Genomic DNA, 144,179 nt, shown 5'->3' with positions numbered 1-144,179 from the left:
GCGACGCCCTTGCCACTCTAACATCGGCACCGAAGGAGAGGCGCTCCACGCTGCAAACGGCGATGCAGCTGCTGGCTGCGGTCTACGGTCCGCCGTCGGACTGTCGGCAACTCTTTTACGATCGCCAGCGGGGGGCAAATGAGTCGCCCCTGGCGTACCGCACAAGCCTCCTGGCACTGGCGAAGGCGGCCTTTCCACGGATGGACATCGAAGGTGTCGACACCATGGTCACGGAAAAGATACTCCTGCTGGCGGACGACTTGGATATCGTCATCGTCGCACAAGACGACGCGGAGATGTGCTCCCTCCAAGCGGCACGACTCCTCCACGCAAACCTGCTCGCGCAACGACGGAAGGCCAACAAGGCGGCGAGCGGGCGTGCAGTGGCTGCAGCCACCCTCCCGGTGGAAGAGATTTGCGCCATCGACCATCAACGGCAGCAGGGAGCGGGAGTACGGGCGGACCGGGGCGGTTCGAGCCATCTCGACCATCCATCGTCTTCGCCAGCGCTCCCGCGCTGTTACAACTACGGCATCCGGGGCCATGTTGCCTCGGGGTGCCGCTCTCCTCGGCAGCGGGGGACGACACCTCGATGGGACGCCGGCCCTCTTCCCAAGCTCCGTTATCATAACCCGGCAAGTCGCGGCACCCCTCATGTTTGGCCCACGCACACGCCCGTCACACACTCAAACACCGCAGCGAATGGGGGGTCGATATCGCGCACCATCGCACCAACACGCACCACTCTGGGTACTCATATCGAACCCAGCCAGTGGTCCGTGTTGGCCCATCGTGTTGTAGCCGCATCGTCGGGGTCGTCTGCCGTTGTGGGGCACATCGACGGGGTTGAGGTGCGCATCCTGGTCGATACGGGAGCATCGGCGACCATTATTTCGGAATTGATTTACAATATTCTCCCTGTCCAGAGCCGTCCTTTGATGCCCGTTAACGTGCCATTCTATGCTGCTAATGGGGGCTCACTTGGCATCATTGGACAAATTCGAGCCAAAATTTGTATCGGGGATATTAAATTGTCTGGGCCGATTTTTGTTTCCTCCTCGCTGGCAGTTCCGTGCCTGCTGGGGACAGACTTCCTGACCAAAATGCCGATTAGGATATTAATCGACCAGGGATGCATTGAACTCCCGTCGGGCCGACGCATGGCGTTTCTACCATCCCCCGTTACGAGTCGGACGGCGTTCGCGATGGTGCCGGCGTTCGTAGATAGAACGGTGCGCGTTCCTCCGGGGGCACAAATGTTGATTCCTTTGAAACTTCGGCGGCCCTTCGCTAAGGGCATTGGGGCCCAGGGGGTTCTGCTGGGGCCGTCTAGGGCCGGGGTTAGTGGACCTCATTTACTTCCGGCCCAGACCATAGTGAGAGGGGACGGAGACCCCTTCATCGCGGTCCTAAATGTGGGCTCGCAGACGGTGGTGGTCCCACAGGGGACCGTGCTTGCTCACGCAACGCCAGTGCCCTGTGAGGAACCCGTCGCGAATCACGTGAGCGCTGTCCCTGCGCCGCGACCACATTCGGACAGCGATGAAGGGTGGCTCAAGGCGCTTTGTGCGGGATCGACGGACCTGTCAAATTCAGAGCGTCAACAGCTTAAAACACTACTGTGGGAATTTTCCGACGTTTTCAGTCGGGACAAATACGATTTGGGCTGCACTCATCTGCTGCCTCACCATATTGATACGGGTGACAGCGCGCCAATACGCCAGAATCCTTTTCGGTTAAGTCCCGCCGAAAAGGACCATGTCAAATCGGCTGTTGATGACATGTTAGCCGCCGACATCATTTCTCCTTCCACCAGCCCTTGGGGAGCGCCGATCGTCCTAGTTAAGAAACAGGACGGCTCGTTGCGGTTTTGCGTTGATTTTCGGCGCCTTAACAAAATTTCGGTGGCCGACGCATACCCGCTCCCACGGATGGACGAATCGCTTGACGCCTTGGCGGGAGCGCGATTCTTCTCCACATTGTATTTACTTTCGGGATTCTGGCAGCTTCCTCTGGACGATGATTCAAAGCCTAAAACTGCTTTCCGCACACCGCACGGCCTGTTCCAATTCAACCGGTTGCCGATGGGACTCCACTCAGCGCCGGCAACTTTCCAGCGTTTGATGGAATTAGTTTTGGCTGGATTGCAATGGGACTCGTGCTTGATTTATTTGGATAACGTTATCGTCTTTAGTAAAACATTTGACGAACATCTCCAGAGGTTGCGGGCGGTTTTCCAAAAGATGCGGGCTGCTAATTTGAAATTCAAACCCCAAAAATGTCATCTATTACGCGAATCGGTGCGTTATTTGGGACACATCATGGGACGCTCAGGTATTGCTACCGATCCCGCCAAAACGCAGTGCGTCAGCTCCTGGCCGACTCCCACCTCGGTGGGGGAGGTCAGGAGTTTCATTGGCTTCGCGTCCTATTACCGACGATTTGTCGCGGATTTTGCGACGATTGCGAAACCCCTACACGCTTTAACGTCAAAAGGAGTTCGGTTCCACTGGGGACAGGAGGAGGAGGCTGCTTTCCGCTCCCTTCGGGACGCTCTGGTGAAAGCTCCTCCCTTGGTTTACCCCGATTTTTCTAAGCTTTTTTGCTCGACACCGATGCGAGCAACACGGGTATTGGGGGCGTGCTTTCCCAGGTGGTTGACGGCGTGGAACGGGTGGTCGCGTACGGTAGTCGGGTGTTGTCTCCTGCGGAGCAGAGATATTGTGTCACCCGTCGGGAACTGTTGGCAATTGTCTATTTCATCCAACAGTATCGCCCATATCTGTACGGTCAGCATTTCACCGTCCGCACAGATCATGCGGCACTACAGTACGCCCTGCGAGTTCAACAACCATCGGGACAATTGTCTCGATGGTTGGAGATTCTCCAGGACTTTGATTTTGAAACCACCTACCGTAAGGGCGTTCGCCACACCAATGTGGACGCTCTGTCGCGCATGCCAACCACCTCCGAATGTGCATGCCTCCTGGGGTCTGGACGTTGCAGGCCTCCGGGGGACATATCGGTTCCGGTCTTGGCGGCCGCCGACGACGACGAAACATTGATTACTAATTCGATCGCACAACAGGGAAAAGATTCCCTGTTGGGGTTGCCCGTCACTGAATGGGGGCGCCTCCAGATGGAGGATACCTCCCTCCTCGGGTGGCGTCGTCGCGTCGGCGGTGCTGGGCGGGGGAGGGGTGATGCCGACGCATGGGAAATGGTGCAAGGTCTGCTGATGCATTGGGACGGGAAATCCCGTCGACACCGGCTGGTGGTCCCTTCTGGGTTGCGGGGCAAGGTGGTGTGGGCCGATCACGAGCGCCTCCTACACCTGGGGACCCAAAAGACCCTCGCTTTGCTCCAACTTGATTTTTTTTTGGCCAGGCATGACGAGGGATGTCGGGGATTTATTGGGGTCATGCCCTCGGTGCGCGCAACGAAAATCGCCAGCACGGGCGTCAAACCCACCTTTGCAATCAATCAAAGTGTCCAGAATAAACGAGCTTGTCGCGCTGGATATTTTGGGCCCATTCCCCGCCACCCCCAGGGGCAATAGATATTTGTTGACTGGTGTGGAGTATTTTACGCGCTGGCCTATGGCCTGGCCCCTTGCCAACCAGTCGGCAGCAGCCATCGTGGAGGCCTTTGTTCAGGGATACGTCCTGGACAAAGGTGCTCCGGAGCGGCTGCTGACCGACCAGGGCAAAAATTTTTCTGGCAAACTACTCCAACAAGTCTGTGAGCTCCTGGGCACGAAGAAAATTCGTACCTCCCCGTATCACCCGCAAACTGACGGGATGGTCGAGCGTCTGCATCGCACCATCACGTCAATGTTGTCACAGCAGGTTTCGGACTCACAGACCGATTGGGACCTGCAAATTCAAGGGGTTTTGGCGGCATACCGAATGGCCCCCCATGCAGCTACGGGATTTTCCCCCTTCTACCTCATGTACGGCCGCGAACCTGACCCGCCTGTTCGTGCCCAGCTGCAGATCCCCGCGCCGCAGGGAAAAACTAAATTGGCTGACCATGTAAAATTTAATCTGGCCAAATTAACAGAGGCACGGGATGCTGCCATGCAAAACTCTGACCTCCGTCAGAAAGCGAATGAGCGGCTCAGACTGGGTCGGGCGCACATGCTGCAGTGGAAGCCGGGGGACAAGGCATGGCTGCACTGTCCCCAGGTACCACTTGCAACCTCCTCTAAGCTGGTGCGGCCGTGGCGGGGCCCTGTGGAGGTGGTCGAGGTTTTGCGCCCGCAGTGCGTGCGCATCAAATGGGGGAAGCGGCGGTGGTCGTGCACCCCTCTAGATTAAAACCCTTCATTGCAGTACACATCCCCACTTCACACACGCGTGGCCAAACATGTGGGGGGTCGACCGACTCACTGGGTCCGTCTCCGTCGCTCTCATCTAATGCCTTGCCGGCTGTGCCACCTCCAGGTGCATCAGGAGTGACGGGCTCACGCCCGATCACCCCTCCTGGGGATGCCAAGGGTCAAGCGGCGTCGGATGAGGACTCACTCCAAGACGGACAGTTGCCACCTGACGGTCCGCCACCCGGGGTTACCCCGTGTGAGGGGCCCGCTGCAAGGACGCGCGCTAAAATGCGCAAACTGTTGTGAGGCCGGAACATGTGTACATAGGTTGTGTTCATTGTGTGTTGTGTGAGTGGTGTGTTCCCTGCTCATGGGATGTACATATGTTGGGTTCGCCATGTGTTGTGTGTGTGGTGGATTCCCTGCAAATTGTATAAAGGCTGTTTTTACGGAATTCGTATTTATTCGGGGGGGGGTGCGTCGGGTTGTTTTCTCTTCTCGCTGTTGCGTTCTTGTTGTGTTCTTGTTGTTGTTCTTGTTATTGTTGAAAAATAGTGAGGCACACGCGCGGTCAGGGGGTAAATGCGCTTTTATTGTCATTTTTTTTGTATGTTGGCAGCCGGGACGGCTGCAAGCTATGCGGGGGGGGGGGGGGGGGGGGGTGATGTAGGGGTGTTAGAGAGAGAGCCCGTTATGCATGGCAGCTTATGGCAAACAAACACAGTGGCGGGGCTACGTGAGTGCACGGGGAGGTGCTCTCTACGACGTCCGCGCCAGGTACCCCGGGGGGGCTGATTCAGAGTTATGATCCCCCGGGACCCCACCCCTCAGCGGGGGGTTGGGTATAAAAGGGGATGTAGCGGAGGGCTCGGGGTTCTTGTTAAGCTAACCAGTGAAGACTGAAGACGTCTTAGCTAGAGCCCTGGATTCCCCTGGTTCGCCGTCCTTATCAGGGCCGAACAGGACCGAGCCAGCGGCGTGGTCCCGAGGTCCAGAGCCGGTGCTCTTCTCAGCGGAGGTCTGGGACTCAGGGTACCGGGCCCGACTTACCAGTGTCGGGCCAGATAGCCTCCCCTAGCCCGTTAGAGGAGGACTAGGAGGCAGGTTAGGAAGTAGCTAGCGCGTGTATCCCCAGCTAGCCGGGTGAGGGGGCCGACACCACCTCTAGTGTTGTATGCCACAACCGTGCTGTGTGAATAAACCCGTGTGCCTCCAACTCCGGCGTCCAAGAGTCGTGAACTCTATTACACAAGTAAATTATTGAGTCATTTTAACAAAATTTAATTACTGCACCTAATTATGCTGCATCAGGTTACATCGTATTAACAATAAGTTATTTTTAAAAATACGCACCGTCTGCTTAAGTGTATGTACATCTTCTTGGTTCTTTCGGTAAAGTCACGTAGAAGGGAAAATAATAAAAAATAAAACATAATAAAATCATTCTCACAAAGTTTCGGCTACAACGCAAGCAGCCGTCCTCAGGTGAAGAATGAAACACCACCAAGCTTGGAGCGAATATTTAAGCTGGGTTGGCGGGGGAAGAAGAGCGCCTTGACAAAATAATTTGCATATCAAGAGGAATTTAGCATATTTATGGGAAATGCGTAGGAGGTGGGCGGGGGGTTTCAAAGTCATATTATGCCCGTGCATTATGCAGGATTAGCAGCATCAAAGGGAGGGGACAGGGGGTAGAATTAACAAAGGGAAGGAATGTTAAATTCCTCTTGATATGCAAATTAATTTGTCAAGGCGCTCTTCTTCCCCCTCCAACCCAGCTTAAATATACGCTCCAAGCTTGGTGGTGTTTCATTCTTCACCTGAGGACGGCTGCTTGCGTTGTAGCCGAAACGTCGTGAGAATTATTTTATTATGCTGTATTTTTATTATTTTATTATTTCCCTTCTACGTGACTTTACCGAAAGAACCAAGAAGATGAATCCCTGCAGTCACGAAAGTTTTAAATCGAAGTGAATGTACAACATAATAGTGTAATTCAAAACGAGTAGGCCATTGCATTCTGACGTCTGGGTCAAAATTGATCAAATTCTAAAACATTACCGACAAACTCCACAACTAAGATGCCACATCAACCACCGCCCCCTACTGACAGGCTCTTGTCCACATGCAGGCCGGTGCAGGGCCACCTCCTTGTGCCACACAGGGGCAGCTGCTACTTGGGGATGCTCTTCGAGTGTTTGAGACAAAATACGATACAAAACTCCAAGTTGCTGAGGCAATTAAGCAAGCACCATGTAAATGCAATTATTATTACATATCGAATGCTTGGGAGCTTATTGGCTCTCACTCCTGGTTAGAGATCTACGCAACCCACAGGTCCACAAAGACTGGCCGCTCTTGCCCTGCAGGTTGAACCTAGGAATTGAGCGTTCAACTTCACATTCTTGTCATAAAAAGGCCTGTGACAAAGGTGCGTCTATTGGAGCGACATCATCTCAAGCTACACATCTACCGGGTCTCCATTTGACTTTGTATTGTTTCAGAGGAAGTCCACCCACACCTCAACTTCCACAAACTGCTGGGAGTTTCCTTGCTCTGCCTCACAGTCAGAATTCTCCTCCTGCTTCACGTTGCCTCTATCGATGTGAAGGTCTGATTTTAGAGTTGAATCTTCATCTTCACATTTTACCTTCACATCTTCGCTCTTGACCATCACTTCTTCACATTTCACCTTCACCTCTTCATATTTCACCTTGATACCTTTAAAAGTGTCTAAGCTGGGATTTTCTTCCGGTTCTTGTTTAATGAGGGATGGGCTCATTGCGGCACTTTGACTTTCACAAGTCGATTTCAGACTCCACTCCTTCTGGATCTTCTGATGCTTGTGTGTTCTCTGGTGTGCATGAAGATTTGATGAAAGTGCAAATGTCTTCCCGCAAGGAGTGCACCTGAAGGGGTTCTCTCCCGTGTGTGTTCTCTGGTGTGCTACAAGAGGAGATGAACGTGCAAACGCCTTCCCACACACACTGCACTTGAAGGGTTTCTCTCCCGTGTGTGTTCTCTGGTGTATTCCAAGAGTAGATGACTGTGCAAACGCCTTCCCACAAACACTGCATTTGAAGGGTTTCTCTCCCGTGTGTGTTCTTTGGTGTGCTACAAGAGGAGATGAAAGTGCAAACGCCCTCCCACAAACACTGCACTTGAAGGGTTTCTCTCCTGTGTGTGTTCTCTGGTGGTCTACAAGAGTAGATGAGCGTGCAAACCCCTTCCCACACACACTGCACTTGAAGGGTTTCTTTGCCGTGTGTATTATCTGGTGTTTTGCAAGAGTAGATGACTGTGCAAACGCCTTCCCACACACACTGCATTTGAAGGGTTTCTCTCCTGTGTGCGTTCTCTGGTGTGCTACAAGAGAAAATGAATGTGCAAATGCCTTCCCACACACACTGCACTTGAAGGGTTTCTCTCCCGTGTGTGTTCTCTGGTGCATTGCAAGAGTAGATGACTGTGCAAACGCCTTCCCACACACACTGCACTTGAAGGGTTTCTCTCTCGTGTGTGTTCTCTGGTGTATTACAAGACAAGATGAACGTGCAAATGCCTTCCCACACACACTGCATTTGAAGGGTTTCTCTCCCGTGTGTGTTCTCTGGTGTGCTACAAGATGAGATGAAAGTGCAAACGCCTTCTCACACACACTGCACTTGAAGGGTTTCTCTCCTGTGCGAGTTCTCTGGTGCCGTGTCAAATTTCCAGTACGATCCATGCTGTATGCACCGAGCCGCGCAGAGTGCCTTTGCACCATTAGACTAATTCTGCAGAGGAAGTGACAGCTGCAGACAGAAAAAAAATATCAACACCATCTACACGTCAATATCGATACACAGAGGAATGCATATTTACACAGACAAACGTCTATACCTATTCATATATTCATGATATAGTGAAAAAGTGTCCCAAATTCATCACACGGGCTGTTATGGCACACAATGAGAAGGCAAATGGTCACACACATGCCTAGAAGCCCTCGTATCTTCAAAATGAATGTTAACCCAATACTCCGAGCACACAAAACGGCTGTCTGGCTACAAAAGTAATATTTATGAAAGCTAAATTCAGCTGACAAAGCGAAGGCTGTTGAAAATAATACTATTTGTTTTGATTTAAAGCTTTCGTGACTGCAGGGATTCATATTATTGGTTCTTTCGGTAAAGTCACGTAGAAGGGAAACAATAAAATAATAAAAAAACAATAAAATTCTCACGATGTTTCAACTGCAACACAAGCAATCTTTATCAGGTGTGGAAAAAACACACACCTGATGATGATTGCTTGTTTTGAAGTCGAAACGTCGTGATAATTTAATTGTTTTATATTTTTTATTACTTTATTGTTTCCCTTCTACGTGACTTTACCGAAAGAACCAAGAATATGAATACTATTTGTGTTACGCAGAAATCAATAAATTAATGTTGAATTGCAACTTAGAGGTGTGAAGCCAGGCACAGATGTCCTTGAATGCTGGGATGAACAGTTCTGACTTCAGCTGCACATGTGCTGTGATATCATCCTGACTCCATTCTTACAAATGTTTCCAGAGGAAAACAAAAATAAACTACCGTTTTCATATAACCTCCATGCTCAATAGCGTTAATAGACTTTACTGCAAATACAAACTTCACACTGTCACACACTCAGAGGCGGAGCCAGGATTTTCAGGTGGGGGGGGGGGCAACCCCTTCAGCAATGAAAAATAATAGGAGTTGTTAGTAAGTAAGGAGTTGTTATTAAGTAAGGACTTGTCCCTTGCTTTGTATTCGACGCGTGTGATCGGCATTGCGCTCGCTGAAGGTGTTTGCCTTCAGGGAAGTCGTGTACTGTATAAGCAACTGCGCACAATTCTGTGAGTCGCTTGTAACTGCTTTGCCGTTACTTATTGCCAGTTATGGACTCGGACTGTTGTCCTCTCAACAGAGTCTCTGGCACGTAATAATATGCCACACGGTGGCAGTGGGGGTCGCAAAATGTCGATTTATCTATATAAAAGGGAAATGTGTGGATACGTGTGTCTGTCTAGTCACTAAAACTTCAAATCTAGATATAAAATAGACTTTTGTATTTTGGCGGGGGGGGGGGGGGATGACCATGAAGTGTGTGGCGTCAACCCGCAACACACCTGATTTAAGCGCTCTGCAATACGTAGAGCTGTTAACAGCGTGCCGGGAGATTTTAGGTGGCGCTTCGCTCCTGGCCAATGAAGCCATTGGCTTCTCGGAGTTTCAATACATACCTGTGCGAAGAACGGGTACAACAGCTCAGACCACAATTTTCGGAAACCTTTTGACATCAACTATTTACCCCACACTTTCTACAACTTTTTGGACTTGTGAAAGCCTCTCATATATTTGTTGGTGGAGAAATGTACAAACAGCCCACCGGGCTTTGACAATACCTTAGTATCTGTGTATATATATGTAAGGTTTTTAAGAAATATATTTTTCACCCGGGCAAAGCCGGGTACTTCCGCTAGTCTTAAATATAAAGCAGTAAATACATCTGTTTGTTTGTGTGAAGCAGCAAAAACTCTACAATGCTGAGCTCTGGCGTCACAACTTATGCTGTCTGGAATTTCTAAGTGAATGCGACTATTTTAGGCTCGCCACGTCATTCCCTTCCTGAGTGGCCAAAATCGACCTTACGTAGAAGTGGATTTAGGTTGAATTTCCTGGAGTGAAAACATCCGATTTAGGTAAATTGATTTGTTTCGACTTTTTTATTTCTTGCAAGCATAATTTTTCGTCAGGGTTTTTCAGTGAAATAAGGGAATATGAAATTAATCCAAGACAAGAATCCAAGTCCCGGGCGAAGCTGGGTAGTGAAGCTAGTCTTATATATAAAAAGTCTCCGCGCGCTCGCGCTTGCGGGGGATTTGGCTCTCGGACGGTGGCCTTTACGTAGAAAAAAATTTGACGAGCGACACGCCCTAAGTCCCGCGGTGGGAATAGGCTATTCCGTTTTCCCATCCGTAAACGTTAAAGTAGTTTAATTAACACATTTGTGCCGTTTCTATTATTCATTATTTACTTATTGCACGACATCGACCGTACCAACTGACGCCAATTGCGTGGGGGGGCGGACCCTACCAAGTGCTGCGCGTTCGCTCCAGCTCACGGGGGACATTTCCTTTTACGCGTTTTACAGGCAATACATACACACATAACGCTGCGGATATTTATTCACAGTGTCATGTCCTCTTGCCCCCCCCCAACACGATGCGTTCAGTTTATACTGCAGACTCCGTAGATCATATTTCAGTGCTTGCATACCATTATTCTTGCACGCCCGGGGGATGCTGGGGGGAGGGGTAGTGGCCCAGCCCCTAGCCTGGCAATGTGCCAACTCTGCTGCCTCGCCAATGTAGGCCAGGACGGGGGCTACGCATGGCACAAGGCCTCAACATGGCTATGGTAAGTACAAAGTCCATTGCTTCTTACGCTAACAACTCAAGTCCATTGTTTACTATTGTTAAACACATTAGTTGACAAACATTACTATAATAATGTTTGTGTGCAGATAAGAACTCACGTTGATTGCTTATTATTATTTAAACAATACGTTGCCAGATATTGTGTGCAGATAACAACTCAGGTTCATTGTTTACCATTATGAAACAAGTTGACATGTTACAATAATTATGTTTGTGTACACAAAACTCATTTTGGATTTTTAGGTTGCTCATTTTTCCATTTTTTGCTGTCTTTTATGACGCTGCCACGGTCTACTGCCAGTCTGTGATTTGATTATTTCTTCAATAAATTTATATTGTTTCCATCGCTCACGTCACGCTATTTCCTCATACGTAGTACTGCCATACTGATAGCTGTGCCATCATCGGGGATTGCTGTGCCCGTCGATGTGTAATGCGGGCGTAAGCGACCTTCCGGATGTAACGTCACGGGGAGGTGGAGTCATGTGACGTGGGAGGAAGGTTCGGGTCCTTAAGTGGTAAAACCGGAAGCAGTCGGGAGTTGGTGGGAGACTGGAGAAGAGTGAGGCCACGCTGGGCAAACCGGGGAGGAGCGGCACCGTCGGCCAGCGGTGGCCAGCCTGGGGACAGTAGTGGGCTACTGGAGGGAGTGAAGCTGCAGCGAGTACAGCCAAGTAGGCTGTGTAAGGGAGGCAGCGGTGAGACTGCCAGGAGCTACGGGAGCGACAGAGGGAGACAGCAGCGAAGCTGCCAAGGAGCTACGGGAGCGACGGAGACCAACAGCGGGGCTGTTGGCGGTGACGGGAGCGACAGCGAGTCGGCACCGTGTGGAAGAGAGCAAATAAAGGACAGCCGTGTGGGGAACAGAAACCGAACCAAATAAAGGACACTCAGCCAGAGATCGTGGTCGAGTCTTTTATTACACTGGTGTCAGAAGTGCAACGGCATGTCGAAGCAAGTAAGGAAGAAAATTATTCCGGCGCCAGCATCGGCTTCTTCGTCCGACGACGACGACCTCCCTCCAACCATGGATTCTGCTGAGGTGGTGGAGGAGAGCCCTGCTGAGGCGAGCACGGGGACTGGAGTTGAAGATGTCGCCGCGGGAGCGGGCCCGTCAACATCATCGGACGCTGATCCACGATGGCAGCAGATGGGGGTGCAACTGGAGGCACTCAAGGTCGTCCTGGCGCAGCTGTGTCATCTCGTCACGCCAAGGACGGCGACGGAGGAAGCAGAAGGTGGTCCACGGGCCGCCACGTTGTCTGCCCTGCCGCCGCCATTAGCCACGCGGCACGATGCCGCCATCTTGCGCGCTCCGCGGCGCCCAACCGCCATCTTGGCCATGCGGCGGGCCGACGCCATTTTGAATTTACCACCAGAGGAACCAGTGTTGGAGGACGGCATGAAGAGGAGTCGGAGTCGCCATCTTACCACAGTTAAAGAATTCTCCATCGGGGGCGATTGGAGCGCTTTCGCCTGCAGATTCTTGGCGGCGGTACGTTCTGCAAGATGGACCGATGCTGAGGCCTTAGAAGTGTTGCCGACTCTACTGGATGACGAATCAGTTCGATTTTTCCGTTCCATAACGGCCGAAAAGAAGAAGACTTTACGTGGAGTTTTTGGAGAAATGGCCGACGCTTACGAGCCACCTGACGATGCACATCGGCGATTTGCTCAACGACAACGAGCACCCGAGGAATCGCCTGTGGCATTCAGGGGTGCGGTGCTGGAGCTAGCCATGGCAGCATATCCAGAGACGCCACAGGACCTGCTGGAGCCTCTCATCTTAGGAAAAATGCTTGAGCTGTCTCGGGATCTGGGGATCCCCATGCCTGTGTGTGGGCATGAGAAGCTCACTTCCCGGGCGGCAGCTAAATGTCTGGATGCGCAGTTTAACCTCCGTCGGTGGAAGCAAGTTGCGGCGTGGACGGTGGGGCCCGTCGCAGAGGGTGGCGCTCTGGGTTGGGACCCTACGAAGGCGGTCTACGTGCCGGATGAGAGGGGCCCTCGGGAGCTGACGGCCGCCTCTGCTCCATTGTCGGGACACGGTGGGCCGGGCCCGCGCGCTACACTACTGGCACGGGGCCGTCGGGATGCAGGGCCTGCGCTTCGGCGCAACAATGTCGACTGTTTCCGCTGCGGGCGTAGGGGCCACTACGCCAAGGACTGCTGGGCCCGCATCCCGGGTCCGCCGCAGCAGGAGGCCTCTTCAACAGACAAGCCGACTAAAGAACCTCCGAAACAGGCAAGTCGGCACGCACCAGACGCCCGGCAAGGCTTTGCACCTCACCCATCACCTTCGTTGTGCGATCCTAATGTTGTTAAAGAAAGGCCATCGACGGGACCTTGTCGCTCGGTGACGCAGTGGCGCAAATTGGCACGGAGAGTCGTCGCGGCCGCTACGGGCTCGTCCACTGTACCGGGGTCTATACAAGGGGTGGATGTGCGCATTTTGGTCGACTCCGGAGCGTCCGCGACTATTATATCGGATGTCATTTTCCATCTGTTGGGTATCCCACCGGGGGCCGTGCGTCCGGTTTACGGCTCGTGCGTTGCTGCGAACGGGGGTAGCATGGGTATCGTGGGCCAGTTGGACGCTAAAATTTCTATCGGGGATGTGTCAGTCTCGGGCATGGTGTTAATCTCAAGATCTTTGGCGGTTCCTTGTTTATTAGGCACCGATTTTTTGGCTAGGATGCCCATTTTGATCAAAATTAATGAGAATTGTATTGAATTGCCGGGTGGCCGTCAAATCTCGTTTCTGCCGTCGCCCTGGGGGCGACCTGCTTCGGCCGTACAAGTGCAGGCGCTGTCTGTTGCATCTGTGGACATCCCACCTGGCTCACAGATGCTTATTCCCTTGCGGTATCGGAAGCCCCTGCCTGATCGGCTAGGAGCAGTTGGGGTCTTGTTGTCACCGTCCGCCACGATAACAACTGGGTTGGCGTTAGTTGGGGCACAGACCATCGTCCGGCCGGATCAATTACCGTTTTTACAGGTGCTTAATGCGGGTGTGGAATGCGTCCGTGTTCCGGCTGGTACGGTTGTGGCACATGCCACTACGGCATTTGCGACTCAGGGTTGTCTGCATAGCCAGGGAGTGGTTGGTGGTGTTTCCGAGCCAAGGTGTTCGGATAATCGATGGATTGCTGACTTATGTGAAGAAAATTCTTCCCTGTCCATGGATCAACGTGGTGCGGTTCGTAAATTGTTATTGACGTATTCGGATGTGTTCAGCTCCGATGATTTGGATTTGGGGCGCACCTCGTTGCTTTATCATCATATTGATGGCGACGCTGCCCCTATTCGATTGAATTCGCATCGGATGAGTCCTGCTGAGCGAGAACACGTTCGGGGGGCTGTGCAAGACATGTTGGCTGCAGACATTATATCGCCATCTAACAGCCCATGGGGCGCTCCTGTAGTTTTGGTTAAGAAAAAGGATGGCAAATTGCGATTTTGTGTTGATTTCCGGAAATTGAATAAGATATCGGTGGCAGATGCGTACCCCCTGCCGCGTATGGACGACTCCCTTGATGCATTGTCGGGGGCTAAGTTCTTTTCTACACTGGACCTCTCTTCGGGATTTTGGCAGCTTCCCCTGGACGAGTCCTCACGGGAGAAAACCGCATTCCGTACGCCGCAAGGGTTATTTCAATTTAACTGCCTTCCGATGGGATTGAATGCGGCCCCTGCTACATTTCAAAGGTTGATGGAGCTCGTTTTGACGGGGTTGCAGTGGGAGACATGTCTCACATATTTGGACGATATTATTGTCTTCAGCCGCACATTTGATGAACATTTAAAGCGGCTGGAGACAGTGTTCACGAGGATGCGCTCTGCGAATTTGAAATTCAAACCAAAGAAATGCCACCTACTGCAACGGTCCGTCCGTTATTTGGGGCACATTGTGAGTGCTGAGGGGGTGTCCACGGATCCGGAAAAGACGGCGTGCGTCCGGGATTGGCCAACTCCGGCCACCGTGGGGGATGTTCACCGGTTTTTGGGATTTGCCTCGTATTATCGAAGATTTGTGCCAAATTTTGCGACAATCGCGAGGCCCTTGCATCTCCTTACGGGTAAAGGACGAAAGTTTGCTTGGGGACAGCCGGAAGAGGCGGCCTTTCGGAGTCTGCGCGATCTATTGGCTACGGCCCCAACATTGGATTATCCCGATTTCGATCACCCATTCATTCTTGATACGGACGCGAGTGACACAGGTATTGGTGCGGTATTATCTCAGTCTAAAGGGGGTGTAGAGCGCGTCGTGGCATATGGTAGCCGGGTCTTGTCTCCCGCGGAAACCCGCTACTGTGTCACTCGCAGAGAACTTCTGGCTGTTGTTTTTTTCCTACGCCAATTTCGACCGTACCTTTACGGTCGTTCCTTTATTGTGCGTACGGATCATGCGGCCTTGCAATATGCACTTAAAATGGACCAGCCATCCGGCCAGTTGGCGCGTTGGTTGGACACGCTGCAGGAACTTTCCTTCCAAATTCACCATCGGAAGGGGGTGCGCCATGCGAACACAGACGCACTTTCCAGATTGCCGCGGCGCGCCCCTTGCAAATGTGCGTCGGGGACGCATAGGTGTTCGCCGATTCTACCCCCCCCTCAGCCGGTTGCGTTGGCCGTCGAGAAGTCGGATGCTCCGATGGAACCGGGACCGACTGACGGGGTTTTGAATCTGCCGCGGTCTGTGTGGATTCGGGAACAGATGATGGATGAGTCGTTGTTGTCCATGCGGAAGCGGTCTGCGGGGGAAAATGGGAGTTCGAGTACGGCTGTGGGGCCGGAAACCGCTCTCCGAGATGGATTGCTTATGTGGAGGGAAGGGTTCCAGGAATGCTGGCGTCTGGTGGTACCAACGTCCCTGCGATACGAGTTGATTAGAACTCTCCATTGTGACACGCTCTTACATCTAGGTGTGCAGAAGACCTTGTTGACGTTGCAACGTCATTATTTTTGGCACGGCATGGCGACAGATGTCGTAGGGCACGTGTGCGCGTGCCCTGATTGCGCCCGACGTAAGCCGCCTAAACATCCTTACGTGCCGCCTATCCAGTCAATTCAGGTGTCTCGGGTTAATGAATTGGTGGCACTGGACATATTGGGACCTTTTCCACCATCGGCGAGGGGTAATAAATATTTGCTGGTTGGGGTTGAGTACCTCTCCCGTTGGCCGATGGCCTGGCCGTTGCCCGACCAGTCGGCCGCGACCATTACCGACGCCTTTTTGTTTGGGTACATTATGGACAAGGGGGCGCCTGAGAGACTCCTCATGGACCAGGGCCGAAATTTCTCTTCTAATTTATTGGCGGAAGTGTGCGCGGGCCTTGGAACTAAGAAAGTACGGACATCCCCATACCATCCGCAGACGGATGGTATGGTTGAGCGGCTAAACAGGACATTGTCTGCCATGCTTTGCCATACCGTGAGTGAACAACAATCAGATTGGGATCTGCACATCCCTGGGGTGCTTTCGGCGTACCGGATGACGCCTCATGCGGCTACAGGTTATTCGCCGTTTTACCTTATGTATGGTCGGGAAAACGTGCCGCCGGTGGATGTGCAATTGGGAACCGGGGTGAGAGGACCTCGTAAACCACTCCCTGAGTACATTCATGACACGGTTCGCCGGGTCACGGAGGCGCGGGAGAAGGCCCGCGTGGCTACGGCCAAAGCCCAGGCCAGGAACGAGCGGTATGCTCGACGTTCCAAGGGGGAGTGCCCCTGGAAGGTTGGGGACCTGGCCTGGCTCCATTGTCCGCAGGTACGGCCGGGAACCTCTCCTAAATTGCACAAACCTTGGCAAGGGCCCGTCCGCCTCATCGAGGTTCCCAACCCACAGTCAGCGCGCGTTCAGATTGGATCTCGCCGCTGGTTTGTTCATACGTCGCGCTTGAAACCATATGTTGCTCCCCTACATGATGCGTCATCTCCCAATGTTGCCTTGCCGGGGTCTGTTGCTGCCGACTCTCCCCCGCCTGCGTCCATTGATCTTGCTAGAGCGCCTGTCGTACCTGTTCCAGGCAGACCGGCCGTGACACCGCGGGTGACGAGGGGCCCTGCTCGGAGGGCGCCTGCCAAGTCTGCGGGAACTTCGAGCCCTGCAGTCCTTCCGACCCCGCTGCGAGCACATTCGCGGGACACGCCCGAGACTAATCCTTCAGGGACACGGGACGTTGGTGGACTTCCAACAGCGACAGGAGGATTACGCCCTGTCACTCCTCAAACTCCATCACGTTCCCGTTCTGCGGGTGGGCCGCCGACCGTCCGGGACGGGCCGGCGACCCGCACACGTTCTAAATCTCTTACGTTTCGTTGACTGTTGTGTTGTGTTGTGTTGTTGTTCTTGTTCTTACTGTCGTATTTATTGCATGCTTCTCGTACGTTCGTTGATGTTACTTTGTGTTGTTGTTCTTACTGTTATATTGCATGCTTTGTGTCCCTTGGTGTGGAAGGTCGGTTCGCCGCATTACGGTTTGGTATTGTTCAGCCGAGGTCGGCTGGGTTTTTCTCTACGGGGGGAGGGTGGTGTAATGCGGGCGTAAGCGACCTTCCGGATGTGACGTCACGGGGAGGTGGAGTCATGTGACGTGGGAGGAAGGTTCGGGTCCTTAAGCGGTAAAACCGGAAGCAGTCGGGAGTTGGTGGGAGACTGGAGAAGAGTGAGGCCACGCTGGGCAAACCGGGGAGGAGCGGCACCGTCGGCCAGCGGTGGCCAGCCTGGGGACAGTAGTGGGCTACTGGAGGGAGTGAAGCTGCAGCGAGTACAGCCAAGGAGGCTGTGTAAGGGAGGCAGCGGTGAGACTGCCAGGAGCTACGGGAGCGACAGAGGGAGACAGCAGCGAAGCTGCCAAGGAGCTACGGGAGCGACGGAGACCAACAGCGGGGCTGTTGGCGGTGACGGGAGCGACAGCGAGTCGGCACCGTGTGGAAGAGAGCAAATAAAGGACAGCCGTGTGGGGAACAGAAACCGAACCAAATAAAGGACACTCAGCCAGAGATCGTGGTCGAGTCTTTTATTACACTGGTGTCAGAAGTGCAACGGCATGTCGAAGCAAGTAAGGAAGAAAATTATTCCGGCGCCAGCCTCGGCTTCTTCGTCCGACGACGACGACCTCCCTCCAACCATGGATTCTGCTGAGGTGGTGGAGGAGAGCCCTGCTGAGGCGAGCACGGGGACTGGAGTTGAAGATGTCGCCGCGGGAGCGGGCCCGTCAACATCATCGGACGCTGATCCACGATGGCAGCAGATGGGGGTGCAACTGGAGGCACTCAAGGTCGTCCTGGCGCAGCTGTGTCATCTCGTCACGCCAAGGACGGCGACGGAGGAAGCAGAAGGTGGTCCACGGGCCGCCACGTTGTCTGCCCTGCCGCCGCCATTAGCCACGCGGCACGATGCCGCCATCTTGCGCGCTCCGCGGCGCCCAACCGCCATCTTGGCCACGCGGCGGGCCGACGCCATTTTGAATTTACCACCAGAGGAACCAGTGTTGGAGGACGGCGTGAAGAGGAGTCGGAGTCGCCATCTTACCACAGTTAAAGAATTCTCCATCGGGGGCGATTGGAGCGCTTTCGCCTGCAGATTCTTGGCGGCGGTACGTTCTGCAAGATGGACCGATGCTGAGGCCTTAGAAGTGTTGCCGACTCTACTGGATGACGAATCAGTTCGATTTTTCCGTTCCATAACGGCCGAAAAGAAGAAGACTTTACGTGGAGTTTTTGGAGAAATGGCCGACGCTTACGAGCCACCTGACGATGCGCATCGGCGATTTGCTCAACGACAACGAGCACCCGAGGAATCGCCCGTGGCATTCAGGGGTGCGGTGCTGGAGCTAGCCATGGCAGCATATCCAGAGACGCCACAGGACCTGCTGGAGCCTCTCATCTTAGGAAAAATGCTTGAGCTGTCTCGGGATCTGGGGATCCCCATGCCTGTGTGTGGGCATGAGAAGCTCACTTCCCGGGCGGCAGCTAAATGTCTGGATGCGCAGTTTAACCTCCGTCGGTGGAAGCAAGTTGCGGCGTGGACGGTGGGGCCCGTCGCAGAGGGTGGCGCTCTGGGTTGGGACCCTACGAAGGCGGTCTATGTGCCGGATGAGAGGGGCCCTCGGGAGCTGACGGCCGCCTCTGCTCCATTGTCGGGACGCGGTGGGCCGGGCCCGCGCGCTACACTACCGGCACGGGGCCGTCGGGATGCAGGGCCTGCGCTTCGGCGCAACAATGTCGACTGTTTCCGCTGCGGGCGTAGGGGCCACTACGCCAAGGACTGCTGGGCCCGCATCCCGGGTCCGCCGCAGCAGGAGGCCTCTTCAACAGACAAGCCGACTAAAGAACCTCCGAAACAGGCAAGTCGGCACGCACCAGACGCCCGGCAAGGCTTTGCACCTCACCCATCACCTTCGTTGTGCGATCCTAATGTTGTTAAAGAAAGGCCATCGACGGGACCTTGTCGCTCGGTGATGCAGTGGCGCAAATTGGCACGGAGAGTCGTCGCGGCCGCTACGGGCTCGTCCACTGTACCGGGGTCTATACAAGGGGTGGACGTGCGCATTTTGGTCGACTCCGGAGCGTCCGCGACTATTATATCGGATGTCATTTTCCATCTGTTGGGTATCCCACCGGGGGCCGTGCGTCCGGTTTACGGCTCGTGCGTTGCTGCGAACGGGGGTAGCATGGGTATCGTGGGCCAGTTGGACGCTAAAATTTCTATCGGGGATGTGTCAGTCTCGGGCATGGTGTTAATCTCAATATCTTTGGCGGTTCCTTGTTTATTAGGCACCGATTTTTTGGCTAGGATGCCCATTTTGATCAAAATTAATGAGAATTGTATTGAATTGCCGGGTGGCCGTCAAATCTCGTTTCTGCCGTCGCCCTGGGGGCGACCTGCTTCGGCCGTACAAGTGCAGGCGCTGTCTGTTGCATCTGTGGACATCCCACCTGGCTCACAGATGCTTATTCCCTTGCGGTATCGGAAGCCCCTGCCTGATCGGCTAGGAGCAGTTGGGGTCTTGTTGTCACCGTCCGCCACGATAACAACTGGGTTGGCATTAGTTGGGGCACAGACCATCGTCCGGCCGGATCAATTACCGTTTTTACAGGTGCTTAATGCGGGTGTGGAATGCGTCCGTGTTCCGGCTGGTACGGTTGTGGCACATGCCACTACGGCATTTGCGACTCAGGGTTGTCTGCATAGCCAGGGAGTGGTTGCTGGTGTTTCCGAGCCAAGGTGTTCGGATAATCGATGGATTGCTGACTTATGTGAAGAAAATTCTTCCCTGTCCATGGATCAACGTGGTGCGGTTCGTAAATTGTTATTGACGTATTCGGATGTGTTCAGCTCCGATGATTTGGATTTGGGGCGCACCTCGTTGCTTTATCATCATATTGATGGCGACGCTGCCCCTATTCGATTGAATTCGCATCGGATGAGTCCTGCTGAGCGAGAACACGTTCGGGGGGCTGTGCAAGACATGTTGGCTGCAGACATTATATCGCCATCTAACAGCCCATGGGGCGCTCCTGTAGTTTTGGTTAAGAAAAAGGATGGCAAATTGCGATTTTGTGTTGATTTCCGGAAATTGAATAAGATATCGGTGGCAGATGCGTACCCCCTGCCGCGTATGGACGACTCCCCTGATGCATTGTCGGGGGCTAAGTTCTTTTCTACACTGGACCTCTCTTCGGGATTTTGGCAGCTTCCCCTGGACGAGTCCTCACGGGAGAAAACCGCATTCCGTACGCCGCAAGGGTTATTTCAATTTAACTGCCTTCCGATGGGATTGAATGCGGCCCCTGCTACATTTCAAAGGTTGATGGAGCTCGTTTTGACGGGGTTGCAGTGGGAGACATGTCTCATATATTTGGACGATATTATTGTCTTCAGCCGCACATTTGATGAACATTTAAAGCGGCTGGAGACAGTGTTCACGAGGATGCGCTCTGCGAATTTGAAATTCAAACCAAAGAAATGCCACCTACTGCAACGGTCCGTCCGTTATTTGGGGCACATTGTGAGTGCTGAGGGGGTGTTCACGGATCCAGAAAAGACGGCGTGCGTCCGGGATTGGCCAACTCCGGCCACCGTGGGGGATGTTCACCGGTTTTTGGGATTTGCGTCGTATTATCGAAGATTTGTGCCGAATTTTGCGACAATCGCGAGGCCCTTGCATCTCCTTACGGGTAAAGGACGAAAGTTTGCTTGGGGACAGCCGGAAGAGGCGGCCTTTCGGAGTCTGCGCGATCTATTGGCTACGGCCCCCACATTGGATTATCCCGATTTCGATCACCCATTCATTCTTGATACGGACGCGAGTGACACAGGTATTGGTGCGGTATTATCTCAGTCTAAAGGGGGTGTAGAGCGCGTCGTGGCGTATGGTAGCCGGGTCTTGTCTCCCGCGGAAACCCGCTACTGTGTCACTCGCAGAGAACTTCTGGCTGTTGTTTTTTTCCTACGCCAATTTCGACCGTACCTTTACGGTCGTTCCTTTATTGTGCGTACGGATCATGCGGCCTTGCAATATGCACTTAAAATGGACCAGCCATCCGGCCAGTTGGCGCGTTGGTTGGACACGCTGCAGGAATTTTCCTTCCAAATTCACCATCGGAAGGGGGTGCGCCATGCGAACGCAGACGCACTTTCCAGATTGCCGCGGCGCGCCCCTTGCAAATGTGCGTCGGGGACGCATAGGTGTTCGCCGATTCTACCCCCCCCTCAGCCGGTTGCGTTGGCCGTCGAGAAGTCGGATGCTTCGATGGAACCGGGACCGACTGACGGGGTTTTGAATCTGCCGTGGTCTGTGTGGATTCGGGAACAGATGATGGATGAGTCGTTGTTGTCCATGCGGAAGCGGTCTGCGGGGGAAAATGGGAGTTCGAGTACGGCTGTGGGGCCGGAAACCGCTCTCCGAGATGGATTGCTTATGTGGAGGGAAGGGTTCCAGGAATGCTGGCGTCTGGTGGTACCAACGTCCCTGCGATACGAGTTGATTAGAACTCTCCATTGTGACACGCTCTTACATCTAGGTGTGCAGAAGACCTTGTTGACGTTGCAACGTCATTATTTTTGGCACGGCATGGCGACAGATGTCGTAGGGCACGTGCGCGCGTGCCCTGATTGCGCCCGACGTAAGACGCCTAAACATCCTTACGTGCCGCCTATCCAGTCAATTCAGGTGTCTCGGGTTAATGAATTGGTGGCACTGGACATATTGGGACCTTTTCCACCATCGGCGAGGGGTAATAAATATTTGCTGGTTGGGGTTGAGTACCTCTCCCGTTGGCCGATGGCCTGGCCGTTGCCCGACCAGTCGGCCGCGACCATTACCGACGCCTTTTTGTTTGGGTACATTATGGACAAGGGGGCGCCTGAGAGACTCCTCATGGACCAGGGCCGAAATTTCTCTTCTAATTTATTGGCGGAAGTGTGCGCGGGCCTTGGAACTAAGAAAGTACGGACATCCCCATACCATCCGCAGACGGATGGTATGGTTGAGCGGCTAAACAGGACATTGTCTGCCATGCTTTGCCATACCGTGAGTGAACAACAATCAGATTGGGATCTGCACATCCCTGGGGTGCTTTCGGCGTACCGGATGACGCCTCATGCGGCTACAGGTTATTCGCCGTTTTACCTTATGTATGGTCGGGAAAACGTGCCGCCGGTGGATGTGCAATTGGGAACCGGGGTGAGAGGACCTCGTAAACCACTCCCTGAGTACATTCATGACACGGTTCGCCGGGTCACGGAGGCGCGGGAGAAGGCCCGCGTGGCTACGGCCAAAGCCCAGGCCAGGAACGAGCGGTATGCTCGACGTTCCAAGGGGGAGTGCCCCTGGAAGGTTGTGGACCTGGCCTGGCCCCATTGTCCGCAGGTACGGCCGGGAACCTCTCCTAAATTGCACAAACCTTGGCAAGGGCCCGTCCGCCTCATCGAGGTTCCCAACCCACAGTCAGCGCGCGTTCAGATTGGATCTCGCCGCTGGTTTGTTCATACGTCGCGCTTGAAACCATATGTTGCTCCCCTACATGATGCGTCATCTCCCAATGTTGCCTTGCCGGGGTCTGTTGCTGCCGACTCTCCCCCGCCTGCGTCCATTGATCTTGCTAGAGCGCCTGTCGTACCTGTTCCAGGCAGACCAGCCGTGACACCGCGGGTGACGAGGGGCCCTGCTCGGAGGGCGCCTGCCAAGTCTGCGGGAACTTCGAGCCCTGCAGCCCTTCCGACCCCGCTGCGAGCACATTCGCGGGACACGCCCGAGACTAATCCTTCAGGGACACGGGACGTTGGTGGACTTCCAACAGCGACAGGAGGATTACGCCCTGTCACTCCTCAAACTCCATCACGTTCCCGTTCTGCGGGTGGGCCGCCGACCGTCCGGGACGGGCCGGCGACCCGCACACGTTCTAAATCTCTTACGTTTCGTTGACTGTTGTGTTGTGTTGTTGTTCTTGTTCTTACTGTCGTATTTATTGCATGCTTCTCGTACGTTCGTTGATGTTACTTTGTGTTGTTGTTCTTACTGTTATATTGCATGCTTTGTGTCCCTTGGTGTGGAAGGTCGGTTCGCCGCATTACGGTTTGGTATTGTTCAGCCGAGGTCGGCTGGGTTTTTCTCTACGGGGGAGGGTGGTGTAATGCGGGCGTAAGCGACCTTCCGGATGTGACGTCACGGGGAGGTGGAGTCATGTGACGTGGGAGGAAGGTTCGGGTCCTTAAGCGGTAAAACCGGAAGCAGTCGGGAGTTGGTGGGAGACTGGAGAAGAGTGAGGCCACGCTGGGCAAACCGGGGAGGAGCGGCACCGTCGGCCAGCGGTGGCCAGCCTGGGGACAGTAGTGGGCTACTGGAGGGAGTGAAGCTGCAGCGAGTACAGCCAAGGAGGCTGTGTAAGGGAGGCAGCGGTGAGACTGCCAGGAGCTATGGGAGCGACAGAGGGAGACAGCAGCGAAGCTGCCAAGGAGCTACGGGAGCGACGGAGACCAACAGCGGGGCTGTTGGCGGTGACGGGAGCGACAGCGAGTCGGCACCGTGTGGAAGAGAGCAAATAAAGGACAGCCGTGTGGGGAACAGAAACCGAACCAAATAAAGGACACTCAGCCAGAGATCGTGGTCGAGTCTTTTATTACAGATGTGTGTGTCTTTGAGTCCATATGTGTGTGCGTGTAGAGCCATGCGTGTCTTTAACTCCATGTGTGTGTCTGTCTTTTCTAACGGACAACGCCCCATGTGTGTGTGTATGTCAAAGTGGTTATGTGTGTGTGTCAGTCCAAGTGTGCGTGTCAGTCCATTTGTGTGCGTATCAGTCGCTGTGTGTGTGTGTAAGTCCATGTGTGTGCGTCTTAGTCCATATGTGTGTGTGTAAGTACCTCCTCGTGGTGCCGGACGGGCAACACTGTCGTGGGCAGTGCTGTGGGGGGAGGGCCATTGGCCTCTCCCCTCATGGCGTCTGTGACCACCACAGTAGCTAAACGGGGGCTCTGGACGGGTGCGAGGGGCTGGTAACCCCTCCACCTTCAACTAACCACCACTAAACTACGAATTAAACATAAACCTGAAACTAATAAGCTTGTGCCGGAGACCCCGGGGAGTCAGGCTTTTATGACGTCTCCTGGCCAAATCCCATTTGGCGGAGCCAGGAGATTGAATTTTCACCCTCTTGGCTCCTCCAGAAACAACGAAAAACCATTGCGGATGGCAACGTGGAATGTTCGAACGCTCACTGCGGAGGAGAGGCTGCCACTCCTCTGTCGGGAGCTGGACCGGTACCGCCTGGATCTCTGTGGCATTCAGGAGGTCCGGTGGACCGGTTCTGGCTCCTGCCACCATGAGGGGTGGACAGCCCTCTACTCGGGGCAGGAGACTGCCAAACAACAGGGTGTGGCTCTTCTTCTGAACAAAAGAATGAAGGGGGCGTGGGAGCGTGGCGGTGAGGTGTGGGAAGCTGTAAGCCCCAGGATACTTTGGGCTCGCCTTCCCATCAACCAGAGGCGAGGAGTGGTGGTCGTGGTTACTTATGCCCCCACCGAAGACGAACATCCGTGGAGGGATGCAGGCAAAGCCGATGAGTCAGACGCTTTCTATGACCTCCTGTCACAGGTGCTGGCTAAAATGGCCACTCGGGACAGAGTCATCTTGTTGGGTGACTTCAATGCCCGAGTTGGTCATGATGCTGGCACCTGGTCTGGAGTGATTGGAAGGCATGGGCCAGATCAGCTCAATAATAACGGTAGGAGGCTGCTAGATTTTTGTGCAGCCCATGGGCTTGTAATTACCAACACGCTCTTCCGGCATCGGCGCATCCACACAACATCATGGATACATGCCGGGTCCAAGCAAGAACATCTGCTGGACTACATAGTGACGGACCAGCGGATGCGAGCCCATGTCCTTGACACCAGGACCTACCGTGGAGCTGATCTGCCCTCTGACCATCGACTAGTCATCTGTAAGATGCGCCTGCCATTCTTCCACTCCGGTGGTGGGTGTACACCCAGGATCCCATTCCAACCAAAAGTGGCCTGGTCTCAGTTAGCTGATGAAAGTTGCAAGCGAGAATTTCATCATTGCTTGCAGCTGGGGTTGGCATCGTCCCCCACTCCACCTGATGTCGAGGGTAAATGGGCGAGGTTTAAGACTGTGACTCATGCAGCTGCAATGGCTGCTTTGGGTACGCGGTCCAGACCTCCCCAGAAACCCTGGCTGACGGAGGAGGTGTTCAGGTTAATTGAGAAAAAGCGACAGGCCCACTCTCATCGCCTACAGCATCCCACGTCAGAGAATGAGGAGGTTTACCGCAGCCTTCGCTCGGAGGTTCGGAGAGCCGTAAGGCGCTGTAAGGATGGGTGGTGGTCGCGGGTTGCTGAGGAGATGGAGTCTGCCTCAGTGGCCCGCGATCACAAATCACTATTTAACTCCATCAAAAAAGTAACCTGCAGCGCCACACCTATTACCATCATTAGAGGAAAAAACGGTGATCCAATCTCCGACCCCCAGGAACAGGTTTGCAGATTTGCTGAGCATTTCTGTGAGGTCCTGGGGGAGGGAAAATCTCTCAGCCAAGAAAACATCATGGCACAAAGTGGGGATAACCCTGCTGAGGCTGCGGTGCCTCAAATATTGGAAGAGGTCACCCCCTGTGAGTGGCTGGCTGAGGTGCCAGCTGTTGAGGAAGTACTGAGGGCGATCCGGAGTCTGAGACCAGGGAAGGCACCGGGCAGAGATGATCTCCCAAGCCAAATGCTGAGGGAGGGTGGCGTTTGTGCACAGACTGCCCTACATGACATCATAACAACAGTCTGGACCACTGGACGGGTTCCGCAGGACTGGAAGGATGCCCTGGTGGTCCCCCTCTTTAAGAAGGGGGACCGTACCGACTGTAACAACTACAGGGGCATCTCACTCCTCAGTGTGCCGGGTAAGGTCCTGGCAAGGATTATTCAACATCGCCTTGCTAGGCACGCTGAGGAGAGGCTTGCGGAGCCCCAATGCAGTTTCAGGAAAGGGCGGTCCTGCACAGATGCCATATTTTCTGTCCGTCTGCTACAGCAGAGGTGTAGGGAATTCCAAAAAGACCTACATCTCTGCTTTATTGACCTGGTCAAGGCCTATGATACCATCAGTAGGACTGGGCTCTGGGTGGTTCTTCGTGCTTTCGGAGTCCCTGACCCTCTGCTCACGATCATTAAGGACCTTCATGATGGTGAGCGGGCCCGGGTAAAACTACGTGGCCGGGAGTCGGAGCCTTTCCCTGTACACCTTGGGGTGCGACATGGATGTCCTCTGGCTCCCACATTATTTAACATCTATTTCGACTGCGTAGTTCGTGAAGCCTTCAATAGCTGTACCGGGGGAATTTCCATTTGGTACAGATATAATGGGAGGCTGATCGACGCCCGGGTGCGATCAAGGGATGGCTCCCTATTGGTCAACCACGTTATGTATGCCGATGATTTGGTAATAGCTGCTCATTCAGAAGAGGAGTTGGAGACGCTGCTGCTGAGACTGGAGCGTGCCACTAAGAGGTGGGGCCTTACCATCAGCCCCACCAAAACTAAGCACCTGCCTGGGTATTTTGTACCATCGGACACTCCACCCCCACAACTCCCAATTGGTGATGGGGCAGTTGTGGAGAGAGTGGAGAGTTTCCCATACCTGGGCAGTGTGCTTATGATCGGCTCCAGTTTATCAGCAGAGGTCTCACTCCGAATCAGTCGAGCGGCAATATCTTTTCATCGGTTGCGTAACGCTGTGTGGAAGCTACCTGGTCTGTCGCTCCGCACGAAGCTTCAGGTCTTTTCGGCCACGGTCATTCCCTCCCTTCTCTATGCTTGCGAAACGTGGACCCCCCTAGTCAGAGGCGTAGCTAGGATATTTTGCGCCCGGGGACGAATTATAAAATTGGCGCCCCCCCCCGTTTAATCACATTTTCCTATTACATCGAATAAGGAATAACAATTTCAATTGTAATGAAATATTGTATTTAAAGAAGCAAATTTATAGAAATTATATTATATGGCTCACTCAGTCACTGTCGTAGACTGGTTGACAGTCTACAAAAGATACATTTTTCTTGATTTCACTGTCGCAAACTGGTCAATCACGTAATAAAAATCAGTTTTTTCCAATGTTTCTCTTTCAACGCTAAGAAGAGCAAGATCACTGAGACGATCTTGTCCCATTGAAGCACGCACATACGACAAAATAAGTTTCAATTTGCTGAACGACCGCTCACAGCTTGCAATTGAAACTGCTATTGTTAATAAAATTTGCAGTGAAATTCGCAAATTCGGAAATATGTCGTCTCCATAAAACACAATAAAACCAAGAAGATCCAAAGGAGTTTCTGGTAGAACTTCATTCTGGTTACTGAGCAGCATTTTGCAATCTCCAATTTCTGTGAAAAGTTCGTGGCCATTGATGTCGGTGTCATAGAAATTTCCAAAATCTTTGCAATTTCGACGAATTGCATCGACATCTGTGTCGGATAGAAGAGTTTTGACGTCCAGCAGAAATCCAAATTTTGTGTTCAGGTCTTTTAGTCGTAAAAACCGTGTTGACATATCCTGTTGAAGTCGATAAAATACACTTCATAACGCGCACAATTTCTTCTTCTGCTGAAAGTCCTGCATCTCTTGCCAGTTCTCCTGGCATCTTCCGACGTCGCCTAATTCTTCTGTCCACATCGATCCCCCAGGCTGTGCATCTTGTTTTGGCGTTTTCTACAGCAACTTGGCTCAAATCATCACGAAGCTTGACAAATTCATGCTCCAAAGATTTAAGATCAGTTGCTGCTTCCTTGAAATTCATAGTAGGATCCTGTAAGCGCTTCTGAACACGATCAATTTTTCCAAGAATGACATTCCAGAAATGTAATAAAACTATGAAGTTAAAATTTAATACGCATGCTTGTGTAGTGAGTTACACCTGTAACTGTTCTGCATCACTTCTGGTTTCAGGCGTCATAGTTACGTCCTCCGATAATTTGTCTAGCAGCTCTACTAGTTCTTCCAGTCCTTCATAGATAGCTTTACCAGCTTCTGATCGTGCACTCCAGCGTGTTTCAAATTCCCGCTTTACTGTGATGGGCACAGCTTTTTTTAACTCTTCCCAACGAATTGTTGAACGAGAGAAAAACAAATATATACTTTCAACTGTTCCAAAAAATGTGACAAGTGGATCCTGTTTAGCTGAGTGTACTCCTGCTAAGTTTAAGCTGTGGTTGTCACAGTTGACAAACAATGCTCTGTGATTTTTGTCACATATTCGTTGTTGAAGGCCGGATATATTCCCAGTCATCACAGCAGCATTGTCATAACATTGTGCCCGACAGTCGGCTAGAGGTATGTTGTCAGATTTCAGTCTCTCGACGATGACTCTTTCTAGGCTACTTTTTTAGTTTGAAAATCCACATCCACAAATCTTACGACCTGAGAAAGCTGTTCCCGATGTCCTAGATCAGGAGTTGAGTCAAGTAAGATACCGTAGTACTTGTTTTTCCTGATATCACTCAACAATTGGTTCTTTACAGTCGACGCAAGTATGTGGATACATTCATTCTGGATTTCCGGTGACAAATAAGAAACTGATCCCGGATTTTCTCCTGCGTGCTATACGTGTTTTGCTAACAATGGGTCACACTGAGCAACGAGTTTGATCAGCGCGAGAAAGTTTCCAACATTTTTATCCTCATCCGTATTCAAATTTTCCGCGTACCAAAATGTAATTACATGACATGTAGGCTGTGTGTGGCGGGATATATAAACTTTTAGCTTGAGGTGTAGATTTGTGCAGTAGTTTCAGGCTGCCGCGCCCGCCGCAATAAGTTATAATGTAAAGTTGTAAGCCTCATTTTGGCGCCCCTTTACCTTGGCGCCCGGGGACATATGTACCCCCCTGCCCCCCCCCCCCTAGCTACGCCTCTGCCCCTAGTGGAGCATCTTCGCCGGTTGGAAACATTTAGGCTGGCCTGCCTACGATCCATCCTGGATTTAGCTAGGCTGCATTGTGTGAGGAGCTCACAAGTCCTTGAAAGATGTGGACAAAGTCCCATCAGTGAGCTCCTCCGGCAGGCAAGGCTGCGTTGGCTGGGTCATGTAGCCCGCATGCCCAGCCACCGCATGCCTAAACAGCTTTTGTTCGGCCGGATCAAGGGGGCTAAACGGGCGCGGCACGGGCTAGAGAAGAGATGGAGTGATGTGGTACAGGAGGACGTGGAGCTGAGTGGACTTGCCGATGACTGGTACCAGCGGTGTCAAGATCGGCCTCAGTGGAGGAGGCTCGTGAAGGACGCTACTGGGCAGTTGGAGGCAGTCGCCCTCCAACAACAACGGAGGGCGGAGGAGCGACGCTCACAACAACGAGAGGAGCGCCGGGTGGCTAAAGCACAGCAAGTTGGTACAGTAGGGGGCACAGGTGGTGCATCAGCCAGTCATCTCGGTCATCTCGGTCAGTCGACCCGTGGCACCTGGGTCTGCCCCGTGACCTCCTGCCAGCGGGCGTTCGACACTTCACGTGGCCTCAAGGTGCACATGGCCTGGCACAAGCGTCGTGGTGACGTCACCGCCACTTAGTGGCGAATGGCGGTTGTTGTTGTTTACGTCAATGTGTGTGTGAGTCCACGTATTGCTGTGTGAGTCGGTGTGTGTGTGAGTCGCTGTATGTGTGTACATCCATATATGTGTGTGTGAGTCCATATGTGTGTGTGTCTGTAAGTCGATGTCTTTGTGTGAGTCGATATGTGTGTGTCTCAGTCCATGTGCGTGTTAGTCAGTGTAACTCAATTTCTTTGCATGTCTGTAGGTCCATGTGTGCATCTTAGTCCATGCGTGTGCTTTATTGACCTGCTCAAGGCCTATGATACCATCAGTAGGCCTGGCCTCTGGGTTGCTCTTTGTGCTTTCCGAGTCCCTGACCCACTAATCACCATCCTTAAGGACCTTCATGATGGCGAGCCGCCCCGCGTCTAAATACGTGGCCGTGAGTCAGAGCCATTCCCTTTCCACCTTGGGGTGCAACAGGGATGTCCTCTGGCTCCCACATTATTTTACATATATTTGGACCACGTAGTTCGTCAAGCCTTCAATGCCTGTACCGGAAGAATTCCCATCTGCTACAGAAACAATGGGAGGCTGATCGATGCCCGGGTGCGGTCAAGGGATGGCACTCTATTGTTCAACCACGTTATGTATGCCGATGATCTGCTAATTGCAACTCACTCGGAGGAGGAGTTCGAGGTGCTGCTGCTGAACCTGGAGCTTGCCACCAAGAGGTGGGGGCCTTACCATCAGCCCCACCAAAACTAAGCACCTGCCTGGCTATTTTGTACCATTGGACACTCCACCCCCACAACTCCCAATTGGTGATGGGGCAGTTGTGGAGACAGTGGAGAATTTCCCATACCTTGCCAGTGTGCTAATGACCGGCTCCGGTTTAACAGCAAAGGTCTCACTCCGAATCAGTCGAGCTGCATTATCTTTTCATTGGCTGCGTAACACTGTGTGGAAGCTACCTGGTCTATCACTCCATACGAAGCTTCAGGTCTTCTCGGCCACGGTCATTCCTTCCCTTCTCGATGCTTGCAAAACTTGGACCCCCTAATGGAACATCTTCGCCGGTTACAAACATTTAGGATGGCCTGCCTACGATCCATCCTGGATTTAGCTAGGCTGCATTGTGTGAGGAGCTCACAAATCCTTGAAAGATGTGGACAAAGTCCCATCAGTGAGCTCCTCCGCCAGGTAAGGCTGCATTCCCTGAGTCATGTAGCCCGCATGGCCAGACACCACATGCCTAAACATCTTTTTTTCGGCCGGATCGAGGGGGCTAAACGGCCCGGCACGGGCTAGAGAAGACATGGAGTGATGTGGTACAGGAGGACGTGGAGCTGAGTCGACTTGCCGATGACTGGTACCAGCCGTGTCAAGATCGGCCTCTGTGGAGGAGCCTCCTGAAGGACGCTACTGGGCAGTTGGAGGCAGTCGCTCTCCAACAACAACGGAGGGCAGAGGAGCGACGCTCACAACGAGCGGAGCGCCGGGTGGCTAAAGCACAGCAAGTTGCCACAGTAGGGGGCACAGGTGATGCATCAGCCAGTCGTCTCAGTCGACCTGTGCCATCTGGGTCTGCCCCGTGACCTCCTGCCAGCTGGCGTTCGACACTTTACGTGGCCTCAAGGTGCACATAGCCTGGCACAAGCGTTGCAAGCGTTGTGGTGATGTCACCGCCACTTACTGGCGAATGGCGGTTGTTGTTGTTCAGTCTATGTATGTATGTGTGAGTCGATATGTGCGTGTAACTCTATGTGTATGTGTCAGTCGATTTGTGTGTGTAACTACATGTGTGTGTGTCTGCCTTTTTGGCCCGGGCAACGCTGGGTACTCACCGCTCGTGTCAATATAAATGTACGTGTCTGTATTCATTACAATACAAATGAATGTTTATTTATTCTAATTGTAAGGTTTATTAACTACGTTAATTTAGTGTTAATGAGTTTGAATGTGATTTAGAGCCTAGTCCGTTAGTGCTTTGACTAAAGCACTCAGCTTTTGTATTGTCTTTTTGTTCATTTGTGTACATTTGTGTAATTTGTGTACTGCAATCTCTCATTTACTTGATACAGCTGTCGTGGCTGTGACGGTACCACCTGAAGACGGAAGCTTCTGTTGCCTCCGAAACGTCGTGATTTTTATTTTTATTTTATTTTACTTTTTAATGTTTTTACCTACGTGACTTTACCGAAAAAACCTAAGAATAATACATTTATGCACTTTAAAATATAAATGTACGTGTCTATATTTATTGTAATACAAATACAAGGATATTTATTCAAATGTTGGGTTTATTTTATTTGTTTATTGAGTTAAAAATGACACCGGTCACACTTTTTCTGGCATAAGGTATTCGAACGGTTTTAAGGTTATTTTGGGGTGCGGATTCCAAATCTGGCATCAGTTTTCAGGTTTTTGATATATCAAATATTGCATTTTCAATAAAAACAGCAAATGTATGCTCACATACGAATAGCTAAACAGACATCCATACAAGAATAAGATAAGATACAATAATAATGAAACAAACATTTAATGAGCCGTAGCACAAAGTTGTGAGAGTGACTGTGTGATGCCGCCGCCACTAAGCCGTTCAACAGGCGCCCTAGCTACGACCTCGCCACCACCAAGCGACGGAGCCAACCCCGCGTCCCCCTCACCTCACCTCACATGAACTCACCCGCACGCATTTAACTCCCCCATAGAGCTCCGAGGGGAAGTCACCTGGCCGACCGGTTTTAATCCGAGAAACCCTTATCGGGATAACTTTTCACGGTTTCCGGTGACCAGGGAATTGAACGACCTCCCCCGATGCTACTTCGCGGCGCTGCGACCGGCATTAAGATTGCAAGGTCGCAGCGAGGGGCCATTCGGCCACCGTGGGTGAAACGCACCACACACACCCCACACACGCAAGTATCGACGGGGCAAGAAGAGGGGCATAAGCATTGTGATAGAGGAGCATAGTTGGAGTGAGCGCCGTGCATAAGCATTGTGATGGAGGAGCATCATTAGAAAACACGCAGCGCATCTGAGTTGCATAACCAAGGCACCCTGCACGGGCAGGGGAGGGACGGCGTGATTAGCATGACCGCAGGGGCTCTTGCGCGTAGTCGCTGATGATTGGGATACTTATGCTTGAGCGCGCAGGCACCATTGTTAGGGAAGTTAAAGGATGGAGCTGAAAGTATGAATAATCGGGAGAGCGGAGGCACGCGCGGAGTCCGTACACAAGTTCCCACGGCGAGCCTTTGTGATGGACGCCGCCGCATAATGTGCATAACTAAGGCACCCTGCATAAGAAAGCGATTGAACGGCACATGCCCCACAAATGGCAGGAGGGGGAGCGAAGAGTACGTGGGAAGGGGGGGGGGGTGCCTGAGTCCGAGAATTAAGATAAAAGGGAGCGTAGTGAGGTAGAGCATTCTGACTTCACTTCAAGAGGCCTGCGTTCAAGACGGCTCCCAGCTCTGCCCTCCGGACGTCCGCGAGACGTGTCCAGACGAGCATAGAGGAAAAGCCACAGGACGCCGAATACGATGAACCGTGAGTAGCAAGGTGAAAGGGTATCGTAAGCCGATAAATAGGTAATAGGTCAAGGGGTAGTAGGATAGGCCAGCCTCGTCGATACGTACTGATTTAACAACAAGTCCCAGGTAGCAGACAATGAATCATTAATAGCTGATCGTGGCCTCGTGTGATCTCGTTGAGAAGTGTGTCGCGTGTGGAGCTGTGTGTGGGTGTGGAGAGGGTGTCGCGTGTGGAGCCGTGTGTGGGTTACAGGTGCGCGATTAGGAAAGGGAGGTATCGTGGTAGCGTGAAGGGGGGCATAATACTACTCGGTAACTAACCATGCCTACTACGCGGACCCGCGGTGGAGGGGAATCCTCGAGCGACGGCTCCCACCCCATGGGTGAGGAACCCAGCAGCGGTTCGCCTAGCAGCGGGGGGGGCGAGTAATGATGTTAGCCTGGCCGTTAGCATTATCGAGGGAGGGATCTCGGGGGCCAGCGACCCCGACAAAGTGGTGTCAGAAACGGGACGATCCCCCGCACCCCCAAGGGAAAGAGGCCCCCCAACCCAGATTAAAATCAAATGCACATTTACGGGCAAAGGAATTCCATCAGGGAAATCGTTTGCCCGCAGCATCAGGGGGGCTAAAAAGGTTAATGGGTGGTCAGATGAGGAGGCGTTGCAGCAGTTAGAGCTACATTTAGATGGGCGGGCAGCTGACTTTGTGGAAGCTTTGCCCGCAAGCGCACAAACTCAGTGGAAAGAATGAATGTGCCAACTCGAACGGCGCTTCGGCACCTATGACGAAGAGGAGGCGCAGGCGGCCTTAGAGGCACGCCGCCGCCAACCCGGCGAGGATCTGCAAGATTACGCTGAGGACGTACGCACGCTGACCCAGCTCGCGTACCCGGAGTACGAGGCAAAAATAATTGAGGGCCTCGCCGCCGGTAAAATCCAGCGATATTTGGCACGCACCCCGTGGTGGCAGCCAAATGTAGACGGTGCACGCCTCTCCTTAAACACCCTCGTCGAGCGCGCGCGCAAATGCGAGAAACTCTCGGGTGAGCGCGCGCAGCCTCGAGGGAGGGGACGAGAGTGCGCCGTAGCGAGCCTACTCTCCGACGAGGAGGAAGAGCTCTCCATCGCAGTAAAGGGACGGGCAAGGGAGCCCCAGAGACCCAGCGAGACAACCCCGGGGTGGGTAGCCGGGTTACAGACCGGCATTGGAGATATTGCTGGCCGGGTAGACCAAATGGACGGTAAGCTAACCCAAGTACGCGAGGAAACGAGTAAAAATATGACCAAACTGCAATCCTCCGTTGAGACCATCCGATCCGAAATGGGGGAGCTGCGCGCCACGGTAGGAGGGTTATCTGGAAGGGTAGCCCGACTAGAGGCGGAGGGTGGACAGCGGCGTAATGGGGGGGGAGTGGGCAGGGGGCCCACTACGGAGCCGCCCCCCCTCCCCGGACATGTTATATGTGCGATCGCCGAGGGCATCTAATGAGAGACTGTCCTGAACTCACCCGGGCTAGGTAGACGCGGGGGTTAAACTCCAACGCCCCCTCGAGCGTGGACCAACTAGGGGTGCAATCGACGCGGTCCCGATACAAATAGACGATAATGAGAATAATGGCGAGCGAGTGATCTCCACACAGGTCCCAGCAACAACGTCCACGGAAACGGTGACTCCTGGCGACTGGCTACGGGAGCTGGTGGCGGGGATCACGGGAGCCACGTCGCTGGTGGAAGGGGAGGTAAATGGAATGCGTACCCGAATCCTGCTGGACACGGGGGCGGTGGCCTCGCTCGTGAGCGCAGCGCACTGCAGCGCGATCGGGGTCGACGTGCGTCACCTACAGGCCCCGGACCGCGCGCTGCGCAAGGCGAGCGGAGCCGGAATGGGGTTGCTGGGGAGAGCCACCCTAGAGGTCCGCATAGGCAGCCAGGTGTGCACCTAGGAGTTCTACGTGTCGAGTGCGTTGTGTCACGAGTGTATCGCAGGTACCGACCTCCTAGAACAGCTGGGACTCAACGTGCAACCCCGCCAGCGATGCACCACCATGGAGAGCAACGGCAAGCGGATACTGTTCCTGGGACGAGAACCGACGCGCCCCCGCTTCACACCTGTGGCCGCTATCCTGGCGACGGCAGTCACCATCGGGCCGCTCACCGAGATGCTGGTGCCGGTAGCAACATCCCCCACCGACCCCGCGCTCCGACCATCAGGGGAGGTAATGCTAACTCCTCACCCGGAGTTAGCAAAACGGTATGGGGTCGTGGGATCCGCCACGTTGGTAAACGCAGATGGGGACCGATTGTTTATGCGGATGTTTAACCCTCACAATACCCCAGTGATGCTGCGACGGCGCACCCCGATCGCCACCGTACACCCCCTGCACGCACGCCACTCTGACGAATCGGTGTTCGCACTCTGGGCTGAGGACCCCGGTCGTCCTGAGGAGGACCAGGACCTGGCCTGGCGAGTTGGCCCGACTCCCCGAGCCGAGGTTTACATGCACCATGGGCGGATTTACCTAAGGGAGAGGCCGATCGGCTGCGCGAGTTACTGCAGGAGTATGCCAACGTGTTCAGTGAACACGACTCGGACGTGGGTCGGACCAACCTTGTTAAGCACCAAATTGACTCCGGTGCAGCCCGACCCATCAAACTCCCTGCGTACCGAGTGGGCGCACCCAAACGCACCCAGATCAAAGAGGCGGTTGGGGACATGCTTCGCGATAACATAATTCAGCCCTCGGCGAGCCCCTGGTCAGCCCCGGTGGTACTAGTAACGAAAAAGGATGGGTCAACCCGGTTCTGCGTCGATTACCGTAAACTGAACGCAATCACGCTCGGCGACGCCTTCCCCATACCCCGCATCGACGACACTTTTGACAGCCTCGCCGGAGCGCGATATTTTTCCACCCTCGATCTCGCGTCCGGGTACTGGCAGGTGGAGATGGCGGAGGAGGATCGGCCAAAAACCGCATTCACCACCCCGATGGGACTATTCGAGTTTCGAGTACTCCCGTTTGGACTCACCAATGCGCCCGCGACGTTCCAGCGGCTGATGGAGTTGGTGATGCGGGGCTTGCAATGGGAACAGTGCCTGATTTACTTGGATGACGTGATCGTGTTCAGTAGATCTTTGTCTGAGCACTGGTCCAGGTTACGAGAGGTGTTTCAGCGACTGCGAGCGGCTCATCTCAAGCTCAAGACACGTAAGTGTTACATCACACAACGCGAGGTGGGATACCTCGGGCATCGCGTCAGCGAGGCAGGCGTGCGCACCGATCCGGAGAAGGTACGCGCCGTAGTGGAGTGGCCACGGCCAAGGAATCTGACGGAGATCAGATCATTTTTGGGGCTCGCCACCTATTATCGTCGATTTGTAAAGGGATTCAGCGAGATTGCACGCCCCCTCACCCAACTCACCTCCCCTAAGCACCCCAATCAGTGGACGGGGGCCTGCCAGACGGCCTTCACCACTCTCAAAGACCACCTCACCCACGCCCCCACCCTCGCTTTCCCCGATTTTACCACCGATTTTATTTTGGACACTGACGCATGCAGCAGCGGGCTGGGCGCGGTGTTGTCACAGGTACAGGATGGGACGGAACGAGTCATCGCGTACGCCAGCCGGACCTTGAGTGAGGCCGAGCTGAACTATTGCGTGACCCGCCAAGAGTTATACGCCGTGATTTTCGCATGTAAGCAGTTCCGGCCGTATTTGTACGGCAGGAAATGTCGCGTACGCACTGGCCATTATGCTCTGCAGTTTCTTCTTACATTCAAGGAGCCGCGGGGGCAGATGGCCCGGTGGCTGGCGCAGTTGCAGGAGTACAACCTGCAAATCGAGTATCGGGCTGGCCGGACGCATGCAAACGCGGACGCCTTGTCGAGGCGGCCCACGGTGTACGCCGAGACAAGGGCGGAGGAGGCCTGCCCGTGTTTCACGGGGGGACGCTGCCGGCAGGCAACGGACCCCGAGAGGCCGCGGCCACTGACCCCCCCCCCCCCCTCAGCGAGAGAGAGTGCAGTGTGCGCCACAGAGACCCTCACAGGTGGCACCGAGGATCCCGTCGACGGCCCGGCAAGCGCGGGACCCACGGCTCGGGACCCGGCGGATCACCCCGCCCCGATCGGACTGATCCAGGAGGACGTCGGCTGCGCCTTCCCGGGCCTGAACGAAGAGCAGCTGAGACAGACCCAGCAGCGGGATCCGGATCTGGCGGCGGTGGAGGCGGCACTACGGGAGAAAAAGAGCGCCCTACCAGGACCCTGGAGCGGTTTGTATGGCCGGTTGTGTGTGCAGAACGGGGTGGTACGGGAGTTAACCGAGGCCGGCCAGCCGGGGTGCATCTGTGTCCCTGCCCAGGTGCGACCCCAGCTGCTACGGCTGGTGCATGACCACCCACTCGGGGGCCACGATGGGGAACGACGCACTCGAGAGACCCTGCGTCGCCAGTATCTCTGGCCCAAATTGGCACAAGACGTGGCCGCCTGGGTACAGGGCTGCCGCGCCTGTCAGCAGTGCGGGCCGCAGCCGGCACGATATCAGGTACCCCTAAGGCCATTCTGCGTCAGCCGCACGAACCAGCTGGTCGGGATCGACCTACAGGGGCCATTCCCGCGGTCCCATCGAGGCAACCGGTATATCCTAGTCGCAGTAGAGTATTTCACCCGCTACCCCGTGGCAGTGGCCATCCCTGATAAAATGGCCCTGGTGGTGGCCCGGGCAATCGTGGAGCATTACGTACTTAAGCACGGGATCCCAGAACGAGTCCTCAGCTTACCCTACATTGCTGGGGTCACAAAAAAGATCTCCAAAATCCTGATTAAACACAAGATTCAGGTCCGATTCAACACAGTACATAAAATCAGTGATCTGGTCCCGTCTGTAAAAGACGTGGTTCCAGACATACAGTACCCTGGCGTCTACAAACAAAGTTGCCTCTGTGGTAGCAGTTACATTGGAGAAACCAAATGACATGTCTCGGACCGCATCCGTGAACATAAAGCAGACCTGAAACACGGTAGGACAAACACCTCAGCCGTGGCAGATCACTGTTACAATTCAGTGGGCTCACATGACATTGACTTCTCCAAGACAGAGGTTCTCTGCAAGCCATCTGGCTACCATGAGAGATTCGTTCATGAGGCGATCCACATATACAACCACAGAGACAATTTCAACCGAGAAGATGGATTCTGGCTCAGCAATCATTGGAAGGACATAATAAACCATTTCGGATCTTAACTGATTGTTGTTCACGTTTACGGTGACTTTCAGACCGCAGTCCACTCACTGGCATTAACTGTGCATCTTGTGTTCTCCACAGGGAATGCATTATTTGCTCCGCTGCGGGTCTCCTGCCACCGTTCTCCCATTCACATGTTTCATTGCTTCTACATACTATTAACATTCCCTCCCTTTGTTAATGCTACCCCCTGCCCCCTCCCTTTGGTGCTGCTGATCCTGCATAATTCATGGGCATAATATGACTTTGAAACCCCCCCACCCACCTCCTACGCATTTCCCATGAATATGCTAAATTCCTCTTGATATGCACATTCTTTTGTTAAGGCTCTCTTCTTCTTCCACCTCCAACTTAGCTTATATATAAGCTCCTAGCTTGGCAGTGTCTCATTCTTCACCTGAAGACAGCTGCTTGCGTTGTAGCCGAAACGTCGTGAGAACGTATGGCGGCCGCAAATCAACGGGATTGGGACGAACACCTCCCCTACGCCTTTTCGCCTACGCCACCACGTCGACGGGACAAACCCAGTTTTTAATGATGTTCGGCCATGAGTCTCGTTTACCCGCAGATCTGCTATTCGGCGTTGCTTCCCCCCAGCCGGAGGAGGGAAGCCGCCCCGTGGAACACCTGATGGAGACCCTGCGAGAAGCCCGAGGTCGAGCATACCCGCAAGGGGAAGCCGCGCATCGGCGGCAGGAACAGGGCGCCTGACCCCGCATGGAACTCCCCTTATTCCTGACAGGCGCTAAGGTATGGCTACACACCCCTCGTGTCGGGGCCGGGCAGGTGGGGAAACTGACGACCTACTGGCGAGGACCCTGGACTGTGGTGCGGCAGATCTCCCCCTGGACGGTACTAATCTATGGCGGGGAGAGGGGTCGGGAGACGGTGGTCAACGTCCGCCGCTTAAAACCATGGAAAGCGGCCCCAGCGAAACCCCGGGGTACCCGCACCCCCCGTGGTTGGGGGCCTCGCACCATACATGGGCCCCGCCGGGGCCCCAACCCCGAAACGCCCCGATCCAGTCAGGAGACGGCGCGGACGACGGCCCCTAAACCCTTCTGCTTCTGAGTTTGTACCCCAGCCCGCAGGTACCGAGGGACAGGGAGAGCCGCTGGAGTGGAGGAGGAGGCCGCCGCAGGAGCTACCGAGGACGGAGCCACCCGCCCCGAGACCAGCCACGAGGTCCGGACGGATCCCCCGGACCCCGCAGCGTTTCCTCGTGGGCGCGGCCCAAGCAAGGTGCTCCAGTCAACCCGAGACGGGGACCAGCACCTCGGGGGGCTATGTGATGCCGCCGCCACGAAGCCGTTCAACAGGCGCCCTAGCTACGACCTCGCCACCACCAAGTGACGGAGCCAACCCCGCGTCCCCCTCACCTCACCTCACATGAACACACCCGCACGCATTTCCCCCCCCCCCCCCCCCATAGAGCTCCGAGGGGAAGTCACCTGGCCTTCTTCTTCTTCTTCTTCCTAGCGTTGTTCCCGCTGTAGCGCAGGGTCCGCTTTTCGGCATTGTCTTCTCCATTTGGCTCGGTCCAGGGCATCTTCAGGGGATGCGTTGACCGTCTTCATGTCTTCCTTTATTCAATCCATCCATCACTTCTTCGGACGTCCGCGTGGACGGCGGCCCTCTGGCTCAACACGCACGGCAGTCTTGGCCACTGATGACTCCTCACTTCGCATCAGATGGCCGTACCACCGAAGCCTTGCCTCAAGCATCTTGTCCGCAATGGGGGCCACACCAAGTCGCTTCCGAACGTCTTCGTTCCTGACACGATCCCATCGAGTGAGCCCGAGGCTCCATCTGAGCATCCTCATCTCCATGGTGTGGAGAGCTTGTTCGTGTACAGTTGTGGCTGGCCAGCACTCGGATCCATAGAGTGCCACCGGTCGGACGATGGTCTTGTATATTTTTCCCTTCAGCCTATCCGGCATTTTCCGATCACAGAGGACTCCGGTGACTTGCCTCCATTTCATCCACGCCGCATTGACTCGTGACCTCACATCAGTCGTGATGCTACCATCTGAGCTGATGGTGGAGCCCAGGTACTTAAAGTCCGTCACTTTCTTCAGATCTTCTCCGTCAATGCTGATGGTGCCGTCGGTTTGGGGGCCACACTCCATATACTCCGTCTTTTTGATGTTGAACCTCATCCTGTTTTCGTCCAAACGTTCCTTTCACCTGGCCGACCAGTTTTAATCCGGAAAACCCTTATCGGGAAAACTTTTCACGGTTTCCGGTGACCAGGGAATTGGACGACCTCCCCCGATGCTACTTCGCGGCGCTGCGACCGGCATTAAGATTGCAAGGTCGCAGCGAGGGGCCATTCGGCCACCGCGGGTGAAACGCACCACACACACCCCACACACGCAAGTATCGACGGGGCAAGAAGAGGGGCATAAGCATTGTGATGGAGGAGCATAGTTGGAGTGAGCGCCGCGCATAAGCATTGTGATGGAGGAGCATCATTAGAAAACACGCAGCGCATCTGAGTTGCATAACCAAGGCACCCCGCACAGGCAGGGGAGGGACGGCGTGATTAGCATGACCGCAGGGGCTCTTGCGCATAGTCGCTGATGATTGGGATAATTATGCTTGAGCGCGCAGGCACCATTGTTAGGGAAGTTAAAGGATGGAGCTGAAAGTATGAATAATCGGGATAGCGGAGGCACGCGGGGAGTCCGTACACAAGTTCCCACGGTGAGCCTTTGTGATGGACGCCGCCGCATAATGTGCATAACTAAGGCACCCTGCATAAGAAAGCGATTGAACGGCGCATGCCCCACACATGGCAGGAGGGGGAGCGAAGAGTACGTGGGAAGGAGGGGGGGGGGGCCTGAGTCCGGGAATTAAAATAAAAGGGAGCGTAGCGAGGTAGAGCGTTCTGACTTCACTTCAAGAGGCCCGCGTTCAAGACGGCTCCCAGCTCTGCCCTCCGGACGTCCGCGAGACGTGTCCAGACGAGCATAGAGGAAAAGCCACAGGACGCCGAATACGATGAACCGTGAGTAGCAAGGTGAAAGGGTATCGTAAGCCGATAAATAGGTAATAGGTCAAGGGGTAGTAGGGTAGGCCAGCCTTGCCGATACGTACTGATTTATCAACAAGTCCCAGGTAGCAGACAATAAATCATTAATAGCTGATCGTGGCCTCGTGTGATCTCGTTGAGAGGTGTGTCGCGTGTGGAGCTGTGTGTGGGTGTGGAGAGGGTGTCGCGTGTGGAGCCGTGTGTGGGTTACAGGTGCGCGATTAGGAAAGGGAGGTATCGTGGTAGCGTGAAGGGGGGCATAATACTACTCGGTAACTAACCATGCCTACTACGCGGACCCGCGGTGGAGGGGAATCCTCGAGCGACGGCTCCCACCCCATGGGTGAGGAACCCAGCAGCGGTTCGCCTAGCAGCGGGGGGGCGAGTAATGATGTTAGCATTATCGAGGGAGGGATCTCGGGGGCCAGCGACCCCGACAACTGCATATCAATGTGAGTGAATGCATATTACCATGTAAGAATTGAATTGTGAAGATAATAAAAATATGTACAAAAAGGTCATTCACAATAGTGATGTTACATCTGCATAAACGACCTCTTCTTTGATGATCTCCGATGTACAGCTTGTGGAATGTCTCTCATCAAGGACCAGCAGTAATCTGCCATCATGTTCGAGTCCCATCGGCATTGGTAACGTTCTTCCATAACTTTAATGTCCTGATGAAAGCGTTCACCTTGCTCTTCGCTCACGTGACACATTTTCTCTGGAAACTGGGCCAAGTGACTATGTAAGTAGTGAACCTTGATGCTCATTCTGCATCCAAGTGCTTGGAAACTCAAGAGCAGCTCCTCCACAATCTCCCGATAGTTGTCCGCTTTCCTGTTCTCAAGGAAATTCCGCACCACATCAGATAATGCATTCCAAACTCTAGCCTCTGCCGCAGTCATTGTTATAACAAAGTGTGGATCCCTGATGAGTGTTCTTATTTGAGGGCCATCAAATATTCCTGCCTTTTCTTCTCGGAACTAAGACTTGAAAAGGTTGAACATATATAGCTGAAGCAGTCTGCAGTGTGATCAAGAGCTTTGACGAATTGCTTCATTAACCCAAGTTGTATGTGCAGTGGGGGAAATACATTTTTTTTCCTATCAACCAGAGGCTCATTCTTGATGTTCTTGTCACCAGGCGTCAAACTCATTCTTTGTGGCCAGTTCTTTTTAACCCAGTGTTCTAATGTAGCCCTACTGTCTCAGTAGCACAGGAAACAAGGGTATTTGGTGTGACCTCCTTGCTGACCCAGCAGAAAATTAACCATTTTCAAATCAACACAAATTAGCCATCCATGAACATGGTATTCCAATCTATCCAGAACAATCTTGATGTTGGCATACTCTTCATTCATTTTTACAGTGTCCTATTGGGATTGAACCATATATATTTCTGTTGTGAAGTAACACACATTTCAAACTCCTTTTACTACTGTAGTGACAGAGAAAGGTCACTACTGTGTCGGCCCGTACGAAGGCTGGGGGCCCCAAGGGGGTGCCTGGGGGGTCACGTGGTGGAGGGATCCGGACCCTCCCAGAGGTGGGGGAAGTGAGGCGTGTCCTGGGAAGGGAGGCGTGGCCTGAAGAGAGCCAGCCACGCCGGGGCGGAGCCAGCCACGCCAAACCAGATATAAGCGTGGTATGAATGCTGAGCGAGGCGGTTGGTACTGTACTCCGAAGTGAAGACATCATGGGTCGTCGTCCTGGGCCAGGCAGGCTGTTGCCTGCCTGGTCCAGTCTGTGTCGCGTTCCAGAGTGTTAGTGAGTTGAGGAAGGTGGTCACCACCTCATGTACAGCGTTATGTTACTTACCGTTTAATACATAGTGTTGCCTCCAAGCTGCGTGTGTGTGCACCTAATTTGAACCTACTACATTTGGCGTCAGAAGTTGGAAAAATAAATATTGCTAGGTGTTATCCTAGGGAAGTAAAATGGGCACACGAAAAACAAATATACAACTCACCTGGACGCCTTCGTACAACGGGGACGGTGTGACGACCATCCTTCGGACAGCCCCGGGGATGGCAGCCCCGGTGACAGAGAGAGAGAGAGATGGCGCTGCACGCGGAGCGGCGGGACTGGCACCACACTGCTGCTTCGCCGCCATCGGGAATGGAGCGACGGAGCCGCGGGGAGAGGACACCATCGTCGCTGCGGGGGCTGGCAGGGGAGGCCCGGCCATGCGGGCCACGCGGTTCCCGCCATTTCGGCGGCTGGTCGGGGCGCGGTTCCCGCCAAAGCGCCGCTCCCACCATTTCGGCGGCGGAAACGCCGCTCCTGCTGCTGAAATGCCGCTCCCGCCAACATCAACGCCTGCGAAGGGGGAGTTCCACACGTTCGGGTGGCGCCCCCGTCTTCTGCTCGAGCACGAGAGGGTGGATGGGTTCGCAAGAGCAGGCCGTATTCATCATGCAAGATTCTTTGGGGCGTCCCCGTGCTCCACCTTGCCGCGCTCCGCTATTTAAAGGTTGCCAGGCGAGTCGTCACATGACAAGCACCCGTCCCCAAGAAAAATAATAACTTCACCCATCTTGCGTGCGCCGGGTTGCGATCGCGGGTGTTTTTTTTTTACTCGCTGGGTTGCGGAGCGTGTTCGTCCGGTTGTGTGCGTGATAAATTGACGCAGCGACCATGGGGGGTTTCTGCTTGTAACAAGTGTTGTTGTTAAATACGGCGTCGAGATCGGTATCTTCTGGGTGTAGTTAATGATTAATTCGTGTTGGTGTCCCGAGCTCCGTTGATATCCTGTATGTTGCCGTGTTAATGACTCGTGTTGTTACATCGTTTTGTTGCGAAATCGCCGTTGTTATTGTGTATACTGTATGGAGTTTCGCTCGTGATTGTCACGTGTAACTGTAAGAAACTTTGATCGTCATTTTTGCCAAGGTACAGACCGTATGGAGCTTTGCTTGGAATTGTTAACAGTGTATGCACTGTTGGGTACTTGCTTGTGATTATTTACTATGTACGGATTGTCTGGAGTATTGATTGTGTGTGTTGCCATGTGGGGACTGGATGGAGCATTGCGCCAAACGATTTACTGTACGAACTTCGTATACTGCATATACTGTATTAATCAATTCGGCGATTCTTGGGGTTTGTGTATAGTTTTTTGCTCTCAAAATTCGAATGCCCTGAGTCCCATGGTTAATGTTGAAGGGGATTTAGAAATGACAGGTTCGGTTTGTTTCAAACTCGCTGGTTGGTTCCTGTCCGTTGTTGCACAGATGATGTCTTTTGTGCGGGAATGCTCCTTGTGTTCTATATGGATCGGGGGTGCGTTTCCGTTAATTGCCGTCAAATTGCGTTGCTCTCTCCACTCGGTTGGTACAGCTGCATGCTGCAATGCGAGTCTCGGAGATGTGTACGGATACGGGACGTGAGGTGTATTGTTGTGACCATTGAATATTCGGGATCGTCACAAATTGTGCGTACCTGTTTGGCATTGGATCAGTTCTGTGGGGGATCACAATTCAAATTGTATGTGTTGTGATGGTGTTAAATTGCGATGGTGACATGCTGCCAGGGATTTGGAATTGTGCTGCTGGCTGTCACCTATCTTGGGGCGCAGGTCCTGACCAGGATGGCCCAGTGAGTGTTGCGTGTCTAACATGAACGTTGTGGTCCCGTCATGCAATGGCTGACGGCTTGACCTGACAGCCCGGAGATTGAAACACTCCGTGGCATGTCTAGCCTAGTGGGATGTGCGCTCACATGGCTCGGAGAGTGTGGTCCCGTCATGCAATGGCTGACGGCTTGACCTGACAGCCCGGAGATTGAAACACTCCGTGGTATGTCTAGCCTAGTGGGCTGTGCGCTCACAGGGCTCGGAGAGTGTGGTCCCGTCATGCAATGGCTGACGGCTTGACCTGACAGCCCGGAGATTGAAACACTCCGTGGTATGTCTAGCCTAGTGGGCTGTGCGCTCACAGGGCTCAGAGTGTGGTCCCGTCATGCAATGGCTGATGGCTTGCCCTGACAGCCCGGAGATTGAAACACTCCGTGGTATGTCTAGCCTAGTGGGCTGTGCGCTCACATGGCTCGGAGAGTGTGGTCCCGTCATGCAATGGCTGACGGCTTGACCTGACAGCCCGGAGATCGAGACACTCCGTGGCTTGTCTAGCCTAGTGGGCTGTGCGCTCACATGGCTCGGGGAGTGTGGTCCCATCATGCTGTGTCTGATGGCTTGACCTGACGGCCCGGAGAGTGAGACACTCGGAGGTGCGTTGAAACAGTGGGCTGGAGATTCGTAAGGTTCAGGTGGAGTTGTCCTGTTACGTTGGGACTGTATCCCTCAGTTGTTAGGGTGCATGTTGTGCAATGAGTGAACGATGGGTCGTCTCAGCTCGGTCGGTACAGCTATATGCTGCGATGCGAGTCTTGGAGAGAGACTGGGTCGTCTCAGCTCGGTCGGTACAGCTATATGCTGCGATGCGAGTCTTGGAGAGAGACTGGGTCGTCTCAGCTCGGTCGGTACAGCTATATGCTGCGATGCGAGTCTTGGAGAGAGACTGGGTCTCAGCTCGGTCGGTACAGCTATATGCTGCGATGCGAGTCTTGGAGAGAGACTGGGTTAAAATCCCACCGATATGGCCGACGTGTGCTACTGGTTGTGACGCCGCGTCGGAAAGGCGGTGGGGTGGTAACATGGAAATTCCCCCCCCCCGATATGGCCGACGCGTGCTACTAGTTGTGACGCCACGTCGGAAAGGCGGGGGGGTGCTAACGGGTGACTGTCATTGCATGCGTGATTCTAACGGGGGGGGGGGGGGGGGGCTGTGCTGGAGCGTAAGTGGGTTAGCCAGTTTTCATGTATATTTGTTGTTAATTCCCCGTTTTCTATGCGGTTCCCTTTTACCCTCGTCGATTCTGTATATATTACGTGATTGTATTTCTTATCGGTCGCCGGTCATTTATTGATGTTGTTGGTTCGGAGGCACACCTTTTCGATGTTTCACAGTTGTGTTACAGCCGGGAACGGCTGTGTGTTTATACAGGGGGGGGTGATGTAGTGACAGAGAAAGGTCACTACTGTGTCGGCCCGTACGAAGGCTGGGGGCCCCAAGGGGGTGCCTGGGGGGTCACGTGGTGGAGGGATCCGGACCCTCCCAGAGGTGGGGGAAGTGAGGCGTGTCCTGGGAAGGGAGGCGTGGCCTGAAGAGAGCCAGACACGCCGGGGCGGAGCCAGCCACGCCAAACCAGATATAAGCGTGGTGTGAACGCTGAGCGAGGCGGTTGGTACTGTACTCCGAAGTGAAGACATCATGGGTCGTCGTCCTGGGCCAGGCAGGCTGTTGCCTGCCTGGTCCAGTCTGTGTCGCGTTCCAGAGTGTTAGTGAGTTGAGGAAGGTGGTCACCACCTCATGTACAGCGTTATGTTACTTACCGTTTAATAAATAGTGTTGCTTCCAAGCTGCGTGTGTGTGCACCTAATTTGAACCTACTACACTACTGTCAATAAAAAGTCTCCATTCACTTGAATCATATGCGGGCAGTCCCATATTGAGAAGAAGCCGTTCTATATCATTACAATAAACAAGTTGACCATCTGAATGGAAGTACTGCTTCTCTGTTACGATTAAAGGGGACAGTAGTGCCAGGTCTGAGTAGTCCTTTCTCTTGTAGCCTGGAAGCCAACAATTCAGCAGACAAATACAAATATCTTACAAGATCATTCAATTCAGGCTGACTAAACAGATACATTTTATCACAATCTGCATCAGATGGCGTATATTCGATCTGAGCATCATCATCATCATCTGTAGAAGCAGGTAAACTGAGGGATTCAACATCAATCTCTGGTAGCTCAGTAAATACAGGCACAGGTATTTCCTCAGTGCTCAACTGGTCGTCTGGCAGATGGGATATCTGGGTATTGTAAGTGTTGTTTGTTTTTCTTATTGAAACATTTTACATTCACAAGGCAGAAGTAGCAGTTATCCAAATGGTTTGTAGGTTCTCTCCAAACCATTGGCACACCAAACTTCAGCTTAGCATTCTTTCCTTTAGACCATGATCGCAAAGTTTCAACACAGGTTTTACACACTTTGTGAGGAGCCCAATTTTTGTCTTGGTCTCCAAGTCGTACTTTAAAGTAGGCAAGATAAACCTTCTTGACAAAGGTATTGATGTTGCGCCTTTGATCCTGAAAAGTGAAGCTGCCACAGATGTAGCAGAAGATATCTGGGCCATTACTGCATTTCCTTCTTTCGGATATTGTAGCCATTGTTAGATCACGCCCTGCAGAAGAAAAATATTAAATAAATGTGGATATCTACATAAAATGATATTATAAACACACTATCCTAAAAATACAGCACCATATTTTTACACTAAAGCAGTCACTAACTCGCAACAACTTGAAATCATAAGTGACAGAGCTAATTTCGGGTAAAATCAATGAAAATGGGGTATGCCGATAGCATAATATAACCCGTAAAAACAAAGTTTTTCACTATAAAACCTTTATATGCGTGGCGGCTAGCGTCCTCTCGTCCTCTGGCTTGAGATGGCTGCCACCTATGGGTCAGATGATTGCATTGCACCATTAAGCAATTGGTGATTACATATATTTTTGTCCTAAAGAGTGTAAAATTTTGGGAAAATTTTTTTCACGAACATTAATTGACACACACAACGAGTCTGTGTGGAAAATGTCAGCTCGATTGGATCACGGGAAGTGGGTTAAAAAACGACCGAAAAATTTGCACGGTCCTAAGCAAGCAAGTGAACTTAATATAAAGGATTTCAAAATGAAATGTGATAGAGCAAATCTAAGATCAGATTTGGAATCAGCACCCTGAAATTAGTCTAAAACAGCTAGTTCGCCAGCGCATTGTCTAAAGCCCTAGGCTACAAGCTTTTCGTATTGTGTATTTATTATCCTTTACGGTTTATGAATGAACATGAGGAAGCCACTGGGTAGATTGAAAACTATTTTCTCTCGAACAGTTTGTTTGCGTGCTTAGTTTGTTGTCCTTCCCCCGCACCTCCGATTATCGCGGTCAGCTGTGTACGGTGCAAAAGAAGTTCAACGTAGGTTTGTGAGCTGCTCACACGAGGCGGCCTGGTGACACCCAGGACGGGTCGTAGGCAGGACTCCCAGGACGTAACAAAAAGCGCAGATATTCAACTCAACACTCACAAACACCCACACACAAATGGTGACAACCGCAATTTGCCGCTAAGTGGCGGTGACGTCACCACGACGCTTGTGCCAGGCTATGTGCACGACCCAGGTGCCACGGGTTGACTTGCACACAACCACACTCAGACGAAGACCCACATTTAGCCTTAACGTGCTGTTCCCGAGCAGTATAAATGGGGGCCGGCATGGCACAGGAGGAGGTGTGGGTAGAACCAGGCCCGGCCGCCTTTGTCACCCGAAGTCACAGGGAGCAGCACCCAGGGCCATGCGGACCGCCGTGGCCGTGGTGGTGAGGAGTGACGCGTCGCTCATGCTCGTGTGAAGTGCACGGAGAGTCTGTGGCGGAGTGCTTGAGCAGACCGAGAGAGCCAAGGCAGGACTACGACGCCATGGCAGAGGTGGAGGGCTGGCTCTACAAGCGTGCTGCAAGCGTATGACTCGGGCGATGAAAAATCAGGCACACAGGCCGGCAGAGGGAACTGCAGACCACGCTCCGCTCGCTGTCCTCCAAGCTCGAGAATATGAGCACATGCAACGACCTGATCGGCAAGCACGGAGCCGCCCTCCAGCGCTCGCTCAACGACCTGGAAAACCTTCAGCTGCCGCCCGAGTGCAGCGAGAAGCTCAAGGCCATAAATGAGCGCGCCAACCTCTTCTGCGTCACCTCCAATGCTGTGACCAATAGTGCACACGGGTGAGAAGCCGTGCATGTGTGGCGAGTGTGGCAAGACGTTTCTCGCGCTCGGCCTACAAGTATATATATTTTTCGCTCATGTGTTAAACTGTGTGTACCCCTGATATTTTAAAGATGGCAATTCTCCTGCTGTATATTCTACTGCTGTCCCTCCCGGCTATATCTAGTGGCACACTCAACTCTACAAACGGCTACCCTCGTTACTTCGCATCCATACTTGTTGCTCAATTTGCCACTACACCTGCTAATTAAACAGCTTATAGACAATTCTACACTCCATCATTGAATCCTTTTCAACCCTATCTTTGTCCCATTACTTCACCAGCACTCCTTCCAAACTTCATTCTGCTCTTAAGAATATCACCACCTGCGAGCTGCTGATATTCATCCAAGGTTCGCCGCTCTTCATCCTTTCACAGAAAATACCTGTGCAAACTATTAATTCTACTTTTCTTATTTCTGGGTGGTATTGCGCTTCATCCTGGCCCAAATGTAAAGAAATGTAAAGAAATCGTATAATTCTATAGATTTTTCTGGCAGAAAAGGTGTTGGTGTTCTACACGTCAACATCAGAGGGCTTGTGATTAAATTAAGTTAACTAAAATTAGAAGTGGCAAGCCTGGACCCGGACATTTTTTGCCTAACAGAAACATTTCTCACTCCTGCTGTAAATGACTTGCAGATTACGATTGACAACTACAACCTTTTTGAGCTTGACCGAGGATCTAAAGGAGGTGGAATTGCCATCTATGTTTATAATACTATTGCATGTTCACCAGCTCACTCCTTGTTTAAAAAAATTGTATTGAAGGTCTTGTTCTCAAAATAACTCTCCCAAATAATCAACAGATATTGGTAGTGTGCTGCTATAGACCGCCTAGTGGGAAGGATGTTGAAGCTGCGTCTGCACTGAGAGAGCTTCTTGGGGGCCTCCCTAAAGGTGAAATCGTTTTAGTAGGTGATCTAAATTGGAATTGGCTAAAATTGCCGGCCGTGGCCACAAATTTTGCAGATAGATTTAACCTGTTTCAATGAATAAATGTCCCCACAAGACCCAACCTAAAAAATCAGGGACAGTCATGTCTGCTTGACGTCCTATTGACAAATGCCCCTCACAATTTCGCACTGACTTGTGTTCTGGATAATAACCTTAGTGATCACTCCTTCATATTTGGGGTGAGATCATCAGCCAGACCCAAAGCCCCCCCCTAAATTGGTTGAGAAGCACTCCATGAGATACTTGAGCATTCAGGCATTTACTAATGATGTGCTTCACTTGGATATTGACAAGGTCTCTGAAATCCCTAACCTGACTACGGCTTGGGAGACCTTCAGGTACACGTTTCTCCAAATTCTTGACAAACATGCTCCGTTGGTTAGATTTAAAACTAAAGGCAACCGCCCACCATGGTTTGATCCTTTGATTACTAAGCTCATGAAAACTAGGGACAAGGCTTGGGCACTTGCCCCAACATTCTGTCCAGGCTATACGGGGGATCTTTGTCTTTGTGTGTTCGGTGCGTGCCGCTACAGTCATTGACTATGGTTGGACAGACGCCGATAGACAAGACACACACAGACAGACAAGACAGGCGGACAGACACAGACAAGAGGAACACAGAGACAGAGAAAGATAGAGACGACAGAGACAGAGAGAGACACACAGAGGCGGACAGAGATGTTGAATCGAACACACTTAACTCGCTCCATGGAAAGAGTTTCCTCGATCTTTGCCCATCCCCGGAAGTCGTTCTAGTTTATATTTATTTCAATGTGGCGTGTACATGTAAGCAATGTGGGATATCGATGTACACAGATATGAACAAGATCAGCAGACGAGACGTCTTTCATACTCATTGGTTCTTTCGGTAAAGTCACGTAGGTAGAAAAAATAAAATAAATCGCGACGTTTCGATCACAACAAGCGGTCGTCCTCAGGCGAAAACATCTAGACATTTTCGCGGCAGAAGTCACGTGAGCTACGGCACGTGACATATATAAGGTGCCCCCCCCCCCACTGTGACTTGCCCCGCTCAGCTGAGCATTGTTTTAATGCGGTGGGCTCACGCGAAATTGATTTCTGTAAGACAAAGGTACTTTGAAACCCACTGGCTATACTCTTATATAAGCACACAACTTCATCTACCTATGACGAAAGCTGCACTTTGCGTCGTTTTCATGCAGGGGGCACTGCAAACATACGCACCCCCTGTATGAACGACGGAGGCGCAGGGACAGACGTTCGATCATGTTGGAATCGATCTACGGACGGCGGTCTTCTCGCACAGCCAGCTCTATGCCGCTTTATTTCGATCCCGCAATCCCGAAAAGGTGAAACTCCGCATGGAACCAAATCCCCGGCAAGGCCATCTACTTAACGACGAAAGGAAATTTACACGAAATGTCGTTTTCAATTAAGTCTACCAGATGTAAAATGATATAAGCTTTTAATGAAGAAATACAATTATCTAATTCAAAACATAATACAATTCAACATTGTTTCATTTTCAAACTTTAAAATGGGACCATCAGGAGCTTGCGTGGATGCGTCGTTCGTGCGCAGCTTTTTTTCATGACTTTCCTGGCCCAAGGCCGTAAATGGTTCTGAGGGGCTTGCTTCAACCCATGGTTGTGAACATTCAGACGCTAATCAGCAAGGATAATTTCTAGTCCTAGTTCGACAAAATCTACGTCAACACGTAATACAAAATTATAATTCGTGTTGTAGAGAATGTACCTCCTATCCGTGTAACTTTTGAGTGGTCTGCCTTGTAACTGATGAATGATCCGAATGCGCTCCCTATTTCAAAGACAATGAGTTGCTCCAAAGAGAGATGCTTCCTGAAAACACAGAAGTACCCTTTGACCTGTATCACAAAAACAACGGGTCTCACCAGAGTGATCTGTCCAGGTTACTTCCAAAACACACACTTTGTCCTAACATCACTTAATCAATGTTTAACCCTTATAGACAAAATGTTACATGTACACACACAATCATACAAGTATTAATTCTAAATTATTGAGTCATTTTAACAAAATTTAATTACTGCACCTAATTATGCTGCATCAGGTTACATCGTATTAACAATAAGTTATTTTAAAAAATACGCATCGTCTGCTTAAGTGTATGTACATCTTCTTGGTTCTTTCGGTAAAGTCACGTAGAAGGGAAAATAATAAAAATAAAACATAATAAAATAATTCTCACAAAGTTTTGGCTACAACGCAAGCAGCCGTCCTCAGGTGAAGAATGAAACACCAATAAGCTTGGAGCGAATATTTAAGCTGGGTTGGCGGGGGAAGAAGAGCGCCTTGACAAAATAATTTGCATATCAAGAGGAATTTAGCATATGTATGGGAAATGTGTAGGAGGTGGGCGGGGGGTTTCAAAGTCATATTATGCCCGTGCATTATGCAGGATTAGCAGCATCAAAGGGAGGGGACAGGGGGTAGAATTAACAAAGGGAAGGAATGTTAAATTCCTCTTGATATGCAAATTAATTTGTCAAGGCGCTCTTCTTCCCCCTCCAACCCAGCTTAAATATACGCTCCAAGCTTGGTGGTGTTTCATTCTTCACCTGAGGACGGCTGCTTGCGTTGTAGCCGAAACGTCGTGAGAATTATCTTATTATGTTGTATCTTTATTATTTTATTATTTCCCTTCTACGTGACTTTACCGAAAGAACCAAGAAGATGAATCCCTGCAGTCACGAAAGCTTTAAATCGAAGTGAATGTACAACATAATAGTGTAATTCAAAACGAGTAGGCCATTGCATTCTGACGTCTGGGTCAAAATTGATCAAATTCTAAAACATTACCGACAAACTCCACAACTAAGATGCCACATCAACCACCGCCCCCTACTGACAGGCTCTTGTCCACATGCAGGCCGGTGCAGGGCCACCTCCTTGTGCCACACAGGGGCAGCTGCTACTTGGGGATGCTCTTCGAGTGTTTGAGACAAGATACGATACAAAACTCCAAGTTGCTGAGGCAATTAAGCAAGCACCATGTAAATGCAAATATGATTACATATCGAATGCTTGGGAACTTATTGGCTCTCACTCCTGGTTAGAGATCTACGCAACCCACAGGTCCACAAAGACTGGCCGCTCTTGCCCTGCAGGTTGAACCTAGGAATTGAGCGTTCAACTTCACATTCTTGTCATTAAAGGCCTGTGACAAAGGTGCGTCTATTGGAGCGACATAATCTCAAGCTACACATCTACCGGGTCTCCATTTGACTTTGTATTGTTTCAGAGGAAGTCCACCCACACCTCAACTTCCACAAACTGCTGGGAGTTGCCTCGCTCTGCCTCACAGTCAGAATTCTCCTCCTGCTTCACGTTGCCTCTATCAATGTGAAGGTCTGATTTTGGAGTTGAATCTTCATATTCACATTTTACCTTCACTTCTTCGCTCTTGACCATCACTTCTTCACATTTCACCTTCACCTCTTCATATTTCACCTTGATACCTTTAAAAGTGTCTAAGCTGGGATTTTCTTCCGGTTCTTGTTTAATGAGGGATGGGCTCATTACGGCACTTTGACTTTCACAAGCCGATTTCAGACTCCACTCCTTCTGGATCTTCTGATGCTTGTGTGTTCTCTGGTGTGCATGAAGATTTGATGAAAGTGCAAATGTCTTCCCGCAAGGAGTGCACCTGAAGGGTTTCTCTCCCGTGTGTGTTCTTTGGTGTGCTACAAGAGGAGATGAAAGTGCAAACGCCCTCCCACAAACACTGCACTTGAAGGGTTTCTCTCCTGTGTGTGTTCTCTGGTGGTCTACAAGAGTAGATGAGCGTGCAAACCCCTTCCCACACACACTGCACTTGAAGGGTTTCTTTGCTGTGTGTATTATCTGGTGTTTTGCAAGAGTAGATGACTGTGCAAACGCCTTCCCACACACACTGCACTTGAGAGGTTTCTCTCCTGTGTGTGTTCTCTGGTGTTCTACAAGAGTAGTTGACTGTGCAAACGCCTTCCCACACACACTGCATTTGAAGGGTTTCTCTCCTGTGTGCGTTCTCTGGTGTGCTACAAGAGCAAATGAATGTGCAAATGCCTTCCCACACACACTGCACTTGAAGGGTTTCTCTCCCGTGTGTGTTCTCTGGTGTATTGCAAGAGTAGATGACTGTGCAAACGCCTTCCCACACACACTGCACTTGAAGGGTTTCTCTCCCGTGTGTGTTCTCTGGTGTATTACAAGACGAGATGAACGTGCAAATGCCTTCCCACACACACTGCATTTGAAGGGTTTCTCTCCCGTGTGTGTTCTCTGGTGTGCTACAAGATGAGATGAAAGTGCAAACGCCTTCTCACACACACTGCACTTGAAGGGTTTCTCTCCTGTGCGAGTTCTCTGGTGCCGTGTCAAATTTCCAGTACGATCCATGCTGTATGCACCGAGCCGCGCAGAGTGCCTTTGCTCCATTAGACTAATTCTGCAGAGGAAGTGACAGCTGCAGACAGAAAAAAAATATCAACACCATCTACACGTCAGTATCGATACACAGAGGAATGCATATTTACACAGACAAACGTCTATACCTATTCATATATTCATGATATAGTGAAAAAGTGTCCCAAATTCATCACACGGGCTGTTATGGCACACAATGAGAAGGCAAATGGTCACAAACATGCCTAGAAGCCCTCGTATCTTCAAAATGAATGTTAACCCAATACTCCGTGCACACAAAACGGCTGTCTGGCTACAAAAGTAATATTTATGAAAGCTAAATTCAGCTGACAAAGCAAAGGCTGTTGAAAATAATACTATTTGTTTTGATTTAAAGCTTTCGTGACTGCAGGGATTCATATTATTGGTTCTTTCGGTAAAGTCACGTAGAAGGGAAACAATAAAATAATAAACAAAAATAAAACAATAAAATTCTCACGATGTTTCAACTGCAACACAAGCAATCTTTATCAGGTGTGGAAAAAAACACACCTGATGATGATTGCTTGTTTTGAAGTCGAAACGTCGTGATAATGTAATTGTTTTATATTTTTTATTACTTTATTGTTTCCCTTCTACGTGACTTTACCGAAAGAACCAAGAATATGAATACTATTTGTGTTATGCAGAAATCAATAAATTAATGTTGAATTGCAACTTAGAGGTGTGAAGCCAGGCACAGATGTCCTTGAATGCTGGGATGAACAGTTCTGACTTCAGCTGCACATGTGCTGTGATATCATCCTGACTCCATTCTTACAAATGTTTCCAGAGGAAAACAAAAATAAACTACCGTTTTGATATAACCTCCATGCTCAATAGCGTTAATAGACTTTACTGCAAATACAAACTTCACACTGTCACACACTCAGAGGCGGAGCCAGGATTTTCAGGTGGGGGGGGCGGGGGCAACCCCTTCAGCAATGAAAAATAATAGGAGTTGTTAGTAAGTAAGGAGTTGTTATTAAGTAAGGACTTGTCCCTTGCTTTTTATTCGACGCGTGTGATCGGCATTGCGCTCGCTGAAGGTGTTTGCCTTCAGGGAAGTCGTGTACTGTATAAGCAACTGCGCACAATTCTGTGAGTCGCTTGTAACTGCTTTGCCGTTACTTATTGCCAGTTATGGACTCGGACTGTTGTCCTCTCAACAGAGTCTCTGGCACGTAATAATATGCCACACGGTGGCAGTGGGGGTCGCAAAATGTCGATTTATCTATATAAAAGGGAAATGTGTGGATACGTGTGTCTGTCTAGTCACTAAAACTTCAAATCTAGATATAAAATAGACTTTTGTATTTTGGCGGGGGGGGGGGGGGGATGACCATGAAGTGTGTGGCGTCAACCCGCAACACACCTGATTTAAGCGCTCTGCAATACGTAGAGCTGTTAACAGCGTGCCGGGAGATTTTAGGTGGCGCTTCGCTCCTGGCCAATGAAGCCATTGGCTTCTCGGAGTTTCAATACATACCTGTGCGAAGAACGGGTACAACAGCTTAGACCACAATTTTCGGAAACCTTTTGACATCAACTATTTACCCCACACTTTCTACAACTTTTTGGACTTGTGAAAGCCTCTTATATATTTGTTGGTGGAGAAATGTACAAACAGCCCACCGGGCTTTGACAATACCTTAGTATCTGTGTATATATATGTAAGGTTTTTAAGAAATATATTTTTCACCCGGGCAAAGCCGGGTACTTCCGCTAGTCTTAAATATAAAGCAGTAAATACATCTGTTTGTTTGTGTGAAGCAGCAAAAACTCTACAATGCTGAGCTCTGGCGTCACAACTTATGCTGTCTGGAATTTCTAAGTGAATGCGACTATTTTAGGCTCGCCACGTCATTCCCTTCCTGAGTGGCCAAAATCGACCTTACGTAGAAGTGGGTTGAGGTTGAATTTCCTGGAGTGAAAACATCCGATTTAGGTAAATTGATTTGTTTCGACTTTTTTATTTCTTGCAAGCATAATTTTTCGTCAGGGTTTTTCAGTGAAATAAGGGAATATGAAATTAATCCAAGACAAGAATCCAAGTCCCGGGCGAAGCTGGGTAGTGAAGCTAGTCTTATATATAAAAAGTCTCCGCGCGCTCGCGCTTGCGGGGGATTTGGCTCTCGGACGGTGGCCTTTACGTAGAAAAAAATTTGACGAGCGACACGCCCTAAGTCCCGCGGTGGGAATAGGCTATTCCGTTTTCCCATCCGTAAACGTTAAAGTAGTTTAATTAACACATTTGTGCCGTTTCTATTATTCATTATTTACTTATTGCACGACATCGACCGTACCAACTGACGCCAATTGCGTGGGGGGGCGGACCCTACCAAGTGCTGCGCGTTCGCTCCAGCTCACGGGGGACATTTCCTTTTACGCGTTTTACAGGCAATACATACACACATAACGCTGCGGATATTTATTCACAGTGTCATGTCCTCTTGCCCCCCCCAACACGATGCGTCCAGTTTATACTGCAGACTCCGTAGATCATATTTCAGTGCTTGCATACCATTATTCTTGCACGCCCGGGGGATGCTGGGGGGAGGGGTAGTGGCCCAGCCCCTAGCCTGGCAATGTGCCAACTCTGCTGCCTCGCCAATGTAGGCCAGGACGGGGGCTACGCATGGCACAAGGCCTCAACATGGCTATGGTAAGTACAAAGTCCATTGCTTCTTACGCTAACAACTCAAGTCCATTGTTTACTATTGTTAAACACATTAGTTGACAAACATTACTATAATAATGTTTGTGTGCAGATAAGAACTCACGTTGATTGCTTATTATTATTTAAACAATACGTTGCCAGATATTGTGTGCAGATAACAACTCAGGTTCATTGTTTACCATCATGAAACAAGTTGACATGTTACAATAATTATGTTTGTGTACACAAAACTCATTTTGGATTTTTAGGTTGCTCATTTTTCCATTTTTTGCTGTCTTTTATGACGCTGCCACGGTCTACTGCTAGTCTGTGATTTGATTATTTCTTCAATAAATTTATATTGTTTCCATCGCTCACGTCACGCTATTTCCTCATACGTAGTACTGCCATACTGATAGCTGTGCCATCATCGGGGATTGCTGTGCCCGTCGATGTGTGTGTCTTTGAGTCCATATGTGTGTGCGTGTAGAGCCATGCGTGTCTTTAACTCCATGTGTGTGTCTGTCTTTTTCTAACGGACAACGCCCCATGTGTGTGTGTATGTCAAAGTGGTTATGTGTGTGTGTCAGTCCAAGTGTGCGTGTCAGTCCATTTGTGTGCGTATCAGTCGCTGTGTGTGTGTGTGTAAGTCCATGTGTGTGCGTCTTAGTCCATATGTGTGTAAGTACATGTGTGTTTACGTCAATGTGCGTGTGAGTCCACGTATTGCTGTGTGAGTCGGTGTGTGTGTGAGTCACTGTATGTGTGTACATCCATATATGTGTGTGTGTATCTTAAGTGCATGTCTATGTGTGTGTGAGTCCATATGTGTGTGTCTGTAAGTCGATGTGTTTGTGTGAGTCGATATGTGTGTGTCTCAGTCCATGTGCATGTTAGTCGGTGTAACTCCATTTCTTTGCATGTCTGTAGGTCCATGTGTGCATCTTAGTCCATGCGTGTGCTTTATTGACCTGCTCAAGGCCTATGATACCATCAGTAGGCCTGGCCTCTGGGTTGCTCTTTGTGCTTTCCGAGTCCCTGACCCACTAATCACCATCCTTAAGGACCTTCATGATGGCGAGCCGCCCCACGTCTAAATACGTGGTCGTGAGTCAGAGCCATTCCCTTTCCACCTTGGGGTGCAACAGGGATGTCCTCTGGCTCCCACATTATTTTACATATATTTGGACCACGTAGTTCGTCAAGCCTTCAATGCCTGTACCGGAAGAATTCCCATCTGCTACAGAAACAATGGGAGGCTGATCGATGCCCGGGTGCGGTCAAGGGATGGCACTCTATTGTTCAACCACGTTATGTATGCCGATGATCTGCTAATTGCAACTCACTCGGAGGAGGAGTTCGAGGTGCTGCTGCTGAACCTGGAGCTTGCCACCAAGAGGTGGGGGCCTTACCATCAGCCCCACCAAAACTAAGCACCTGCCTGGCTATTTTGTACCATTGGACACTCCACCCCCACAACTCCCAATTGGTGATGGGGCAGTTGTGGAGACAGTGGAGAATTTCCCATATCTTGCCAGTGTGCTAATGACCGGATCCGGTTTAACAGCAAAGGTCTCACTCTGAATCAGTCGAGCTGCATTATCTTTTCATTGGCTGCGTAACACTGTGTGGAAGCTACCTGGTCTATCCCTCCGTACGAAGCTTCAGGTCTTCTCGGCCACGGTCATTCCTTCCCTTCTCGATGCTTGCGAAACTTGGACCCCCTAATGGAACATCTTCGCCGATTATACACATTTAGGATGGCCTGCCTACGATCCATCCTGGGTTTAACCAGGCTGCATTGTGTGAGGAGCTCACAAATCCTTGAAAGATGTGGACAAAGTCCCATCGGTGACCTCCAGCAGGCAAGGCTGCGTTGCCCGAGTCATGTAGCCCGTATGGCCAGCCACCGCATGCCTAAACAGCTTTTGTTCGACCGGATCGAGGGGGCTAAACGGGCGCGGCACGGGCTGGAGAAGACATGGAGTGATCTGGTACAGGATGACTTGGAGCTGAGTCCACTTGCGGATGACTGGTACCAACGGTGTCAAGATCGGCCTCTGGAGCAGGCTCCTGAAGGACGCTACTGGGCAGTTGGAATCAGTCACCCTCCAACAACAACGGAGGGCGGAGGAGTGACGCTCACAACAACGAGCGGAGCGCCGGGTGGCCAAAGCACAGAAAGTTGCCACAGTAGGGGCCACAGGTGGTGCATCAGCCAGTCGTCTCAGTCAGTCGATCTGTGCCATCTGGGTTTGCCCCCTGACCTCCTGCCAGCGGGCGTTCGACACTTTATGCACATAGCCTGGCACAAGCATTGTCGTGACGTCACCGCCACTTAGTGGTGAATGGCGGTTTTTGTTCAGTCTATGTATGTATGTGTGAGTCGATTTGTGCGTGTAACTCTGTGTGTGAGTCGATTTGCGTGTGTAACTACATGTGTCTGCCTTTTTCGCCCGGGCAACGCCGGGTACTAACCGCGAGTACAATGATAATACTATGTAACACAATTTTTGTTCCTGCGTACAAAGTGTTATTTTTTTTATTGCTTATGCCTAAAAAGTATAGAAAATCGCTATTATTCCCCACAAACTTTGCTTTTGTGACCAGGACTTTATGTGAACGAAAAGACACAAATTTATCATTGAAAATAGGTAAATTTCAAAATATCACTGTCCTCGTCACAAAAGCAAAGTTTGTGGAGAATAATAGCATTTCCTGTACTTTTGAGGTATATGCAATTTGGAAATAACACTACCCAGGAACAAAAATGTTTTTTTGTTACACAGTGTAATAACTACGCCACCGCTCCCCACATAAATAAACTCTTACAGATGTAGTGACATTGCGGGATGTCACTGTGTAGTGCCGGCTCTAGAGAGGCACGGCGTGCGGTGTAACGACATCGCGGATACCATTATGGTGAGTGTAGTACTGGCCCTAGAGAGGCTTGGTGAGCGCTGATTGATATCGCCGGATGGCACCACGCTTGGCGTGTAGTGCCGGCCCTACAGGATAGGGTGTGGGAGTGCCAGCCGTAGGAATGAGGTTACTAAAGGCCATGGCACTCTTGTTGACCTAGAGGACACGTGACCAGTTAAGTCTACAAAGGGGCCCAAAGTGGGGGCTAGGGGTGGTCACGTGGTCGGGGTCCAGATCCTGCTCGAGGATTCTGAAAGGTGGTCGTGGCCAAGGGCGGAGCCAGCCACACCACAAAAAATATAAGCCGGGTCCCCCAGAGGAACCGGCGTTGTTGTTCAACCTGAAGAAACGTTCGTCTATGTTCCACCAAGTCTACAACATGTGGAACTGGACCCGAGCTGTGGTCCCGGTCCGTAGTAGCTCGTTACGTTGTAATTAGTGCAGTTAGTCTGGTGGTCACCACCACAGGTTGTTATTCTGTTAAGGGGCAGTTACCCCGTGTGTTGGTGTTAAATAAATGTGTTGCCTCCAAGTGTACGTCTGCGACTCAGTTGAACTCACTACACATACATTTCACATGAATGCCATGTAAGTGTGGATCACTTGTCAGCAGGTCATTGGAATGATCCAGGTGTCAAGGGATGAATGACTGAGATGTTTGACAGATGCACCAGCAGTGCTTCACACTGTCTTGCTGCATTTTAGGCACCCGGCGTTCCACCCATTCATGTGAGCGTTGCTCCTCCGATCTCACTGTTGTTGCAGAGCAAATATCTCCAACTGCCACGCAGCATATATCACGGGCCTCCTCCACAGAGGCTGATCATGACACTCCTGGTACCAGTCATCAGCGGGTGTGACCAACTTCACATCCTCCAATCTCTTCTCAAGCCAATGCCATGCCTGTTCAGCTCGTAACACCTGGACTAACAGAAGATGCTTGAGCATGCTGTCTGTTTATGCGGGATTCATGACCCAACCAATGCAGCTTGGCCTCCCAAAGAAACTCGCTGATTATGTTCTGTACTGATATTTTAGGGATCTGTAAGGTTCTAATACAATCTTGTTTGGTTCAATAGAGGGGATCATAGGCTGGCCAGTCTTAATTATAAGCCAGAACAGACGGTCCTTTAAGTAAGTTAATATTTTGCATCCACAGAGAAAGGAGTAATATCTGTGGCCAAGAAGACTCACAGCTTTGTTCGTTCGTTTATTTCTAAATCCTCTTGTCTTGGTGAGGGTTGTAGCGGCAGCACATTTAGTAGGGCAGTCCAGACTTCCCTTTCCCTGGCGACAGACTCTGGATCTTCCTGGGGAATTCCCAGGCATTCACAAATCAGCCAAGAGACATATTCCCACCAGCGTGTACTTGCCTGGGCCCCGGGGACTTCCCTCAGTGGGACGTGCCCGATAGAGTTCCAGGGGCAGTCTATTGGGGGGCCTCGTTACAGATATTGTATATTGATATCACTCGTGGAATGAGGCCTGGTGGCTCGGTGACCCACGTAACCCATTTGGACCCAGCCTGGAATGGCTACGTGGCACCGTCCTGTGCGCCCACCATCCACAGTACGAAGAGTGAGAGGCGGGTGCGTTGCCAGTATGGCAGGGAGAGGGATGGTCTCAGACAGACTAGACCTTGGTGATGGACACTCACAGCTTTGTATGGCGCAAAAGTCCAGGCAGCTTCCACACAGTGTTACACAGTCTAATGAAAGAATGCTGCTAGACAAATTTAAAGTGAGACTTTGGCTGCCAAACCAGAGCTGGTCGTGAACACATTAACCAGGCATGGGAGATCCTCCACCACATGTAGAACTGCCGGATTACTCTTTGGTTCTTTCGGTTAAGTCACGTCTAAAGATAAAATAATAAATTAAATAATAGCATATTACGACGTTTCGATTGCAACACAAGCAATCATCATCAGGCATAAAAGAAATAGCAACAAAAATCTAACTAGAAAACTATAGACAGACATACATGCAGACAGACATCACAAGGACACACAGAGAGAGAACACATATCGGCACAAAGAGAGAGGTCGTTTCTGTGACAGGGCCTTAAATATAGAGAGGGGGGCGGGGGCGGAGAGAGGGAGGGGGCAGAGAAAAAATTAGCATGTCAATGAGTGGACGACAACGTGATGCTGCAAGTAAGATGACGACGCGGCACGACACGCAAGCTTGAAAATCAGGAGAAAGACACACTAAAATTAAATAACCTAGTAAAATATCGAAATGTAATGTAATGCAACACAGAGAGTCGGTCAACACACAATTAACGCATAGCCCGGTTGATTACGTATTTCAAAGATTGCTAAGTTAGAATTTAAGTGTGAAAATTCCAAAGAGAGGACCCAGGCAGAGAGAACAGACAGCGGTAAGCAAGATGACGACGTGGTACGGTACGCAAGCTTGAAAATTAGGAGAAAGGCACACTAAAATTAAATAACCTAGTAAAATATCGAAATGTAATGTAATGCAACACAGAGAGTCGGTCAACACACAATTAACGCATAGCCCGGTTGATTACATATTTCAAAGATTGCTAAGTTAGAATTTAAGTGTGAAAATTCCAAAGAGAGGACCCAGGCAGAGAGAACAGACAGCGGTAAGCAAGATGACGACGTGGTACGGTACGCAAGCTTGAAAATTAGGAGAACGGCACACTAAAATTAAATAACCTAGTAAAATATCGAAATGTAATGTAATGCAACACAGAGTCGGTCAACACACAATTAACGCATAGCCCGGTTGATTACGTATTTCAAAGATTGCTAAGTTCGAATTTAAGTATGAAAATTCCAAAGAGAGGACACAGGCAGAGAGAACAAATAGCCAGAGAGAGAAAAAAGATAAGCTTAAAACTTCCCCGTAGAACAGACAGCGGTAAGCAAGATGACGACGTGGTACGGTACGCAAGCTCCAAATATAAGATTAAACCACTTCTACGGGGAAGTTTAAAGCTTATCTTTTTTCTCTCTCTCTGGCTATTTGTTCTCTCTGCCTGTGTCCTCTCTTTGGAATTTTCACACTTAAATTCGAACTTAGCAATCTTTGAAATACGTAATCAACCGGGCTATGCGTTAATTGTGTGTTGACCGACTCTGTGTTGCATTACATTACATTTCGATATTTTACTAGGTTATTTAATTTTAGTGTGTCTTTCTCCTGATTTTCAAGCTTGCGTGCCGTGCCGCGTCGTCATCTTACTTGCAGCATCACGTTGTCGTCCACTCATTGATATGCTAATTTTTCTCTGCCCCCTCCCTCTCTCCGCCCCCGCCCCCCTCTCTATATTTAAGGCCCCGTCACAGAAACGACCTCTCTCTTTGTGCCGATATGTGTTCTCTCTCTGTGTGTCCTTGTGATGTCTGTCTGCTTGTATGTCTGTCTATAGTTTTCTAGTTAGATTTTTGTTGCTCTTTCTTTTATGCCTGATGATGATTGCTTGTGTTGCAATCGAAACGTCGTAATATGCTATTATTTAATTTATTATTTTATCTTTAGACGTGACTTAACCGAAAGAACCAAAGAATAATTCCTGCAGTCACGAAAGCTCCAAAATTAAGATTGCCTGATTACTCATGGAGAGTTGAGCAGGTACAGTGTTGTATGACATGAAATTCCCATGCAGGTGATTTATTTTGGTGGAACATACGCAAGGCCACCTTTCATGATGGAATTATCCAGGCACAAAACAAGATTATCTAACCCCATCTCATTAAGTAGCCATTTCCAGATGATCAGCAGATATAACATGGTTGACCAAGGAACGATCCCTTAACTATAACCAGGCATCGATGCGCATATCATTTTAACCGTAACCAATGCTATTTATTTCTATGGCCATTGAGAGCTTCTCAAACAACATAATTATTTAAGATGCTCTGTAATGTAATGCATGGGGCCAGAGTGAATTTTTGTCACAAGCCAAGTTGAACAGGAAATGATTCCGACTCCTGGTCACGCAGCTTTAGACGGGCTTTCCCAAAATCATAAAAATCATCAAAGAATGTGAGTAGAGGCAGAGATGTAAAAAACAAAGAACCCAAAGCCCCAAGCCTATATATGGTACTATATGCCTTAATTACATCAATAAAGCAGAGATATAGTTTCTGCTGAAAATCGGCACTCCTCAGCCCCTTGAATATAGAGGTTACGATCTGGGAAAGTGCCTCACAAAGCCAAAAGTGCGATATTCAATACTTAAGCCTTACCTAAATAATGGCATGAGGTAAAAGGAAAATAAAAAAACTAAACAATTAAAATGAACATTGAGAAACCATACACAAGACAAAATATGGGAAAAATCTATATAAATAAAGCAAACTTTGTGCATATGAACGTTTTTTTGGGAACCAAATTGTGCCAACACCACCAGATGGCAAAAATCCAACATTGTCCATCCTGAAGCTCTCCAAGGGAAACGTATTTAAAAGCTGTCCTCATGAAACAAACAAGCCCCGCTATTGTATAACACAACCACAAAACCGTGACAATATACACATTTACAGCTTTCTTTGGCAGAATTAAATTATTCTAATAAAGCCAGCATGGCAAGACATTACTTTTAATGTTTGATTACCGAGACCTGAGCTAAGCCGGGAAACGTAGTTATTACTGGATACTATACTTCCGATAAAGTTTGTGCCTGAGTGGGGAGCGGTAGTGCAACGGTTAGCGTGCTGCGCTATTAACCCAACGAGCCGATTTCTATTCCCACAGAGCCAAGCCACAACATGTGGCTGTCGTCTGATGAAGCTGGTTGGAAATAGTTTCAAAACGTTGTACTCAAGATTGTAAATGTTGTGGCTTGGCTCTTCAACACACCGATGTGCTGTACTAGTACACTACACTATACACTACTATACACTACACACTACTATACACTACACTATACACTACAGTATTATACACTACACATTAGTGCTGTACTAGTGACGCACTGGCCACGTTCTGTTTACGTGACAAACCCCTTACTAATTGGCTGTGTCGGGTGGTGGCGGGGTGCACGACGCATTAATTTATTTACGCGATCTAACACAAACAAACCTGTATTATGGCTGTATATTTGGAGTTTGCGTGTCCCTCTCTCTCCGTGGTCGCGTGGATTACCCTCTGGATCCTGCGGTTTTCCCTGCACATTTAGAGTCAACATCACCACGCGTTTAGAGTATTTGACCGATAAACATTTCCACACGTTAAATTTCGATTTAAAGCTTTCGTGACTGCAGGGATTCATCTTCTTGGTTCTTTCGGTAAAGTCACGTAGAAGGGAAGTAATAAAATAATCAAAATAAAACATAATAATTATAATAATTCTCACGACGTTTCGACCACAACGCAAGCACCCGTCCCTCAGGTGAAAACCAGGTCTGTCGACACCTGGTTTTCACCTGAGGACGGCTGCTTGCGTTGTGGCCGAAACGTCGTGAGAATTATTTTCTTAAGTTTTATTTTTATTATTGTATTACTTCCCTTATACGTGACTTTACCGAAAGAACCAAGACGATTTCCACACGTTGATAAGCCCACAGTGTTGTGGGCAGTTCGCTTCTGAAAACGAGCGGTGTAGCTCAAGTGGCCTATGCCTGGTAAAATAAAAAAAAAACGTAGAAATTTTGAAAGTAAAAACAAAGTTTCAAAGTAGTGAGCCAGGTGAAGACAAATTCAACTTAAGCAGAGAATTAAAGCAAATGCAATCAGGCGAGGGCAGGAGGCAAGGCCCCGCATGGCTAGGCCCCGCTTTGTAATGTTCCAACCTGGACATCGATTCCATACTCGCTGCTACTCAATTGATATCCCTACGAGGGAGAAGGAGCGAGGCTCTACCTGGGTTCACAACAACAACCACCACCACCACAACAACCACCACGATGTAAACTTCTCACCTCGGATCTCAGTGAGCGGGCGTGCGCGAAGCAGAAGCGACCTGGTAACTCGTGACGTCATGCGGCAGCAGGTGACATGACGTCACTTGCGGGGTTCACACAATCTCCTCCCCCAACGAGCAGCAGGGCAACTGAATACAGTATATTATAGTAATAGGTTTTTACCCTTTTAAACTGGTACAAAACTGACACCTTTATACAAGGCATCATGTTTGCAATAACCACAACACAAGTAGTCAAAAATGCAAACAAAAAAAGCAACTCTGATAATGATAATATGCACCGTCCTTGAAGTTGATTGGTCCACACCCGTGACGCCTTTCTGTGATACTGCAGTGTTTGAGTAGTACGCCTTCTGGTGTCATCTGGTTCTATGGCTCCCTCTCTTGAACAGAGACCCATTGGGTGCGTGAGCTCAACAACAACGTGAACATTGTGTGTGGACACTGTTTGTTGGCGCAGTCGGGGGCACAGGTGGTGCATTGGCCAGTCATCTAAGTCAGTCGACCCATAACACCTGGATGTGCCCCGTGCACATAGCCTGGCACAAGCGCCGTGGTGACGTCACCGCCACTTAGCGGCGAATGGCGGTTGTTGTTACTGTGTGTATACACTGTGCGTGTACAGACTGTTTGTATACTGTGTGGGTAAACTGTGTGTACGCTGTGTATATGGTGTGTGTAGACCTTGTGGGAACACTGCGTGTGTACAGTGTGTGGGTTGTCTGGATCAGTCGGGCGGCATTATCTTTTCATCGGCTGCGCTATGCTGTGTGGAAGCTACCTGGTCTGTCGCTCCGCATGAAGCTTCGGTTCTTCTCGGCCAGTTTTGCCCTCCCTTCTGTAGGCATGTGAAACGTGGACCCCTCTAAATGGAACATCTGCGCCAGTTAGTAACATTCAGGCTGTCATGGCTACACTCAGATTGAGGGAAGCCAAGTGGTAGCACATTCTCTATTTATTTCAGAGGTTCAAGGTTCAAATCCGACAGGTACGTCTGGCTACTCCAGTAACATTTAACAAAATATGCACCGTCTGCTTAACAGTGGATGTAAAACATACGATTGTGTCATTCAAAACGCATAGGTCATTGCATGTTGGTGTCATGGTCAATATTTGGGCAATTTCAAACATGATCCAGAAATTACATAATGAAGATTACGCATCAATCATCACCCCCTACTGACAGACTCATGCCCACATGCAGGTGACAGCAGTGTCACCTTATGACAGAGGCAGCTGCCACTTGAAGGTGCTCTTCGAGTGTTTGTGATGAGATATGAAACTGAGTTGCTGAGGCAATTAAGCAAGCACCATATCAATGCAAATATAAATATAACAGTGGAATACTTGGAAGCTTATTGGCTCTTGCTCCTGATTATTGATCTACCCAACCCACAGGTCAACAAAAACTCGCCGTTCTTACTCTGCAGGTTGAACCCAGGAATTCAGTGTTCAAATTCACGTTCTTTTCATTAAAGGCCTGTGACAAAGGTGCGTCTATTGGAGCTTCATTGTCTCAAGCCTACCCATCCAACGGGTCTCCATTTGACTTTGTATTGTCTAAGAAGTCCACCCACACCTCCACTTCCACAAACTGCTGGGAGTTGCCTAGCTCTGCCGCGCAGTCAGAATTCTCCTCCTGCTTCACGTTGCCTCCATCGATGTAAAGGTACGATTTTTGAGTTGAATCTTCATCTTCCCAATTTACCGTCACTTCTTCGCTTTTCACCATCACTTTCTCACATTTCACCTTCATCTCTTCGCTCTTCATCCTTTCTTCACATTTCACCTTCGCCTCTTCACATTTCACCTTGATACCTTTAGAAGTGTCCAAGCTGGGATTCACTTCTGGTTTCATGAGGGATGGGCTCACTGCAGCACTTTGACTTTCACAAGCCGATTTCAGACTCCATTTCTTGGGGATCTTTTGATGCTTGTGTGTCCTCTGGTGATGTTTAAGAATTGATGACTGTGCAAACGCCTTCCCACACAGAGTGCAACTGAAGGGTTTCTCTCCCGTGTGTGTTCTCTGGTGTGATTGAAGAGTTGGTGATTGTGCAAATGCCTTGTCACACACAGTGCACTTGAAGGGTTTCTCTCCCGTGTGTGTTCTCTGGTGTAATTTAAGATGTTGTGAATTTGCAAACGCCTTCACACACAGAGTGCAACTGAAGGGTTTCTCTCTTGTGTGTGTTCTCTGGTGTCTATGAAGACATGATGACCGTGCAAATTCCTTGTCACACACAGTGCACTTGAAGGGTTTCTCTCCCGTGTGTGTTCTCTGGTGTAATTTAAGATGTTGTGAATTTGCAAACGCCTTCCCACACAGAGTGCAACTGAAGGGTTTCTCTCCCGTGTGTGTTCTCTGATGTAATACAAGAGAAGATGACCGTGAAAACACCTTCGCGCACAGACTGCACTTGAAGGGTTTTTCTCCTGTGTGTGTTCTCCGGTGTGTTTTAAGAGCAGATGAATATGAAAATGCCTTCCCACACACACTGCACTTGAAGGGTTTCTCTCCTGTGTGAGTTCTCTGGTGCTGTATCAGATGTCCAACATGATCCATGCTGTATGCACACTGGTTGCATTGTTGCCTTTTTGTACCGAGCTGCGCTGAGTGCCTTTGCTCCATCAAACCAATTCTGCAGAGGAAGTGTCAGAGGAAGCGTCAGCTGCAGACAGAAAAAAATTATATCCAGACCATCTACGTCAATATCGAGGCACAAAAGAATGCATATATACAGTCACACATGACTTGCACGTCTATACTCATTCATATATTCATGATAAGAGTGAAAAAGATTCCCAAATTCATCACATGGGCACACAATGAGACGGCAAATGGTCAGCCTGGAAGCCCTAGTATCTTGAAAATGACTGTTAACCTAAAACTCCAAGCACACAATTTCGGTTGTCTGGCTACAAAAGGAATATTTATGAAAGCAAAATGCAGCTAACGTAGCAAAGGGTGTTGAAAATAATACTATTTGTATTATGCAGAAATGCATAAATTAATGTTCAATCACAACTTAAAGGTGTGAAGCCAGGCTCAGATTTCCTTGAATGCTGGGATGAACAGATCTAACATCAGCTGCATGTGCTGTGTTAATTTCCTGTTTCCATTCTCGTAAAAAGTTCCGGAGGAAAACAAAAATAAACTATTGTTTTGATTTAACCTCAGAGTTCAATCGAGTTAATATACTTTACTGCAAATACAAACTTGACACTGTAACACACACTGGCATGGTAAAAAGGTGGTGTGTTCAGAACCATGCCTGGCCACCTTCATATGCTCCGTATTAATGCTTCCCCACAATAAGTCACGAATCAATCACGTTTGTTGTCGGCGATAATCAAACTTTAATTGTAATAACACTATGTAACACAATATTTGTTCCTGGGTACTAAGTGTTATTTTTTTTATTGTTATGCCTAAGAGTCTAGAAAATGGCTATTATTCCCCACAAACTTTGCTTTTGTGACCAGAATTGTACGTGAACGAAAATAACAAATTCACCTGTTTTCTCATTGAAAAGAGGTACATTTCTAAATATCAATGTCCTGGTCACAAAAGCAAAGTTTGTGGGGAATAATAGCCATTTTTTGTACTTTAGAGGCAAAAGCAATTAGGAAATAACACATACTAACCAGGAACAAAACATATTTATTGTTACACAGTGGAATAACTGCGCCAACGCTCCCCACATAGATAACCTTTTACATACACATATATTTCACATGAATGCCATGTAAGTGTGGATCACTTGTCAGCATGGTCATGGGAATGATCCAGGTGTCAAGGGATGACTGACTGAGATGATTAACAGACGCACCAGCTGGGCTTCCTGCTGTCTTGCTGCATTTCAGGCACCCAGCGTTCCACCCATTCATGTGAGCGTTGTTACTCCAACCTCATTGTTGTTGCAGAGCAAATATCTCCAACTGCCCTGCAGCATATGTCACGGGCCTCTTCGAGAGGCCGATCTTGACAGCAGGTCTGATCAACTCCACATCCTCCAATCTCTTCTCTAGCCAATGCCATGCCCGTTTAGCCTGTAACATCTGGACTAACAAAAGATGATTGTGCATGCTGTCTGTTCATGCGAAATTCATGACCCAACCAATGCAGCCTCCCCTGCCAAAGTCTCAGATTATATTCTGTACTGATATTTTAGGGATCGATAAAGTTGTAATACACTCTTGTTTGGTTCAATAGAGGGGATCATAGGCAGGCCAGCCTTAATTAAAAGCCAGCACAGACAGTCCTTAAAATAAGTTCATATTTTGCATCCACAGAGAAAGGAGTAATGTCTGTGGCCAAGAAGACTCACAGCTTTATTCGTTCATTTATTTCTAAATCCTCTTGTCTTGGTGAGGTTTGTGGTGGCAGCACATTCAGTAGGGCAGTCCAGACCTCCCTTTCCCTTGCGACGGACGAGCTCTTCCTGGGGAATTCCCAGGCGTTCCCAAAGCCAACCAAGCGACGTATTCCCACCAGATTGTCTGGGGCCAGGCTCCTGGGACGTCCCCCAGTGGGACGTGCCTGGTAGAGTTCCAGGGACAGTCTATTAGGGGGCATCCTTACAGATATTATATATTGATATCACTCATGGAACGATGCCTGGTGGCTAGGTGACCCACGTTACCCATTTGGGCTCAACCTGGAAAGGCTGCGTGGCACCGTCCTGTGCACCCACCATCCACAGGACGAAGGGTGAGAGGCGGGTGTGATGCCAACATGACAGGGAGAGGGGATGGTCTCAGACAGACTAGACCTTGGCGATGGACACTCACAGCTTTGTATGGAGCAAAAGTCCAGGCAGCTTTCACAGTGTTACACAGTCTAATGAAAGAATGCTGCTAGACAAATTGAAAGTGAGATTTTGGCTGTCAAACCAGAGCTGGTCGTGAACACATTAACCATGCATGGGAGCTCCTCCACCACTTGCAGAACTGCCTGATTACTCATGGAGAGTTGAGCAGGTACAGTGTTGTATGACATGAAATTCCCCGACAGGTGATTTATTTTGGTGGAACATACGCAAGGTCACCTTTCATGATGGAATTATCCAGGCACAGAACAAGATTATCTAACCCGATCTCATTGAGTCGCCATTTCCAGATCATCAGCAGATATAACATGGTTGACCAGGGAACGATCCCTTAACTATAACCAGGCATCGATGCGCGTATCATTTTAACTGTAACGAATGCAATTATTTATATGGCTATTGTGAGCTTCTCAAACTACATAATTAATGAAGATGCTATGTAATGTAATGCATGGGGGCAGAGTGAATTTCTGTCACAAGCCAAATTGAACAGAAAATGGCTCCAACTCCGGGTCACGCAGCTTTAGACGGGCTTGCCCAAAATCATAAAAATCGTCAATGAATGTGAGCAGAGTCAGAGACATAAAAAACAAAGAACAACCCAAAGCCCCAAGCCTCGATATGGTACGATAGACCTTAATTACATAAAAAAGCAGAGACATTACTCTTAATGTTTGATTATTGAGACCTGAGCTAAGCAGGGTAACTTAGTTATTGCTGTATAAATACTATACTTCCGATGAAGTTTGTGCGTGAGTGGGGAGCAGTAGTGCAACGGTTAGCGAGCTGCGCTATGAACCCAGCGAGCCGATTTCTATTCCCACAGAGCCAAGCCACAACATTTGGCTGTCGTCTGATGAAGCTGGTTGGAATTAGTGTCAAAACCTTGTACTCAGATAGTAAATGTTGTGGCTTGGCTCTCCAACACACCGATATGCTGTACTAGTACACTACACTATACACCACTATACACTACACTATACACTACCATACACTACACTATACATTACTACACACTACACTACACACTAGTGCTGTACTAGTGACGCATTGGCCACGTTCTGTTTACGTGACAAACCTCTTACTAATTGGCTGTGTCGGGTGGTGGCGGGGTTAACGGCACATTATTTACGCGATCTCACACAAACAAACCTGTATTATGGCTGTATATTTGGAGTTTGCGTGTCCCTCTCCGTGGTCGCGTGGATTCTCCTCTGGATCCTGCGGTTTTCCCTGCACATTTAGAGTCAACATCACCACGCGTTTAGAGTATTTGACCGATAAACATTCCACAAGTTGATAAGCCCACTGTGTTGTGGGCAGCTCGCTTCTGAAAACGAGCGGTGTAGCTCAAGTGGGCTATGCCTGGTAAAATAAAATAGTAGAAATATTTAAAGTAAAACAAAGTTTCAAAGTAGTGAGCCAGGTGAAGACAAATTAAACTTAAGCAGAGAATTAAAGCAAATGCAATCAGGCGAGGGCAGGAGGCAAGGCCCCGCATGGCTAGGCCCCGCTTTGTAATGTTCCAACCTGGACATCGATTCCATACTCGCTGCTACTCAATTGATATCCCTACGAGGGAGAAGGAGCGAGGCTCTACCTGGGTTCACAACAACAACAACAATCACCACAACAACAACAACGACCACCACGATGTAAACTTCTCACCTCGGATCTCAGTGAGCTAGTGTGCGCGGAGCAGCAGCTACCCGGTAACTCGTGACGTCATGCGGCAGCAGGAGGTGACATGACGTCATTTGCGGGGTTCACAATTCTCTCACCCCAAGGAGCAGCAGGGTAACTGAATAAATTATGTTAATGAGAAGGACCCATGTTAGGTGATGGTGCTTGGCTGCTGACCCCGTCCCATATAAGCATTGTACTGGAACGGAAATCGGTAGACGTGACGTCACGCTCAAAATCCCGGTGGGGGGGGGGGGGTAAATACCTCGGTGACATGACGCCACTAGTAGGGGACACCTCCCCCTCGCATATCATGCCGAGTTAATGAGGGGTGACGTCAGAGAGCGAGATCAGGGTTAGAGTTCAAGTTTATTTAGATTCCATTTCTGTGGCTCCCTCTCTTGAACAGAAACCCATTGGGTGCGTGAGCTCAACAACAACGTGAACATTGTGTGTGGACACTGTTTGTTGGCGCAGTCGGGGGCACAGGTGGCGCATTGGCCAGTCATTTAAGTCAGTCGACCCATGACACCTGGATCTGCCCCGTGCACATAGCCTGGCACAAGCACCGTGGTGACGTCACCGCCACTTAGTGGCGAATGGCGGTTGTTACTGTGTGTATACACTGTGCGTGTACAGACTGTATACTGTGTGGATAAACTGTGTGTACGCTGTGTACATGGTGTGTGTAGACCTTGTGGGTACACTGCGTGGGTACACTGCGTGTGTACAGTGTGTGGGTGGTCAGAATCAGTCGGGCGGCATTCTTTTCATCGGCTACGCTATGCTGTGTGGAAGCTACCTGGTCTGTCGCTCCGCATGAAGCTTCGGTTCTTCTCGGCCAGTTTTGCCCTCCCTTCTGTAGGCATGTGAAACGTGGACCCCTCTAAATGGAACATCTGCGCCAGTTAGAAACATTCAGGCTGTCATGCCTACACTCAGATTGAGGGAATCCAAGTAGAAGCACATTCTCTATTTATTGCAGAGGTTCAAGGTTCAAATCCGACAGGCACGTCTGGCTACTCCAGTAACATTTAACAAAATATGCACCGTCTGCTTAACAGTGGATGTAAAACATACGATTGTGTCATTCAAAACGCATATGTCATTGCATGTTGGTGTCATGGTCAATATTTGGGCAATTTCAAACATGATCCAGAAATTACATAATGAAGATTACACATCAATCATCACCCCCGACTGACAGACTCATGCCCACATGCAGGTGACAGCAGTGTCACCTTATGACACAGAGGCAGCTGCCACTTGAAGGTGCTCTTCGAGTGTTTGTGATGAGATATGAAACTGAGTTGCTGAGGCAATTAAGCAAGCACCATATCAATGCAAATATAAATATAACAGTGGAATACTTGGAAGCTTATTGGCTCTTGCTCCTGAGTATTGATCTACCCAACCCACAGGTCAACAAATACTCGCCGCTCTTACTCTGCAGGTTGAACCCAGGAATTCAGTGTTCAAATTCACGTTCTTTTCATTAAAGGCCTGTGACAAAGGTGCATCTATTGGAGCTTCATTATCTCAAGCCTACCCATCCAACGGGTCTCCATTTGACTTTGTATTGTCTAAGAAGTCCACCCACACCTCCACTTCCACAAACTGCTGGGAGTTGCCTAGCTCTGCCTCGCTGTCAGAATTCTACTCCTGCTTCACGTTGCCTCCATTGATGTAAAGGTACGATTTTTTAGTTGAATCTTCATCTTCCCAGTTTACCGTCACTTTATCGCTTTTCACCATCACTTTCTCACATTTCACCTTCATCTCTTCGCTCTTCATCCTTTCTTCACATTTCACCTTGATACCTTTAGAAGTGTCCAAGCTGGGATTCACTTCTGGTTTCATGATGGATGGGCTCACTGCAGCACTTTGACTTTCACAAGCCTATTTCAGACTCCATTTCTTGGGGATCTTTTGATGCTTGTGTGTCCTCTGGTGATGTTTAAGAATTGTTGACTGTGCAAACGCCTTCCCACACAGAGTGCAACTGAAGGGTTTCTCTCCCGTGTGTGTTCTCTGGTGTGATTGAAGAGTTGGTGATTGTGCAAATGCCTTGTCACACACAGTGCACTTGAAGGGTTTCTCTCCCGTGTGTGTTCTCTGGTGTAATTTAAGATGTTGTGAATTTGCAAACGCCTTCACACACAGAGGGCAACTGAAGGGTTTCTCTCTTGTGTGTGTTCTCTGGTGTCTATGAAGACATGATGACCATGCAAATTCCTTGTCACACACAGTGCACTTGAAGGGTTTCTCTCCCGTGTGTTCTCTGGTGTAATTTAAGATGTTGTGAATTTGCAAACGCCTTCCCACACAGAGTGCAACTGAAGGGTTTCTCTCCCGTGTGTGTTCTCTGATGTAATACAAGAGAAGATGACCGTGAAAACACCTTCGCGCACAGACTGCACTTGAAAGGTTTTTCTCCTGTGTGTGTTCTTCGGTGTGTTTTAAGAGCAGATGAATATGAAAATGCCTTCCCACACACACTGCACTTGAAGGGTTTCTCTCCTGTGTGAGTTCTCTGGTGCTGTATCAGATGTCCAACATGATCCGTGCTGTATGCACACTGGTTGCATTGTTGCCTTTTTGTACCGAGCTGCGCTGAGTGCCTATGCTCCATCAAACCAATTCTGCAGAGGAAGTGTCAGAGGAACCGTCAGCTGCAGACAGAAAAAAATTATATCCAGACCATCTACGTCAATATCGAGGCACAAAAGAATGCATATATACACAGTCACACATGACTTGCACGTCTATACTCATTCATATATTCATAAGAGTGAAAAAGATTCCCAAATTCATCACATGGGCACACAATGAGAGAGCAAATGGTCAGCCTGGAAGCCCTAGTATCTCATGAAATTGAGATATCAAATATTGCATTTTCAATAAAAACAGCAAATGTATGCTCATATACGAATAGCTAAACAGACATCCATACAAGAATAAGATAAGATACAATAATAATGAAACAAACATTTAATGAGCCGTAGCACAAAGTTGTGAGAGTGACTGCATATCAATGTGAGTGAATGCATATTACCATGTAAGAATTGAATTGTGAAGATAAGAAAAATATGTACAAAAAGGTCATTCACAATAGTGATGTTACATCTGCATAAACGACCTCTTCTTTGATGATCTCCGATGTACAGATTGTGGAATGTCTCTCATCAAGGACCAGCAGTAATCTGCCATCATGTTTGAGTCCCATCGGCCTTGGTAACGTTCTTCCATAACTTTAATGTCTTGACGAAAGCGTTCACCTTGCTCTTCGCTCACGTGACCCATGTTCTCTGGAAACTGGGCCAAGTGACTATGTAAGTAGTGAACCTTGATGCTCATTCTACATCCAAGTGCTTGGAAACTCAAGAGCAGCTCCTCCACAATCTCGCGATAGTTGTCCGCTTTCCTGTTCAAGGAAATTCCGCACCACATCAGATAATGCATTCCAAGCTCTAGCCTCTGCCGCAGTCATTGTTATAACAAAGTGTGGATCCCTGATGAGTGTTCTTATTTGAGGGCCATCAAATATTCCTGCCTTTTCTTCTCGGCACTGAGACTTGAAAAGGTTGAACATATATAGCTGAAGCAGTCTCCAGTGTGATCAAGAGCTTTGACGAATTGCTTCATTAACCCAAGTTTTATGTGCAGTGGGGGAAATAAAAAAAATTTCCTATCAACCAGAGGCTCATTCTTGATGTTCTTGTCACCAGGCGTCAAACTCATTCTTGGTGGCCAGTTCTTTTTAACCCAGTGTTCGAATGTAGCCCTACTGTCTCAGTAGCACAGGAAACAATGGTATTTGGTGTGACCTCCTTGCTGACCCAGCAGAAAATTAACCATTTTCAAAGCAACACAAATTAGCCATCCATGAACATGGTATTCCAATCTATCCAGAACAATCTTGATGTTGGCATACTCTTCATTCATTTTTACAGAGTGTCCTATTGGGATTGAACCATATATATTTCTGTTGTGAAGTAACACACATTTCAAACTCCTTTTACTACTGTCAATAAAAAGTCTCAATTCACTTGAATCATATGCGGGCAGTCCCATATTGAGAAGAAGCTCTTCAACATCATTACAATAAACAAGTTGACCATCTGAATGGAAGTACTGCTTCTCTGTTACGATAAAAGGGGACAGTAGTGCCAGGTCTGAGTAGTCCTTTCTCTTGCAGCCTGGAAGCCAACAATTCATCAGACTGCTTTGGCAAATCCAAATATCTTACAAGATCATTCAATTCAGGCTGACTAAACAGATACATGTTATCACAATCTGCATCAGATGGCGTAAATTCGATCTGAGCATCATCATCTGTAGAAGCAGGTAAACTGAGGGATTCAACATCAATCTCTGGTAGCTCAGTAAATACAGGCACAGGTATTTCCTCAGTGCTCAACTGGTCGTCTGGCAGATGGGATATCTGGGTATTGTAAGTGTTGTTTGTTTTTCTTATTGAAACCTTTTACATTCACAAGGCAGAAGTAGCAGTTATCCAAATGGTGTGTAGGTTCTCTCCAAACCATTCGCACACCAAACTTCAGCTTAACATTCTTTCCTTTAGACCATGATCGCAAAGTTTCAACACAGGTTTTACACACTTTGTGAGGAGCCCAATTTTTGTCTTGGTCTCCAATTCGTACTTTAAAGTAGGCAAGATAAACCTTCTTGACAAAGGTATTTATGTTGCGCCTTTGATCTTGAAAAGTGAAGCTGCCACAGATGTAGCAGAAGATATCTGGGCCATTACTGCATTTCCTTCTTTCGGATGTTGTAGCCATTGTTAGATCACGCCCTGCAGAAGAAAAATATTAAATAAATGTGGATATCTACATAAAATGATATTATAAACACACTATCCTAAAAATACAGCACCATATTTTGCACTAAAGCAGTCACTAACTCGCAACAACTTGAAATCATAAGTGACAGAGCTAATTTCGGGTAAAATCAATGAAAATGGGGTATGCCGATAGCATAAAAATGAGATGTGATAGAGCAAATCTGAGATCAGATTTGGAATCAGCACCCTGAAATTTGTCTAAAACAGCTAGTTCGCCAGCGCATTGTCTAAAGCCCTAGGCTATAAGCTTTTCGTATTGTGTATTTATTATCCTTTACGGTTTATGAATGAATGAGGAAGCCACTGGGGCAGATTGAAAACTATTTTCTCTAGAACAGTTTGTTTGCGTACTTAGTTTGTTGTCCTTCCCCCGCATCTCCGATTATCGCGGTCAGCTGTGTACGGTGCGAAAGAAGTTCAACGTAGAGTTGTGAGCTGCTCACACGAGGCGGCCTGGTGACACCCAGGACGGGTCGTAGGCAGGACTCCCAGGACGTAACAAAAAGCACAGATATTCAACTCAACACTCACAAACACCCACACACAAATGGTGACAACCGCAATTTGCCACTAAGTGGCGGTGACGTCACCACGACGCTTGTGCCAGGCTATGTGCACGACCCAGGTGCCACGGGTTGACTTGCACACAACCACACTCAGACGAAGACCCACATTTAGCCTTAACGTGCTGTTCCCGAGCAGTATAAATGGGGGCCGGCATGGCACAGGAGGAGGTGTGTGGGTAGAACCAGGCCCGGCCGCCTTTGTCACCCGAAGTCACAGGGAGCAGCACCCAGGGCCATGCGGACCGCCGTGGTCGTGGTGGTGAGGAGTGACGCGTCGCTCATGCTCGTGTGAAGTGCACGGAGAGTCTGTGGCGGAGTGCTTGAGCAGACCGAGAGAGCCAAGGCAGGACTACGACGCCATAGCGGAGGTGACGGTGGTGAAGGAGGGCTGGCTCTACAAGCGTGCTGCAAGCTTATGACTCGGGCGATGAAAAATCAGGCGCACAGGCCGGCAGAGGGAACTGCAGACCACGCTCCGCTCGCTGTCCTCCAAGCTCGAGGATATGAGCACATGCAACGACCTGATCGGCAAGCACGGAGCCGCCCTCCAGCGCTCGCTCAACGACCTGGAAAACCTTCAGCTGCCGCCCGAGTGCAGCAAGAAGCTCAAGGCCATAAATGAGCGCGCCAACCTCTTCTGCGTCACCTCCAATGCTGTGACCAATAGTGCACACGGGTGAGAAGCCGTGCATGTGTGGCGAGTGTGGCAAGACGTTTCTCGCGCTCGGCCTACAAGTATATATATTTTTCGCTCATGTGTTAAACTATGTGTATCCCTGATATTTGAAAGATGGCAATCGTCCTGCTGTATATTCTACTGCTGTCCCTCCCGGCCATATCTAGTGCCACACTCAACTCTACAAACGGCTACCCTCGTTACTTCGCATCCATACTTGTTGCTCAATTTGCCACTACACCTGCTAATTAAACAGCTTATAGACAATTCTACACTCCATCATTGAAACCTTTTCAACCTTATCTTTGCCCCATTACTTCACCAGCACTCCTTCCAAACTTCATTCTGCTCTTAAGAATATCACCACCTGCGAGCTGCTGATATTCATCCAAGGTTCGCCGCTCTTCATCCTTTCACAGAAAATACCTGTGGGTGGTATTGCGCTTCATCCTGGCCCAAATGTAAAGAAATCGTATAATTATGTAGATTTTTCTGGCAGAAAAGGTGTTGGTGTTCTACACGTCAACATCAGAGGGCTTGTGATTAAATTAAGTCAACTAAAATTAGAAGTGGCAAGCCTGGACCCGGACATTTTTTGCCTAACAGAAACATTTCTCACTCCTGCTGTAAATGACTTGCAGATTACGATTGACAACTACAACCTTTTTGAGCTTGACCGAGGATCTAAAGGAGGTGGAATTGCCATCTATGTTTGTAATACTATTGCATGTTCACCAGCTCACTCCTTGTTTTAAAAAAATTGTATTGAAGGTCTTGCTCTCAGAATAACTCTCCCAAATAATCAACATATATTGGTAGTGTGCTGCTATAGACCGCCTAGTGGGAAGGATGTTGAAGCTGCGTCTGCACTGAGAGAGCTTCTTGGGGGCCTCCCTAAAGGTGAAATAGTTTTAGTAGGTGATCTAAATTGGAATTGGCTAAAATTGCCGGCCGTGGCCACAAATTTTGCAGATGAATTTAACCTATTTCAATGAATAAATGTCCCCACAAGACCCAACCTAAAAAATCCGGGACAGTCATGTCTGTTTGACGTCCTATTGACAAATGCCCCTCACAATTTCGCACTGACTGGTGTTCTGGATAATAACCTTAGTGATCACTCCTTCATATTTGGGGTGAGATCATCAGCCAGACCCAAAGCCCCCCTAAATTGGTTGAGAAGCACTCCACGAGATACTTGAGCATTCAGGCATTTACTAATGATGTGCTTCACTTGGATATTGACAAGGTCTCTGAAATCCCTAACCTGACTACGGCTTGGGAGACCTTCAGGTACACGTTTCTCCAAATTCTTGACAAACATGCTCCGTTGGTTAGATTTAAAACTAAAGGCAACCGCCCACCATGGTTTGATCCTTTGATTACTAAGCTCATGAAAACTAGGGACAAGGCTTGGGCACTTGCCCCAACATTCTGTCCAGGCTATACGGGAGATCTTTGTCTTTGTGTGTTCGGAGCAAGTTTGAGTGGCGTGTAGCCATGGGAGTTAAACGGGTGCGTGCCGCTACAGTCATTGACTATGCTTGGACAGACGCTGATAGACAAGACACACACAGACAAGACAGGCGGACACAGACAAGAGGAACACAGAGACAGAGAAAGATAGAGATGACAAAGACAGAGAGAGACACACAGAGGCGGACAGAGATGTTGAATCGAACACACTTAACTCGCTCCATGGAAAGAGTTTCCTCGATCTTTGCCCATCCCCGGAAGTCGTTCTAGTTTATATTTATTTCAGAGTGGCGTGTACATGTAAGCAATGTGGGATATCGATGTACACAGATATGAACAAGATCAGCAGACGAGACGTCTTTCATACTCATTGGTTCTTTCGGTAAAGTCACGTAGGTAGAAAAAATAAAATAAATCGCGAGGTTTCGATCACAACAAGCGGTCATCCTCAGGCGAAAACATCTCGACATTTTCGCGGCAGAAGTCACGTGAGCTACGGCACGTGACATATATAAGGTGCCCCCCCCCCCCCCACTGTGACTTGCCCCGCTCAGCTGAGCATTGTTTTAATGCGGTGGGTTCACGCGAAATTGATTTCTGTAAGACAAAGGTACTTTGAAACCCACTGGCTATACTCTTATATAAGCACACAACTTCATCTACCTATGACGAACGCTGCACTTTCCGTCGTTTTCATGCAGGGGGCGCTGCAAACATACGCACCCCCTGTATGAACGACGGAGGCGCATGGACAGACGTTCGATCATGTTGGAATCGATCTACGGACGGCGGTCTTCTCGCACAGCCAGCTCTGTGCCGCCTTATTTCGATCCCGCAATCCCGAAAAGGTGAAACTCCGCATGGAACCAAATCCCCGGCAAGGCCATCTACTTAACGACGAAAGGAAATTTACACGAAATGTCGTTTTCAATTAAGTCTACCAGATGTAAAATGATATAAGCTTTTAATGAAAAAATACAATTATCTAATTCAAAACATAATACAATTCAACATTGTTTCATTTTCAAACTTTAAAACGGACTATCAGGAGCTTGCGTGGATGCGTCGTTCGTGCGCAGTTTTTTTCATGACTTTCCTGGCCCAAGGCCGTAAATGGTTCTGAGGGGCTTGCTTCAACCCATGGTTGTGAACATTCAGACGTTAATCAGCAAGAATAATTTCTAGTCCTAGTTCGACAAAATCTACGTCAACACGTAATACAAAATTAGAATTCGTGTTGTAGAGAATGTACCTCCTATCCGTGTAACTTTTGAGTGGTCTGCCTTGTAACTGATGAATGATCCGAATGCGCTCCCTATTTCAAAGACAATGAGTTGCTCCAAAGAGAGATGCTTCCTGAAAACACAGAAGTACCCTTTGACCTGTATCACAAAAACAACGGGTCTCACCAGAGTGATCTGTCCAGGTTACTTCCAAAACACACACTTTGTCCTAACATCACTTAATCAATGTTTAACCCTTATAGACAAAATGTTACATGTACACACACAATCATACAAGTATTAATTCTAAATTATTGAGTCATTTTATTAATTACTGCACCTAATTATGCTGCATCAGGTTACATCGTATTAACAATAAGTTATTTTTAAAAATGCGCACCGTCTGCTTAAGTGTATGTACATCTTCTTGGTTCTTTCGGTAAAGTCACGTAGAAGGGAAAATAATAAAAATAAAACATAATAAAATAATTCTCACAAAGTTTCGGCTACATTGCAAGCAGCCGTCCTCAGGTGAAGAATGAAACACCACCAAGCTTGGAGCGAATATTTAAGCTGGGTTGGCGGGGGAAGAAGAGCGCCTTGACAAAATAATTTGCATATTAAGAGGAATTTAGCATATTTATGGGAAATGCGTAGGAGGTGGGCGGGGGGTTTCATATTATGCCCGTGCATTATGCAGGATTAGCAGCATCAAAGGGAGGGGACAGGGGGTAGAATTAACAAAGGGAAGGAATGTTAAATTCCTCTTGAGATACAAATTAATTTGTCAAGGCGCTCTTCTTCCCCCTCCAACCCAGCTTAAATATACGCTCCAAGCTTGGTGGTGTTTCATTCTTCACCTGAGGACGGCTGCTTGCGTTGTAGCCGAAACGTCGTGAGAATTATTTTATTGTTGTATTTTTATTACTTAATTATTTCCCTTCTACGTGACTTTACCGAAAGAACCAAGAAGATGAATCCCTGCAGTCACGAAAGCTTTAAATCGAAGTGAATGTACAACATAATAGTGTAATTCAAAACGAGTAGGCCATTGCATTCTGACGTCTGGGTCAAAATTGATCAAATTCTAAAACATTACCGACAAACTCCACAACTAAGATGCCACATCAACCACCGCCCCCTACTGACAGGCTCTTGTCCACATGCAGGCCGGTGCAGGGCCACCTCCTTGTGCCACACAGGGGCAGCTGCTACTTGGGGATGCTCTTCGAGTGTTTGAGACAAGATACGATAAAAAACTCCAAGTTGCTGAGGCAATTAAGCAAGCACCATGTAAATGCAATTATGATTACATATCGAATGCTTGAGAGCTTATTGGCTCTCACTCCTGGTTAGAGATCTACGCAACCCACAGGTCCACAAAGACTGGCCGCTCTTGCCCTGCAGGTTGAACCTAGGAATTGAGCGTTCAACTTCACATTCTTGTCATTAAAGGCCTGTGACAAAGGTGCGTCTATTGGAGCGACATCATCTCAAGCTACACATCTACCGGGTCTCCATTTGACTTTGTATTGTTTCAGAGGAAGTCCACCCACACCTCAACTTCCACAAACTGCTGGGAGTTTCCTTGCTCTGCCTCACAGTCAGAATTCTCCTCCTGCTTCACGTTGCCTCTATCGATGTGAAGGTCTGATTTTGGAGTTGAATCTTCATCTTCACATTTTACCTTCACTTCTTCGCTCTTGACCATCACTTCTTCACATTTCACCTTCACCTCTTCATATTTCACCTTGATACCTTTAAAAGTGTCTAAGCTGGGATTTTCTTCCGGTTCTTGTTTAATGAGGGATGGGCTCATTGTGGCACTTTGACTTTCACAAGCCGATTTCAGACTCCACTCCTTCTGGATCTTCTGATGCTTGTGTGTTCTCTGGTGTGCATGAAGATTTGATGAAAGTGCAAATGTCTTCCCGCAAGGAGTGCACCTGAAGGGGTTCGCTCCCGTGTGTGTTCTCTGGTGTGCTACAAGAGGAGATGAACGTGAAAACGCCTTCCCACACACACTGCACTTGAAGGGTTTCTCTCCCGTGTGTGTTCTCTGGTGTATTCCAAGAGTAGATGACTGTGCAAACGTCTTCCCACAAACACTGCATATGAAGGGTTTCTCTCCTGTGTGTGTTCTTTGGTGTGCTACAAGCGGAGATGAAAGTGCAAACGCCCTCCCACAAACACTGCACTTGAAGGGTTTCTCTCCTGTGTGTGTTCTCTGGTGGTCTACAAGAGTAGATGAGCGTGCAAACCCCTTCCCACACACACTGCACTTGAAGGGTTTCTTTGCCGTGTGTATTATCTGGTGTTTTGCAAGAGTAGATGACTGTGCAAATGCCTTCCCACACACACTGCACTTGAGAGGTTTCTCTCCTGTGTGTGTTCTCTGGTGTTCTACAAGAGTAGTTGACTGTGCAAACGCCTTCCCACACACACTGCATTTGAAGGGTTTCTCTCCTGTGTGCGTTCTCTGGTGTGCTACAAGAGAAAATGAATGTGCAAATGCCTTCCCACACACACTGCACTTGAAGGGTTTCTCTCCCGTGTGTGTTCTCTGGTGCATTGCAAGAGTAGATGACTGTGCAAACGCCTTCCCACACACACTGCACTTGAAGGGTTTCTCTCCCGTGTGTGTTCTCTGGTGTATTACAAGACAAGATGAACGTGCAAATGCCTTCCCACACACACTGCATTTGAAGGGTTTCTCTCCCGTGTGTGTTCTCTGGTGTGCTACAAGATGAGATGAAAGTGCAAACGCCTTCTCACACACACTGCACTTGAAGGGTTTCTCTCCTGTGCGAGTTCTCTGGTGCCGTGTCAAATTTCCAGTACGATCCATGCTGTATGCACTGAGCCGCGCAAAGTGCCTTTGCTCCATTAGACTAATTCTGCAGAGGAAGTGACAGCTGCAGACAGAAAAAAAATATCAACACCATCTACACGTCAGTATCGATACACAGAGGAATGCATATTTACACAGACAAACGTCTATACCTATTCATATATTCATGATATAGTGAAAAAGTGTCCCAAATTCATCACACGGGCTGTTATGGCACACAATGAGAAGGCAAATGGTCACAAACATGCCTAGAAGCCCTCGTATCTTCAAAATGAATGTTAACCCAATACTCCGAGCACACAAAACGGCTGTCTGGCTACAAAAGTAATATTTATGAAAGCTAAATTCAGCTGACAAAGCAAAGGCTGTTGAAAATAATACTATTTGTTTTGATTTAAAGCTTTCGTGACTGCAGGGATTCATATTCTTGGTTCTTTCGGTAAAGTCACGTAGAAGGGAAACAATAAAATAATAAAAAATATAAAACAATAAAATTCTCACGATGTTTCAACTGCAACACAAGCAATCTTTATCAGGTGTGGAAAAAAACACCTGATGATGACTGCTTGTTTTGAAGTCGAAACGTCGTGATAATTTAATTGTTTTATATTTTTTATTACTTTATTGTTTCCCTTCTACGTGACTTTACCGAAAGAACCAAGAATATGAATACTATTTGTGTTATGCAGAAATCAATAAATTAATGTTGAATTGCAACTTAGAGGTGTGAAGCCAGGCACAGATGTCCTTGAATGCTGGGATGAACAGTTCTGACTTCAGCTGCACATGTGCTGTGATATCATCCTGACTCCATTCTTACAAATGTTACCAGAGGAAAACAAAAATAAACTACCGTATTGATATAACCTCCATGCTCAATAGAGTTAATAGACTTTACTGCAAATACAAACTTGACACTGTCACACACTCAGAGGCGGAGCCAGGATTTTCAGGTCGGGGGGGGGGCAACCTCTTCAGCAATGAAAAATAATAGGAGTTGTTAGTAAGTAAGGAGTTGTTATTAAGTAAGGACTTGTGTTGGATATATGCCCCCCTTTTTAATTTTTAAAATTAATTTTTAAGAATTATTCTGCCAACATATAAAATATAGTTTTTAATAGACACGGGGCAACGTGGGAACGAACACGCCCCCACACTCCCACAGAGGCCCCCACACACTAACACAGATGTGCGCACACCTCATTTCAAAGGAAAGAGGGCATGAAAGAGGGTAATCAAGATCATAAAACTCCCCGAATTTCACACAAGAGGACAAGGGAGGGAATTGCAAGCGGGGGGTTCTGGAAGAAACATCCTTTCGTAAAGAAAAAAAAAACCCTTTGATAAGTACAAAACCAGGCCACGAAATATATAATTATATTCTTAACAAAGGAACAACATTAACGATTAAAAAAAACCACAAACGGGTTTTGAACCATGTTAGACAAACCAGTACAACTTAGCCATGAAGTAAGCAAACAGTATCCATCCTCACTCCAATTGAAAACCAGAGTCGCGATTCATAAATTGTTAATTAAATACGGACATTATTTACTTTAAATAATTCCTACACATCCGGGCCGAAGCATCAAAGAATAATTATGGCTTGGGGGTCCAAAACAAAATTCCTAGCCGAGATAACAGATTAAATAATCACAAGAAGTCAAATAATAAGTACGGAATTAAAGTAGAAGAGGAAAGGCGGAGAAGGCTCTCAAAATTAACCAAAGACAAAACCCCATGGGAAGCAAGCAACACGGCCGTCTTTGTCTTTCCGAGAGGATCTCCACACGCAGGCACAAAGCCGGGAAATGACACCAATAAAACTCCCGGGCAATGGCTCAAAGGAAATTAAAACGTTCTCAGAAAATAAATAAAATAAGCGCATGCGCCGGGTGCTTCCACACTGGAAACAACCGTCTTTGTCTTCCCACAACACGTACAGCAAAAATTACACACGCAAGGAAATAACATTTCCATGAGAGATCGGGTCACGATGAAACATCGGGAACACGGTTTCGGCATAACTGGGGCATAATGGAATAAGTCGCATTTCAACTTCCAAACCAAAACAACTTAAGCTATGTGAGACAAAAGATATGATCCCCGAGCGAGGGAGGAAATAATTAAGCTCGCTTAACGCGTAGGTTTTCGCGACAAATATTATTCAGTAACAAAAACATGGATTCGAATATCTCTCTTATATATATAACTCGACGCGAATCATCGGTCTGGCTAATGGATAACTTTGTTGGCGCCGTCACGAGCCCCCCCCCCCCCTTCCAGAACGACAACAGCTGTGTCTTCAAAGCTAATAAACACACGGACAAACACGCACGCGAAACACACGGACGGACACACACACACGGATGCAGATGGTCACACACACAGGAAGGTTTTATGACAGACTTTGAACAACTCGGGAAACGGAATGGATTTCTCAATATAAGCCGGGGAAAAATCCATTCAAGGCAGATCATCCGGGCCACGGGCCCCAACTCAGATCGTCAGGGCCTCTGGCCCCACCACATCGTCCGGGCCACGGGCCCCATCTCATCTCAACGCCGACAACGAAGAAGTTTTCGTCATCCAGCAGGACGAGGTTCGCGAGGTAGCGACGCGCCGCTACAAGCCGAGGTCTGCACCAACTGAGAAGAATCGCTACCCTGAGTCGCAGAGCTGCGAGTGAAGCCAACAAAGACGCTAACATCCACCCTGCCACGAACGAAGCATCGCTCCTCGTCAGAGTGACGACCAGCGAACAACCCGCAGGAAAGGCGGAGATCGCTGAACGAGCGCCACCTTGCGCCACCTTGCGCCACCTTGCGCCACCTTGCGCCACCTTGCGCCAAGCGAGCGCCAAGCGAGCGCCACCGCGCGCCACCGAGCAACAACGAGCGACACCCAGATCGACCCGCATCAACCAAAACCGACTCGTCATCCCGCCGTGGAGGAAAAGAGTCAAAGCCTTCTGGACGAGCGCCGCCGCTCACCTCACAGCGGAGAAAGTGTCAGCTGACGCTCGCACAGACAGCAGAGAGGTCGTATCGCTTCCCACACACAGACTCAAGGAAACACAGAGGAAATCTTGTCAAATCAGTTTCCTTTGTCTTAGAGTCTCGCGGAAGAATTAATTAAAACCGAGCCAAATTCGCTCTCCCGCAACACGCCTCACCCACCATTGACTCCAACCTTCCGTTCAAAGGATTTCACACTTGCCGATGAATCTATTGACATATACTTTCGCCTCTTGGGTATAATAAGTGATTTTTATTACCGCAAAATAAAGTGTGTCATGCTTGTTTTCAAACTCGGCCAGTCGCCGATTGTGATCGATACAAAAATGAACTAATGAGATGCCTGGTTGTTAGGAGGGTTTTTTAGTCATTCAGTTCGTTAAATGCATAAGAGTTTTGAGTTATTCATTCATTTTAGTCAAACGCATAGTCTCGTAATTGCATAAGAATTTTAGTTATTCATATTAATCGAACGCATGATATCGCAAATGCATAGGGGTTTGGTTATTCATGAATTATTGACGCATGTTTGACCTGCATGATAGAATGTCACATGCTTGTTAGAATAAAATTGCTTCACACCAACTGTTCGAGTGCTTCTTTCCAAGTCCATGCAAAACTCTCTTATCCATAAGAGCTGTACCTGTGACGAGATCTGAAACTGTGACCTTAAATATCATAACACACGCTAGGATAATCGGTAAATATTTAATCGATGATAATCGTGTTATCCTGATTGACAACTCTGGATAGACGAAGCTGAGCCAAATTATCATAACTGCACACACTAACATCATCGCAAGCATCCGCATAAAATATCTCCGTGATTATCATAATTTATGCATATAATCACATGCATTATCACAATTTATGCATATTAATACACACATTAACATAATTAATGCGATTTGCGCATTTTTCGGAAAATTATTAATTTTCATTAATTTTCATCAAAATTTCATAACTCCAAGACATACAACACTTGTAAGGACTGTTAACAGCGTGCCGGGAGAGTTTAGGTGGCGCTTCGCTCCTAGCCAATGAAGCCATTGGCTTCTCGGAGTTATTCGACGCGTGTGATCGGCATTGCGCTCGCTGAAGGTGTTTGCCTTCAGGGAAGTCGTGTACTGTATAAGCAACTGCGCACAATTCTGTGAGTCGCTTGTAACTGCTTTGCCATTACTTATTGCCAGTTATGGACTCGGACTGTTAATCTCTCAACAGAGTCTCTGGCACGTAATAATATGCCACACGGTGGTAGTGGTGTTGTGTATATGCCCCCCTTTTTAATTTTAAAATTAATATTTTTTTTAAGAATTATTCTGCCAACATAGATAATATCGTTTTTTTTAATAGACACGGGGCAACGTGAGAACGGACACGCCCCCACACACTAACACAGATGTGCGCACACCTCATTTCAAAGGAAAGAGGGCATGAAAGAGGGTAATCACGGCCATCTTTGTCTTTCCGAGAGGATCTCCACACACAGGCACAAAGCCGGGGAATGACACCAATAAAACTCCCGGGCAATGGCTCAAAGGAAATTAACACGTTCTCAGAAAATAAATAAATAAAAGCATGCGCCGGGTGCTTCCACACTGGAAACAACCGTCTTTGTCTTCCCACAACACGGACAGCAAAAATTGCACACGCAAGGAATAACATCTCCATGAGAGATCGGGTCACGATGAAACATCGGGAACACGCTTTCGGCATAACTGGGGCATAATGGAATAAGTCGCATTTCAACTTCCAAACCAAAACAACTTAAGCTATGTGAGACAAAAGATATGATCCCCGAGCGAGGGAGGAAATAATTAAGCTCGCTTAACGCGTAGGTTTTCGCGACAAATATTATTCAGTAACAAAAACATGGATTCGAATATCTCTTATATATATAACTCGACGCAAATCATCGGTCTGGCTAATGTATAACTTCGTTGGCGCCGTCACGAGCCCCCCCCCCCCTTCCAGAACGACAACAGCTGTGTCTTCAAAGCTAATAAACACACGGACAAACACGCACGCGAAACACACGGACGGACACACACACGGATGCAGATGGTCACACACAGGAAGGTTTTATGACAGACTTTGAACAACTCCGGAAACGGAGGGGATTTTTCTCAATATAAGCCGGAAAAAAATCCATTCAACTAAGATCGTCTGGGCCACGGGCCCCACCACCAGAGATCGTCAGGGCCTCTGGCCCCATCACACTTCGTCCGGGCCACGGGCCCCACCAAACAGATCCTCACCGGGGCTCCGGCCTCCATCTCTCTCACCGGAGCTCAGGCCCCCCATCTCATCTCGTCGCCAACAACGAAGGAGCTCTCCCGTCATCCAGAATGACGATGTTCGCGGGGTAGCGACGTGCATTGACAAGCTGAGGTCTGCACCACCTAAGAAGAATTACTACACTGAGCCGCCGAGCTGCGAGTGAAACGGACGGAGATTCCAGCTATCACTCTCGAGCCAACAACTTCAACCCAACGTCAATACCAGCAACGAACGAAAGCATCGTTCATCGCCAGAGCGACAACCAACGAGAACCGACTCGTCATCCAGCAGTGGAGAGAAAGAGCGAGCCACCGCGCCGTCAGCTACGAGAGCGCGCCACCGCGCCGTCAGCTACCGAGATCGCGCCACCGCGCCGTCAGCTACAAGAGCGTGCCACCGCGCCGTCAGCTACCGATAGCGCGCCACCGCGCCGTCAGCTACGAGAGCGCGCCACCGCGCCGTCAGCTACGAGAGCGCGCCACCGCGCCATCAGCTACCGAGATCGCGCCACCGCGCCGTCAGCTACAAGAGCGTGCCACCGCGCCGTCAGCTACCGATAGCGCGCCACCGCGCCGTCAGCTACGAGAGCGCGCCACCGCGCCGTCAGCTACAAGAGCGCGCCACCGCGCCGTCAGCTACCGAGGGCCGCCAAGCGCCGCCAAGCGCCGCCGCTCACCTCCCTGCGGAGAAAGTCGCGGCTGCAACCCACACGGGCAAAAGGAATCTGCGAACCAGGGTCGTATCACCTCCCCCACTCACAACCTCCAGGAAGCACATACACACACACGCACACACCTACTTCCCGCGGGCATGCAAGAATTTATCCAAGAGACAATCCACCTCTCTCACAATGGGACCAACCCTAGACAATCATCAGAAGACTAATTATAAAGTTTGAACACCAGCTGGCCGTAAGGAATCGTGGCCCTCTGAGTAATTAAGAATCCGTCGGTTATAAGAGGGTGAAGTTTTTTTTTCTTGCCTTTTTTTTGTTTCTCTTATCGCATAAACGACCAATAGATTCGTCGATGCTAACTAAAACCCTCGAAATCCTCATTGCGAATCGACCGTGCACAAAGAGAGGAAATCTTGTCAAACCAGTTTTCTTTGTCTTAGAGTCTCGCGGAAGAATTAATTAAACCGAGCCGATTTCGCTCTCCCGCAACACGCCGCACCCACCATTGACTCCAACCTTCCGTTAAAAGGATTTCACACTTGCCGACGAATCTATTGACATATACTTTCGCCTCTGGGATACAATAAGTGCTTTTTCTTACCGCAAAATGAAGTGTGTCATGCTTGGTTTCAAACTCGGCCAGTCGCCGATTGTGATCGATACCAAAACGAACTAATGAGATGCCTGGTTGTTAGGAGGTTTTTTTTTTCTTTAGTCATTCAGTTCGTTAAATGCATAAGAGTTTATGAGTTATTCAATTTAGTAAATCCATAAGTGTTTATTCATTCATTTTAGTCAATGCTTAATCTCGTAATTGCATCAGAATTTTAGTTATCCATATTAGTCGAATGCACAATATCGAAAATGCATAAGAGTTTTGAGTTATTCAATTTAGTAAATGCATAAGTGTTTATTCATTCATTTTAGTCAATGCTTAATCTCGTAATTGCATAAGAATTTTAGTTATCCATATTAGTCGAATGCACAATATCGAAAATGCATAAGAGTTTTGAGTTATTCAATTTAGTAAATGCATAAGTGTTTATTCATTCATTTTAGTCAATGCTTAATCTCGTAATTGCATAAGAATTTTAGTTATTCATATTAATCGAACGCATGATATCGCAAATGCATAGGGGTTTGGTTATTCATGAATTATTGACGCATGTTCGACCTGCATGATAGAATGTCACATGCTTGTTAGAATAAATTGCTTAACACCAACTGTTCGAGTGCTTCTTTCCAAGTCCATGCAAAACCATCTTATTCTTGATAACTGTATCCTGTGATGAGATATGAAAATGGATACCTAAATATCATAACACACACTAGGATAATCGGTAAACGTTTAATCGTTGATCATCGTGTTATCCTGATTGACATAACTCTGGATAAACGAAGCTGAGCCTAATTACCACAACTGCTCACATTAACATCATCGCAAGCATCCGCATAAATTACTACGATTATCTCCGCGATTATCATAATTTATGCATACGATTACTCACACCATCATAATTTATGCATATCATTACACGCATTATCATAATTTATGCATATTAATACACACATTAACATAATTATTGCGATTTGCGCATTTTTCGGAAATTATTAATTTTATTATTTTCATCAAAATTTCATAACTCCAACACATACAACAGCGGGGGTCGCAAAATGTCGATTTATCTATATAAAAGGGAAATGTGTGGATACATGTGTCTGTCTAGTCACTAAAACTTCAAATCTAGATATAAAATAGACTTTTGTATTTTGGCGGGGGAGGGGGAATGACCATGAAGTGTGTGGCGTCAACCCGCAACACACCTGATTTAAGCGCTCTGCAATACGTAGAGCTGTTAACAGCGTGCCGGGAGAGTTTAGGTGGCGCTTCGCTCCTAGCCAATGAAGCCATTGGCTTCTCGGAGTTTCAATACATACTTGTGCGAAGAACGGGTACAACAGCTATCTTCTTAAATATAAAGCAGTAAATACATCTGTTTGTTTGTGTGAAGCAGCAAAAACTCTACAATGCTGAGCTCTGGCGTCACAACTTATGCTGTCTGGAATTTGTAAGTGAATGCGACTATTTTAGGCTCGCCACGTCATTCCCTTCCTGAGTGGCCAAAATCGACCTTGCGTAGAAGTGGGATGAGGTTGAATTTCCTGGAGTGAAAACATCCGATTTAGGTAAATTGATTTGTTTCGACTTTTTTCTTTCTTGCAAGCATAATTTTTCTTCAGGGTTTTTCAGTGAAATAAGGGAATATGAAATTAATCCAAGACAAGAATCCAAGTCCCGGGCGAAGCTGGGTAGTGAAGCTAGTCTTATATATAAAAAGTCTCCGCGCGCTCGCGCTTGCGGGGGATTTGGCTCTCGGACGGTGGGCTTCACGTAGAAAAAAATTTGCCGAGCGACACACACTAAGCCCCGCGGTGGGAATAGGCTATTCCGTTTTCCCATCGGTAAACGTTAAAGTAGTTTAATTAACACATTTGTGCCGTTTCTATTATTCATTATTTACTTATTGCACGACATCGACCATACCAACTGACGCCAATTGCGTGGGGGGGCGGACCCTACCAAGTGCTGCGCGTTCGCTCCAGCTCACGGGGGACATTTCCTTTTACGTGTTTTACAGGCAATACATACACACATAACGCTGCAGATATTTATTCACAGTGTCATGTCCTCTTGCCCCCCCCAACACGATGCGTCCAGTTTATACTGCAGACCCCGTAGATCATATTTCAGTGCTTGCATACCATTATTCTTGCACGCCCGGGGGATGCTGGGGGGAGGGGTAGTGGCCCAGCCCCTAGCCTGGCAATGTGCCAACTCTGCTGCCTCGCCAATGTAGGCCAGGACGGGGGCTACGCATGGCACAAGGCCTCAACATGGCTATGGTAAGTACAAAGTCCATTGCTTCTTACGCTAACAACTCAAGTCCATTGTTTACTATTGTTAAACACATTAGTTGACAAACATTACTATAATAATGTTTGTGTGCAGATAAGAACTCACGTTGATTGCTTATTATTATTTAAACAATACGTTGCCAGATATTGTGTGCAGATAACAACTCAGGTTCATTGTTTACCATTATGAAACAAGTTGACATGTTACAATAATTATGTTTGTGTACACAAACTCTTTTTGGATTTTTAGGTTGCTCATTTTTCCCTTTTTTGCTGTCTTTTATGACGCTGCCACGGTCTACTGCCAGTCTGTGATTTGATTATTTCTTCAATAAATTTATATTGTTTCCATCGCTCACGTCACGCTATTTCCTCATACGTAGTACTGCCATACTGATAGATGTGCCATCATCGGGGATTGCTGTGCCCGTCGATGTGTGTGTCTTTGAGTCCATATGTGTGTGCGTGTAGAGCCATGCGTGTCTTTAACTCCATGTGTGTGTCTGTCTTTTTCTAACGGACAACGCCCCATGTGTGTGTGTATGTCAAAGTGGTTATGTGTGTGTGTCAGTCCAAGGGTGCGTGTCAGTCCATTTGTGTGCGTATCAGTCGCTGTGTGTGTGTGTAAGTCCATGTGTGTGCGTCTTAGTCCATATGTGTGTGTGTAAGTACATGTGTGTTTACGTCAATGTGTGTGTGAGTCCACGTATTGCTGTGAGTCGGTGTGTGTGTGAGTCGCTGTATGTGTGTACATCCATATATGTGTGTGTATCTTAAGTGCATGTCTATGTGTGTGTGAGTCCATATGTGTGTGTCTGTAAGTCGATGTGTTTGTGTGAGTCGATATGTGCGTGTTAGTCGGTGTAACTCCATTTCTTTGCGTGTCTGTAGGTCCATGTGTGCATCTTAGTCCATGCGTGTGCTTTATTGACCTGCTCAAGGACTATGATACCATCAGTAGGCCTGGCCTCTGGGTTGCTCTTTGTGCTTTCCGAGTCCCTGACCCACTAATCACCATCCTTAAGGACCTTCATGATGGCGAGCCGCCCCACGTCTAAATACGTGGCCGTGAGTCAGAGCCATTCCCTTTCCACCTTGGGGTGCAACAGGGATGTCCTCTGGCTACCACATTATTTTACATATATTTGGACCACGTAGTTCGTCAAGCCTTCAATGCCTGTACCGGAAGAATTCCCATCTGCTACAGAAACAATGGGAGGCTGATCGATACCCGGGTGCGGTCAAAGGATGGCACTCTATTGTTCAACCACGTTATGTATGCCGATGATCTGCTAATTGCAACTCACTCGGAGGAGGAGTTCGAGGTGCTGCTGCTGAACCTGGAGCTTGCCACCAAGAGGTGGGGGCCTTACCATCAGCCCCACCAAAACGAAGCACCTGCCTGGCTATTTTGTACCATTGGACACTCCACCCCCACAACTCCCAATTGGTGATGGGGCAGTTGTGGAGACAGTGGAGAATTTCCCATACCTTGCCAGTGTGCTAATGACCGGCTCCGGTTTAACAGCAAAGGTCTCACTCCGAATCAGTCGAGCTGCATTATCTTTTCATTGGCTGCGTAACACTGTGTGGAAGCTACCTGGTCTATCACTCCGTACGAAGCTTCAGGTCTTCTCGGCCACGGTTATTCCTTCCCTTCTCGATGCTTGCGAAACTTGGACCCCCTAATGGAACATCTTTGCCGATTATAAACATTTAGGATGGCCTGCCTACGATCCATCCTGGGTTTAACCAGGCTGCATTGTGTGAGGAGCTCACAAATCCTTGAAAGATGTGGACAAAGTCCCATCGGTGACCTCCAGCAGGCAAGGCTGCGTTGCCCGAGTCATGTAGCCCGCATGGCCAGCCACCGCATGCCTAAACAGCTTTTGTTCGACCGGATCGAGGGGGCTAAACGGGCGCGGCACGGGCTGGAGAAGACATGGAGTGATCTGGTACAGGATGACTTGGAGCTGAGTCCACTTGCGGATGACTGGTACCAACGGTGTCAAGATCGGCCTCTGGAGCAGGCTCCTGAAGGACGCTACTGGGCAGTTGGAATCAGTCACCCTCCAACAACAACGGAGGGCGGAGGAGTAACGCTCACAACAACGAGCGGAGCGCCGGGTGGCTAAAGCACAGAAAGTTGCCACAGTAGGGGCCACAGGTGATGCATCAGCCAGTCGTCTCAGTCAGTCGATCTGTGCCATCTGGGTTTGCCCCCTGACCTCCTGCCAGCGGGCGTTCGACACTTCATGTGGCCTCAAGGTGCACATAGCCTGGCACAAGCATTGTCGTGACGTCACCGCCACTTAGTGGTGAATGGCGGTTTTTGTTCAGTCTATGTATGTATGTGCGAGTCGATTTGTGCCTGTAACTCTGTGTGTGTGAGTCGATTTGCGTGTGTAACTACATGTGTCTGCCTTTTTTGCCCGGGCAATGCCGGGTACTAACCGCTAGTACAATGATAATACTATGTAACACAATTTTTGTTCCTGCGTACAAAGTGTTATTTTTTTTATTGCTTATGCCTAAAAAGTATAGAAAATCGCTATTATTCCCCACAAACTTTGCTTTTGTGACCAGGACTTTATGTGAACGAAAAGACACAAATTTATCATTGAAAATAGGTAAATTTCAAAATATCACTGTCCTAGTCACAAAAGCAAAGTTTGTGGGGAATAATAGCATTTCCTGTACTTTTGAGGTATATGCAATTAGGAAATAACACTACCCAGGAACAAAAATGTTTTTTTGTTACACAGTGTAATAACTACGCTACCGCTCCCCACATAAATAAACTCTTACAGATGTAGTGACATTGCGGGATGTCACTGTGTAGTGCCGGCTCTAGAGAGGCACGGCGTGCGGTGTAACGACATCGCGAATACCATTATGGTGAGTGTAGTACTGGCCCTAGAGGGGCTCGGTGAGCGCTGATTGATATCGCCAGATGGCACCACGCTTGGCGTGTAGTGCCGGCCCTACAGGATAGGGTGTGGGAGTGCCAGCCGTAGGAATGAGGTTACTAAAGGCCATGGCACTCTGGTTGACCCGAGAGGGCACGTGACCAGTTAAGTCTACAAAGGGGCCCAAAGTGGGGGCTAGGGGTGGTCACGTGGTCGGGTTCCAGATCCTGCTCGAGGATTCTGAAAGGTGGTCGTGGCCAAGGGCGGAGCCAGCCACACCACAAAAAATATAAGCCAGGTCCCCCAGAGGAACCGGCGTTGTTGTTCAACCTGAAGAAACGTTCGTCTACGTTCCATCAAGTCTACAACATGTGGAACTGGACCCGAGCTGTGGTCCCGGTCCGTAGAAGCTCGTTACGTTGTAATTAGTGCAGTTAGCCTGGTGGTCACCACCACAGGTTGTTATTCTGTTAAGGGGCAGTTACCCCGTGTGTTGGTGTTAAATAAATTTGTTGCCTCCAAGTGTACGTCTGCGACTCAGTTGAACTCACTACACATACATTTCACATGAATGCCATGTAAGTGTGGATCACTTGTCAGCAGGTCATTGGAATGATCCAGGTGTCAAGGGATGAATGACTGAGATGTTTGACAGATGCACCAGCTGTGCTTCACACTGTCTTGCTGCATTTTAGGCACCCGGCGTTCCACCCATTCATGTGAGCGTTGCTCCTCCGATCTCACTGTTGTTGCAGAGCAAATATCTCCAACTGCCCCGCAGCATATATCACGGGCCTCCTCCACAGAGGCTGATCATGACACTCCTGGTACCAGTCATCAGCAGGTGTGATCAACTTCACATCCTCCAATCTCTTCTCAAGCCAATGCCATTCCTGTTTAGCTCGTAACACCTGGACTAACAGAAGATGCTTGAGCATGCTGTCTGTTTATGCGGGATTCATGACCCAACCAATGCAGCTTGGCCTCCCAAAGAAACTCGCTGATTATGTTCTGTACTGATATTTTAGGGATCTGTAAGGTTCTAATACAATCTTGTTTGGTTCAATAGAGGGAATCATAGGCTGGCCAGTCTTAATTATAAGCCAGAACAGACGGTCCTTTAAGTAAGTTAATATTTTGCATCCACAGAGAAAGGAGTAATATCTGTGGCCAAGAAGACTCACAGCTTTGTTTGTTCGTTCATTTCTAAATCCTATTGTCTTGGTGAGGGTTGTAGCGGCAGCACATTTAGTAGGGCAGTCCAGACTTCCCTTTCCCTGGCGACAGACTCTGGATCTTCCTGGGGAATTCCCAGGCATTCCCAAATCAGCCTAGCGACATATTCCCACCAGCATGTACTTGCCTGGGCCCTGAGGACTTCCCTCAGTGGGACGTGCCCGATAGAGTTCCAGGGGCAGTCTATTGGGGGGCCTCGTTACAGATATTGTATATTGATATCACTCGTGGAATGAGGCCTGGTGGCTCGGTGACCCACATAACCCATTTGGACCCAGCCTGGAATGGCTGCGTGGCACCGTCCTGTGCGCCCACCATCCACAGTACGACAAGTGAGAGGCGGGTGCGATGCCAGTATGGCAGGGAGAGGGATGGTCTCAGACAGACTAGACCTTGGTGATGGACACTCACAGCTTTTTCTTGGTTCTTTCGGTAAAGTCACGTAGAAGGGAAGTAATAAAATAATAAAAATAAAACATAATAAAACAATTCTCACGACGTTTCGGCCACAACGCAAGCAGCCGTCCTCAGGCGAAGAATGAAACACCACCAAGCTTGGAGCGTATATTTAAGCTGGGTTAGAGGGGGGGAGGTGGGAAGAAGAGCGCCTAAACAAAATAATTTGCATATCAAGAGGAATTCAGCATATGGAAAATGCGTAGGAGGTGGGCGGGGGGGGTTCCAAATCAATACTATGCCCATGCATTATGCAGGATTAGCAGCATCAAAAGGGGGGGGGGGAGGGGGGTAGCATTAACAAAGGAAAGGAATGTTAATAGTATGTAGCTGCAGTTACTAAACAACCACGTAAAAAACTAAAGTATAAACTGCATAACAAACTAAAGTATATACTTTAGTTTGTTATGCAGACTAAAGTATATACTTTAGTTTGTTATGCAGTTTATACTTTAACAGTTTTTTACGTGGTTGTTTAGTAACTGCAGCTACATACTATTAACATTCCTTTCCTTTGTTAATGCTACCCCCCTCCCCCCCCCCTTTTGATGCTGCTAATCCTGCATAATGCACGGGCATAGTATTGATTTGGAACCCCCCCCGCCCACCTCCTACGCATTTTCCATATGCTGAATTCCTCTTGATATGCAAATTATTTTGTTTAGGCGCTCTTCTTCCCACCTCCCCCCTCTAACCCAGCTTAAATATACGCTCCAAGCTTGGTGGTGTTTCATTCTTCGCCTGAGGACGGCTGCTTGCGTTGTGGCCGAAACGTCATGAGAATTGTTTTATTATGTTTTATTTTTATTATTTTATTACTTCCCTTCTACGTGACTTTACCGAAAGAACCAAGAAGATGAATCCCTGCAGTCACGAAAGCTTTAAATCGAAACTCACAGCTTTGTATGGCGCAAAAGTCCAGGCAGCTTCCACACAGTTTTACACAGTCTAATGAAAGAATGCTGCTAGACAAATTTAAAGTGAGACTTTGGCTGCCAAACCAGAGCTGGTCGTGAACACATTAACCAAGCATGGGAACTCCTCCACCACTTGTAGAAATGCCTGATTACTCATGGAGAGTTGAGCAGGTACAGTGTTGTATGACATGAAATTCCCAGGCAGGTGATTTATTTTGGTGGAACATACGCAAGGCCACCTTTCATGATGGAATTATCCAGGCACAGAACAAGATTATCTAACCCCATCTCATTAAGTAGCCATTTCCAGATCATCAGCAGATATAACATGGTTGACCAAGGAACGATCCCTTAACTATAACCAGGCATCGATGCGCGTATCATTTTAACCGTAACAAATGCAATTTATTTCTATGGCCATTGAGAGCTTCTCAAACGACAATTATTTAATGTAATGCATGGGGCCAGAGTGAATTTTTGTCACAAGCCAAGTTGAACAGGAAATGACTCCGACTCCTGGTCACGCAGCTTTAGACGGGCTTTCCCAAAATCATAAAAATCATCAAAGAATGTGAGCAGAGGCAGAGACGTAAAAAACAAAGAACCCAAAGCCCCAAGCCTCTATATGGTACTATATGCCTTAATTGCATCAATAAAGCAGAGATATAGTTTCTGCTGAAAATCGGCACTCCTCAGCCCCTTGAATATAGAGGTTACGATCTGGGAAAGTGCCTCGCAAAGCCAAAAGTGCGATATTCAATACTTAAGCCTTACCTAAATAATGGCATGAGGTAAAAGGAAAATAAAAAAACTAAACAATTAAAATGAACATTGAGAAACCATACACAAGACAAAATATGGGAAAAATCTATATAAATAAAGCAAACTTTGTGCACATGAACGTTTTTTTGGGAACCAAATTGTGCCAACACCACCAGATGGCAAAAATCCAACATTGTCTATCCTGAAGCTCTCCAAGGGCAACGTATTTAAAAGCTGTCCTCATGAAACAAACAAGCCCCGCTATTTTATAACACAACCACAAAACCGTGACAATATACACATTTACAGCTTTCTTTGGCAGAATTAAATTATTCTAATAAAGCCAGCATGGCAAGACATTACTTTTAATGTTTGATTACCGAGACCTGAGCTTAGCCGGGAAACTTAGTTATTACTGGATACTATACTTCCGATAAAGTTTGTGCGTGAGTGGGGAGTGGTAGTGCAATGGTTAGCGTGCTGCGCTATTAACCCAACGAGCCGATTTATATTCCCACAGAGCCAAGCCACAACATTTGGCTGTCGTCTGATGAAGCTGGTTGGAATTAGTGTCAAAACGTTGTACTCAGATTGTAAATGTTGTGGCTTGGCTCTTCAACACACCGATGTGCTGTACTAGTACACTACACTATACACTACTATACACTACACTATAAACTACACACTAGTGCTGTACTAGTGACGCATTGGCCACGTTCTGTTTACGTGACAAACCCCTTACTAATTGGCTGTCGGGTGGTGGCGGGGTGAACGACGCATTTATTTATTTACGCGATCTCACACAAACAAACCTGTATTATGGCTGTATATTTGGAGTTCGCGTGTCCCTCTCTCTCCGTGGTCGCGTGGATTCTCCTCCGGATCCTGCGGTTTTCCCTGCACATTTAGAGTCAACATCACCACGCGTTTAGAGTATTTGACCGATAAACATTTCCACACGTAAAATTTCGATTTAAAGCTTTCGTGACTGCAGGGATTAATCTTCTTGGTTCTTTCGGTAAAGTCACGTAGAAGGGAAGTAATAAAATAATACAAATAAAACATAATAAAATCATTCTCACGACGTTTCGGACACAACGCAAGCAGCCGTCCTCAGGTGAAAACCAGGTGCGACAGACCTGGAATTTCATCTGCGGACGGCTGCTTGCGTTGTGGCCGAAACGTCGTGAGAATTATTTTATTGATTTATTTTTATTATTTTATTACTTCCCTTCTACGTGACTTTACCGAAAGAACCTATACGATTTTCACACGTTGATAAGCCCACTGTGTTGTGGGCAGGTCGCGTCTGAAAAAGAGCGGTGTAGCTCAAGTGGGCTATGCCTGGTAAAATAAAAAGTAGAAATATTTAAAGTAAAACAAAGTTTCAAAGTAGTGAGCCAGGTGAAGACAAATTAAACTTAAGCAGAGAAATAAAGCAAATGCAATCAGGCGAGGGCAGGAGGCAAGGCCCCGCATGGCTAGGCCCCGCGTTGTAATGTTCCAACCTGGACATCGATTCCATACTCGTTGCTACTCAATTGATATCCCTACGAGGGAGAAGGAGCGAGGCTCTACCTGGGTTTACAACAACAATCACCACAACAACAACAACCACGATGTAAACTTCTCACCTCGGATCGCAGTGAGCGAGCGTGCGCGCAGCAGAAGCAACCTGGTAGATTATGACGTCATGCTGCAGCATGAGGTGACATGACGTCACTTGCGGGGTTCACACAATCCCCTCCTCCAACGAGCAGCAGGGTAACTGAATATATTATGTTAATGAGAGGGGCCCATGTCAGGTGATGGTGCTTGGCTGCTGACCTCGTCTCAAATAAGCATTTTACTGGAACGGAAATCGGTAGACGTGACGTCACGCTCAAAATCCCGGTGGGGGGGTAAATACCTCCGTGACATGACGTCACTAGTGGGGGCCACCTCCCCCTCGCGCATCACGCCAAATTAATGAGTGGTGACGTCAGAGAGCGAGATCAGGATTAGAGTTTAAATTTATTTAGATTCCATTTCTATGGCTCCCTCTCTTGAACAGAGACCCTTGGGTGCGTGAGCTCAACAACAACGTGAACATTACTGTGTGCTCATCTTCTTAGGTTCTTTCGGTAAAGCCACGCAGAAAGTAAAATAAAATAAAAACAAAAATCACGACGTTTCGGAGGCAACACAAGTCTCCGTCATCAGGTGGGACCGTCACAGCCAGATTAGCTGTATCAAGTGATACGTCGTGAGAATTATTTTATTGATTTATTTTTATTATTTTATTACTTCCCTTCTACGTGACTTTACCGAAATAACCTATACGATTTTCACACGTTGATAAGCCCACTGTGTTGTGGGCAGGTCGCGTCTGAAAAAGAGCGGTGTAGCTCAAGTGGGCTATGCCTGGTAAAATAAAATAAAAAGTAGAAATATTTAAAGTAAAACAAAGTTTCAAAGTAGTGAGCCAGGTGAAGACAAATTAAACTTAAGCAGAGAAATAAAGCAAATGCAATCAGGCGAGGGCAGGAGGCAAGGCCCCGCATGGCTAGGCCCCGCGTTGTAATGTTCCAACCTGGACATCGATTCCATACTCGTTGCTACTCAATTGATATCCCTACGAGGGAGAAGGAGCGAGGCTCTACCTGGGTTTACAACAACAATCACCACAACAACAACAACCGCGATGTAAACTTCTCACCTCGGATCGCAATGAGCGAGCGTGCGCGCAGCAGAAGCAACCTGGTAGCTCATGACGTCATGCTGCAGCATGAGGTGACATGACGTCACTTGCGGGGTTCACACAATCCCCTCCTCCAACGAGCAGCAGGGTAACTGAATATATTATGTTAATGAGAGGGGCCCATGTCAGGTGATGGTGCTTGGCTGCTGACCTCGTCCCAAATAAGCATTTTAGCTGTATCAAGTGATACAGCTAATCTGGCTGTGACGGTCCCACCTGATGACGGAGACTTGTGTTGCCTCCGAAACGTCGTGATTTTTGTTTTTATTTTATTTTACTTTATGCGTGGCTTTACCGAAAGAACCTAAGAAGATGATTCCTTGCAGTCACGAAAGCTTCAAATCTAGAATTACTGTGTGCGTGAACATTGTGTGTGTACACTGTTTGTTGGGGCAGTCGGGGGCACAGGTGGTGCATTGGCCAGTCATCTGTCAGTCGACCCATGACACCTGGATCTGCCCCATGCACATAGCCTGGCAAAAGCGCCGTGGTGACGTCACCGCCACTTAGTGGCGAATGGCGGTTGTTGTTACTGTGTGTATACACTGTGCGTGTACAGACTGTATACTGTGGGTAAACTGTGTGTACGCTGTGTACATGGTGTGTGTAGACCTTGTGGAAACACTGCGTGTGTACAGTGTGTGGGTGGTCCGAATCAGTCGGGCGGCATTATCTTTTCATCGGCTGCGCTATGCTGTGTGGAAGCTACCTGGTCTGTCGCTCCGCAAGAAGCTTCGGTTCTTCTCGGCCAGTTTTGCCCTCCCTTCTGTAGGCATGTGAAACGTGGACCCCTCTAAATGGAACATCTGCGCCAGTTAGAAACATTCAGGCTGTCATGCCTACACTCAGATTGAGGGAAGCCAAGTAGTAGCACATTCTCTATTTATTGCAGAGGTTCAAGGTTCAAATCCGACCGGCACGTCTGGCGACCGTCTGCTTAACAGTGGATGTAAAACATACTATCGTGTCATTCAAAACGCATAGGTCATTGCATGTTGGTGTCATGGTCAATATTTGGGCAATTCCAAACATTATCCAGAAATTACATAACGGAGATTACACATCAATCACCATCCCCTACTGACAGACTCATGCCCACATGCAGGCGACAGCAGGGTCACCTTATGACACAGAGGCAGCTGCCACTTTAAGCTGCTCTTCGAGTGTTTGTGATGAGATATGAAACTGAGTTGCTGAGGCAATTAAGCAAGCACCATATCAATGCAAATATAACAGTGGAATACTTGGAAGCTTATTGGCTCTTGCTCCTGATTATTCATCTACCCAACCCACAGGTAAACAAATACTCGCCGCTCTTACTCTGCAGGTTGAACCCAGGAATTCAGTGTTCAAATTCACGTTCTTTTCATTAAAGGCCTGTGACAAAGGTGCATCTATTGGAGCTTCATTGTCTCAAGCCTACCCATCTACCGGGTCTCCAATTGACTTTGTATTGTCTAAGAAGTCCACCCACACCTCCACTTCCACAAACTGCTGGGAGTTGCCTAGCTCTGCCTTGCAGTCAGAATTCTCCTCCTGCTTCACGTTGCCTCCATCGATGTGAAGGTACGATTTTGGAGTTGAATCTTCATCTTCACAGTTTACCGTCACTTTTTCTCTCTTCACCATCACTTTCCCACATTTCACCTTCACTTCTTCGCTCTTCATCATTTCTTCACATTTCACCTTCGCCTCTTCACATTTCACCTTGATACCTTTAAAAGTGTCCAGGCTGGGATTCACTTCTGGTTTCATGAGGGATGGGCTCATTGCAGCACTTTGACTTTCACAAGCCGATTTCAGACTCAATTTCTTGGGGATCTTATGATGATTGTGTGTCCTCTCGTGTCTTTTAAGAATTGATGACTGTGCAAACGCCTTCCCACACAGAGTGCAACTGAAGGGTTTCTCTCCCGTGTGTGTTCTCTGGTGTGCTTGAAGATGTGGTGATTGTGCAAATGCCTTGTCACACACAGTGCACTTGAAGGGGTTTTCTCCTGTGTGAGTTCTCCGGTGTTTTTTAAGAGCAGATGAACGTGAAAATGCCTTCCCACACACACTGCACTTGAAGGGTTTCTCTCCTGTGTGAGTTCTCAGGTGCTGTATGCACACTGGTTGCATTGTTGCCTTTTTCTACCGAGCTGCGCTGAGTGCCTTTGCTCCATCAAACCAATTCTGCAGAGGAAGTGTCAGAGGAAGCGTCAGCTGCAGACAGAAAAAAATTATATCCAGACCATCTACGTCAGTATCGAGGCACAAAATAATGCATATATACACAGTCACACATGACTTGCACGTCTATACTCATTCATATATTCATGATAGAGTGAAAAAGATTCCCAAATTCATCACATGGGCACACAATGAAAGGGCAAATGGTCAGCCTGGAAGCCCTAGTATCTTGAAAATGAATGTTAACCTAAAACTCCAAGCACACAATTTCGGTTGTCTGGCTACAAAAGGAATATTTATGAAAGCAAAATGCAGCTAACGTCATAAAGGGTGTTGAAAATAATACTATTTGTATTATGCAGAAATGCATAAATTAATGTTCAATCACAACTTAAAGGTGTGAAGCCAGGCTCAGATTTCCTTGAATGCTGGGATGAACAGATCTAATTTCAGCTGAATATGTGCTGTGTTAATTTCCTGTTTCCATTCTCGTAAAAAGTTCCAAAGGAAAACTAAAATAAACTATTGTTTTGATTTAACCTCTGTGTTCAATCGAGTTAATATACTTTACAGCAAATACAAACTTGACACTGTAACACACACTGGCATGGTAAAAAGGTGGTGTGTTCAGAACCATGCCTGGCCACCTTCATATGCTCCGTAATAATGCTTCCCCACAATAAGTGAAGTTTTCACCAATCAATCACGTTTGCTGTCGGCGATAATCAAACTTTAATTGTGATAACACGATGCAACACAAATTTTGTTCCTGGGTACTAAGTGTTATTTTTTTTATTGCTTATGCCAAAATGTCTAGAAAATGGCTTATTCCCCACAAACATTGCTTTTGTGACCAGAATTATACAAGAACTAAAAAAACGAATTCACCTGTTTTCTCATTGAAAAGAGATACATTTCTAAATATCACTGTCCTGGTCACAAAAGCAAAGTTTGTGGGGAATAATATCCATTTTTTGTACTTTAGAGGCAAAAGCAATTAGGAAATAACACATACTACCCAGGAACAAATGTTTTTTTGGTTACACAGTGGAATAACTGCACCACCGCTCCCCACAGATAAACTCTTACATAAACATATTTCACATGAATGCCATGTAAGTGTGGATCGCTTGTCAGCAGGTCATGGGAATTATCCAGGTGTCAAGGGATGACTGAGATGATTAACAGATGCACCAGCTGTGCTTCCTGCTGTCTTGCTGCATTTCAGGCACCCAGCGTTCCACCCATTCATGTGAGCGTTGCTACTCCGACCGCATTGTTGTTGCGGAGCAAACACCTCCAACTGCCCTGCAGCATACGTCACGGGCCTCTTCCAGAGGCCGATCTTGACAGCAGGTCTGATCAATTCCACATCCTCCAATCTCTTCTCTAGCCAATGCCATGCCCGTTAAGCCCGTAACATCTGGACTAACAAAAGATTCTTGAGCATGCTGTCTGTTTATGCGGAATGACCCAACCAATGCAGCCTCGCCTGCCAAAGTCTCAGATTATATTCTGTACTGATATTTTAGGGCTCTGTAAGGTTTTAATACAATCTTGTTTGGTTCAATAGAGGGGATCATAGGCAGGCCAGCCTTAATTAAAAGCCAGAACAGACAGGAGTAATATATGTGGCCAAGAAGACTCGCAGCTTTATTCGTTCATTCATTTTAAAATCATCTTGTCTTGGTGAGGTTGGAGGTGGCGGCACATTCAGTAGGGCAGTCCAGACCTCCCTTTCCCTGGCGACAGACGAGCTCTTCCTGGGGAATTCCCAGGCGTTCCCAAAGCCAGCCAAGCGACGTATTCCCACCAGAATGTCCTGGGCCAGGCCCCTGGGACGTTCCCCAGTGGGACGTGCCTGGTAGAGTTCCAGGGACAGTCTATTGGGGGGACTCCTTACAGATATTATATATTGATATCACTCATAGAACGATGCCTGGTGGCTAGCAGACCCACGTAACCCATTTGGGCTCAACCTGGAATGGCTGCGTGTCACCGTCCTGTGCGCCCACCATCCACAGGACGAAGGGTGAGAGGCAGGTGCGATGCCAATATGACAGGGAGAGGGAATGATCTCAGACAGACTAGACCTTGGCGATGGACACTCACAGCTATGTATGGAGCAAAAGTCCAGGCAGCTTTCACAGTGTTACAGTCTAATGAAAGAATGCTGCTAGACAAATTTAAAGTGAGACTTTGGCTGCCAAACCAGAGCTGGTCGTGAACACATTAACCAGGTATGGGAGCTCCTCCATTACTTGTAGAACTGCCTGATTACTCATGGAGAGTTGAGCAGGTACAGTGTTGTATGACATGAAATTCCCAGGCAGGTGATTTATTTTGGTAGAACATACGCAAGGCCACCTTTCATGATGGAATTATCCAGGCACAGAACGAGATTATCTAACCCGATCTCATTAAGTAGCCATTTCCAGATCATCAGCAGATATAACATGGTTGACCAGGGAACGATCCCTTAACTATAACCAGGCATCGATGCGCGTATCATTTTAACTGTAAGGAATGCAATTATTTATATGGCTATTGTGAGCTTCTCAAACTACATAATTAATGAAGATGCTATGTAATGTAATGCATGGGGGCAGAGTGAATTTATGTCACAAGCCAAATTGAACAGCAAATGGCTCCAACTCCTGGTCACGCAGCTTTAGACGGGCTTGCCCAAAATCATAAAAATCGTCAATGAATGTGAGCAGAGGCAGAGACATAAAAAACAGAGAACAACCCAAAGCCCCAAGCCTCGATATGGTACGATAGACCTTAATTACATAAAAAAGCAGACACATTACTCTTAATGTTTGATTACTGAGACCTGAGCTAAGCCGGGTAACTTAGTTATTGCTGGATAAATACTATACTTCCGACAAAGTTTGTGAGTGGGAAGCGGTAGTGCAACGGTTAGCGTGCTGCGCTATGAACCCAGGGAGCTGATTTCTATTCCCACAGAGCCAAGCCACAACATTTGGCTGTCGTCTGATGAAGCTGGTTGGAATTAGTGTCAAAACGTTGTACTCAGATAGTAAATGTTGTGGCTTGGCTCTCCAACACACCGATATGCTGTACTAGTACACTACACTATACACCACTATACACTACACTATACACTACACATTACTACATACTACACTACACACTAGTGCTGTACTAGTGATGCATTGGCAAACCACTTACTAAATGGCTGTCGGGTGGTGGCGGGGTTAACGACATCGATTCACGCGATCAATCCCAAACAAACCTGTATTATGTCTGTATATTTGGAGTTTGCGTGTCCCTCTCTCTCCGTGGTCGCTTAGATTCTCCTCCGAATCCTGCGGTTTTCCCTGCACATTTAGAGTCAACATCACCACGCGTTTAGAGTATTTGACCGATAAACATTTCCACACGTTGATAAGCCCCCATGTGTTGTGGGCAGGTCGCTTCTGAAAAAGAGCGGTGTAGCTCAAGTGGGCTATGCCTGGTAAAATAAAAAAAAACGTAAAAATATTTAAAAGATAAAAAGTTTCAAAGTAGTGAGCCAGGTGAAGACAAATTAAACTTAAGCAGAGAATTAAAGCAAATGCAATCAGGCGAGGGCAGGAGGCAAGGCCCCGCATGGCTAGGCCCCGCGTTGAAATGTTCCAACCTGGACATCGATTCCATACTCGCTGCTACTCAATTGATATCCCTACGAGGGAGAAGGAGAGAGGCTCTACCTGGGTTCACAACAACAACCACAACAACAATCACCACAACAACAACGACCACCACGATGTAAACTTCTCACCTCGGATCTCAGTGAGCGTGCGCGGAGCAGCAGCTACCTGGGAACTCGTGACGTCATGCGGCAGCAGGAGGTGACATGACGTCACTAGCGGGGTTTACACAATCTCTCCCCCAAGGAGCAGCATGGTAACTGAATATATTGTTAATGAGAAGGGCCCATGTCAGGTGATGGTGCTTGGCTGCTATCCGTCCCAAATAAGCATTGTACTGGAACGGAAAGTCGGCAGACGTGACGTCACGCTCAAAATCACGTAGGAGGGGGTAAATACCTCGGTGACATGACGTCACTAGTGGGGACACCTCCCCCTCGCGCATCACGCCAAGTTAATGAGTGGTGACGTCAGAGAGCGAGATCAGGATTACAGTTTAAGTTTATACTGGTAGGAACGAAGTGGACCAGACCACCAATAGATTAATGTGTCCGTCCGTCCGTCTGTCCGACAAGATGGCCGCCCGCCCCCCTGCGATCTGTGAACTAAACAAGATGGCCGTCGCTTCCAGCGCCTCACGGCGAAACTTTAAACTTCGCTTCAAATTTACTTTACTGAAACGCAGCACGTTTTTTTTAACACAGAGACAAGATACATTTATATTAACACAGACACGAGATACATTTAATCGCCTTATTTGCGAGGCCTACTGCAGAAAAGGCATCGCGAGGCCTACTGCAGGGAAGGCTTTGCGAGGCCTACTGCAGAGAATGCTTCGCGAGGCCTACTGCGGAAGGCTTCGCGAGGCCTAGTGCGGCAGGCTTCGCGAGGCCTAGTGCGGCAGGCTTCGCGAGGCCTACTGCAGAAAAGGCATCGCGAGGCCTACTGCAGAGAAGGCTTCGCGAGGCCTACTGCAGGGAAGGCTTCGCGAGGCCTACTGCAGAGAAGGCTTCGCGAGGCCTAGTGCAGAAGGCTTCGCTAGGTCTACTGCAGAGAAGGCTTCGCGAGGCCTACTGCAGAAAAGGCATCGCGAGGCCTACTGCAGGGAAGGCTTCGCGAGGCCTACTGCAGGGAAGGCTTCGCGAGGCCTACTGCAGGGAAGGCTTCGCGAGGCCTACTGCAGAGGCTTCGCGAGGCCTAGTGCAGAGAAGGCTTCGCGAGGCCTAGTGTAGAAGGCTTCGCGAGGCCTAGTGTGGCAGGCTTCGCGAGGCCTACTGCAGAGAAGGCATCGCGAGGCCTACTGCAGAGAAGGCTTCGCGAGGCCTACTGCAGAGAAGGCTTCGCGAGGCCTAGTGCAGGAGGCTTCGCGAGGCCTAGTGCAGCAGGCTTCGCGAGGCCTAGTGCGGCAGGCTTCGCGAGGCCTAGTGCGGGAGGCTTCGCGAGGCCTAGTGCGGGAGGCTTAGCGAGGCCTAGTGCGGGAGGCTTCGCGAGGCCTGGTGCAGAAGGTGGTGGTGGGGGGTGGTGGTGGGGTTGGGTGGTGGTGGGGGGTGGTGGGGGGGGTGGTGAGGGCTGGTGGGAGGGGTGGTGTTGAGGGTGGTGTTGGGGGGGGGGCTGTCAACTGCGCGCGAAAATCGCTGCGTTTTTTCGTCACGGCGTCGTCAATTTGATGGCGTCGCTGAGATAAAAGCGCCTCCTTGCTGAAGTCGGTCGCCGAGAAGTCTGCAAACGACCACTTCGCCCCCAAGTAGTTGAAGACGGGGGACAGTCGACACAGCGGCGTCCACACGACTCCTCGGCCACCCACGATCACCACGATCACCACACGCCGCCCTCACCACTTAAGCAGGGCGCGTTGCTAAGGGGCGGGGTAGAGGGCGGGGACTTGGAGCCTCTGGCGTGCATCGCTCCTCCCGGTTACTAATTATTATTCCTACCAGCCCACCCCGCAGGGTCCTGTTTTAGATTCCATTTCTATGGCTCCCTCTCTTGAACAGAGACCCCTTGGGTGAGTGAGCTCAACAACAACGTGAACATTACTGTGTGCGTGAACATTGTGTGTACACTTTGTTGGCGCAGTCGGGGGCACAGGTGGTGCATTGGCCAGTCATCTGTCAGTCGACCCATGACACCTGGATCTGCCCCATGCACATAGCCTGGCAAAAGCGCCGTTGTGACGTCACCGCCACTTAGTGGCGAATGGCGGTTGTTGTTACTGTGTGTATACACTGTGCGTGTACAGACTGTATACTGTGGGTAAACTGTGTGTACGCTTATTGGCTCGTGTTCCTGATTATTCGTCTACCCAACCCACAGGTCAACAAATACTCGCCGCTCTTACTCTGCAGGTTGAACCCAGGAATTCAGTGTTCAAATTCATGTTCTTTTCATTAAAGGCCTGTGACAAAGGTGCATCTATTGGAGCTTCATTGTCTCAAGCCTACCCATCTACCGGGTCTCCATTTGACTTTGTATTATCTAAGAAGTCCACCCACACCTCCACTTCCACAAACTGCTGGGAGTTGCCAAGCTCTGCCTCGCAGTCAGAATTCTCCTCCTGCTTCACGTTGCCTCCATCGATGTGAAGGTACGATTTTGGAGTTGAATCTTCATCTTCACAGTTTACCGTCACTTTTTCGCTTTTCACCATCACTTTCTCACATTTCACCTTCACTTCTTCGCTCTTCATCATTTCTTCACATTTCACCTTCGCCTCTTCACATTTCACCTTGATACCTTTAAAAGTGTCCAAGCTGGGATTCACTTCTGGTTTCATGAGGGATGGGCTCATTGCAGCACTTTGACTTTCACAAGCCGATTTCAGACTCAATTTCTTGGGGATCTTCTGATGATTGTGTGTCCTCTCGTGTCTTTTAAGAATTGATGACTGTGCAAACGCCTTCCCACACAGAGTGCAACTGAAGGGTTTCTCTCCCGTGTGTGTTCTCTGGTGTCTATGAAGACCTGACCACTGTGCAAATGCCTTGTCACACACAGTGCACTTGAAGGGTTTCTCTCCCGTGTGTGTTCTCTGGTGTAATTTAAGATGTTGTGAATGTGCAAACGCCTTCCCACACACAGTGCACTTGAAGGTTTTCTCTCCCGTGTGTGTTCTCTGGTGTAATTTAAGATGTTGTGAATGTGCAAACGCCTTCCCACACACAGTGCACTTGAAGGGTTTCTCTCCTGTGTGAGTTCTCTGATGAAATCCAAGAGCAGATGAATGTGAAAACGCCTTCCCGCACAGACTGCACTTGAAGGGTTTTTCTCCTGTGTGTGTTCTCTGGTGTGATACAAGACCAGATGACTGTGAAAACGCCTTTCCGCACAGACTGCACTTGAAGGTTTTTTCTCCTGTGTGTGTTCTCCGGTGTTGTTTAAGAGTAGATGAATCTGAAAATGCCTTCCCACACACACTGCACTTGAAGGGTTTATCTCCCGTGTGTGTTCTCCGGTGGTTCCGTAGAACTGATGGATATGAAAATGCCTTCTCACACAGAGTGCAACTGAAGGGTTTCTTTCCCGTGTGTGTTCTCTGGTGTCTATGAAGACCTGATGACTGTGCAAATGCCTTGTCACACACAGTGCACTTGAAGGGTTTCTCTCCCGTGTGTGTTCTCTGGTGTAATTGAAGATGTTGTGAACGTGCAAACGCCTTCCCACACAGACTGCACTTGAAGGGTTTTTCTCCTGTGTGTGTTCTCCGGTGTTTTTTAAGAGCAGATGAATGTGAAAATGCCTTCCCACACACAGTGCACTTGAAGGGTTTCTCTCCTGTGTGTGTTCTCTGGTGTATTTTAAGATGTTGTGAACGTGCAAACGCCTTCCCACACAGACTGCACTTGAAGGGGTTTTCTCCTGTGTGTGTTCTCCGGTGTTTTTTAAGAGCAGATGAATGTGAAAATGCCTTCCCACACACACTGCACTTGAAGGGTTTCTCTCCTGTGTGAGTTCTCTGGTGCTGTGTTAAATGTCCAACACGATCCGTGCTGTATGCACGCTGGTCGCGTTGTTGCCTTTTTGTACCGAGCTGCGCTGAGTGCCTTTGCTCCATCAAACCAATTTTGCAGAGGAAGCGTCAGCTGCAGAGAGAAAAAAGAGAATATCCACACCATCTACGTCAGTATTGAGGCACAAAGGAATGCATATATACAGTCACACATGACTTGCATGTCTATACTCATTCACATATTCATGATAATATGAAAAAGATTCCCAAATTCATCACACGGGCACACAATTAGAGGGCAAATGGTCAACCTGGAAGCCCTAGTATCTTCAAAATGAATGTTAACCTAAAACTCCAAGCACACAATTTCGGTTGTCTGGCTACAAAAGGAATATTTATGAAAGAAAAATGCAGCTAACATAGCAAAGGGTGTTGAAAATAATACTATTTTTATTATGCAGAAATGCATAAATTAATGTTCAATCGCTAACTTAGAGGCATGAAGCCAGGCTCAGATTTCCTTGAATGCTGGGATGAACAGATCTAACTTCAGCTACATATGTGCAGTGTTAATTTCCTGTTTCCATTCTCCTAAAAATTTTCAGAAGAAAAAAAGTATATACAGTGATACCTCGGTTCACGAACGCTTCGGTTCACGAACAACTCGGTTCACGAACAGAAAATTTCATAAAAATATGCTCCGGTTCACGAACTCCGCTTCGGTTCACGAACAGGAGCCGCGGCCATTTTTATGCTAATTCCAGGCTGTCACATGGTCGTGACTTCCTGTAGGAAGATCGTGGAGAGAAGCAGAGACACAGAAAGAAGTACTGTGAGTACTGTGAAGACACTTTCAGTGACTTTTTGATTTTTGGTGTGCTTTTAGCACATACAGTACTGTACTACTGTACTGTACAATACTGTACTTACTGTATTGTACAGTTCACCCGTAAGAGTGCTTACTGTCTCCCACCCGCCTTCCACCTGCCTTCCTCCATGCCAGAAGTCATCTCAAGCAAGGTTAGTGTTCTCTCTTTATACATTACTATACTGTACAGTACTACAGTAATGTGTATTGTCATTTGTTTCGTATTTTTGTACTTCAAAAACCAAAAAAAAAGGTCAGAACGGATTAACCGGATTTACATTGAACCCTATGGGAAAATGTGCCTCGGCTCACGACCAATTCGGTTCACAACCAGAGTCAGTTCACGAATTAAGTTCGTGAACCGAGGTATCACTGTACGATTGTTTTGATTTAACCTCCGTGTTCAATCGAGTTAATATACTTTACTGCAAATACAAACTTGACACTGTAACACACACTGGCATGGAAAAAAGGTGGTGGTGTGTTCAGAACCATGCCTGGCCACCTTCATATGCTCAGTATTAATGCTTCCCCACAATAAGTTAAGTTTTCACGAATCAATCACGTTTGTTGTCGGAGATAATCAAACTTTAATTGTGATAACACTATGTAACACAATTTTTGTTCCTGGGTACTAAGTGTTATTTTTTTATTGCTTATGCCTAAGAGTCTAGAAATTGGCTATTATTCCCCACAAATTTTGCTTTTGTGACCAGAATTGTACGTGAACGAAAATAACAAATTCACCAGTTTTTTCATTGAAAAGAGGAACATTTCTAAATATCACTGTCCTGGTCACAAAAGCAAAGTTTGTGGGGAATAGCCATTTTTTGTACTTAAGAGGCAAAAGCAATTAGGAAATAACACATACTACCCAGGAACAAGACATTGTTTTTGTTACACAGTGGAAAAACTGCACCACCGCTCCCCACATAGATAAACTCTTACATACACATATATTTCACATGAATGCCATGTAAGTGTGGATCACATGTCAGCATGTCATGGGAATGATCCAGGTGTCAAGGGATGACTGAGATGATTAACAGACGCACCAGCTGTTTTTCCTGCTGTCTTGCTGCATTTGAGGCACCCAGCGTTCCACCCATTCATGTGATCGTTGCTACTCCAACCTCATTGTTGTTGCAGAGCAAATACCTCCAACTCCCCTGCAGCATACGTCACGGGCCTCTTCGAGAGGCCGATCTTGACAGCAGGTCTGATCAACTCCACATCCTCCAATCTCTTCTCTAGCCAATGCCATGCCCGTTTAGCCCGTAACATCTGGACTAACAGAATATGATTGTGCATGCTGTCTGTTTATGCGGAATTCATGACCCAACCAATGCAGCCTCCCCTGCCAAAGTCTCAGATTATATTCTGTACTGATATTTTAGGGCTCTGTAAGGTTATAATACAATCTTGTTTGGTTCAATAGAGGGGATCATAGCCTGGCCAGTCTTAATTATAAGCCAGACCAGACGGTCCTTTAAATAAGTTAATATTTTGCATCTACAGAGAAAGGAGTAATATCTGTGGCCAAGAAGACTGGCAGCTTTGTTCGTTTATTTCTAAATCTTCTTGTCTTGGTGAGGGTTGTAGCGGCAGCACATTCAGTAGGGCAGTCCAAACCTCCCTTTCCCTTGCGACAGCCTCTGGATCTTCCTGGGGAATTCCCAGGCGTTCCCAAGCCAGCCAAGCGACATTCTCACCAGCATGTCCTGGCCCGGGCCCCGGGGACTTCCCTCAGTGGGACGTGCCGGATAGAGTTCCAGGGGCAGTCTATTGGGGGGCCTCGTTACAGATATTGTATATTGATATCAGTCGTGGAATGAGGCCTGGTGGCTCGGTGACCCACGTAACCCATTTGGACCCAGCCTGGAATGGCTACGTGGCACCATCCTGTGCGCCCACCATCCACAGTACGAAGAGTGAGAGGCGGGTGCGTTGCCAGTATGGCAGGGAGAGGGATGGTCTCAGACAGACTAGACCTTGGTGATGGACACTCACAGCTTTGTATAGCGCAAAAGTCCAGGCAGCTTCCACACAGTGTTACACAGTCTAATGAAAGAATGCTGCTAGACAAATTTAAAGTGAGACTTTGGCTGCCAAACCAGAGCTGGTCGTGAACACATTAACCAGGCATGGGAGCTCCTCCACCACATGTAGAACTGCCTGATTACTCTTTGGTTCTTTCGGTTAAGTCACGTCTAAAGATAAAATAATAATAAAATAATAAAAATAAAACATAATAAAATTATTCTCACGACGTTTCGGCCACAACGCAAGCAGCCGTCCTCAGGTGAAAACCAGGTCCGTCGAGGCGACAGAGTCTGAATGAAACAGCACACGAGCTTGGAGCATATATATAATCTATATAAATAAAGCAAACTTTGTGCAAATGAACGTTTTTTTGGGAACCAAATTGTGCCAACACCACCAGATGGCAAAAATCCAACATTGTCCATCCTGAAGCTCTCCAAGGGCAACGTATTTAAAAGCTGTCCTCATGAAACAAACAAGCCCCGCTATTGTATAACACAACCACAAACCCGTGACAATATACACATTTACAGCTTTCTTTGGCAGAATTAAATTATTCTAATAAAGCCAGCATGGCAAGACATTACTTTTAATGTTTGATTACCGAGACCTGAGCTAAGCCGGGAAACTTAGTTATTACTGGATACTATACTTCCGATAAAGTTTGTGCGTGAGTGGGGAGCGGTAGTGCAACGGTTAGCGTGCTGCGCTATTAACCCAACGAGCCGATTTCTATTCCCACAGAGCCAAGTCACATGTGGCTGTCGTCTGATGAAGCTGGTTGGAAATAGTTTCAAAACGTTGTACTCAGATTGTAAATGTTGTGGCTTGGCTCTTCAACACACCGATGTGCTGTACTAGTACACTACACTATACAATACACACTACTATACACTACAGTATTATACACTACACACTAGTGCTGTACTAGTGACGCATTGGCCACGTTCTGTTTACGTGACAAACCCCTTATTAATTGGATGTATCGGGTGGTAGCGGGGTGAACGACACATTTATTTATTTACGCGATCAATCCCAAACAAACCTGTATTATGGCTGTATATTTGGAGTTTGCGTGTCCTTCTCTCTCCGTGGTCGCGTGGATTTTCCTCCGGATCCTGCGGTTTTCCCTGCACATTTAGAGTCAACATCACCACGCGTTTAGAGTATTTGACCGATAAACATTTCCACACGTTGATAAGCCCACTGCGTTGTGGGCAGGTCGCGTCTGAAAAAGAGCGGTGTAGCTCAAGTGGGCTATGCCTGGTAAAATAAAAAAACACGTAGAAATATTTAAAGTAAAACAAAGTTTCAAAGTAGTGAGCCAGGTGAAGACAAATTAAACTTAAGCAGAGAAATAAAGAAAATGCAATCAGGCGAGGGCAGGAGGCAAGTCCCCGCATGGCTAGGCCCCGCGTTGTAATGTTTCAATCTGGACATCGATTCCATACTCGCTGCTCCTCAATTGATATCCCTACGAGGGAGAAGGAGCGAGGCTCTAACTGAGTTCACAACAACCACTACAACAATCACCACAACAACGACCACCACGATGTAAACTTCTCACCTCGGATCTCAGTGAGCGAGCGTGCGCGAAGCAGAAGCGACCTGGTAACTCGTGACGTCATGTGGCAGCAGGTGACATGACGTCACTTGCGGGGTTCACACAATCCCCTCCGCCAACGAGCAGCAGGGTAACTGAATACAGTATATTATAGTAATAGGTTTTTACCCTTTAAACTGGTACAAAACTGACACCTTTATACAAGGCATCATGTTTGCAATAACCACAACACAAGTAGTCAAAAATGCAAACAAAAAAAGCAACTCTGATAATGATAATATGCACTGTCCTTGAAGTTGATTGGTCCACACCCGAGACGGCTTTCTCTGATACTGCACTGTGTTTGAGTAGTACGCCTTCTGGTGTCATCTGGTTCTATGGCTCCCTCTCTTGAACAGAGACCCATTGGGTGCGTGAGCTCAACAATAACGTGAACATTGTGTGTGGACACTGTTTGTTGGCGCAGTCGGGGGCACAGGTGGTGCATTGGTCAGTCATCTCGGTCAGTCGACCCATGACACCTGGATCTGCCCCGTGCACATAGCCTGGCACAAGCGCCGTGGTGACGTCACCGCCACTTAGTGGCGAATGGCGGTTGTTGTTACTTTGTGTGTATACACTGTGCGTGTACAGACTGTTTGTATACTGTGTGGGTAAACTGTGTGTACGCTGTGTACATGGTGTGTGTAGACATTGTGGGTACACTGCGTGTGTACAGTGTGTGGGTGGTCCGAATCAGTCGGGCGGCATTATCTTCTCATCGGCTGCGCTATGCTGTGTGGAAGCTACCTGGTCTGTCGCTCCGCAAGAAGCTTCGGTTCTTCGCGGCCAGTTTTGCCCTCCCTTCTGTAGGCATGTGAAACGTGGACCCCTCTAAATGGAACATCTGCGCCAGTTCGAAACATTGAGGCCATCATGCCAACACTCAGATTGAGGGAAGCCAAGTGGTCGCACATTCTCTATTCATTGCAGAGGTTCAAGGTTCAAATCCGACAGGCACGTCTGGCTACTCCAGTAACATTAAACAAAATATGCACCGTCTGCTTAACAGTGGATGTAAAACATACGATTGTGTAATTCAAAACGCATAGGTCATTGCATGTTGGTGTCATGGTCAATATTTGGGCAATTTCAAACATTATCCAGAAATTACATAATGAAGATTACACATCAATCATCACCCCCTACTGACAGACTCATGCCCACATGCAGGTGACAGCAGTGTCACCTTATGACACAGAGGCAGCTACCACTTGAAGGTGCTCTTCGAGTGTTTGTGATGAGATATGCAACCGAGTTGCTGAGGCAATTAAGCAAGCACCATATCAATGCAAATATAAATATAACAGTGGAATACTTGGAAGCTTATTGGCTCTTGCTCCTGATTCTTCATCTACCCAACCACAGGTCAACAAATACTCGCCGCTCTTACTCTGCAGGTTGAACCCAGGAATTCAGTGTTCAAATTCACGTTCTATTCATTAAAGGCCTGTGACAAAGGTGCATCTATTGGAGCTTCATTGTCTCAAGCCTACCCATCTACCGGGTCTCCATTTGACTTTGTATTGTCTAAGAAGTCCACCCACACCTCCACTTCCACAAACTGCTGGGAGTTGCCTAGCTCTGCCTCGAAGTCAGAATTCTCCTCCTGCTTCACGTTGCCTCCATCGATGTTAAGGTACGATTTTGGAGTTGAATCGTCATCTTCACAATTTACCATCACTTTTTCGCTCTTCACCATCACTTTCTCACATTTCACCTTCACTTTTTCGCTCTTCACCATCATTTCTTCACATTTCACCTTCGCCTCTTCACATTTCACCTTGATACCTTTAAAAGTGTCCAAGCTGGGATTCACTTCTGATTTCATGAGGGATGGGCTCATTGCAGCACTTTGACTTTCACAAGCCGATTTCAGACTCAATTTCTTGGGGATCTTCTGATGATTGTGTGTCCTCTCGTGTCTTTTAAGAATTGATGACTGTGCAAACGCCTTCCCACACAGAGTGCAACTGAAGGGTTTCTCTCCCGTGTGTGTTCTCTGGTGTCTATGAAGACCTGATGACTGTGCAAATGCCTTGTCACACACAGTGCACTTGAAGGGTTTCTCTCCCGTGTGTGTTCTCTGGTGTAATTTAAGATGTTGTGAATGTGCAAACGCCTTCCCACACACAGTGCACTTGAAGGGTTTCTCTCCCGTGTGTGTTCTCTGGTGTAATTTAAGATGTTGTGAATGTGCAAACGCCTTCCCACACACAGTGCACTTGAAGGGTTTCTCTCCCGTGTGAGTTCTCTGATGTAATCCAAGAACAGATGAATGTGAAAACGCCTTCCCGCACAGACTGCACTTGAAGAGTTTTTCTCCTGTGTGTGTTCTCAGGTGTTGTTTAAGAGTAGATGAATCTGAAAATGCCTTCCCACACAGAATGCAACTGAAGGGTTTCTCTCCCGTGTGTGTTCTCTGGTGTCTATGAAGACATGATGACTGTGCAAATGCCTTGTCACACACAGTGCACTTGAAGGGTTTCTCTCCCGTGTGTGTTCTCTGGTGTTCTTGAAGATGTGGTGATTGTGCAAACACCTTCCCACACAGACTGCACCTGAAGAGTTTCTCTCCTGTGTGTGTTCTCTGGTGTCTATGAAGACATGATGACCGTGCAAATGCCTTGTCACACACAGTGCACTTGAAGGCTTTCTCTCCCGTGTGTGTCCTCTGGTGTAATTTAAGATGTTGTAAATTTGCAAACGCCTTCCCACACAGAGTACAACTGAAGGGTTTCTCTCCCGTGTGTGTTCTCTGGTGTGACACAAGACCAGATGACTTTGAAAACGCCTTCCCGCACGGACTGCACTTGAAGGGTTTTTCTCCTGTGCGTGTTCTCCGGTGTATTTTAAGAATAGATGAATCTGAAAATGCCTTCCCACACACACTGCACTTGAAGGGTTTATCTCCCGTGTGTGTTCTCTGGTGGTTCCTTAGAACTGATGGATATGAAAATGCCTTCTCACACAGAGTGCAACTGAAGGGTTTCTCTCCCGTGTGAGTTCTCTGATGTAATACAAGAGCAGATGACTGTGAAAACGCCTTCCCGCACATACTGCACTTGAAGGGTTTTTCTCCTGTGTGTGTTCTCTGGTGTGATACAAGACCACATGACTGTGAAAACGCCTTCCCGCACAGACTGCACTTGAAGGGTTTTTCTCCTGTTTGTGTTCTCCGGTGTTGTTTAAGAGTAGATGAATCTGAAAATGCCTTCCCACACACACTGCACTTGAAGGGTTTCTCTCCTGTGCGAGTTCTCTGGTGCTGTGTCAAATGTCCAGTTTGATCCGTGCTGTATGCACGCTGGTCGCGTTGCCGCCTTTTTGTACCGAGCTGCGCTGAGTGCCTTTGCTCCATCAGACCAATTCTGCAGAGGAAGTGTCAGAGGAAGCGTCAGCTGCAGACAGAAAAAAATTATATCCAGACCATCTACGTCAGTATCGAGGTACAAAGGAATGCATATATACACAGTCACACATGACTTGCACGTCTATACTCACTCATATATTCATGATAGAGTGAAAAAGATTCCCAAATTCATCACACAGGCACACAATGAGAGGGCAAATGGTCAGCCTCGAAGCCCTAGTATCTTCAAAATGAATGTTAACCTAAAACTCCAAGCACACAATTTCGGTTGTCTGGCTACAAAATATTTATGAAAGCAAAATTCAGCTAACATAGCAAAGGGTGTTGAAAATAATACTATTTGTATTATGCAGAAATGCATAAATTAATGTTCAATCACAACAGGTGTGAAGAAAAAACCTGAGAATAGGTGTGAAGCCAGGCTCAGATTTCCTTGAATGTTGGGATGAACAGATATAACTTCAGCTGCATATGTGCAGTGTTAATTTCCTGTTTCCATTCTCGTAAAAAGTTCCAGAGGAAAACAAAAATAAACTATTGTTTTGATTTAACCTGTGTTCAATCGAGTTAATATACTTTACAGCAAATACAAACTTGACACTGTAACACACACTTGCATGGTAAAAAGGTGGTGATGTGTTCAGAACCATGCCCTGGCCACCTTCATATGCTCAGTATTAATGCTTCCCCACAATAAGTTAAGTTTTCACCAATCAATCACGTTTGTGGCGGCGATAATCAAACTTTAATTGTGATAACACGATGCAACACAATTTTTGTTCCTGGGTACTAAGTGTTATTTTTTTATTGCTTATGCCAAAATGTCTAGAAAATGGCTTATTCCCCACAAACATTGCTTTTGTGACCAGAATTGTACGTGAACGAAAATAACAAATTCACCTGTTTTTTCATTGAAAAGAGGTACATTTCTAAATATCACTGTCCTGGTCACAAAAGCAAAGTTTGTGGGGAATAGCCATTTTTTGTACTTAAGAGGCAAAAGCAATTAGGAAATAACACAAACTACCCAGGAACAAGACATTTTTTTTTGTTACACAGTGGAAAAACTGCGCCACCACTCCCCACATAGATAAACTCTTACATACACATATATTTCACATGAATGCCATGTAAGTGTGGATCACTTGTCAGCAGGAAATGGGAATGATCCAGGTGTCAAGGAATGACTGAGATGATTAACAGATGCACCAGCTGTGCTTCCTGCTGTCTTGCTGCATTTGAGGCACCCAGCGTTCCACCCATTCATGTGATCGTTGCTACTCAAACCTCATTGTTTTTGCAGAGCAAATACCTCCAACTGCCCTGCAGCATAGGTCACGGGCCTCTTCGAGAGGCCGATCTTGACAGCAGGTCTGATCAACTCCACATCCTCCAATCTCTTCGCTAGCCAATGCCATGCCCGTTTAGCCCGTAACATCTGGACTAACAGAAGATGATTGTGCATGCTGTCTGTTTATGCGGAATTCATGACCCAACCAATGCAGCCTCGCCTGCCAAAGTCTCAGATAATATTCTGTACTGATATTTTAGGGCTCTGTAAGGTTATAATACAATCTTGTTTGGTTCAATAGAGGGGATCATAGGGAGGCCAGCCTTAATAAAAAGCCAGAACATACAGTCCTTAAAATAAGTTCATATTTTGCATCCACAGAGAAAGGAGTAATGTCTGTGGCCAAGAAGACTCACAGCTTTTGTTCATTCATTTATTTCTAAATCCTCTTGTCTTGGTGAGGTTGGTGGTGGCGGCACATTCAGTAGGGCAGTCTAGACCTCCCTTTCATTGGCGACAGAATCTAGCTCTTCCTGGGGAATTCCCAGGCGTTCCCAAAGCCAGCCAAGCGACGTATTCCCACCAGAATGTCCTGGGCCTGGCCCCTGGGACGTCCCCCAGTGGGACGTGCCTGGTAGAGTTCCTAGGACAGTCTATTGGGGGGACTCCTTACAGATATTATATATTGATATCACTCATGGAACGATGCCTGGTGGCTAGCAGACCCACATAACCCATTTGGGCTCAACCTGGAATGGCTGTGTGGCACCGTCCTGTGCGCCCACCATCCACAGGACGAAGGGTGAGAGGCGGGTGCGATGCCAGTATGGTAGGGAGAGGGATGGTCTCAGACAGACTAGACCTTGGCGATGGACACTCACAGCTTTGTATGGAGCAAAAGCCCAGGAAGCTTTTACACAGTGTTACACAGTCGAATGAAAGAATGCTGCTAGACAAATTTCAAGTGAGACTTTGGCTGCCAAATCAGAGCTGGTCGTGAACACATTACCCAGGCATGGTGGCTCCTCCGCCACTTGTAGAACTGCCTGATTACTCATGGAGAGTTGTACAGGTATAGTGTTGTATGACATGAAATTCCCACGCAGGTGATTTATTTTGGTGGAACATATGCAAGGCCACCTTTCATGATGGAATTATCCAGGCACAGAACAAGATTATCTAACCCGATCTCATTGAGTAGCCATTTCCATTTCATCAGCAGATATAACATGGTTGACCAGGGAATGATCCCTTAACTATAACCAGGCATCGATGCGCGTATCATTTTCACTGTAACGAATGCAATTTATTTATATGGCTATTGTGAGCTTCTCAAACCACATAATTAATGAAGATGCTATGTAATGTAATGCATGGGGCCAGAGTGAATTTCTGTCACAATCCAAGCTGAACAGCAAATGGTTCAAACTCCAGGTCACGCAGCTTTAGACGGGCTTGCCTAAAATCATAAAAATCGTCGATGAATGTGAGCAGAGGCAGAGACATTAAAAACAAAGAACAACCCAAAGCCCCAAGCCTCGATATGGTACTATAGACCTTAATTACATAAAAAGCAGAGACATTACTCTTAATGTTTGATTACTGAGACCTGAGCTAAGCCGGGTAACTTAGTTATTGCTGGATAAATACTATACTTCCGATGAAGTTTGTGCGTGAGTGGGGAGCGGTAGTGCAACGGTTAGCGAGCTGCGCTATGAACCCAGCGAGCCGATTTCTATTCCCACAGAGCCAAGCCACAACATTTGGCTGTCGTCTGATGAAGCTGGTTGGAATTAGTGTCATTTTGATATCAGTCGTGGAATGAGGCCTGGTGGCTCGGTGACCCACGTAACCCATTTGGACCCAGCCTGGAATGGCTACGTGGCACCGTCCTGTGCGCCCACCATCCACAGTATGAAGAGTGAGAGGCGGGTGCGTTGCCAGTATGGCAGGGAGAGGGATGGTCTCAGACAGACTAGACCTTGGTGATGGACACTCACAGCTTTTTATGGCGCAAAAGTCCAGGCAGCTTCCACACAGTGTTACACAGTCTAATGAAAGAATGCTGCTAGACAAATTTAAAGTGAGACTTTGGCTGCCAAACCAGAGCTGGTCGTGAACACATTAACCAGGCATGGGAGCTCCTCCACCACATGTAGAACTGCCTGATTACTCTTTGGTTCTTTCGGTTAAGTCACGTCTAAAGATAAAATAATAAATAAAAAAATAGCATATTACGACGTTTCGATTGCAACACAAGCAATCATCATCAGGCATAAAAGAAATGGCAACAAAAATCTAACTAGAAAACTATAGACAGACATACAAGCAGACAGACATCACAAGGACACACAGAGAGAGAACACATATCGGCACAAAGAGAGAGGTTGCTTCTGTGACGGGGCCTTAAATATAGAGAGGGGGGCGGAGAGAGGGCAGAGAAAAAATTAGCATGTCAATGAGTGGACGACAACGTGATGCTGCAAGTAAGATGACGACGCGGCACGACACGCAAGCTTGAAAATCAGGAGAAAGAAACACTAAAATTAAATAACCTAGTAAAATATCGAAATGTAATGTAATGCAACACAGAGAGTCGGTCAACACACAATTAACGCATAGCCCGGTTGATTACGTATTTCAAAGATTGCTAAGTTAGAATTTAAGTGTGAAAATTCCAAAGAGAGGACACAGGCAGAGAGAACAAATAGCCAGAGAGAGAAAAAAGAAAAGCTTAAAACTTCCCCGTAGAACAGACAGCGGTAAGCAAGATGACGACGTGGAACGGTACGCAAGCTCCAAAATTAAGATTGAACCACTTCTACGGGGAAGTTTTAAGCTTATCTTTTTTCTCTCTCTCTGGCTATGTGTTCTCTCTGCCTGTGTCCTCTCTTTGGAATTTTCACACTTAAATTCGAACTTAGCAATCTTTGAAATACGTAATCAACCGGGCTATGCGTTGTGTGTTGACCGACTCTGTGTTGCATTACATTACATTTAGATATTTTACTAGGTTATTTAATTTTAGTGTGTCTTTCTCCTGATTTTCAAGCTTGCGTGCCGTGCCGCGTCGTCATCTTACTTGCAGCATCACGTTGTCGTCCACTCATTGATATGCTAATTTTTCTCTGCCCCCTCCCTCTCTCCGACCCCGCCCCCCTCTCTATATTTAAGGCCCCGTCACAGAAACGACCTCTCTCTTTGTGCCGATATGTGTTCTCTCTCTGTGTGTCCTTGTGATGTCTGTCTGCTTGTATGTCTGTCTATAGTTTTCTAGTTAGATTTTTGTTGCTCTTTCTTTTATGCCTGATGATGATTGCTTGTGTTGCAATCGAAACGTCGTAATATGCTATTATTTAATTTATTATTTTATCTTTAGACGTGACTCAACCGAAAGAACCAAAGAATAATTCCTGCAGTCACGAAAGCTCCAAAATTAAGATTGCCTGATTACTCATGGAGAGTTGAGCAGGTACAGTGTTGTATGACATGAAATTCCCAGGCAGGTGATTTATTTTGGTGGAACATACGCAAGGCCACCTTTCATGATGGAATTATCCAGGCACAGAACAAGATTATCTAACCCCATCTCATTAAGTAGCCATTTCTAGATCATCAGCAGATATAACATGGTTGACCAAGGAACGATCCCTTAACTATAACCAGGCATCGATGCGCGTATCATTTTAACCGTAACCAATGCTATTTATTTCTATGGCCATTGAGAGCTTCTCAAACGACATAATTATTTAAGATGCTCTGTAATGTAATGCATGGGGCCAGAGTGAATTTTTGTCACAAGCCAAGTTGAACAGGAAATGATTCCGACTCCTGGTCACGCAGCTTTAGACGGGCTTTCCCAAAATCATAAAAATCATCAAAGAATGTGAGTAGAGGCAGAGACGTAAAAAACAAAGAACCCAAAGCCCCAAGCCTCTATATGGTACTATATGCCTTAATTACATCAATAAAGCAGAGATATAGTTTCTGCTGAAAATCGGCACTCCTCAGCCCCTTGAATATAGAGGTTACGATCTGGGAAAGTGCCTCGCAAAGCCAAAAGTGCGATATTCAATACTTAAGCCTTACCTAAATAATGGCATGAGGTAAAAGGAAAATAAAAAAAACTAAACAATTAAAATGAACATTGAGAAACCATACACAAGACAAAATATGGGAAAAATCTATATAAATAAAGCAAACTTTGTGCATATGAACGTTTTTTTGGGAACCAAATTGTGCCAACAACACCAGATGGCAAAAATCCAACATTGTCCATCCTGAAGCTCTCCAAGGGCAACGTATTTAAAAGCTGTCCTCATGAAACAAACAAGCCCCGCTATTGTATAACACAACCACAAAACCGTGACAATATACACATTTACAGCTTTCTTTGGCAGAATTAAATTATTCTAATAAATCCAGCATGGCAAGACATTACTTTTAATGTTTGATTACCGAGACCTGAGCTAAGCCGGGAAACTTAGTTATTACTGGATACTATACTTCCGATAAAGTTTGTGCCTGAGTGGGGAGCGGTAGTGCAACGGTTAGCGTGCTGCGCTATTAACCCAACGAGCCGATTTCTATTCCCACAGAGCCAAGCCACAACATGTGGCTGTCGTCTGATGAAGCTGGTTGGAAATAGTTTCAAAACGTTGTACTCAGATTGTAAATGTTGTGGCTTGGCTCTTCAACACACCGATGTGCTGTACTAGTACACTACACTATACACTACTATACACTACACACTACTAAACACTACACTATATACTACAGTAGTATACACTACACACTAGTGCTGTACTAGTGACGCATTGGCCACGTTCTGTTTACGTGACAACCCCCTTACTAATTGGCTGTGTCGGGTGGTGGCGGGGTGAACGCCGCATTTATTTATTTACGCGATCTAACACAAACAAACCTGTATTATGGCTGTATATTTGGAGTTTGCGTGTCCCTCTCTCTCCGTGGTCGCGTGGATTCTCCTCTGGATCCTGCGGTTTTCCCCTGCACATTTAGAGTCAACATCACCACGCGTTTAGAGTATTTGACCAATAAACATTTCCACACGTTAAATTTCGATTTAAAGCTTTCGTGACTGCAGGGATTCATCTTCTTGGTTCTTTCGGTAAAGTCACGTAGAAGGGAAGTAATAAAATAATCAAAATAAAACATAATAAAATAATTCTCACGACGTTTCGACCACAACCAGGTCTGTCGACACCTGTTTTTCACCTGAGGACGGCTGCTTGCGTTGTGGCCGAAACGTCGTGAGAATTATTTTATTATGTTTTATTTTGATTATTTTATTACTTCCCTTCTACGTGACTTTACCGAAAGAACCAAGGCGATTTCCACACGTTGATAAGCCCACTGTGTTGTGGGCAGGTCGCTTCTGAAAACGAGCGGTGTAGCTCAAGTGGCCTATGCCTGGTAAAATAAAAACAAACGTAGAAATATTGAAAGTAAAAACAAAGTTTCAAAGTAGTGAGCCAGGTGAAGACAAATTCAACTTAAGCAGAGAATTAAAGCAAATGCAATCAGGCGAGGGCGGGAGACAAGGCCCCGGCATGGCTAGGCCCCGCTTTGTAATGTTCCAACCTGGACATCGATTCCATACTCGCTGCTCCTCAATTGACACCCCTACGAGGGAGAAGGAGCGAGGCTCTACCTGGGTTCACAACAACAACCACCACCACCACAACAACCACCACAATGTAAACTTCTCACCTCGGATCTCAGTGAGCGAGCGTGCGCGAAGCAGAAGCGACCTGGTAACTCGTGACGTCATGCGGCAGCAGGTGACATGACGTCACTTGCGGGGTTCACACAATCCCCTCCGCCAACGAGCAGCAGGGTAACTGAATACAGTATATTCTCAGGTTTTTTCGGTAAAGTCACGTAGGTAAAACATTAAAAGTAATGAAAGTAAAATAAAACAAAACAAAAAAATAAAAATAAAATTCACGACGTTTCGGAGGCAACACAAGTCTCCGTCATCAGGTGTTTTGTTTTATTTTACTTTCATTACTTTTAATGTTTTACCTACGTGACTTTACCGAAAAAACCTGAGAATATGAATCATTGCAGTCACGAAAGCTTCAAATCTAAAATGAATACAGTATATTATAGTAATAGGTTTTTACCCTTTAAACTGGTACAAAACTGACACCTTTATACAAGGCATCATGTTTGCAATAACTACAACACAAGTAGTCAAAAATGCAAACAAAAAAAGCAACTCTGATAATGATAATATGCACTGTCCTTGAAGTTGATTGGTCAACACCCGAGACGGCTTTCTCTGATACTGCACTGTGTTTGAGTAGTACGCCTTCTGGTGTCATCTGGTTCTATGGCTCCCTCTCTTGAACAGAGACCCATTGGGTGTGTGAGCTCAACAATAACGTGAACATTGTGTGTGGACACTGTTTGTTGGCGCAGTCGGGGGCACAGGTGGTGCATTGGTCAGTCATCTCAGTCAGTCGACCCATGACACCTGGATCTGCCCCGTGCACATAGCCTGGCACAAGCGCCGTGGTGACGTCACCGCCACTTAGTGGCGAATGGCGGTTGTTGTTACTTTGTGTGTATACACTGTGCGTGTACAGACTGTTTGTATACTGTGTGGGTAAACTGTGTGTACGCTGTGTACATGGTGTGTGTAGACATTGTGGGTACACTGCGTGTGTACAGTGTGTGGGTGGTCCGAATCAGTCGGGCGGCATTATCTTCTCATCGGCTGCGCAATGCTGTGTGGAAGCTACCTGGTCTGTCGCTCCGCAAGAAGCTTCGGTTCTTCGCGGCCAGTTTTGCCCTCCCTTCTGTAGGTATGTGAAACGTGGACCCCTCTAAATGGAACATCTGCGCCAGTTCGAAACATTGAGGCCGTCATGCCAACACTCAGATTGAGGGAAGCCAAGTGGTCGCACATTCTCTATTTATTGCAGAGGTTCAAGGTTCAAATCCGACAGGCACGTCTGGCTACTCCAGCAACATTAAACAAAATATGCACCGTCTGCTTAACAGTGGATGTAAAACATACGATTGTGTAATTCAAAACGCATAGGTCATTGCATGTTGGTGTCACCCCCTACTGACAGACTCATGCCCACATGCAGGTGACAGCAGTGTCACCTTATGACACAGAGGCAGCTACCACTTGAAGGTGCTCTTCGAGTGTTTGTGATGAGATATGCAACCGAGTTGCTGAGGCAATTAAGCAAGCACCATATCAATGCAAATATAAATATAACAGTGGAATACTTGGAAGTTTATTGGCTCTTGCTCCTGATTCTTCATCTACCCAACCACAGGTCAACAAATACTCGCCGCTCTTACTCTGCAGGTTGAACCCAGGAATGCAGTGTTCAAATTCACGTTCTTTTCATTAAAGGCCTGTGACAAAGGTGCATCTATTGGAGCTTCATTGTCTCAAGCCTACCCATCTACCGGGTCTCCATTTGACTTTGTATTGTCTAAGAAGTCCACCCACACCTCCACTTCCACAAACTGCTGGGAGTTGCCTAGCTCTGCCTCGAAGTCAGAATTCTCCTCCTGCTTTACGTTGCCTCCATCGATGTTAAGGTACGATTTTGGAGTTGAATCTTCATCTTCACAATTTACCGTCACTTTTTCGCTCTTCACCATCACTTTCTCACATTTCACCTTCACTTTTTCGCTCTTCACCATCATTTCTTCACATTTCACCTTCGCCTCTTCACATTTCACCTTGATACCTTTAAAAGTGTCCAAGCTGGGATTCACTTCTGATTTCATGAGGGATGGGCTCATTGCAGCACTTTGACTTTCACAAGCCGATTTCAGACTCAATTTCTTGGGGATCTTCTGATGATTGTGTGTCCTCTGGTGTCTTTTAAGAATTGATGACTGTGCAAACGCCTTCCCACACAGAGTGCAACAGAAGGGGTTCTCTCCCGTGTGTGTTCTCTGGTGTAATTTAAGATGTTGTGAATGTGCAAACGCCTTCCCACACACAGTGCACTTGAAGGGTTTCTCTCCCGTGTGTGTTCTCTGGTGTAATTTAAGATGTTGTGAATGTGCAAACGCCTTCCCACACACAGTGCACTTGAAGGGTTTCTCTCCCGTGTGAGTTCTCTGATGTAATCCAAGAGCAGATGAATGTGAAAACGCCTTCCCGCACAGACTGCACTTGAAGAGTTTTTCTCCTGTGTGTGTTCTCAGGTGTTGTTTAAGAGTAGATGAATCTGAAAATGCCTTCCCACACAGAATGCAACTGAAGGGTTTCTCTCCCGTGTGTGTTCTCTGGTGTCTATGAAGACATGATGACTGTGCAAATGCCTTGTCACACACAGTGCACTTGAAGGGTTTCTCTCCCGTGTGTGTTCTCTGGTGTTTATGAAGACATGATGACTGTGCAAATGCCTTGTCACACACAGTGCACTTGAAGGGTTTCTCTCCCGTGTGTGTTCTCTGGTGTTCTTGAAGATGTGGTGATTGTGCAAACACCTTCCCGCACAGACTGCACCTGAAGAGTTTCTCTCCTGTGTGTGTTCTCTGGTGTCTATGAAGACCTGATGACCGTGCAAATGCCTTGTCACACACAGTGCACTTGAAGGGTTTCTCTCCCGTGTGTGTTCTCTGGTGTAATTTAAGATGTTGTAAATTTGCAAACGCCTTCCCACACAGAGTACAACTGAAGGGTTTCTCTCCCGTGTGTGTTCTCTGGTGTGACACAAGACCAGATGACTTTGAAAACGCCTTCCCGCACGGACTGCACTTGAAGGGTTTTTCTCCTGTGTGTGTTCTCTGGTGTGATACAAGACCACATGACTGTGAAAACGCCTTCCCGCACAGACTGCACTTGAAGGGTTTTTCTCCTGTTTGTGTTCTCCGGTGTTGTTTAAGAGTAGATGAATCTGAAAATGCCTTCCCACACACACTGCACTTGAAGGGTTTCTCTCCTGTGCGAGTTCTCTGGTGCTGTATCAAATGTCCAGTTTGATCCGTGCTGTATGCACGCTGGTCGCGTTGCCGCCTTTTTGTACCGAGCTGCGCTGAGTGCCTTTGCTCCATCAGACCAATTCTGCAGAGGAAGTGTCAGAGGAAGCGTCAGCTGCAGACAGAAAAAAATTATATCCAGACCATCTACGTCAGTATCGAGGTACAAAGGAATGCATATATACACAGTCACACATGACTTGCACGTCTATACTCACTCATATATTCATGATAGAGTGAAAAAGATTCCCAAATTCATCACACAGGCACACAATGAGAGGGCAAATGGTCAGCCTGGAAGCCCTAGTATCTTCAAAATGAATGTTAACCTAAAACTCCAAGCACACAATTTCGGTTGTCTGGCTACAAAATATTTATGAAAGCAAAATTCAGCTAACATAGCAAAGGGTGTTGAAAATAATACTATTTGTATTATGCATAAATGCATAAATTAATGTTCAATCACAACAGGTGTGAAGCCAGGCTCAGATTTCCTTGAATGTTGGGATGAACAGATCTAACTTCAGCTGCATATGTGCAGTGTTAATTTCCTGTTTCCATTCTCGTAAAAAGTTCCAGAGGAAAACAAAAATAAACTATTGTTTTGATTTAACCTGTGTTCAATCGAGTTAATATACTTTACAGCAAATACAAACTTGACACTGTAACACACACTGGCATGGTAAAAAGGTGGTGATGTGTTCAGAACCATGCCCTGGCCACCTTCATATGCTCAGTATTAATGCTTCCCCACAATAAGTTAAGTTTTCACCAATAAATCACGTTTGCTGTCGGCGATAATCAAACTTTAATTGTGATAACACGATGCAACACAATTTTTGTTCCTGGGTACTAAGTGTTATTTTTTTATTGCTTATGCCAAAATGTCTAGAAAATGGCTTATTCCCCACAAACATTGCTTTTGTGACCAGAATTGTACGTGAACGAAAATAACAAATTCACCTGTTTTTTCATTGAAAAGAGGTACATTTCTAAATATCACTGTCCTGGTCACAAAAGCAAAGTTTGTGGGGAATAGCCATTTTTTGTACTTAAGAGGCAAAAGCAATTAGGAAATAACACAAACTACCCAGGAACAAGAAATTTTTTTTTGTTACACAGTGGAAAAACTGCGCCACCACTCCCCACATAGATAAACTCTTACATACACATATATTTCACATGAATGCCATGTAAGTGTGGATCACTTGTCAGCAGGAAATGGGAATGATCCAGGTGTCAAGGGATGACTGAGATGATTAACAGATGCACCAGCTGTGCTTCCTGCTGTCTTGCTGCATTTGAGGCACCCAGCGTTCCACCCATTCATGTGATCGTTGCTACTCAAACATCATTGTTGTTGCAGAGCAAATACCTCCAACTGCCCTGCAGCATAGGTCACGGGCATCTTCGAGAGGCCGATCTTGACAGCAGGTCTGATCAACTCCACATCCTCCAATCTCTTCTCTAGCCAATGCCATGCCCGTTTAGCCCGTAACATCTGGACTAACAGAAGATGATTGTGCATGCTGTCTGTTTATGCGGAATTCATGACCCAACCAATGCAGCCTCGCCTGCCAAAGTCTCAGATAATATTCTGTACTGATATTTTAGGGCTCTGTAAGGTTATAATACAATCTTGTTTGGTTCAATAGAGGGGATCATAGGGAGGCCAGCCTTAATAAAAAGCCAGAACATACAGTCCTTAAAATAAGTTCATATTTTGCATCCACAGAGAAAGGAGTAATGTCTGTGGCCAAGAAGACTCACAGATTTTGTTCATTCATTTATTTCTAAATCCTCTTGTCTTGGTGAGGTTGGTGGTGGCGGCACATTCAGTAGGGCAGTCTAGACCTCCCTTTCCCTGGCGACAGAATCTAGCTCTTCCTGGGGAATTCCCAAGCGTTCCCAAAGCCAGCCAAGCGACGTATTCCCACCAGAATGTCCTGGGCCTCGCACCTGGGACGTCCCCCAGTGGGACGTGCCTGGTAGAGTTCCTAGGACAGTCTATTGGGGGGACTCCTTACAGATATTATATATTGATATCACTCATGGAACGATGCCTGGTGGCTAGCAGACCCACATAACCCATTTGGGCTCAACCTGGAATGGCTGCGTGGCACCGTCCTGTGCGCCCACCATCCACAGGACGAAGGGTGAGAGGCGGGTGCAATGCCAGTATGGTAGGGAGAGGGATGGTCTCAGACAGACTAGACCTTGGCGATGGACACTCACAGCTTTGTATGGAGCAAAAGCCCAGGAAGCTTTTACACAGTGTTACACAGTCGAATGAAAGAATGCTGCTAGACAAATTTCAAGTGAGACTTTGGCTGCCAAATCAGAGCTGGTCGTGAACACATTACCCAGGCATGGTGGCTCCTCCACCACTTGTAGAACTGCCTGATTACTCATGGAGAGTTGTGCAGGTATAGTGTTGTATGACATGAAATTCCCACGCAGGTGATTTATTTTGGTGGAACATATGCAAGGCCACCTTTCATGATGGAATTATCCAGGCACAGAACAAGATTATCTAACCCGATCTCATTGAGTAGCCATTTCCATTTCATCAGCAGATATAACATGGTTGACCAGGGAATGATCCCTTAACTATAACCAGGCATCGATGCGCGTATCATTTTCACTGTAACGAATGCAATTTATTTATATGGCTATTGTGAGCTTCTCAAACTACATAATTAATGAAGATGCTATGTAATGTAATGCATGGGGCCAGAGTGAATTTCTGTCACAAGCCAAGCTGAACAGCAAATGGTTCAAACTCCTGGTCACGCAGCTTTAGACGGGCTTGCCTAAAATCATAAAAATCGTCGATGAATGTGAGCATAGGCAGAGACATACAAAACAAAGAACAACCCAAAGCCCCAAGCCTCGATATGGTACTATAGACCTTAATTACATAAAAAGCAGAGACATTACTCTTAATGTTTGATTACTGAGACCTGAGCTAAGCCGGGTAACTTAGTTATTGCTGGATAAATACTATACTTCCGATGAAGTTTGTGCGTGAGTGGGGAGCGGTAGTGCAATGGTTAGCGTGCTGCACTATGAACCCAGCGAGCTGATTTCTATTCCCACAGAGCCAAGCCACAACATTTGGCTGTCGTCTGATGAAGCTGGTTGGAATTAGTGTCAAAACGTTGTACTCAGATGGTAAATGTTGTGGCTTGGCTCTTCAACACACCGATATGCTGTACTAGTACACTACACTATACACCACTATACACTACACTATACACTACTATACACTACACACTAGTGCTGTACTAGTGACGCATTGGCTACGTTGTTTACGTGACAAACCCCTTATTAATTGGATGTATCGGGTGGTAGCGGGGTGAACGACACATTTATTTATTTACACGATCTAACACAAACAAACCTGTATTATGGCTGTATATTTGGAGTTTGCGTGTCCCTATCTCTCCGTGGTCGCGTGGATTTTCCTCCGGATCCTGCGGGTTTCCCTGCACATTTAGAGTCAACATCAGGCGTTTAGAGCATTTGACCGATAAACATTTCCACACGTTGATAAGCCCACTGTGTTGTGGGCAGGTCGCTTCTGAAAACGAGCGGTGTAGCTCAAGTGGGCTATGCCTGGTAAAATAAAAAAAAAAACGTAGAAATATTTCAAGTAAAAAAAGATTCAAAGTAGTGAGCCAGGTGAAGACAAATTAAACTTAAGCAGAGAATTAAAGCAAATGCAATCAGGCGAGGGCAGGAGACAAGGCCCCGCATGGCTAGGCCCCGCGTTGTAATGTTCCAACCTGGACATCGATTCCATACTCGCTGCTCCTCAATTGACATCCCTACGAGGGAGAAGGAGCGAGGCTCTACCTGGGTTCACAACAACAACCACCACCACCACAACAACCACCACGATGTAAACTTCTCACCTCGGATCTCAGTGAGCGAGCGTGCGCGCAGCAGCAGCAGCAACCTGGTAGCTCGTGACGTCATGCGGCAGCAGGTGACATGACGTCACGTGCGGGGTTCACACAATCCCCTCCCCCAACGAGCAGCATGATAACTGAATATATTATACGATGAGACCTCCTTTACCATAGGCAAAATATAGTAATAGGTTTTGACCCTTTCAACTGGTACAAAACTGACACCTTTATACGAGGCGTCATGTTTGCAATAACCACAACACAAGCAGTCAAAATGCAAACAAAAAGAAGCAACCCTGATAATGATAATATGCACTGTCCTTGAAGTTGATTGGTCCACACCCGAGACGGCTTTCTTTAGAGCCTAGTCCCCATTGGTGTTGGACCAGATGACACCAGAAGGCGTACAACTCAAACACAGTGCACTATCAGAGTATTGAGAGCTTGGGGACTAGGCTCTAAAGAAAGCCGTCTCGGGTGTGGACCAATCAACTTCAAGGACAGTGCATATTATCATTATCAGAGTTGTGTTCTTGGTTCTTTCGGTAAATCACGTAGAAGGGAAGTAATAAAATAATAAAAATAAAACATAATAAAATAATTCTCACGACGTTTCAGCCACAACGCAAGCAGTCGTCCTGACAGACCTGTTCTTAACCTGAGGACGGCTGCTTGCGTTGTGGCTGAAACGTCGTGAGAATTATTTCATTATGTTTTATTTTTATTATTTTATTATTTACATTCTACGTGACTTTACCGAAAGAACCAAGAAGATGAATCCCTGCAGTCACGAAAGCTTTAAATCGAAATTTGCTTCTTTTTGTTTGCATTTTTGACTACTTGTGTTTTGGTTATTGCAAACATGATGCCTTGTATAAAGGTGTCAGTTTTGTACCAGTTTAAAAGGGTAAAACCTACTACTATATTTTGCCACTGGAAAAATACGTCTCAGTGAATATATTATGTTAATGAGAGGGGCCCATGTCAGGTGATGGTGCTTGGCTGCTGACCCCGTTCCATATAAGCATTTTACTGGAACGGAAATCGGCAGACGTGACGTCACGCCCAAAATCCCGGTGGAGGGGGATTGGGGGGGTAAATACCTCGGTGACATGACGTCTCTAGTGGGGGACACCTCCCCTCGCGCATCACGCCGAGTTAATGAGTGGTGATGTCAGAGAGCGAAATCAAGGTTAGAGTTCAAGTTTATTTAGATTCCATTTCTATGGCTCCCTCTCTTGAACAGAGACGCCTTGGGTGCGTGAGCTCAACAACAACGTGAACATTATTGTGTGCGTGAACATTGTGTGTACACTGTTTGTTGGCGCAGTCGGGGGCACAGGTGGTGCATTGGCCAGTCATCTAAGTCAGTCGACCCATGACACCTGGATCTGCCCCGTGCACATAGCCTGGCACAAGCGCCGTGGTGACGTCACCGCCAGTTAGTGGCGAATGGCGGTTGTTACTGTGTGTATACACTGTGCGTGTACAGACTGTATACTGTGTTGGTAAACTGTGTGTACGCTGTGTACATGGTGTGTGTAGACCTTGTGGGTATGTGGGGTCGCTAGCCCCCGAGATCCCTCCCTCGATAATGCCAACGGCCGGGCTAACATCATCAATCGCCCCCCCGCTGCTAAGCGAACCGCTGCTAGGTTCCTCACCCATGGTGTGGGAGCCGTCGCCCGAGGATTCCCCTCCACCGCGGGTTTGCGTAGCAGGCATGGTTAATTACGTACGCGCACACCCACACACAGCTCCACACGCGATACCCACTCTTGCGCCGCTCTGCGCCGCGCTGGCCGCTCACGTTACGATCGCGCACCTGGGGTACGCCGATTACGCACGCCGAGAGCTTACGCAAGTAACGAGCACACGTAAGCGGGGCACACGCCGACACAACGACTCAAGCCGCCGCCGCCGTGCGCGCGAGACAAACCGTACAACAATGCGCAGCCGATTACGCGCTCGAGCCGCGGGGTTGGGGGTCAGGGGCCCACCACCGCGCCGCACTTTACGCAAGTAACGAGCACACGCAAGCGGGGCACACGCCGACACAACGACTCAAGCCGCCGCCGCCGTGCGCGCGAGACAAACCGTACAACAATGCGCAGCCGATTACGCGCTCGAGCCGCGGGGTTGGGGGTCAGGGGCCCACCACCGCGCCGCACTTTACGCAAGTAACGAGCACACGCAAGCTCGCACAAAGCTAACAGCTTCACTGCGCACCGCGGTTTCGCACACGCGAGCGGGGCGCACGCCGATACGACGACTCGTCCCCTCCCGCACTCGCGCGTGCACGTCAACACAAGTATCGTACAAGGACGATTCTCCTCTCACACGGCTGCGTAGGCACGCCAACACACAAAAGTGCTCTCCCCGGGCGTTAACACACACACCTCCGTACCCGCACAATCGTACAGAGACCACGGCCTTTACGCATACAACGACCACACACCCGCGAATGCAGTGCACGCTAATACCACGTTCAAAAACACCCAACAACACGGTTTTGTTACTACGCTCGAGATTTTATTAGCCCTTGTTAACCCACCGAGCCACCCGTGTGTGTGTGCGGGCCAGCAAGGCGCTTCTAACCCACTCTCTGGTGACGTGCAGCCCTATTCTATGCTGCGCTCTCTGTTAAACCGCTTTCCTACTCGTCCTTACCCCGAACTAACCCTCTCCTACGGATCCTACTCTCCGCTCTGAGGTGTTATAAGGCGCGTAATACGATACCGTCTGTAGTTCTTGGTGACCTTGCGGCGCTCAGATCGTCCTGCAGACAATCTAGCGGCTCGCCCGATGACTCCCTCGTCGCTGACTCCGTGTCAAAACTCCAGAAGAAGAGAGTTCCCTACTGCCCCTGCGTTTTCTTTTAAACTATTCACATCAAAGGCTAGGCGCCCCCGTCCCGACCGCCTTGGTCTCTCGACCAATCCTGAGCCTAGGATTTCCCGCTCTTTTGCGATCCCGCCGGCCTTTGACCTTTCGACCAATCAGTCGCCCCGGGTCCTGATCCCAGCTATCTGCCCTGCTGACCCGTGTTTGTGTTTGTATGCGTTTCTAACTGCGGGGCTCTCTGAGCTCGCCGTGGTCGTGCGATCTCAAATCCGCCCACGGCGCCGCAGTGTTACTTGGCCTGGGAAGGGTCCTGTCCAATTCCCTGGCCCTGAGAAACCGTGGGGTAACCCCCCGAGGGGGCCCTCGGGTGAAAACTCAGGGTAGGTGACCCGACCACGAGGCCCTACGTGGGTGCGGGTGCGTGCTTATGTGGGGGGGGTGATGGGGGGCAGTGCGGTGGTGGAAGCCGGGCGGCTCCCTGGCTCGGCAGAGCGGCCCCGTCGCTGTGGCACCACATAGCCCCCCGGGGTGCCAGTCCCCGTCCCGGGTTGACTGGAGCACCTCGCCTGGGTTGCCCCCACGAGGTATCGCCGCGGGGTCCGCGGGATTCGCCCGGCCCTTGTGGCTGGCCTCGGGGGTGGCGGCTCCGTCTCCTGGGGCTCCGGCGGTGGTCTCCTCCTCCATTCCAACGGCTCCCCTCGGCCTCTGGAACCTGCGGGCTGGGGAACAAACTCAGAGGCGGTGGGGTTTAAGGGTCGCCGTCCTCGTCACCCCCGGCCCCGCCCGGGGGGTGGGGGGACCCCGGGGTTTCGGGGTACTTGGACGGCGGGGCTCCCCCCCTCGGGGGCTGCTCGCCACGGCTTCAGTCGGCGGATGTTGACCACCATCTCCCGGCCCCTCTCTCCTCCCTGAATCAGCACCGTCCATGGTGAGATCTGCCGTCTCACAATCCAGGGTCCTCGCCAGTAGGTGGTCAGCTTCCCCACCTGTCCGGCACCGACGCGGGGAGTGTACAGCCACACCTCGGAGCCCGCAGTGTAGAAGGGGGGCTCCATACGGGGTCGGGCGCCCTGCTCTTGTCGCTGGTGCGCGGCCTCTCCGTGCGGGTAGGCTCGGCCCCTGGCCCCTCGCAGGGTCTCCAGCAAGTGTTCCACGGGGTGGCTCCCTTCCTCCCGTTGCGGCGGAGGGACACCGAACAGCAGATCTGCGGGCAGGCGAGACTCGCGACCAAACATCATTAGGAACGGGGTCTGTCCTGTAGATGTGTGAACGGCGGTGGTGTAGGCGAACAGGGCATAGGGGAGGTGTTCGTCCCAGTCCTGTTGATTCGCGGCCGCCATGCGTTTAAGCTTCCCGGCCAGAGTCTGGTTCATCCTCTCTACCATCCCGTTCGCCTGGGGGTGATACGCCGTGGTTCGGTCCTTCTGGATCCCGAACTCTCGGCACAGCGCCTGGAATAGTTCGGCCTCGAATTCACTACCCTGGTCGGTAATGACTCGTTCGGGGATCCCGCACTTAAGTACGTAGTTTTCCACGAAGGCCCGGGCCACTACAAGGGCTGTTTTATCCGGGATAGCCACCGCCACGGGGTAGCGGGTGAAGTACTCCACCGCTACGAGAATATATCGGTTGCCCCGGTGGGATCGTGGAAAGGGCCCCTGCAGGTCGATTCCGACCAACTGATTCGTCCGACTGACTCGGAACGGCCTCAGGGGTACCTGGTACCTCGCCGGCTTTTGCCCACACTGCTGACAGGCTCGGCAGCCCTGCACCCAGGCGGCCACATCTTGCGCCAATTTAGGCCAGAGATACTGGCGACGCAGAGTCTCCCGGGTGCGCCGTTCCCCATCATGGCCCCCGAGCGGGTGGTCGTGTACCAGTCGTAGTAGTTGGGGTCGCACATGGGCGGGAACGCAGATGCACCCCGGCTGCCCAGCGTCGGCCAGTTCCCTCACCACCCCGTTTTCTACACACAACCGGGCATACAAACCGCTCCAGGGCCCTGGTAGTGCATCCTTCTTCTCTCGCAGTGCCGCCTCCACCGCCGCCAGATCCGGATCCCGCTGCTGGGTTTGTCGCAGCTGCTCGTCGTCCAAGCCCGGGAAGGCGCAGCCGACATCCTCTTGGATCCGCCCGGTTGGGGTGGGATGATCCGTCTGTCCCCGGGCTCCTTCTGCAGGGGTTCCTGCGGCGCACACCGCACTCTCTCTCGGGGGGGGGGAGTTTAGTTTCCGCGCGCTCCTTGGGTTCTGCTGCCTGGCGGCAGCGTCCCCCCGTGAAACACGGGCAGGCGTCTCCCTCCCTCGTCTCAGCGCGCACCGCGGGCCGTCTTGACAAGACGTCCGCGTTCGCGTGTGTCCGCCCCGCTCGGTACTCGATCTGCAGGTTGTACTCCTGCAGCTGCGCCAGCCATCGAGCCATCTGCCCCCGCGGTTCCTTGAATGTAAGGAGGAACTGCAGTGCATAATGATCGGTGCGCACACGACATCTCCTGCCGTACAAGTACGGTCGGAACTGTTTACACGCGAAAATCACGGCATACAGTTCCTGACGGGTTACGCAATAGTTCAGCTCGGCCCCGCTCAGGGTCCGACTGGCGTACGCGATGACCCGCTCCGTCCCACCCTGCACTTGCGACAGCACCGCGCCCAGCCCACTGCTGCAGGCGTCAGTGTCCAAAATAAAATCGGTGGTGAAATCTGGAAAAGCCAAGGTGGGGGTGTGGGTGAGGTGGTCTTTGAGTGTGGTGAAAGCCGTCTGACAGGCCTCCGACCACTGATAGGAGTTCTTAGGGGAGGTGAGTTGGGTGAGGGGGCGTGCAATCTCACTGAATCCCTTTACAAATCGACGGTAATAAGTGGCGAGTCCCAAGAATGACCTGATCTCCGTCAGGTTCCTCGGCCGCGGCCAATCCACTACGGCACGCACCTTCTCGGGATCGGTGCTCACCCCTGCCTCGCTGACTCGGTGTCCGAGGTACCCCACCTCGCGCTGCGCAATGTAACACTTACGCGGCTTGAGCTTGAGATGGGCTGCTCGCAGTCGCTGGAATACTTCCTGCAGCCTGGACCAGTGTTCGGACAGCGACCTACTGAACACTATTACGTCGTCCAGGTAAATCAGGCACTGTTCCCACTGTAAGCCCCGCATCACCAACTCCATCAACCACTGGAACGTCGCGGGCGCGTTAGTGAGTCCGAACGGCAACACTCGAAACTCAAACAGGCCCATCGGGGTGGTGAATGCTGTTTTTGGCCGATCCTCCTCCGTCATCTCCACCTGCCAGTAACCGGACGCCAGATCGAGGGTGGAAAAATACCGCGCTCCTGCGAGACTGTCGAAGGTGTCGTCGATGCGGGGTATGGGGAAGGCATCGCCGAGCGTGACTGCATTTAGTTTACGGTAATCGACGCAGAACCGGGTTGACCCATCTAGTACCACTGGGGCTGACCAGGGGCTCGCCGAGGGCTGAATTATGTTATCGCGTAGCATATCCGTGACTGCCTCTTTGATCTGGGTCCGTTCAGGCGTGCCCACTCGGTATGCGGGGAGTTTGATGGGTCGGGCTGCACCTGTGTCAATTTGGTGCTTGACCAGGTCGGTCCGGCCCACGTCCGAATCGTGCTCACTGAACACGTCGGCGTACTCCCGCAATAACCCGCGCAGCTGATCGGCCTCCCCCTTAGGTAAGGCTGCCCAAGGCACATGGTGATGTCAGAGAGCGAAATCAAGGTTAGAGTTCAAGTTTATTTAGATTCCATTTCTATGGCTCCCTCTCTTGAACAGAGATGCCTTGGGTGCGTGAGCTCAACAACAACGTGAACATTATTGTGTGCGTGAACATTGTGTGTACACTGTTTGTTGGCGCAGTCGGGGGCACAGGTGGTGCATTGGCCAGTCATCTAAGTCAGTCGACCCATGACACCTGGATCTGCCCCGTGCACATAGCCTGGCACAAGTGCCGTGGTGACGTCACCGCCAGTTAGTGGCGAATGGCGGTTGTTACTGTGTGTATACACTGTGCGTGTACAGACTTATACTGTGTTGGTAAACTGTGTGCACGCTGTGTACATGGTGTGTGTAGACCTTGTGGGTATGTGGGGTTGCTAGCCCCCGAGATCCCTCCCTCGATAATGCCAATGGCCGGGCTAACATCATCAATCGCCCCCCCGCTGCTAAGCGAACCGCTGCTAGGTTCCTCACCCATGGTGTGGGAGCCGTCGCCCGAGGATTCCCCTCCACCGCGGGTCCGCGTAGCAGGCATGGTTAATTACGTACGCGCACACCCACACACAGCTCCACACGCGATACCCACTCTTGCGCCGCTCTGCGCCGCGCTGGCCGCTCACGTTACGATCGCGCACCTGGGGTACGCCGATTACGCACGCCGAGAGCTTACGCAAGTAACGAGCACACGTAAGCGGGGCACACGCCGACACAACGACTCAAGCCGCCGCCGCCGTGCGCGCGAGACAAACCGTACAACAATGCGCAGCCGATTACGCGCTCGAGCCACGGGGTTGGGGGTCAGGGGCCCACCACCGCGCCGCACTTTACGCAAGTAACGAGCACACGCAAGCGGGGCACACGCCGACACAACGACTCAAGCCGCCGCCGCCGTGCGCGCGAGACAAACCGTACAACAATGCGCAGCCGATTACGCGCTCGAGCCGCGGGGTTGGGGGTCAGGGGCCCACCACCGCGCCGCACTTTACGCAAGTAACGAGCACACGCAAGCTCGCACAAAGCTAACAGCTTCACTGCGCACCGCGGTTTCGCACACGCGAGCGGGGCGCACGCCGACACGACGACTCGTCCCCTCCCGCACTCGCGCGTGCACGTCAACACAAGTATCGTACAAGGACGATTCTCCTCTCACACGGCTGCGTAGGCACGCCAACACACAAAAGTGCTCTCCCCGGGCGTTAACACACACACCTCCGTACCCGCACAATTGTACAGAGACCACGGCCTTTACGCATACAACGACCACACACCCGCGAATGCAGTGCACGCTAATACCACGTTCAAAAACACCCAACAACACGGTTTTGTTACTACGCTCGAGATTTTATTAGCCCTTGTTAACCCACCGAGCCACCCGTGTGTGTGTGCGGGCCAGCAAGGCGCTTCTAACCCACTCTCTGGTGGCGTGCAGCCCTATTCTATGCTGCGCTCTCTGTTAAACCGCTTTCCTACTCGTCCTTACCCCGAACTAACCCTCACCTACGGATCCTACTCTCCACACTGAGGTGTTATAAGGCGCGTAATACGATACCGTCTGTAGTTCTTGGTGACCTTGCGGCGCTCAGATCGTCCTGCAGACAATCTAGCGGCTCGCCCGATGACTCCCTCGTCGCTGACTCCGTGTCAAAACTCCAGAAGAAGAGAGTTCCCTACTGCCCCTGCGTTTTCTTTTAAACTATTCACATCAAAGGCTAGGCGCCCCCGTCCCGACCGCCTTGGTCTCTCGACCAATCCTGAGCCTAGGATTTCCCGCTCTTTTGCGATCCCGCCGGCCTTTGACCTTTTGACCAATCAGTCGCCCCGGGTCCTGATCCCAGCTATCTGCCCTGCTGACCCGTGTTTGTGTTTGTATGCGTTTCTAACTGCGGGGCTCTCTGAGCTCGCCGTGGTCGTGCGATCTCAAATCCGCCCACGGCGCCGCAGTGTTACTTGGCCTGGGAAGGGTCCTGTCCAATTCCCTGGCCCTGAGAAACCGTGGGGTAACCCCCCGAGGGGGCCCTCGGGTGAAAACTCAGGGTAGGTGACCCGACCACGAGGCCCTACGTGGGTGCGGGTGCGTGCTTATGTGGGGGGGGTGATGGGGGGCAGTGCGGTGGTGGAAGCCGGGCGGCTCCCTGGCTCGGCAGAGCGGCCCCGTCGCTGTGGCACCACATAGCCCCCCGGGGTGCCAGTCCCCGTCCCGGGTTGACTGGAGCACCTCGCCTGGGTTGCCCCCACGAGGTATCGCCGCGGGGTCCGCGGGATTCGCCCGGCCCTTGTGGCTGGCCTCGGGGGTGGCGGCTCCGTCTCCTGGGGCTCCGGCGGTGGTCTCCTCCTCCATTCCAACGGCTCCCCTCGGCCTCTGGAACCTGCGGGCTGGGGAACAAACTCAGAGGCGGTGGGGTTTAAGGGTCGCCGTCCTCGTCACCCCCGGCCCCGCCCGGGGGGTGGGGGGACCCCGGGGTTTCGGGGTACTTGGACGGCGGGGCTCCCCCCCTCGGGGGCTGCTCGCCACGGCTTCAGTCGGCGGATGTTGACCACCATCTCCCGGCCCCTCTCTCCTCCCTGAATCAGCACCGTCCATGGTGAGATCTGCCGTCTCACAATCCAGGGTCCTCGCCAGTAGGTGGTCAGCTTCCCCACCTGTCCGGCACCGACGCGGGGAGTGTACAGCCACACCTCGGAGCCCGCAGTGTAGAAGGGGGGCTCCATACGGGGTCGGGCGCCCTGCTCTTGTCGCTGGTGCGCGGCCTCTCCGTGCGGGTAGGCTCGGCCCCTGGCCCCTCGCAGGGTCTCCAGCAAGTGTTCCACGGGGTGGCTCCCTTCCTCCCGTTGCGGCGGAGGGACACCGAACAGCAGATCTGCGGGCAGGCGAGACTCGCGACCAAACATCATTAGGAACGGGGTCTGTCCTGTAGATGTGTGAACGGCGGTGGTGTAGGCGAACAGGGCATAGGGGAGGTGTTCGTCCCAGTCCTGTTGATTCGCGGCCGCCATGCGTTTAAGCTTCCCGGCCAGAGTCTGGTTCATCCTCTCTACCATCCCGTTCGCCTGGGGGTGATACGCCGTGGTTCGGTCCTTCTGGATCCCGAACTCTCGGCACAGCGCCTGGAATAGTTCGGCCTCGAATTCACTACCCTGGTCGGTAATGACTCGTTCGGGGATCCCGCACTTAAGTACGTAGTTTTCCACGAAGGCCCGGGCCACTACGAGGGCTGTTTTATCCGGGATAGCCACCGCCACGGGGTAGCGGGTGAAGTACTCC

The 144,179-nt window shown here is 48.8% G+C and overlaps 6 protein-coding genes across 16 annotated transcripts; all 6 read right to left on the bottom strand.

The window, feature by feature from the left end:
* Nucleotides 1–4,986: 4,986 nt before the first annotated feature.
* Nucleotides 4,987–11,186, bottom strand: LOC144737561 (uncharacterized). Its single transcript, XM_078620315.1, has 2 exons — nt 9,459–11,186; nt 4,987–8,115 (listed from the first exon to the last, which is right to left on the bottom strand). The coding sequence occupies exon 2, from the start codon at nt 8,085–8,087 to the stop codon at nt 6,822–6,824; it is 1,266 nt and encodes a 421-aa protein (XP_078476441.1). The 5' UTR covers nt 8,088–8,115; nt 9,459–11,186; the 3' UTR covers nt 4,987–6,821.
* Nucleotides 11,187–51,217: 40,031 nt separating this feature from the next.
* On the bottom strand, nt 51,218–66,495 carry LOC144737564 (uncharacterized). 2 transcript variants are annotated; one of them, XM_078620320.1, is made up of 4 exons: nt 66,409–66,495; nt 65,570–65,654; nt 56,307–62,574; nt 51,218–54,953 (listed from the first exon to the last, which is right to left on the bottom strand). In XM_078620320.1, exon 4 carries the CDS (start codon nt 54,923–54,925, stop codon nt 53,744–53,746), a length of 1,182 nt encoding a protein of 393 aa, XP_078476446.1. In that variant the 5' UTR covers nt 54,926–54,953; nt 56,307–62,574; nt 65,570–65,654; nt 66,409–66,495; the 3' UTR covers nt 51,218–53,743. The 2 variants fall into 2 exon arrangements, with proteins under 2 accessions (XP_078476446.1, XP_078476447.1); XM_078620321.1 differs by having other exon boundaries at nt 56,307–56,420.
* Nucleotides 66,496–67,347: 852 nt separating this feature from the next.
* On the bottom strand, nt 67,348–73,038 carry LOC144737566 (uncharacterized). Its single transcript, XM_078620324.1, has 3 exons — nt 72,911–73,038; nt 72,395–72,475; nt 67,348–69,052 (listed from the first exon to the last, which is right to left on the bottom strand). The coding sequence occupies exon 3, from the start codon at nt 69,040–69,042 to the stop codon at nt 67,933–67,935; it is 1,110 nt and encodes a 369-aa protein (XP_078476450.1). The 5' UTR covers nt 69,043–69,052; nt 72,395–72,475; nt 72,911–73,038; the 3' UTR covers nt 67,348–67,932.
* Nucleotides 73,039–75,901: 2,863 nt separating this feature from the next.
* On the bottom strand, nt 75,902–109,849 carry LOC144737559 (uncharacterized). Of its 6 annotated transcripts, none has more exons than XR_013589032.1 (5): nt 107,925–109,849; nt 102,452–104,668; nt 100,566–100,650; nt 81,760–84,645; nt 75,902–77,741 (listed from the first exon to the last, which is right to left on the bottom strand). XR_013589032.1 is itself a non-coding variant. In XM_078620312.1 (5 exons), the coding sequence occupies exon 5, from the start codon at nt 84,615–84,617 to the stop codon at nt 83,268–83,270; it is 1,350 nt and encodes a 449-aa protein (XP_078476438.1). In that variant the 5' UTR covers nt 84,618–84,645; nt 100,566–100,650; nt 102,452–104,698; nt 107,925–108,009; nt 108,453–109,849; the 3' UTR covers nt 80,768–83,267. The 6 variants fall into 6 exon arrangements, 5 of the variants coding, with proteins under 5 accessions (XP_078476438.1, XP_078476437.1, XP_078476436.1 ...); XM_078620312.1 differs by lacking the exon at nt 75,902–77,741 and having other exon boundaries at nt 80,768–84,645; nt 102,452–104,698; nt 107,925–108,009; nt 108,453–109,849; XM_078620311.1 differs by lacking the exon at nt 75,902–77,741 and having other exon boundaries at nt 80,768–84,645; nt 107,925–108,009; nt 108,453–109,849.
* Nucleotides 109,850–109,868: 19 nt separating this feature from the next.
* On the bottom strand, nt 109,869–127,313 carry LOC144737549 (uncharacterized). 4 transcript variants are annotated; one of them, XM_078620292.1, is made up of 4 exons: nt 116,746–118,272; nt 116,224–116,308; nt 112,899–115,468; nt 109,869–112,400 (listed from the first exon to the last, which is right to left on the bottom strand). In XM_078620292.1, the coding sequence occupies exon 4, from the start codon at nt 112,370–112,372 to the stop codon at nt 110,759–110,761; it is 1,614 nt and encodes a 537-aa protein (XP_078476418.1). In that variant the 5' UTR covers nt 112,373–112,400; nt 112,899–115,468; nt 116,224–116,308; nt 116,746–118,272; the 3' UTR covers nt 109,869–110,758. The 4 variants fall into 4 exon arrangements, with proteins under 4 accessions (XP_078476418.1, XP_078476420.1, XP_078476419.1 ...); XM_078620294.1 differs by lacking the exons at nt 112,899–115,468; nt 116,224–116,308; nt 116,746–118,272 and adding exons at nt 126,370–126,455; nt 127,179–127,284; XM_078620293.1 differs by lacking the exon at nt 112,899–115,468.
* Nucleotides 127,314–128,371: 1,058 nt separating this feature from the next.
* LOC144737554 (uncharacterized) lies at nt 128,372–134,432 on the bottom strand. Of its 2 annotated transcripts, XM_078620303.1 has the most exons (3): nt 134,348–134,432; nt 133,834–133,918; nt 128,372–130,515 (listed from the first exon to the last, which is right to left on the bottom strand). In XM_078620303.1, the coding sequence occupies exon 3, from the start codon at nt 130,503–130,505 to the stop codon at nt 128,889–128,891; it is 1,617 nt and encodes a 538-aa protein (XP_078476429.1). In that variant the 5' UTR covers nt 130,506–130,515; nt 133,834–133,918; nt 134,348–134,432; the 3' UTR covers nt 128,372–128,888. The 2 variants fall into 2 exon arrangements, with proteins under 2 accessions (XP_078476429.1, XP_078476430.1); XM_078620304.1 differs by lacking the exon at nt 133,834–133,918.
* Nucleotides 134,433–144,179: the final 9,747 nt, after the last annotated feature.

The sequence above is a fragment of the Lampetra planeri genome, chromosome 71 (assembly GCF_965212315.1).
Source record: "Lampetra planeri chromosome 71, kcLamPlan1.2.h2, whole genome shotgun sequence".
NCBI lineage: Eukaryota > Metazoa > Chordata > Hyperoartia > Petromyzontiformes > Petromyzontidae > Lampetra > Lampetra planeri.
Note: the sequence above shows the minus strand (reverse complement) of the source record. Positions and strands in the feature narration are given on the sequence as shown.

Coding starts and splice junctions, on each gene's coding strand:
- LOC144737566 (XM_078620324.1), bottom strand. CDS start 69,042: ATGGAGCAAAGGCACTCAGCGCAGCTCGGTACAAAAAGGCAACAATGC.
- LOC144737564 (XM_078620320.1), bottom strand. CDS start 54,925: ATGGAGCAAAGGCACTCTGCGCGGCTCGGTGCATACAGCATGGATCGT.
- LOC144737559 (XM_078620310.1), bottom strand. CDS start 84,617: ATGGAGCAAAGGCACTTTGCGCGGCTCAGTGCATACAGCATGGATCGT.
- LOC144737561 (XM_078620315.1), bottom strand. CDS start 8,087: ATGGTGCAAAGGCACTCTGCGCGGCTCGGTGCATACAGCATGGATCGT.
- LOC144737549 (XM_078620291.1), bottom strand. CDS start 120,142: ATGGAGCAAAGGCACTCAGCGCAGCTCGGTACAAAAAGGCGGCAACGC.
- LOC144737554 (XM_078620303.1), bottom strand. CDS start 130,505: ATGGAGCAAAGGCACTCAGCGCAGCTCGGTACAAAAAGGCGGCAACGC.